This window comes from Orbicella faveolata, unplaced genomic scaffold, assembly GCF_042242905.1.
Source record: "Orbicella faveolata isolate gen_17 unplaced genomic scaffold, um_ofav_v1 contig_27, whole genome shotgun sequence".
Classification (NCBI taxonomy): domain Eukaryota; kingdom Metazoa; phylum Cnidaria; class Anthozoa; order Scleractinia; family Merulinidae; genus Orbicella; species Orbicella faveolata.
The window spans coordinates 6,091,210-6,230,000 of NW_028301555.1; the positions used below are offsets into that span (position 1 = coordinate 6,091,210).

The following is a 138,791-nucleotide window of genomic DNA, read 5'->3' on the forward strand; positions in this document are numbered from 1 at the left end:
CATTGTCCTACCACAATTTTCTTTAGTCTCTGTGTTCATTAACTTGAGGGTTCCCGGTTGTGTTCCTCCCCCAACCCCGCTTTCCGTTTCCCTTGTTTTGGCGCCACTCCCAGAGCTTTAAATTTCATTTCAATACGCTACTCCTAGTAAATTTGATCATCAGTTTAATTTGATTATCTCTTGCCTCTTTTCACGTCTCCCCTTGCCCATTGGCTCGCGCGTTCCCCAGTGTGTGTCAGCCCCCTCCCCCCGCTTCCACCGCATTACGCACTCGCCATATTCGTGCTTTTTCCAGAGGATCCATTGTATCGAACTTTCTTTTCGTGCACGTTTCCATGCAACTCTGGTCATTAATTCAAAGTGCTTCGCTCTTTTGCATCCTGTGTTGATTATCAGTGCCTGTTTTAATGCATATTCTTATCCAGTAATTGAGATTTTCCCATTGCGCGTTCCTCACTTACATTACGCGACCTCTGTTTTGCGCTTTTTCCAGCCCTCCAATGTATCTTAGTGCCCTCTTGCGATTTGCGGTTTTTCCAGAGATTATTTTGTATCTAACTTTCTGTTGTTCCCACGCATGTTCCTCGCAACTTTTGTTATGAAATCAAGTTTTGCCGTCTTGACTATGTGGATTTTCTGTAGCATTTTGAATGCTCCCCTTTAGCTTGTTAATTGTTAATTTCCCAATATTTCTAGCGAATTACAATGTATATGCACCTCCCTTTTAGCGCACTACAGCTGTTTGGGAAAACCTCTTTAACTCGGTTAAATTAAAACACGATATTAAAACATTAGAAACTGGTCATTGGGTCAATGAGCTTCAGAGAGCCCAATCTCGTCATTTTGGAACTGGACCCGTTTTGTCTCGATACTCACAAATTCAAACGGCGATATATTTGCTAATCATAATTAGCTGTAGCTTTGACGCTTTCACACAGTAGACATGCAGATAAACCCCTTCCAGTTGAGAAAAGCTGTGATTCATATGTTGGGTTTATTTTGAAAATTTTTAAAGGTGTTTAATTAAATATTGAAATGTTTAAGGCGTCAAACTTTTTTAACTTTGGTACGATCGGAAACTTCTTTTATTTGTACATGTTCTCGAAGATGAGACGCTTATGCAGTTATCACGATAATCTATTCATAATTTATTTTGGATGATAAATTTGTACAATATATTACATTTTTCTGTTTTACAATTCTCTCTGTGCAATGTACACGGGGCATGGTCACAAAATATATTGTATTCTTTAGCAAGTGACAAGCGACAAGTGACATGAGTTTATTTGTTTTTTGTTTTTGTTTTTGTTTTTGTTTTTTTGCGTTGCCGCAATTTTCGAGATGGTCGGAAGAAAAATGATTAGTAAAGGTTGTACGTGAGGGATTGTTCTATCTATACTTTTCAATCTGTTCGTCATGAGGTAGTCTCCTTCTGAAGGCATTGTCACGCAACGATTCCCCCAGTTAAGAAGCGTAGTGTGACGACCTAAATATGGGTTGTCATGCAACTTGTTGTAGCCAGTGTTTACATGAATGCTATCTTTACAGGAATAGATCTACAGATTTTTAATCATGATATTGGGAAGTTCGTGACGTCGTCTCTTCCATCCTCCAAGTTCTTTTGCTTCAAGCCTGTGATCCTTCGGCCATCTTCGATACTCGCGACTGGTAGATGCTCTGAAAACGTACGTCTCTTTGCCTATTGACATGATCTCAAAGGCATCCTTCCGCTCTGCAGCAAAATAAAACAGTATGCAGCCAATGAGAGGCCATACTTCATGTGATATCTCAAACAAGAGAGACCGCGTTTTATCACATTTCGAAATATTGAGGGGAGAGTTGAAAATACGACTCACAGTAGAGTATTTTTGACGAACTTCGAAAAGTTTGGAAATGTGGTGAGCCACTGTCTCTAATGTTTGATATATCTTTTCAGAGGAAGCCACAACCAACGTCACGGTTATGATCTCCCCTATTTAAGCCAAATGAATTATTGATAAGTTTGAGATTAAACCCTTACAAATTGCTCAATTAAAACAGTTTTTTCTAATAAGACTATCCTTTTATATATATACGCATTGCGGACCTATTTCTTCAACTTACCACAGTCTCTGTAAATTACACTCCTGTCCAAATACAGTGGCTCCTGGGAGACAGAACAAAGCGAAACTTAGAAAAGATCAGAAAACTTGATGTTTTATTTGTTCCAGAGTGGTTGGCAATGTGATTGGGAGATAATAAGAACCCGCAGAAAATATAACCATTATCGATCGAAAAGGTTTCCTGCAGACCAGATATGTTTTGGTTTTGAGCATTCTCGACCGCAACAAACATTACTTGTAAAAAATTTTGGACGATTTTAATTTCGGACGAATAAAGTGCCCGAAAATAAAACTGTCCAATTTTTTAAGCTTCAACTAGCGCCAGAGCTCTTAATTTCCTTTACTGATGCCCGACTTTATGGAGCGAATTCTACTTGAGACAAGGCTTGAAATACCTAATGGCTTGATGGTGTATCTGTAAAATCTCGAGGGTGCAGTAAAACTATCATTTTCGTAGATATTTTTTTCAGTCTAATTTGTGTTTTGTTGGCTTTAACTTACTTCAGCTTTGTTTCAGCAGACTGTCCGAAATGTTTGTCAGAAATTTGTCTAAAAATGAAACAAAAAGTGTCCGAAATAAAACGTTCGAAATTTTACCGTCCACAATTTTTTGCAAGTAAAGTACCTATAACGGAATACCGCTGCGCCAAGACATCGTGACGTACCTTAAACAAAGCTAAAAGTGTATCGTTCCCGCTCATCTTCTTTCTGATCATGAGAAGAACGACAGTCACCCTCCCCGGGAAATAACGGTTCCTCACACTCCCCCTCAGCGTCAGAGTCGATGCGAACGTACTACAAGGGAGGAGAGAGGCAAAGAAATGTTAAGTCACTTTCGAGAACAGGAATGTTTTGCAGGAGAGCGAAGCTTTTGTAAATTTGTATGTCCGAATAGGAAGCCTTTTAAAAGAGAGAAGTCCGTGGAATACTGTATGTTCTTTTAAGACCAATTCTCCAGGAAAGTGAGGCAAAGTTGGAAATGAAAAATTTTAACCCCCCCTTCCATTTTTGTGGAGGTAGGTTACCTTGGGGGATAAACAAAAAAAAAACATATTTGGATCGACAGATGTAACGTTGCCATGGTAACCGCACTAGATGACGTCGGCCTCAGGACCATGTTTTGAGCAAAAGTTCCACTCTCAAAAAGTAAAAGTAAACGAGTCTGGTTCTCGGGTGCATGTGAACCAATTCAAATGAAATTCATACAGATGATAGAGCCACTCTCCCAGTTCATAAAATTTGCCGTTAAAGTATTTTGGGTTTTATAAACAAGAAGAAAATGCTCGTCTTACTGTGTTCCCTGTCAGCCATTTTGACAAGCAGGAAAAAAAAGCACAACCATATTCGTAATTTCTCCGAAAGTACTCCTTCCACATAAACCAATGCAAATTAGCAGCAGAGATTACACAGATATTGACGTTTCTAAACATCATAAAATCAATTTGGGGAAAACTATATTCTGGCCATGGGTGCTGAAGACACACGGGACAAATTGCAAAAAATTGCAAAAATTGGTAATTTTGAGAGCTCTAGTATTTGGCTCAAACAGGCTTTAGAGAGAGAAAATCAGCTTCAAAAGTATCTTTTATCATCTTGTTTGTTACCTACATTTAGTTAATAAGGTTTTGGCCAACGAATTTGATGAAGTATAAATCGATACAAAACCTACCTTGAAGGTTTTGGGAATTTCTTCAGGACGCTTTCGTCGCATGGTTCTCTCTAGTGTCACTCCTTCGCTCGCTCCTTCCAGGTGCTGTTCAATTTTGTTTTCATTGAATTCGTTTACTGTTTCAAGAGGGTTTCTATCTCTGTAAAGCTGTTGGTTGTTTGCATTTTAAAATGCGAAGTGCACTGTTTGAACCCTCACTTTTTAGACCAAAGCAGAAGAATCATGGCCGTGATCGTGATTCTCTGATGGAAAGATATTTTTGTATGGGAATCAATTATGTGGAAATCCTTGCCTTTCTCGTTATGTATATACCATGGAATCTGCCTTAGTATCAGTCAGTTAAAGCGGATTCTACGAGAACCAGGTCTTTCACAGAGAAAACAGCAAAGTTCCGTCGTCAAACAGAAAGGAATAATCATTATTATCCACTAAGCCAAAGCCTCTCAGTACAACTTCAGTATCACTTTCATCTGGGTAATCTTGCACATGAACATGATGCTGACCGTGACTCTCTTGTTGATCAGTCATGACCTCGTTTTCATCTTTGCCATTAACATCTTCTAAACATACTGACTGATCATTCTGTTTTGGAGTGGAAGCTGAGTTATAAAAGTTCAGGTCATCCTTTACATCATATGTCTTGAGCTCTGTCGGGTCTATTTTGAGTTTTGACAATAAATACAGTCCGGGCTTTGATACTTTGTTGTTGCAGATGTACTTTCCCAGGGTAAAGTCATCTTCACAAATAACTTCACACCTAAAGTTTGCCAGGTAAAACTCTATTTTACATGATGGACTTCTGGAACTCTTTCCATCTGGAAAAAAAGAGGTCGATCAGGAGGTAGAGAATTTCAGTATAGTCACCTGTAACTGCTATGGACATCTCTTTCTGCCCTCCTCCTGTGCTCTCTCGAACCATAGCATATCGCTCTGTTTCCTGGTTAAAATGTTGCTAAGCAAGCTTTACCTTTCTTGTCTTCACTTTAGGCAATGGTGCTCCCAGGGCTTTTCCCTTTCTTTCTTTGCTGCTACTAGCTGAGCCTCTGCCACCAACCTTTTTTCTTCCAAGAACTAGTTTCTGAATTAACATTTTTTCCTTTGTTCTCTTGATTCGTCTTGGCCTTCTTCACTACAACAGTCTACACGAGGTCTCTTGTTTAACTGGGTGGTAGCAAATGCCCTTACTGCAAGTATATCACCTTGTGCAACTATTCCAAGTTGCCGAAGGTTCTCATCCGAGGCTAAGGATATGGCCCGTTCAGCCATCTAATGAAAGGTAAATACAATGTGAGTATTATGGCAGTTGGCCAGGCCATAATACACGCAAAAATTTTAAATTTTGAACTTTGCCAGGTACGGACTGGAACAATTCAATTATTGCTATTATTATTATTTAAATCAGCGATCCGAGTAGATTCGGTCCGACTTTTGTCCCTGCTCATCAACAACACAGAATAGTCCGTGCTCTGCTCGTTGTGGAAAGTTCTTTCATCCTTTGAAACTACACATTGTACAGCTTCTATGTACATTTCACAAATGGCAACAAAAATATGATATTCAACAAAGATTCTACGCCTTTAAAAGCTAATTTCAACGCTAAATAAAATCTTACGTACCTCGGTCGTGTCGTTCGTGTCAGTTATAAGTGTCGATCGACAGTTATTAAGTGCTGAAACAAAAAATAAACACATACTTTCGATGACCCTTCTAAGTCACCGTAGTTTTCAGCTTCCTTAAGCTTCTTGTTATCCTTTGTGTGGCTGTATGTGTATGTATGTTGTATGTGGTTGTATTAGCGTAAATGTTGTATAAGTATTCATAGCAGACAGTTTTGAAGCAGAAAATCAAAAAAAAAAAAAATCTGTAAAACTTGTAAGAGTACATGCAGATGTGAGGTGAAAAAAGAGAAAATCATACTACAAAAGTGAAGTTTAGAGTGCTACGTTTATTGGCGTTCTTTTGACGAAGTCCTAAAAGTAACACAAGAGGAAATAAATACTAGAGGGTGCACTTACGCTTGTACGGTTGGTTAAATAACTTAAGTTAACTAGTGAGCCGTAACAAATGCGCTATAGAGAATTTAAGTAGCAACGACGCTGAGGACAAAGCGGATGAAAAAAATAAATGTTTCTACTCAAGAATTTAGTTCTACTGTCAAAACTACTTCGAAACTTAACATGCAACTCATCGTTAAAGGAGCTCAGTCAGGCTATTTAGTCAGTCTGTTTAGTCAGTCACGCTAGTTATTTTGGCCACGTACAAAATTATCTTTAAATTGAAGCAAATTTGAAAATAATGGTTCACCAAGATAGAAAAACACCAGGGATAATAAGAAACCATATAAAAACAAGGAGGGTTAAGGATGGAGAAGATTGACACAGATTGTAAACGATAAACTTGAAAAATTCAGGCTAAGTTTTTCAAAATCCGCAAACCGTGACGTAGCTCCGTTTAGCTCGAAAGAGAAATTTTAAAAATACATATATTAGCCGTCGTTGTTTGACGTTGTTTTGAAGAGCATGGCAGATAATATATAACTTTTTAATTACAAAACAACTTTATTATAAGACAACTTGATAATCGATCTAACTATTGCATAAAATTAATTAACGTAGAATATCATTGTCTGTAATTAATTTTTGGTCTTTGGAATGTTTCCATGCAATAATATTTACAATGCAATATATTATTACAACTTTTCTGTATCTTAATGAAACGCTCAAACGACAGTGAAAAAGTCGAGTTTATTCTCGAGACTCGGACCTAATTAATATCCAATTAGCTTGATACAAATAGTAAACCTAACGAAATTAAGCGTTTAAGCGTCATACAAACTGCTGTTAAATCGAATTCAATGCTTATCATAAGGTCTTCGTTTATAAACTACAACTTATCGAAACTAATCTGGCAATTGTAAAATAGCTACCAACGAAAACGTTACCAAGTTGCGTTAATCTACTCTTGTTGAAAACTGCTCTAAAAGACATCCCCTCTTTTACCCCAGTTTTCCTCCCCTTTCCCCTCCACCCCCCCCCCCCCTTCCCCGTTCCTTTCCGCTGGGAGGATTTGATCAAATCAGAAGAACAACTCCCTTCATAAAAAAGCTTCCTACCCTACAATTCTTCATATTCTGCCCTCGCTGGAACGACTAGTGCAATTCGGCCGTGCAATCTTTCAAATTAGCCATTACATTGACAAGAAAGTTCAAAACCGAAATATAACCGAACTCTCTAGAGTAAATATGGTGTTCTCTTAGGGGGACTTCAATAGAAGTGTGAGAGGGGGGTATTAAGGAGGGGGGAATTGAAATTGAGAGGGAGGTCTAATGTTTCTTTCCACCACAAGGTTTACAAATAAGTGTGGTGTCGTTAGTAACGATTTACGTACGCGAATTTGACTCGCATGACTCGTGTGAGGCATCCGAACTCGGGGAAACGGGATTAAACTACTTGAACAATGGGGATACGAGATCAGCATCCCAAGGGATTCCAGATCCAAACCCGATCCGGGATGAGATGGCACCAACTCTTGCCACTTGCCCGTTCGGCAGCATGTGCGCGTGTGCTGTTTTCCTCTGCTCGTTTCTAGTGGCACTTTTTGCAAAACGCGACCTGTTGAGTTTGGAAATCCCTGCACGGACACAGTCGCCTGAGCTGCGGTCCCTTGGCGACGCAGCTGAAGAGGACAGGCTGTTTCTGTAACGTGCACAGATACGTCGACGTGTTATAGCTAGGTGCCAAGAGGGATTCCTCGGTTTGTACAGACTCGCACTTGACTCCCGCCCTGGGTGAAAGGAAACATGCATGTTAGGTAAGGCGAGGTAGGGTACGGTACGGTAGGGTGGGGTAGGGTGGGGTCGGGTGGGTAAGGTACGGTAGGGTACGGCAAGGTACGGTAGGGTAGGGTGGGGTAGAATAGGGTGAAGCAGAGTAGGTTGGGGTGGAGTAGGGTTAGGTAAGACGAGGAAATACATTTGCAAGGTAAAGTAAGGAACATTTTTGTACGGTGAGGTACCCGTAAGGCAAAACAAAACGAGACGAAATGGGGCAAGGTACTTGGGCCACATCCCTACCCCGTTTTCACAGCTTGAAGCAGCTAGGAGTGTTGCCATACCTCAGTCCACCTGTTGGGATACTAATCCATTGCCAGGTTACCCCAGGCAGTCTGCCAGCTGGGGATTTCCTGGCCTAGAAAAGAAGTTTTCCTCTTTCCCCACATCTCATCAGGTTTACCTCGATTTCTTATGTTTCCACAACAATTTTTTCAAAGAACTTACTTTTCCAAATCCTTCGCACTGTTGACATCAACAAAGTAGGTTGGTTCACACAGGAGACCTTAAACGCGATAAGAAAATAAAAACATCAATTATGGAAGCTATTGTGTAAACGTGAAGGACAACTTCATTAGCACTCAAAAAAGTCCTCTATGTAGCGAGCGAACAAAAGCATGTGCTCCCCATGACACCACCTATAATTGAATTCTAATCAACAATTATTCCACGAGCGCGCGTTGGATATGAGATGGTAGATAACCAACGAGGCGCATAGCGCCGAGTTGGCCATAACCATCTCATATCCAACAAGCACGAGTGTTTTATTAAAAAATTATAGCAAACAAAACCAAAAAATATAAACGCCCCAAAACATCACGTGTTCAGTTACCATGTTCTTAGAGCACGGTATAATGGCTCATAACCCATCGCCCATGATGGCTAAGCCAATGAAAACTCACCAACTTCATTATCCAATGATTCAGTTTTTAATAATAGGATATATTACTCCACGAAACAGAAAAATTACATATAATTTAAAAACGCATAAATAAAACTTACCAGACAGTTTACAAACTTCCACGCATGACTTGCCAGCCTCACCCATAAACAGCTGCATTTCGGACAATGGAGGCCACCTCTCGCTGTGTTCGCAAAAGTCCTGCAAAGAAGTGATAGATTTTTCCAATAGAAAGTTTCAAGGATATTACTTGATGACAAGAAAATACGAACTTGAACTTCATCTCATCGCACACATTTTGACAAGGCTACTAGCCCTAATACATCAGAAAGGAACACACAAACAAACAAAACCAAAACAGTTGTATATTCTCTAACAGGCGAAATAAGCGCACGTTTATATGAAGAGAAGTTGTCTCTGTCGGTGGGTCACTCTCCATACCGTTTCACCCCGCGTGAGTGGACATTCCATACAAGAAAACTCAAGAAGCTAACTCGAGAATCAGGGTGATCCTGTGTGGAGGATCACTCGCTTTCAAGGTATGAAGGCCCTGGAGGGCGAACCAATTTTTTTCCCTCGTAAACACTTTGGAGACAAAGTAGATGGCTTGCTTACTAAGGACAAGTCGGGGTATATAGGACATGCGCGAGACCAGAAGAGCAAATTTTTGGCTCGGTCAACAGGGACAACTTTTCCTATTTATGTATAGCGGGATTTACGCTCGATCAGATGACAGATGGCTCAGGGAGGGAGAATTTTTCTCCAAATAAACAAGCCTTCATACTTAGGAGACTAACAGCACTTACATAGTACTCGCTGAAAGCATTCACACGCTCCAGCATTCCTTTAGGCGTCCATTCATGAGGAAGATAAGGCTTCACCTTCAAGACAATCATGAATAAATAAGACAATGAGACAGACAGCACTACAGGCATTTCACTCTCGTTCTATAGCTTGAAAGGACCACGAGAATTTCTGCCCCTCCCTCCTTCCCCTCCCCTCCACCCTTTAGATGTGCTTGTTTCTCCTGATAGTTACCCTCGGTTTCTTCGAGTTTTCCCGATAAAATTTAACATGGTCAGCGCAAAATGCCACAACACGTAATTTGGACTGCATCCTAGTCTAAGGTGGAAATAACGGTTTCAAAATTAATCTCTGACGGGCAAAGTTCTCGGTATTTTTTTATTTTTTTTTTCATCCCATTATTTTCAAATTGGACACCATACATGTGGTCACATTACATAAACTAGTGTTAGGTGGAGTAAAAATTGTGTTTCCCGGCTCTGTAGTAGACATAATATGAAACGAGATACCGAAACACAGTCGAGTGATTTCAGCGAGTTCTCTGGAACTTGAATTACAATCCATGGTCAGGTCACTTAAAGGAGCTCAGTCACGTTATTTTGAGTTATTTTATGTACAAAATTACATTTAAATAGAAAGAAACCTGAACATAATATTTTAATAAGACAGAAAAACAGCAGAGAGATAATGATAAACCATAGAGGAACAAGGATGGTTAAGGATGGAGAAGATTGACTCGGATTACAAACGACATGCTTGAAAAATTTAGGCTATTTAGACGCGAAAACCATGACTTAACTCCTTTAAAGAGGGCGACGTACACTGAAATTAGACTTCACTCTCGACTGAGCACACTTACCTCAGTGTTTAAAATCTCTTTAATGGCCTCCTCCACAAGAGTAAGGTTATCAATATCAACAGTGAACACGTGAGGTTTTCCAATAAACACCTCTGCATAAGGATGCTGTGATGTTAACTGTTGACAACGAGAACAAAAAAAAAAATACAATTACGAAATTCAGAGACGATTGTTGTCCAGATTCCACCGACTATCTCGTTTCCAGAAACCACACCTTTTTGGTTGGGACCAAAAACTCGAGACCGTAGAGCCAGCATTAGTTACAGCGGTTACTATCTCCAGGATTTTCTGTTTCCGGTTTTTGGTTGCGCCCACATCGTCGCGCGTTCGGCCACTTCTGACACGCACGGGCTTAGGGGGCGAGAGCACTTCAGAATAGCCTCCTGCGCATGTGCTTTTTGGGCTCATCACGTAATCTTCTTCCATAACGAACACTCGTGACGGAACGCGTCACCAGGGCTAAGGCCTTAACCAGCCGGTTAAGATCCAATCGATTTTGCGCCAAATAAGTTAAGTCTGGACTTTGAAAACTACTAACCACCAAACAGCTATCACTTACCTTCCTCAGTGTGGGCTTTATCTTGAAGAATTCTGTGTTAAGGCGATTATGAGGAGGGTCAAACTGCAAGAAGCGAAAAAACAGATTTTCTGTGCGAGAATCACTTATGAATTAAGGGACGGAAACGATGGGTGAAGAAAGCCCGTTGTAACGTTTATCATCGTGTCACTGGGGGAAGGAGCTGGAGAGGATGGGGGAGTCGAGTTTCTACGCCAACAAAGAAGAACTCTTAATCGGGGCCTCCAGCTCGTTCAATAACAACAATTTCAAGGGTATTTTGGCCCTGCCAGGCCAAAATAAATTACAATATTTAGATAGGAAGCCTTAACTGGTTTTCATGCGGGGACTCTATCCTGGTCGAATTGGAATTTGGAGATGTTGGTTTATGTGAAGGGAGGAAAACCGGAGAACCGAAGGAAAATCCTCGGAGCAAGGCGAGAACCAACAACAAATTCAACCCACATATAACACCGGGCTGGAATCGAACCCGGGCCGCATCGACGAGAGGTGAGCGCTCTCACCACTGCGCCATCCCTGATCCCCTCAAATGTCTGTCATGCCTATGCACAACAGTGGATCATCGCACTGTAATTTGGATTTCGCAGGATTTTCCCCTTACTGCTAGCTCACATGTTACCTTGGCATTTAGGAAAATACATCCTTGTGCGATGGCCTCAAGGGGTGCCGGTCCTTCATACGGGAACCCAAGACCTATGAAAACCTGAATTCAACGACAGAATATTGCAAACGTTACTTCTAACAGTAAAATAAATTATATAGTCAGTCAAATTATAATCTCATTTTGATTGGTTCTTACTTATGATCTACTGGAGGACAGACGCATAGATGACGTCATTAATATCCTTTCTTGATTCTTTACTATGTAAAACAAGTAGATTCCATGTTGCCGTGCGTCTGTTCAAAAATAGATCACAGAAGACGTCAAAATGTGGGAAGAACATCAGTGACACACTCGGCTATCGCCTCGTGAGCCAGTTTTTTGTTCTTACTACATTTTGACGTCACCTCAGAGATCTGTGATCTATCACTAAACAGACGCACGACAACTATTAGTTAGCTAGATGTCCACATTAATTACACCTTGGTTTCTTGTAAAAGTTTTTCCAAGTCAGGTTTACTGAGTATGCCATGTGCTATGACGTAGTCGGGGACATTCTTTTTTATACTCTCCTCCTAAAAAGTTAATAGAAAACAATATCTTTACATGTATTTGTATGTCTGCTCCTACACGTATTATCGCTATAGGATAGTGAGTAACACGTACCAGTAGCCATATGAAAGGGTCACTTAAATCTCACTAAAATATCTTAGCTTTTGCTTCCGACAGCAACACATTGACTTGACTTTCGAGTCATAAATTTCGACTTCAGACTGACAAGAAGTCGCTGCATTTATTCGTTCAGCCAAAAAACAAATATCAAAATAGACAAACAAACAAACAAACAAACAAATACAGACAAGGCAAGGAGAAAATCATATTAAAACAACAGGGAGACTGTCTAGACCTGAAGGTACTAACGGCGACTCAGGCCCCCAACACGTACCGATTCCAAACCATTGGAGAAGAGATTGGGTCCGACTTCGAGAACTAAAAAATATGTACTTGTAATTCACCTCACAGACACTTTACATGAAGAAATTGTCCATCGTCGATGAGCCAATAGGGCTGTCACATTTGTTTGTTTTACTTCCACTCAGTTCTTTGTTTGTTGGTTAGGTTTTAGTTTCAAATAATAAATCGAGCTCAACAAACGTCCAAGTACCTTTACTCCAAAAAATGTGCCATGTATCTCCAAATATTTATGCAACGTGTCAAGATATTTACTTTTTCCCTGCAACAAATACAAGACAGAAGTAAGCATACCATACCATAATACTTCAGTAATGATAGATATCCCGCCAAATTGAGAATGACAAGTAGTGTATGATAAGCCAAAAGAATGGCTGCTGACAGATGGCTTAAGAAAATTTTCCTGTGCACTCAACTCTGACAATTACTCTAGAGGCTACTTTTCATATCATTGCTACGCCTTGCATACGGTGGCTGCGCCCGCAGTGCGAGAAACAGTCACAGAACTAAAGACAATGCTAAAGTTGCTTAATGGCCTCATTCAATACTTAACTCGACAATTCTGCGTTTAATTTGACGAGAAACAACATATTTTGTTTAAAATTACACAACTTTTATCCTGCCTGGCGACTCTCAATGAGCGACAAGCGAATTGCTGGACGCGGGCGAATAATTTTAGCGCCAGATTAAAAGCTTGGAAACACAAAATGTTTCGTGTTTTTCACATTTTACAATCTCATCTGGTTTTTAGAAATAAAAGTCCCTTTTCGTGAATACTCAATACTGTCTCCAGTGAGAAAGTTGCCGGACTTCAATGCCTTTCCTGTTAACATACATTGACGTCCGGACAGTACAGTTTTCTCGCCTGCTAAACCCTGATTGGTCAATTAAAATTTCAGGCGCAAAGGTCGTGCACAGGACGATCGCTACGATCCTCAAGATAACAACTAGCCTTAAAGGAGCTCAGTCACGGTTTGCTTATTTTGAAAAGTTTAGCCTAAATTTTTCAAATTCGTCGTTTGTGATCCGTGTTAATCTTCACCATCCTTGACCATCCTTGTTCCTCTATGGTTTATTATTATCTCTCTGATGATTTTCTATCTTAGTAAACTAATATTTTCAGGTTTCCTTCCACTTAAAGGAGATTTTGTACGTGGCCAAAAAAAAAAAAAAAAAAAAAAAAAGAAACACTGTGACTGAGCTCCTTTAAGACAATACAATGTTATTTGAAATCTTTACCGCCCAAAACTCGACGTCTTTTCCATAAACCAGTCCAATCGGTTTCTTCTTTGGAGGTTTAACATCTTCTGGAACGGGTCCGCTGACCACAAAACCCAGGAACGAGTTATCTGGACTGTGGGCTGTGTGATGAATGCAAACAAGAAGGTCAGAGTGTTGTAACTAAGTAAGTAAGTATAGCTGATAAGAGGAAGAATGTGATGACTGAAAAGATCGAACAAAAGAACGAACGAAGAAAACGTCCGACCGACCAAGCGAACGAACGAACGAACGAACGAACGAGCGAATGAACGAGCGAACCAAACATACGAACAAACGAGCGAACCAAACATACGAACAAACGAACGAACGAATGAACGAACAAACGAACGAACAAAAGAGCGAGCGTGCGAACGAACGAACAAAACGAACGAAGAAATAAACGAAGGAACGAAACACACGAACGAGTGAACGAACGAAAAGCGAATGGATGGACTAACAGTCAGGAGGACGGAGGAAGAACCCTAACACCCTACACCTATATGCCTCATGTAATAAAGAAATGAACTCTGAAGGTGGTACTCCATTATTTAGCCTTCACGGGGAAGCACAGTCTGGTACCCAGATTTCACGCTGTTTAGCGCTGTTTGGCCGGCAGAAGCAGCATCGGCTGCAGAGGACAGGATAGCAGAGAGCCTACTGCCCTACAGCTCAGCTCTCCATTAGAAGAACGGACAAATGATGACCGTCAAACCTTTTTCGTACAGACAACTAATAACCTGAGTTTTCGTAGAATGGAGGTAATTGTTCAGCACTGGTTTCTCTGGGATTAAGTGAAGTGTAAGCGTAAGGTGTATTAATTATGAAGGAATTTGTAAGGAGGGGTTCATATCTAAATAGCCACCTGTATGTACTTACGAAACATTGTGAATATCTGTCTCAGGTGTAGGTCAGCTTTTGCCCATGCTGACTTGCCGCCGGGTACCAAACCCCTATATGCACCATAGTTAAACTCCGGATCAGTTCCAAAAGAATCCAGAATCCGGATACGGCACCTAAACACAAGTGCGATGGAGATAAAAAAAAAAGACGTACACAAGAAATTCACTCAGCAAAACTTTCCAAGCGTCGTTACGAATACTTGAGGCTCCGTCCACACAAAGCCTGAAGAATTTGAAAGCGGAGGTATCTCTTTGAAAACGCATCAAATGTTTTCCGTCCACACTATGTCCGAGGAATTTAAAAACCCAACAATCACCGATCACTTCAAATGAATTTATGTTTAAGGAAACCTCGGTCAGGGAAATTACATGATTCTCGTGACCCCATTGTTTTTGAAAAGCTCCGTTTTCAACATGTTTTCGTCCACACGAAAACGAAGACCGGGCGTTTTCAAATTCCTCCGGTTTGAAGAGCGTTTTCGAAAAGCTCAGTTTTCTTGATGAATTAGTGTGGACGGTACACCTAGCCGTAGAAATAAAGCTTCGTTTTCAAATTTCTCACGCCTAGCGTGGACGGGGCCTTAGCTTTAAGTGAAACAATTTCAGTTTTCAAGGAAATTTTATCATCCACCTTGTAAGCTAATTTCACACGCATATCTAATACACCGACCTTAGCTCGTGAGTCGAGTCCACTCTTCGTCGAGTCGACTCGCCTTATCAGAAGTCAGATAGTCAAAAATAGAGGGACTGTTGACTATTTCGACGGATCGTGACGATCGGACTCGGATCGTGACAACCCGACACAGCTAATCCGAAGTCTCGGTAGTCGGGCCGAGATGGCGTATTCAGCTGGCAGGAAGCGTGATCTATTGACCAGATTCAGCCAAACTTCATGTACAGTGTACTTCTTTAATGCAAGACAAGAATCGAGCACGCGTTCACACTAGCAAGTACCTGTATGGGGACATATTGGGTGGCATGTTTATGTTCATGTAAGTTAATCCATTGTAGTCTGTGTAAATAGCATCAAACTCTGGTGTGAACACATCCGCACAAGACTTGACCTTTGGAACTGACAGGTGGCTGCAGGAAAAAAAAATTAAGACCCACACAATTACTTCTTAGCTTCAGCATTTGACGTTCTTATCAATCGCCATTGCCGTCGTCAGCAGTTAACTTAACATCCGAAAGGTTTCAATGGTACGACTTTCATTACAAAGTTCCACGAGAAAAAGTTTTCCCCTCACAAGAAGCGTTGTTCCTGAAGTGACGTTACGACCATACAACACTGTATTAGAACCTCGGTTCTTTCTGCTAACTTGAAGAGATTCAGTCAACTTGGAAAGGTAAGGCTCCAAAAAACGGCCGGAACTTTAGAGCTATCATACAGGAAGACAGAAAATACATAGGGATGAGCTTAACTACAAGTATGTAATATTGTTCAAAACAGCCCTTACTTTTTATATGTGGTAGCATTGACGGAGAGCGTCAAATCATGGCCTAGGATGTACAAAGCAGCTAGCACGTCACTCCATTGGACCATCTCTCCAAGAGGAGCGCCGTGATACGCCAGATTAAGCCAGTTGGGTTGAAAAGCATAGGTACCAAAGAAAATAAATATCTGGTAAAAGAGATTGAAATCAATGATTAATCAACATCTACTGTACAGTTTAACCCTACTATCTCGGACAGGGAAACAAAAACAGTTCACGAAAGCAGGGGTTTGCAATACAGCCCATAGCAGATCCCTAAAAAAGCACATCTAAGGGTCCGGCGTCCACAATAACCCGGCTTCCACACTACCCCGGAGAGAATTGAAAACGCAACAATCAAAGGTTATTTCAGTTTCGTGTTTGAGGAAAACTCTGGCAGGGAAATGTCAAAACGTCATCGTTTTCGAGAAGCTCTATTTTAAAAATGTTTTCCGTCCACACTGAAACGAAAAGCCGCCGTTTTCAAATTCCTCCGGATTGAAGAGCGCTTTCGAAAAGCTCCGTTTTCGTGACGGATTAGTGTGGACGGTAGGCCTAACCGTAGAAATAAAGCTGCGTTTTCAAATTTCTCACGCGTAGCGTGGACGGAGCCATAAGTGAAAATGATTGTACAAATAAATGCAAAAATGAATCCATGAACTGAATGTGCAAAAAATTGTCCAGTGTTTACGGTTTGCCAGTGTCCTCACTGTAAGAAAACTGTTAGCCCTCGAGCAGACCCTCATCGTTGGTGGCACGAGTAAAGCCGTTGGCGAACGAAGCGACAGTAGGCGAGCGAAGCAAGCAGGTGAGAATCAGTTCTCGTGCCAGGCCCCTCACCGGCTTGCTTCGCTCGCTGACTCATCGCTCGCGATTTTGCTCATCGACTTTGCTCCTGCCGCAACGCATTAAAGCCTACTCGCAGGCTAAAAAACTGTAGGAACTGATAAGCAAAACATGACATTTTATAACAAGACACCGCAGTGTACCTTTTTGGCTTGATGCTGTCTACGGATATTTCCTTCTGCTGCAAATTGTTTGGCGGCTGTTACCCACTGAGGCCACATTCTTGTAATACGGTCTCGCATCCAGCGTAGATTGAGCTTGTTTAAAGTGTTGATGAAGGCGCTATCTAATTCAAATCTCATTGTTGCTAGCTGAGAAGATAAAATTCGTAATAAAAATGGTAATCTTAACATCATTTTTATGAAAAAGAGTAATTTTTCACTGCCTCAGTGAAACGAAATAAGTGAAAAATGTTTTTCTCACACGCCGCTCTGGGCTGGGTATAGCTGACTCATGTGACCAATGGGGCGGACAGTTGTTTTTGTTCTGTCCACCATTGCCGACTTTCGTGCCTACCCGCCCAAAGATTTTAAGTTTTTATACAATATCAGTATAATGTACAAGCTTTGAACTTTTTTCGTTATTTCCACTCTTTCACGTAATGCTAGTTATATTAGTTTTAATTTTGCAATAAAGGTCAGGTGGAGGCAGTCAGCTTGACATGGCAGTGGTGTGTGAGAAATCTATTTTACGCAATAACAATAATATTACTAATTCTGGAGAACAATGAACTCATCAGTAATTAATATGTCCCTTAACTTCCACATCATGAGCGGCTTAATAGCGAAGTTGATAAGATCTGACCTTAGGATAACTGTATCTAATTCAGCCTTGTAACAATGTGAACAAAGAATTGAAAGTCATTGTTCAAATTAAAAGTGTCATGAGTACACACAATTTAACCTTCAAACCTTATGCTGTCTAACTTTTGTAGTGTTGTTCCGTCGCCATGGTAGGACTGGACAAAAGTTCTCCACCTATGGGGCAAAATAGGAATTTTATTCACACGTACATGAAATAATATCAATATTTTGTTTTGTATTACAAATCAACTGAAAGACACGTCAACATTAACACTTAACGGCCCTGTCCAAAACATGCCGGAGTAATTTGAAAACGATGTTTTGACTATGAAATTGCATCAAATGTTTTTGTCCACAGTCTAAACCAGAGAAACTTGAAAATGCAACAAACACTGGCCATTCTGGATTTGTGCTTGGGGGAGACTTAGGCAGGGAAATCACGTAATCATTGATGATTGTAATGTCATTCTTAAAAAGGCTACGCTGGAACAATTTTCCTATTTTTTTTTCCACCCACACTAATATGCAAACTGGCCAGCGTTTCAGATTGCTCCGACTGGGAGAGTATTTTCGAAAAGCTCCATTCTCATGCTCTCAGTTTCTCCACTGCCTTGCCTAGAGGTTTCACCTGAGAAACAAGTTTCATTACAACACTGGGTCATGGCATGTAAACTGTTAGACAGTAGCTCGACTGATATTCTTGTGCTGTTTTAGAATGTTTGAAACTGTGCTTGTGAACCACAGCATCCCTTAGTCAGAGGGGTTGTCGATGAGTAGTTTTGAGGACACTGTATGAGAACTCCTAGTGTTTACACGTGTCACTAGACAAGTTGTCATCTGTAATTTAACATGCAAGACAATTTGCGCACGTACCTCACTAAGGTAAATGAGGATGGAGCATATACTCTCAGGCTGAAGTTTGTGTCTTCCGACATAACAATCTTTATTTGTTTCCCATAATTGCTGCATCCACTGAAAATAACAAGGAGAGCGAAACAATGTCAACTGTATCCTAGATTATTCTGTCCTACAAATGGTCTACATTAACCATCAGGGATTTTACAAAGGTGCAATCAACAGGAAATGATTCCACTAGAATTTGAAGTATATTTTGTCAATATTAGTTAAAGTGTGGGTCCAGAAAACAACCTTTCCCACACCAAGGTTGATCATGACATGGAGGTACATTGTGTACAAACCAAATAACCATCCTTGGTCGAGGTGCACAGACACGACTGTATGGTTATTTTCTGGAACCACACAATATAAACCTACATATAACTGTTACAGTGCACACTGAAAATAGGGTAACATAAATATATACCAATCTAAATCAGTTCAAGGGGCTGAAAAAATCTAAATCCGGGACTTCTTCGATTTCAGTTCTTTTCAACCCCTAAACACATACATGTGCATTACTTGAATTCTGTTGATTTTAACATTATGATGTAATTATAATAAGCTCCTCAATTATCCCACAAAATGTCTCAAAATTGACAAAAATATGTGTGAAAATAATTGTACTCTAAACACTATCCTTTGTACACGTATCTGTGAGATTCACTGACTAGCACATGAGGCCAGGTGATTCAGTCTGACTATTTGGGTGATTTGGGAAAGTTGGCATTAACAGTAGATGAGTACCATGCGGTGTTAGGAACAGTGAAGCTGCCATTACAATAAAAATTATTGATCGGCTGGTACTCATAAAATTTTATAAACATCCCTTGGTGATGAAAGGTACCTTAGGACAGTCTGTGGTACTCAACTAACCAACAAATAAACCTGATTCAGAATATTATGAACCGTTAACTGTATACAAAATTTACAAGTTTTTACTTACTGTTACTTTTGCTTCACAAAATGGAAACAACCAGTCATTTGGAATTTTACATTTCTCTGCTTCTAATTACACAACAAAAAAGAACAAATTTTTAGGCATTAAACTTTGACCTTATTAGGGCTAACAACATTTTAAAAGAAAGACATTCACCATTTGTCTGTCTACCTGCCTGCCTGCCTGTCTGTCTGTCTATCTTCCTGCACACCTGTCTGTCTGTCTGTCTGTCCGTCTGCCTGTCTATATGTATCTTCCTGCTCACCTGTCTGTCTGTCTGTCTGTCAGTCAGTAGGTCTGTCTGCCTGTCTGTCAGTACAGTTGGTCTTCAAGAAAATCAGTATACTAATAGTAATCAGAGATTATGAGAGTGCGTTCGACGCTCTCACTTAAATATATATATACCATAAATAAATGATTTCACTAGCTGACTTTCAACCTTTGTCTATTGCTAAAATCAACATTTTTCAGCAGCAACCGAGCTTTTACAGTCAGATACATTGTATGCATAGTGTCAAAGTCCATGCTAGTGAGGAGGTCACAATTTGTTGATACGTTGTGTGACGCCGCCAGTTTCTGTAGACTCTCAAGTTTCATAGAATATTTAAATTATGAACATTATTCTAAGCTAGCATTTGCAATTGTGTGCTCATTTCATGTGGTCGTTTACCGTAAACAAACTCCGTGCGACTAATTTGAGTATTTCCCTTGATGAATAAAGTAGTCTTATGGATCTTGTCTTCAGAGTACTTTTCCACCAATTCCAAACAATGAAATTTCGACCGGATAAAGACTGAGCTATCTGCCGCGACTGGAACTAATCAACAAATGCAATCAAAATGTAGCAGTTCCCATGGTTATCATCCCAAAGCCAAGTTGTGTTAATAAACAAGGACAATTCCCTCAGATTTCGATAAATGCTTCACCAAAATCTAACGCTGAGAGCACATAATAGCAAAGTGTACGGTGACTGAATGGAAAGAAGTCAAAGACAGATCCATCGGAAAGACAAGCTCACGTGGCCTGCTCACATACTCACATGTCCACCACATGTCTTATCACATGTCTTAGCATTAAACAGTACCAGTTTACTGGCCGTGACATGCCCCTGCAAAAATCAAGCGGAGTGGCCATTTTGGTGTCCTTACAGGAATGTGGTTTTTTCGGCCTATAACCGTGCACAGGGGAACCAACTCTGGAAAGCCACAGGTCAAAATTAGGTTTGTGTTCCACTTGGTCGAACACAACTATGCATGTGCAGAAAGATAGTACCTAATTTACATTTCATTAAAGACTTCCTACCAACTGACTGACCCACTGACTGACTGGCTGGCTGACTGACTGACTGACTGACCCACTGACTGACTGACTGACCCACTGACTGACCGACTGACCCACTGACTGACTGATTGACTGACCCACTGACTGACTGATTGACTGACTGACCCACTGACTAACTGACCCACTGACTAACTGACCCACTGACTGACTGACCCACTGACTGACTGACTGACTGACTGACTGACCGAACCACTAACGGACTGACCCAATGACTGACTGACTGACTGACTGACTGACTGACTGACTGACTGACTGAATGGCTGACTGGTTGACTGGCTCACGGCCTGATGGGCTGACTGACTAACTCAGACCCATCGGCTGACAGAACCAAATACTGTACTGACTGACTGGTCCACCAGCTGACTGACCCACTGGCTGGGTCATTGACTGACCCACTAGCTGACTGACTCACTGACTGACTCACTGACTGGCCAATTGCAACTCAAGGATATAAACAGTTATACAGTCAAGTATTAATACTGTGTAAATACTCCTACAGGTGTCATCAGTCATTGTTTGTTTTTTTTTAGTTCTGTACCTGTCTTCTTGACATGCTGTTCCAATTTTGCTAATCTTTGAGGGACATTTATATTCTGTTTGCTTGAGTTATATCCTGCACACAAACAAGATTTAATGTAAATGTACATGCCATGGCTTGAAATCAATTTACTTTTAGTTACAAGTTCTAAAACCTGTTTACACCAGTTTGATTTTTATTGTAACATTTATCCTTTTTTTCTGATTACATATAATAAAATGAAAACACACTGGATTATGCAGAAATTTCAACAGTTAACAAAATTAATAATAAAGCCTACATATTCCAATGTACCGAACAACAGGGAAACGAAAAGCACTTTGATTGTTTACAAACTTGAAGTTCGTAGGCAGTTTTCAAGGCTTTTTCAAAGGCAAATGATCTTGAAACGAATGTGCAGATGCAGCATTTTTCCAGATAAAGCATTAACTAATGGTTTATTTTGTTTAAGTGGTCTGGTTTTTTTTCCATGAATTATGCAATTTTTCATGAATTGTGCTATCAGATGCAATTTGAGGTCAATGGTACAAAATTGCACCATCGTGTTTTATATCAGAAGGCCTGATTTTCAAATGGGAGTTTCCTCACAGATTTTTCCAAATATATACTGCACATAATTTACAGATCAATCATGCACATGTTTGTGTGTACGTAGGTAACTACACGTACATGCACAGGCACATAAATGTACCGAAATATATTTTAAAAAAAAAACACTCAGTTACCTTTCCCAAAAATGTGTTTCTCCAATCTAAGCAATCGCTGTTCTATATCTCTGTTTTTCCAATCATCTGGAATGATTGAGGAATTAATATAGAAGAGTTAATCAAATGCACACAACAGAAACAAGAATTTCTGAGTGTATACCTCTATACATGTACTATGATTAACTCACAATAAACAAAGAAAAAACAAAACAAAGACAAATAGAAGTGGTTTTACACAATCATAGGAGTGCTCAGTACAAATTAATACATGTACATGGAGAGTGAAATTCATGTATTAAGAAAGAAACTAGTTGACAGTTACTTGTGTGAAACTCATTCAGTAACTGTCCACTAAATTCTATCTTAATTAATTCACAAATTGTAATATTAAACAGAAATTCAGCAGTGCCAGAACACTCAAAACAACTACAGGTATTAGAAGCTATTAAACTTAAGTGGAGTGCCCGCTTAATTAAAATTTTAATTTGTTCTATTTTGCAGGTCAGACTACACATACATGTAACTAAACAGTATTAATAAATCTACCACAACAACTTTATTATTGTTATTATGACTCGCATTCTATGAAACTGTCTAATGTTGTTCTACTGTAGCTCTTGACAATTATTATTGCCTAATAATTGCTACACACTATCTATACTGTTTTAGTATCACCCAACTAGTGGACTAATGCAAATCCTACATTTTAATTGGCTACCCTATTACAGTAGTAATAGTCCTCGAGTAGTGAAATTGGCACAATCCAGCATGACGCTTCTTTCGTTTTATTCTCAAATAAATATTTCTTCAACTTGCATTTGCTAACTTTATTATTGCCTTTTCTGTCGACTAGCTGGGTGATGCTAAAACAATTAGACCCTTCGCCCTCAAGGGCCACGGGTCAATAGCCCATTTGGGTTTGCCTCATGAGCTACAGGTTTAACTGTTAAGTAGAGACTGAGTAGCCTGATAGTGTGTAGTTGTTAACAAACTGGCAGTCGCTTCATGGCATTTTCCAATTTGATTGAGTTAAATAAGAACTCATAGTTAATAAAAAATAAACAGAATTTCCAAACATCCTGTGGCCTAATACAGTAGTCTATTAAATGGTGTAACAAAGCAACAACAATAACAATTACTTTATTAAAGCCTTGAAAGTATCCAGCCCAGGGTAAAGACCCTCTACTAATTGAAGCCACAAGATTACTTAAATTATGTATGTACTTCACAAAATGACAGAATGTATGGAGTCAGCCCAATTCCCACAGAATTGAATCCTAACAATCAAGCAATGTTAAAAAAGATCCCTTGTGTTGACTGTTCAGTGAAACTACATTGGAGATGTTGGTACATGCATTCAAACTCAAAAAAGAGAAAATACATCCAAGACAATGAAGGGTCAGAGCAGTTCTGACAAGGTTGCACATGTGACTCGATACCCTTTCAGCTTCCAGAGAACAATAGAACAAAATTAACTTACAGAAACATTACGCCCTTTAAGCCCCAAAACAATAACCACCGCTACACTGTGACAACAAATGGAATATATTATATGCTGATGAGCTGTTACAGTTTTGGAAATGTAAAATGGTCTATTAAACATTGGTGAGTAATCAACTGTGTGCATTTTAAATCAGCAAACTTGAACTGATATCTTGTACTACCACAAAAACCAGCAAAGAAGATAAAGGAAACTGTAAACTGCTACCTATAGTTCATGCAGTGTTGACATTGTTTAAAACAATGGTCTCCTTAGCTGATATTTTTTCCTCTAACATTTTTATTATTTAAATGTAATTCTCTCTTTTTTGAATAGCCACTTCATCTAATGTGCTACTTGCAATTTTTGCACCATACACAGACAGCTGGGGGCTAAATATCATATTTTAAACCTTTGTAACCAGGAAATGCATTAAATTTCTTAACTAGTATTAATATCTTGGGTTGCTCATCCACTTTTGTTCAAACAAAAAAAAAATTGCACAAAAATTTTATCGCTTCTTAACCATCAGTAGAAAGCATATTTTTTATAACCTTAATTTTGTGATGTAAATTGTGTTTTCAATAGCACGTGGAGACAAGTGCAACCACATTTTTTCTGATGTCTTTCAATCACCGTGCAAGCAAGTAAATCAAAATGTATGATATTACTTGCAATTATTTACCATGAAACGTGGAATTTTGCCTAGAAACAGTACGTGTTCAATGCCGCAGTTTGAACCGTAAAGTTGTAAAATACGGGCTCGATCGAAAGTAATAGAAAATCATTCTAATGAAGATTCAATGATAAACACACCTTGGGTGTTTTCGACGAAGATAATTGAGATTTTGTAAAGTACTCTCTTAAAGATTTGTATTCACATAGTCTAAAAGTTAACTAATTTGCTAGCAATTCCACGATCTAACAGACTGCTTATAACAACACGAGTAGAATCCGAGATCTCAAAGTTCAAAGAAAAGTGTTGTTATTAATTTTACATGCGGTAAGTTTAAGTAAATAACAAATCTTGAAAAGGCGAAAGGTCTGCGTTTAAACGCTTCGTTGTCGGCAAAAGAAGTATGTCTTTTATTAACCCCAATTTACACAGGGCTTGCGTTCAGCGATAAAGTAAGAATTATGAGTACATTTAAGTCCGCCTTCCAGTAGCTGTTAAAGGCAGCCTGAGTTGAGCATAGGCTTACAAGACAAACAGCGTGTGATCAACGAAACACGAATCGATTTCACGCTTTTATACAAACCTTGTACATTCGTTCTGCTCCAGTGCTTTGAATCTGTAGGCAGTTCTTTCAGGACATTGTAGTTCACAATCGTTATAAGGATGCAAACGATCGTTGAAAAGACGAGAAACAAATTTCCAAACCTCCTCCGCGGAAGCCATGACATTGTTGATATCCCTGGGGGACCTGGAGACCAGATGCTTAGTCACGAGCATCGTCACGCGTGTGTTTTTCGTGTTCGCAGGAACCAGGGAGGGGTAGGACAGTATGTTGTTACATTCCTCTTACCCAGTGTCTTTCTGGCCAAGGCTAGGTCCGCAAGAGATACTAAACTAACGTTTCATTGGAAGATTTATGTCGATATCTGTGGTAATTGACTTTTCTAGCGACACAAAATCTGAATTCTATAGTGCTATATTTTGGGGCAGGTGTTTGGCTTGTTTGTTCGTTCTTCCGTTCGTGTGTTTGTTTGTTTGTTGTCAACGAACTTTAATTTTAGTCGCTGCTATTGTTGTCTCCTTGAGGTCTCATTAGCATTAGACATGGTCAATACTAATTTTGATGACAAAATTCAACTAACCTAAGTGGCCACCTTTCTAACGGTATCTAATGCACGGTTTTATGATGTCCGATTGTAGATAACATAAAAGGCGTTACCTGTTAGATTATATACAACTGTTTGGACAAAGGTTTTCCCACAAAAGAGTAAACACTTACACGCGACAGCGTCCATTCATATCGTGGGTAGTAATAGTTAATCGGTGCCTGTTTGAGGTTCACGGTGTTTCAGCAAGAAGAAAGGGGAGGCATGAATACACGTGTTTTTGCTGTTTCCCTCTATCACGCTGAAACAACTTCAGTCTCAAACAAGCAAGCATAAGCAACAATAACCCATAGAACCTTTGGCATTGTCGCGTGCGCTTATACACATTTTTTTTTTTTAATTAAATATGCTCTTGCTTCTGATAACCTAAACTGACTAGAACAGCCATGAACTCGAGAACTAACCCAATAGCAATTCATAGTTGCTAACCTGTCGACTGGAATATATACTTACGTAAACTATTTTGTGAACAATTTTCTTTCTCCTGATCACCGTACTTTGCATTTACTTATGGTTGTGGTTGCATTCTAAACTTTATTTTTTCTAAGAACTTTACGAACGACAAGAATTTTGCGTTACGTCTAATGACCTACTTGACGCTCAAGACCACATTTGATCAAAAATTGAATGTTACCAGGTTCTCTTCTGAAGAAGATAATGATATGGGTTAAGAATTCTCGATAGTTATTTTTACTAGGGCTGTGTTGACCAGCGCACACGAAACGGTTACACTGACAGACATAAAGTGAATGCAGACAGATGAAAATTCATGCAGTTTATTCATTGCGTAATGCCTTAAACGGTGAATAACATCTTCAACGGAATGGAAACCCCGCTGTGTTTGCACTGGGCAATTAATTTTTGCTCTGGTTCCAGAGTTTTCGCGTAAAGGTAAAAAAAAAAAAAAAAAAAAAAAAATTCAGCAAAGAACAAAAACGTTTGAAGTACTAAAAATATTAATTCTTGTGGAAGTTTAGTAAAAAAATCTCTTGTAATAGATAATGTATAAGTGATTGAATTAGTAAATTAAGTCACCAGCGCTGTTATCCTTCGGCGATGTTTATTTTGAGTTAGCTCACCGATACATATTTGAAAGCTCGCTCACCCCTTGAATGTAACACACTGACTACGACAAGTATTCTGCTTAAGAGCTTCTACTTGAGAGACCGGGGCAGACTTGGAAATGAAGGTTGGCCGATTTCGCTTAAAATTGGTACACAAAGTCGTTATGTGGACTTATGTAATATGCCAAAGTTTCAGCTTCAACGACGTTCTTTTAGTCGAGTTCTGGATATTAGCCCTCCAGGGGTCCCCAGAGGCTGATTTTCAGTGCAATTCTGGGCACTTTTCAATCTCTCTTTTAGCAACGTACAATTAATTTCAGACAAAAACTAAACCATGTTTGCAATGCCCTATTCTTAGGCTTCTATGGGTGAAAACATTAGTTCGCGGGAATTTTTTGTTAGCCTGTGGCTGTTATCACAACTTAGCCCTATTTGAAGCATGTGGGAAGCAACCGGAAATGGCCTGTTTTTAAGACCGCATATTTTCCATGCCCATGTTTTATATCCTGAAGTCTTCGTATCCCTGCAAAGTTCAGCCCTTAGTTTAGTAATATCAAGAAAAAAATACAAAGGTTGAGGCCTTTTTACTTAGAAAAAACTTACGAGAAGATGACTAACCAGGCCACTTCCGGTTAAAGTTTCAACAAAGCGTGTCTGTAAAAATCAGCCATTTAATTTCGATTAATACCTTTTTTCTTCTAAGTCATGAATTAGAGACTCTGAAGTTAATTGTAACCAAAAAGAGTTACCGTTAGTCAGAAATTTTCATGTGATTTTTTTTTCGGACCGATCAGATTTTGGTCCAGCAACGGTTAAAAATTATGTGGAAGAAGTCTTGAAAATTACGGATAATGTCCGAGTCGCTGTGGAAAAAAAAATATATATATATACATATACCTAACAATCCATCTCTTGCCGGTTAATCACAATGTACCATTGCATCTTTTTTGGTCCAAACTGCAACATTAAGGTTACCTTTAACATTCAACTCGTTCATCGAAACAAGTCTGTGGCCCCGAGTCATGAAGCGCTAATTAGATCAGGTGTAAGCCGCCAAGCTTTGTGGTCTCATTTCGTACCATAACCAGCATAACCCACCTGTCTGGGACTTCTTTTCTGAAGAAAAACAACTTATCAGTCACTCTAAATGCAATCACAACGGGAAATTTCAAATATAATTAGAGCTAACTGTCTAATAAAAAATGCAGTCTCACTATTCCAAGTCTACATGCAAAGTGTCTGGATAAATTCCCTTACTATACACACTTACCTGGCGTCAGGTTTACAGGCATACCCCTTTCTTAATCCCTTAAAAGTGAAGCAACATTAAAAACCTTAGCCCCAGCGATAAATTGGTCGCGAGTACACTGTTGCGAGTAATGAAAATGCAGGTTCATACCGTACGTGGCGAGGTCACGACACGCCAACTTATCTCTAGTTTGCTAGATATGATTGACTTGGAATTCATTTTTTTATCGTCTAGATTCGTCTCCTTGATACTGCAGAGAATGATTAGGTATATCACTTGCATGAGAACCTGAAGAACGAATGAATATGTTACAGAATATTTATTCATACCCAGTCCCCCAGTGCAAACGGCCTTGGTGTTATAAATTGAGGACGTCCAAGACGGTCTGTTTTCCCCGCCAAGTTGCTGAATGTCTGACCAAATTGCCAGAAAATTACTCTTCGGCACACTTTCCCTTTCTCTGTCGGGATTTTCCATTTGCTGCGTTTTCAGTCAGCACAGATCCAGACTAAATCGGTGTACTGCATATATCCAAAGATAGGACAGGGGAGGAGTGGATTTTCCTTCAAAGACTACTGCTTATGGCACCCTTAGCTGTAGAATTGCCGGCCCTTAACTCCGATTTCCATAATAAGAAGTGATAATCCCCAGGACGACCAATATGCTTGCTGTGGGTGATATGGTAAGTCGTCACAACTCCCAGTGCCTTATACCTGCTGGAGCTTAAATTGGTTATTGCTCTTCTTCCCTGGACAGGATGACAATCACCGGCTCCCATTTATACATCTGGGTGGAGAGAGGCTCTGTGAAAAAAATTGCCTTTTCCAAGATGACATGGCAACGCCCTAGTAACCAGTAACCCTCGATCCGGAGTCCAGCCCGCTAACCATTAGGCCGTGACCGTGCTATGCGCTAGGCAGTTGCTTTTGTATAGAATCCGAAAGCGTTACTACGTTACATGCTTACTTACTCTGTCGTAAATTGTTAAAATGTTACCGGGAAATGAATATATGGCCAGCACGTGGATATCTTGCTGGCTGGTTTGTTTATTTACAGGAAAAGAAACTATCTGCGATCAATTAATTAAACTTATTAAATCTATTCAGTCTGTAAGTGAATTTGTTTCATTTGAGTGCGCTTGAAACGCAGAGGAGTAAAAGTGTGGCTATTACAATTTAGTCCCCTGCAAAACTGAAAACATGAGGATACGGTGTCCCTTTTGGAGGATGACATTTGCGGGGCATGAGATAACAAGACGTCAGAGCCTGCTGCGACTCTCCCAATAGCGACGTTAGATCGAGATGTTTCCCACCTGCTGGTCAAATTAAAGTGGACACTGGTGGTAATAAACTGGCCGCGTCTCACAGAGTTGACAACTTCCCTGAATGGAAGTTAGAGTATGTCACCGTGGAAAATTCACCTGTTTGCGTGACCAAAGTGTGCCATGTCAACACCCCTTTTTCCATCAAGGAGAAAGCAGAAATTGAAGAAACCGGAAAAGGTTGCCGCTAACGTTTCAGATAGCATATCTGAGGAGTTCGGCATAGTAATGCCTATTGCATCCCGTAAGTATCCAAGGGTAGAGTGACTGCATGCATGTTCATCAGACATAAGTTTATTTTGCACATTCAAAAAGTTTTTTCACACGCTTTAATGTCTTTAATTCGTTCCACTGGTTCAAGGATCGTTGTTCCATCATCCTCTGCATACACATTTGAACAAAATATCTCTAACTTAAATTGTCTACCCGCCAACAATTCAATTGCTAACATTTTCGACGCCAAATTGGATGTTGTTTCACTTGAAGAGTCGAAAGGGCTTGGAGATGAATTAAGTAGTTTCACATGCCCAATATTAAATAACAGAGGAGACGCTTCGCGTGTCATGCGAAAAAAATGTAATCTCCGGTCCCTCTATTGTATTACGAGGCTTACTTACTTACGGTCTCTATCGTAACGATGGTATTCGTATTTAGAATCGATACCAAAGAGGAGCAAAGATCAAAGCTTGAGGGAAAGCACCTCTGGGTGTGTCGCAATTAAGTCGGAAATTTCAGTACCACTAGTCACACAAGGTATTTGTGATCTTCTGGCAGGGGGAAGGAGAAAAAAACTCACGGCTTAAAATTCTAATAATAGTGAACAGTCAGCTATGAAGGCACGTGACGTCAGAATGTCATAAATTCCAAAACACCCGTCGTATTGAATCCACTGGTCCGGATTCATGACTATTCCATGAAGTCAAAATATCGTTTTTGCCAATTATGACAAACTTAAAAGAGAAGAGAAAGGGTACTAAATGAATGAAAAGGTGCAAAAAAACTATGTTTGTCCCAAGAAACTTGAAAACGTCAATAAAAAAACAGAGAATTAGATTAAAAAGCTCAAACTTAGGGTAATTATGCCTGACAAAGCAAGGTTGCCATGGAAACAAGGCAGAGTCCCATAACGCTTTTGGTGTGTGTTTTTTGCTCAGCTTTTCCCAGCTAACTTATACACTCAGTAAACAGCTTGTTTCATTGCATTTTGATTACTTTTCTTGTTATCAACGTATAAAGTTTCCCCCTCACCTTCCAGTCACCTGGGTACAGGGTACAAATTTAGCTTCAAATCCGTCAGTAGGGAAATTAATTTCTAGCTTATGGTTTGGAAATATATATTCCCTTTAAATAATTTACTTAGGGATGATTGAATGGTTGTTAATTGTGCGGCTGGTGTCTAAAAATCTCTCCTAATAAGGAATTTAGACCTTGACATGAAGTGCGTAGTAAGTAATTTCTCTTAAAGTGTTTGCTAGTGAAAAAGCCTCGACCTTAGTATTTTTTTCTTCATATTACTAAACTAAGAGCTGAACTTTGCATGGATACTAAGACTTTACGGTGTAAAACATGGGCATAAAAATTATGCGATCTGAAAAACAGGCCATTTCCGGTTGCTTCCCATATGCTTCAAATAGAACCAAGTTGTGATAATAGCCACAGGCTATCAAAAAATTTACGCGAGCTAATGTTTTCACCCATAAGCGCCTAAGAATAGGGCATTACAAATATGGTTTTGGGTTTGTCTGAAATTAATTGTACATTGCTAAAAGAGAGATTGAAAAAGTGGCCAAAATTACAATGAAAATCAGCTTCTGGGGACCCCTGAGGGGCTGATATCCAGAACTCGGCTAAAAAAAATGGTCGTTGAAGCTGAAACTTGGGCATATTACATAAGTCCACATAACGACTTTATGTACCAATTTTAAGCGAAATCGGTGAGCCTTCATTTCCAAGTCTGCCCCGGTCTCTCAGGCAGAAGCTCTTAAATAACATTAGGTAAATGGTAGCGTTTGACAGAAGAATTGAGTTTTTTTCCATATTTCTTTTTCTAGCCAGTAAAATAAATAGTTTGATTACCATGACACACAACTCCTCCAGTATTTCAGTGGTTGTATAGATTTTGTTTAATTAAGGTACTAACGTATTTCAATTAAACAGTCAGCCTGGCTTAGCTTCCTATTTAGTTCCGCCAGGCCTGAAATTTGTTGTTTGCTTATGATTGTCAAAATAACATCTACGAACATCTACGAAGTTTAGTTCGTTGGTTGTCAAGCTATACCAGGCAAAACGATTTTACACAATTTGGTTGCGAGTTATTTCTTGTTCACTCACTAATAAAATTACCTGAAGCAAATATATTTTTATCTCACTTTTGATCGACGAGGTCATGTCATTGACACCTCTAATCGGATTGCTTTTGTCCCTAATTAAAAACGTCCAATTTCGAAGATATCTATTGTAATCAGCAACGCCGAAAGTGACTGATAAAAATTTTGGCGCGATTAACAACTTTAAACATTTATGGAGGAAGTGGCCTGGGTCTCCCTGCTTTGAACTGAATCAGTTATACTAGTGCCGCAAAGTTCAAAAATAAGTGAACCTTCGCTTTTTGTTTATTTTCAATGCAAAGGCCTTCTCCATTCCGGCTGCTCTCCAGAGTGGGGTGTCATTCTTTGAGGTAATTACAATTTTTACGCAACTTAAACGAGTAATTATGCAGCTCCAATAAATTAATGATGACCATTGAAAACTTATATACTTTTCTATGTAAAAGAATATCATCAGTATTAAAATTCAGCAGTTTTTTTTCTTTTGAATAAGAATTCGATAAAAGGAAAACAATGTCATTTGCAGGCTTAAATCGGCATAACTGTGGTATAAGAAGCAACTTTATGTTTCGCTCCATCAATTGATACGAGACAGTAAAGAATTGTAATTTTATTATCCTCAAAGCAATTAGTCGATAAGACAGATTAGTTAAGCTTGCCGAAAAGAATTTACATAACAACGGAATATTCCATCGCTTTAGGAACATGGGTCATAAAATAAATATGTGATATGATTTGTATCTATTATTTCTCTTTTCTAAGTTCGCCGAACTCAGACTGAAACAGGGACGAGACTAAGGCAATTACTTGTGAACCAATATTTCTTTCAATTTCGAGGTGTGAAGAGTATTTCCAATGAAAATTCCTTCTGGCTGCTCATAAATAATGCTTCGTGGTTTGTTCAAAATTGGATTTTGTTTTTCATTTACATCAATAGGTGGTAAATGTAAATGTATCAATATCGCTTTTAGTTCTGAAAAAAGGAATCATTTTCCCTAAATTCAAGCTGCGAAATCACTAAATTCGCACGTGCTGAATATATATAATCACATTAACAGCGAAACAGAGAATATATGCTCACTGGGAAGTCATTAACCTTCCAAAGGAAACGGGAATTTATGAATCAAATTACCCCTTAAATATAACTGACTGAAAAATTGCCGTCACTCGTTCAGTTTCAACGTAGTGAAACGCAGTTGTATCGGGTCTGAATATTTGACGTAAAAGTAAGATATCAGAACTCTTGGAAAGTGCTGCACTATAGTAACTTAAGCAATGGAAATGACTCAGCAATGGGTGAAAACCCTTCGCCTGAAGTTTTTGTCATCGTGAACTGTGCCATAAATGTGCCATTGATCTTCGTAGCCATTATCGGTAACTCACTCGTGTTAGCCGCCATTTTGAAAACTCCCTCGCTTCAACGTTCTCCTTCCATAGTTTTCTTGAGTAGTCTCGCTGTTTCAGATCTTCTTGTTGGTTCTGTCGTTCAGCCACTTTTCATCTCCAGCGGACTTGCTCAGAACTTTTTCCTTGGAAGCCTGTGGCTCAAAGTTGGCTTTGTTTGCTGTGGCTTTTCTCTTAGTACAATGACCGCCATAAGTCTGGACCGCTTTTTAGCTGTTCATTACCACATAAACTACGCTGGGTTTATGACTATCTCAAGAGTCATCGCTATCTTAGCAACAATATGGGCCATCAATATTCTTCTGCCATTTATCTACACTTGGAGCCCGAAAACGTATTACCAAATTGTCGCACTAGCCATGTTCCTTTATCTCTCGATTTCGACGTTTTCCTACTTCAGAATTTACCGCATTGTTCGCAAGCATCAGGCGCGCATTTACGCTCAACAACAGGCGGTGCAATTACCTAATCAAGAAGCTGGAGATAGCCTGATCTTCATGCATTTAAAGAGGAGTGCAATGAACACGTTTGTTTTCTACATCGTCATGATTTTGTGTTTCTCACCTGTTTTCGTTGATATGTCTATTTCTCTGTCTAAAGGTCAAGAAAACGCGCGAGGCTTCACTACAACAGCAGTGTTCATGAATTCGTCCATTAATTCAATTTTGTACTCGTGGCGTCTTGCTGAGCTTAGAGCTGCCGTGGTCAAGATACTGAGAAAATTGTGTTGTAGGAAGCCCTGAGGAACGCCACACACTTTGAATTCGGTACGCTTCCTTAATATGCTTATTTGTCCCGTTCATTCGGCAGGAAAAGCCTATAGTGCTTAAAATTAAAACAACAAAATCGAAAAGAGTGACTAGAGAGTTCCGTAAAGTCACCAATTAGGTATTCAAAAGGTTCACAGTTTAATGATTAGGTACGAATTGTGTTTGCTGCAAATTCTGTTATGGATTGAAAAACGCTGAAAACATTTATTTTTTTTACTGTGGCTGTAATACATTACCAAGTAGTTTTCTAAATGCACGTCATTTTCAGACTGACAACTGAAAGAACACTACAAAGGTAAACATGAGGTTTAATCAGCAAAGAAATACGTCAGGATTTACGCATCAAAATTATTAGTAGATATCTATCATTGAACCCAAAATTTGACGATCGATCTGAAAGAAGGAAATTTGCATCATATCATTGAATTTAACTTTTTTGTTTGCTTGTTTATTTTCTTTTGTCTTACTGTCTCTTTCTAACGACTCTATGCTAATCGTCTCTGATATCTGGTATCTGATTCAGTTACTAAATTGAATGCAAAAGTATTTTTTTTATCACTTTGTAACGTTGAAGTAGCATATGCAGGATATAAGCTGCCCCTTTAAATCTCATCTTGGTGGTAGTCTTCTCCAATATCGTTCGCAGTCACTTGTGTGTCCAATAAGGTTGAACAAAATTGTTATGCATGACCTGGAGCGACTATTTAGATTAATGCCGTTTAATGAAAGTACTGTCATGCAAGGTTTAGTTCATCTAGTGCCCACGCCTCACGCTGTTTGGCCTTGAACGTTGGAGATCTGGGTTCCATATTTAAACATGAGTTAAACCGGTGACCGCCTTGATGATATCGCCTGAGGGCTTTTACATAAACCGACCGTTTTCTCTCTAATGCTGTTAGATGCTGTTTTAGGCTATCTGGAGTACTTTTAAAGCTCTGTAGGTTAATTTTAGGTTGCACTAAAAAAATTTTATCTGTTCGGATATTCTAGGGGAACTTGAGTATTCTCGAATTTATTAGGGCTTTTTTGTCCATTTCCCGAAAACCTTAGGTCTTATCGCCTTTCCGAAAATGATAGCTGACCTTTTTTCGGTACTCAAAACGACATTTTCAACAGTCCGAAAACAACAGACATTAAATTTCTCATATCACGAAAGTTCGAGGTGCCAATTCTCTCAAGAAAATCAGAGGGGATTAAAGGCCTTCCGAACAGATAATTTACCGAAACGATCCGTTGGGTGCCCCTGATAAACTGCGTGATTGAATTGTGATTTTGAATGGATTCTAGAGATTCTTGCTCGCTCAAACGAAATCTGATGAATTATCTGTCAGCGCGTAAGGAATATTTATCAAGAAAGATCTAAGCTAATGTTAACTTGTCGTTTGCAATACAATGGAAAGAATAAACAAAGTTAAAATTTGTAAATACAGTAAATCATGGTATAGTCTGATCAGCTTACAAGTAAATTAACAACTTTAGGTGAATCGATGACGAAGTAGTCTCCACGGGCACTAGCGAAATGCTTTCATTTGTCAGATTTTTACCCATTCTACAAGATCGAGGCTAAAACAACTCGAACTAGCTAATCGACAATACATGGATGATACCATCAACTGCTTTCTGTTGCACAAAAAGCACGTTTTCAAGAATAATAGGCCGACTGATATGTGCGCCTAATTACATGTAAGCTTGAAAAGGTTTGTTTTGAAGTCGATGCTGTGCTCCACCGGTGGCTTGGCAACTTAACGAAATGTGCCTAAAGCTCTTAGTTCGAAGAATTCAGATGTGTATAAAAGTTAGACCATCCGAATATTCGTTTGCTGGCGATTCTTGTAAACTGAGATATTGACAATTCACAGCTGCACGAAACCTATACTAACTGCCCTAGTTATTAATCACAATATGCAAAACAATTCACGCTTCACGAACCTTTGATGTTTGTTCTGCTCCAGTAGTTTGAGTCTGTTGGCAACTCTTTCAGGACATTGTAGTTTATAACCGTGATGAAGACGAAAGAAATCGAAGAAACTACAAGCATCAAACGGCCGCATTGTTTCCGCCGCAGCCATGGCATTATTTCTTCTGAGCAAGGACTGGTACTGGACGAACGGCTTTCGCTCAGTAATGGAATATGTATTAGCTATAATTCAGAAGCAAGTTCGAGTTAGCGCTCGATGTAATGCTTTCCATGCTCAAATAACGTTGTAAGTTATTTAGTTTACTTTTACTTACCTCTGTAATGATGTATGACCTCGCTACACGCGCTATCGTCTTGTTGCGTAAGCGGTCGACACACGACAAGGCATTAGCCTTCCAGGCATGTGACCGATGTAAATTCACCCAAATGTCCTCTGAGAAAGAGTTTGAAGATTTGGTTAACTCGCCTGCGTGGCTGGCGGTTTAGTCGATTGGGCTTGCGCACACTAAAAAAGTACTAAGCATCCAGTGACGCTTTTGCGACACAGACGCTAACCGGAAGTTGAAAGTTCTCGTTCCAGGTGTTCACTACAGCTTTTTGGTCAGCACAGTTTGGTTTAAAATACAGACACAACGACTTTCCAGTTGATCCCATGACGTCAAAAGGGCGCCAGAATTAGCTCCATTCCTCTTCCGGTTGCCGTCCGCGTCTCGAAATCGTCGCTGCTTAAGTTCGCTTGAGTAATCACGTACGTAGGTTTGTTTCATAAAATCTAAACTGGCAATAATTCATTGAGGAAAACGCATAAACTGCACGGCTGAAAGGCAAATACAGAACTGTTACAAAGCTTTGTAGAAAAATTAAAGCGAATTATTTTTTTTTCCTCATAATTTCGAAAGAAAAAAATGTTGTGAGCCCCCTCAAAGATCGGTTACTTGAATTCTGATTGGTTCTCTTAGTAGCGTTACGAATTTTGCAGTATTCACCACTTAGATGGACCTCTCGCTAATTAAAAATTCGGCTAATTGTTTTTTCAATTAATTTAATAAAATGAAACAGTTATTTGTTAAGTAGAAATGCTTTTAACTTCATGTTTGGAAGACAATTTTAGTTCAATTTTCACAAAAGCGACGTGAGAAACGCAAATAAATGCTTACCTTTCGAGCGCGTTTACCGAGAATGGATCGCGGAGAGGCATCAATTTATCAGCAGATTAAAAAGAGCCATTGTAATAAATATTTTATTGAACTAGCTTGTCAGTCAGTAGGAGAAAAGTGGTCGATTTCTTTAAATGCAGGTTTATGGACCTCGCCTGCGGTTCGGTCCATTAACCTGTAAAATAAGGAACTACGTCGAACAATTTATTTTCAGTACTGACCTCACGCTTGTTCAGTAACATAAAATTCTTCCTTTTTATTGGCCGAGAGCCAAACACGTGACCTGCAAATAACTACCTACAAATAATGGTCTGCTCATGTGTAATACCATCTAGACGTGTTTTGCTGCAAATAATATTCTGCTCATGCGTTATTGTAACCATGATCACTGGTGAAAATGGCAGATTGCTCCCATAAGCTGTCAGAATGTGATTTAAATAAGAAAACAAATTTGGTGATCGACTGATAATACAATTATTGAACTCGGTTACTGCAAGATATTGTTATTTTTCAGTGTCTCGCAGATCAATTATTTGCCTCAGCCTTCGGCTTCGGCAAATAATTGATCTGCTCGCCACTGACAAATCACGATATTTTGCTCAACCTCGTACAATAATTGTTAATTATATTTCATACTGCATGACTCGGATACTTTGTAGCACATAAATTATACTTCTGTGAGACTACAAGCGGTTTGGCCAGTTTGATAACTGATTCAAACTTTCTTCAACTCAATAGACCTTTTCTGCATTCCACTCCAGTACGTTCGAACAATAGCACCAGAGCGAGGTTGGGGTGGACATTTTCATATATTTGCTGTATTTTTGTCCACCCCGTCCTCGACTCGACGCCATTGTTTGTTGGAATGCGGAAAAGGTCTATTCACAAGAGTATTGAGTTTAATTTATGGACAAGCCTTAAGCCTGTAGTACTTCTTAAGAAGTACTACAGGAAAATGACAGCCAAAGGTTATTTGATTCAGAGTACTTGACGTAGTATATCCAATGATTGATGTCTATGACAACTTTATGGTGGCATTGGTTTTAATTATTGTAGTGCGTTAGGAAGCAGCTGACAAGCTCGGGTGACAAGCAAAGTTCATTTAGAGCACCCCTGTCTTTTTTTTATTTTGGAGTTTCCCCCCCCCCCCCCCCCGTACTCTCTGATTCACTCGTGTTTCTGTCATATCGGCGTCATATCACGTCGCAGATAGCCAACTGACAAGTTCTCAATGTACTCTATCATTGTTCACGTAAGTTGCGAAAGAAGGAACACAACTTCAAAACCGATAAATAATTTAGGCAAGCATTTTCAGCAAATAATTTTTTAGAAAAGCATTGAAAACCCAAAAGATGTTTACACCTTTGATTACAATATGACATATGAACAATTTGCGCTTTCAGTCCATATTGACCTTAAGTTTATTTTCTTCTAAAAATAGTAGTCAAATATTTTGCTCCTGATTAGTATAAGATTACACTTCAGATTGAATTGACCATTTTGAATTGACATTTTTATTCAAATAAGAACAGTGATAAGATTTTTTCGGTGTTGGGTTGATTTTATAAACTACAGGACAACTGCGAGCGAGGTTCGCAACGCGTTTTGAACATGTGGAACCATTTCAACGAAACTGGTACCACCAACTCCACTGTAAAGAACGGTTCACGAACTGCCAAAATTTGTCTTATGCCTGAGGTTGTCATAATCGTTAACTGTGCTTTAAATGTTCCGCTGATGCTCATATCCATTGTGGGAAACTGTTTGGTGCTAGCGGCCATAACGAGGAGCCCTTCACTTCGAACACCTTCCATGTTGTTCCTGTGCAGTCTGGCTGTTTCGGACCTTCTCGTTGGCTTCGTCGTTCAACCACTTTATATCGCCAGTGGATTTACAAGAATCAATGTTCTAGACAATTTGTGGTTCCTCGTTTCATTTGCTACGTGTGGGATTTCTCTTTGTTCAATAACTGTGATTAGTGTAGACCGATTTTTGGCTCTCCATTATCATATGCGCTATCCCACCTTGGTGACCAAGTCCCGCGCAATTCTGACATTGGCACTAATGTGGATTTTTATTTGCATTCTATCCGGAATCTACTGTTTAAATCGGATCGTCTATTTTCTTGTTATAGCTCTTGGAGTTGGCTTATGTCTCTTGATCTCAATCGTGGCTTACATTGGGATTTTTCGTGTCGTTCGGCATCAGCAGTTGCAGATTCACACTCAGCAACAGGCAGTACAAGTTAGGACTGTGGACGTCTCTAACATGAGGAAATTAAAGAGAAGTGCATTGAACTCTTTTGTATTTTTCATAGTAATGGTGCTGTTTTATGTGCCAATGTCTGTTGCAATGGCCGTTTATCTCATAACCGAGGAGTGGGAACATGCTTGGGGCTTTACAACAACGGCAGTCTTTATGAACTCATCCATAAATCCATTTTTGTATTGTTGGAGACTTGGTAAGCTACGAAAAGCAGTTGTAAAGACAGTGAAGAAGATATTGTCTAAACAGTCATAAGTAGCAGAAAATACACTACGTATTCATGACTGTCTGTCATGTATTTAGACGAATTCCTGCATTAAGCGGGTTAATCATAGCACAAGGAAATGAAAACAAATTTTCATGATGCTTGTAGTACATAACTAACAGTAATCAGAAAAAGAAACTACCTTTTTGTCTTAAACGTTTACATGTTAATCTAAAAAACCAAGATATTGTACGTGACAATTTTTCCAACTGTAAATTCAAATAAAAAAATTAAGTATAGAGATTAAAATTTTGGCCGAAGAATGAGTTGGCAATATAGCATTCATCAGTATTTTCCGCCCAAAGTGCTTCTTCCGGCCTCTTTGTCAAATCTATGATGTAGTTTCGTCTGATGTCATAGAAGTTTAAGCGTCACTTTATCTCCGGAAGAAAACAATTTGCTAATATCAGAGAGTTTTGCCAGTTTAATGAAAACTTTTGTGTCTATAAGCTGCTGTTTTTCAAAGATGTGTGAGAAATACTTTTAAAGCTAGAACAATGTTTTCACTCTATCGATTAACTGAAATTTGTCGGTTGGGGGGTTTCACAGTGACTGTATTGGCACTACAGGAAATGTCTCCATTAAAATAGAAGTTGTTTGGCCAAGGCAAAGAAATTTCGTTGTAAATATCAAATAAGATCTCGATCCGTCGTGACGCCAGATGATTTGGCTTGGCGCGCTGAGAAACAGAAGAAGGCTTCCTAATATTAGCGATTACATTTTTCAAGCTAAATATACATACTATGATTTATGTAATGTTTATTTTTCTTCTTCAACGTTTAATATAGCATTTTTTCATGTCAAGACAACTGATAATGTGAGAATAGCTTGTTAAGAAAATATTCTCTTTTTCTATCCTTTAGACGCCAACTGGCGCATAGGGCATCAATGCAACAAGACTTCTCTGTCACTGACGGTCCTTGGCAAGCCCTGCGGCTTGTTCCCAGTTGAGGTTTAGAGCCTGAAGTTCTACCTCTGCAGTCGTTGTTCAGGTAGATTTGGGACAAGAAAATATTTTAGGATGTATGATTTACCAATCTCGTTACTTAGCTAAATTCCTACAATTTTTGTTTCCTTCTTTTTTTTTTTTCCTATTCTAGGCACGCTATAAGCCAGCTCCAAAAGGCAAACTGCGCTGTCAACAAAACTTTAGTGTGTTGTATACTGTGTACCGTTAAAACTCTAGTGTGCGACCATTCACACGAAAGCTATTGAGCAGTACTTCCATGGGGCGCGGTAAAATGCTTCAAAGTTATGCAATGTTGAAAATATGATATACCGGCGACAATTAAGAGGCTTTACTTTTGCCTAAATATTGACAATACTCTATTTTTAAATCATGAATCTCTGTGTAACAAAATTAGTTGAAAATAAAAATTTCCTTATTTGGTTTTATTTCCATCAAGGCTAATTTAAAGTTTGCATGTCGCTATCACCACAAATGTGTTCTCCTGCAAGACTTATATATTTCTATATTGTAATTAAATTCAAAATATATGATGTTTTTCTTTCTCGTGACGTGACTTAACTTGCCTTTTCTGAATTTTTTTTTTTTTTCATTCCGAGTCTTATAAAACAGATAAAACGCCTAACCCTAACCTTAGCTCCTTCATAAATAGAACATAAATCATAAGAGAGATAAAATACATGAAGCAACCGCCAAGCTTGGGGGATTCATTAAGCTATGCCAAAGAAATAAACTCAGATTAACAAGACTGTAAATTAGAAAACTTCTTCATCTTGATACTTAACAAAATGGCTGTCATAGAAACATCTTCTGGTTTGTGTAATGTAAGGTATCTGCGTAATAGTCAACGCACAATGTATGGTTCTTCTATCCCCACCGAGATATTGAACAGAAATTTTCAAACTCATTAATTAATCGCGGCATCAAAATGAAGCAAAGGAAACTGTAACCGTGACAGTGTTTGGATATCTGATCTTAATTAGATTTTGCCGTTCTCCCCTTAGCTTGAGTTTTGATTGAAAAGATATATTAAACACAAAAGTATGCTTGTCAAACAGGATCAAAATGTCGAAGAGTGATATTTATGTACCGAGTTGCCATATTTATGTCCAAATTACATTATATATATCCAAAGCGCAATATATATGTCCAAAACTGCGATATGTATATCCAAATCCGGCGACCTGTTTTCGTTTTATATATAACAGTCAAATGATTTTACATATTTCAATACAGTTTCGATATAAATATTTCACGGACTTTTCTCGATATATATTTCATGCGGTCAGTATTTCATGTAAGTCTACATGACCTGTCCCGCATCTCGCGAGCATGACGTCGAGGCCGACATGTGAGTGGACGACTTTGCAAAACAGCAATATGGCGGCGGAAGAGGGGCATTTCAAATTCTGCTCTTCTCCTCCGTAAAGTAATAGGAGAAACTCCCAATAAACGTGCCACATCCGCCCATCGAAATCCTTCCTCTCTAAGTATTCTAATTTGAGTGTCAGTCATCATATACCTTGGTCTTCCGGTTCTTCCTGTATGCTCTACAGCGGAAAGATTTTGAACAGTGGCTTGTCCCTCAATTTCAAATTGTCTACTAAAACTTCGAGCATCAAGCGCTTCTCGAAGATTTCCCATTGTATCCATTAACAAAGCCAAATCTCGCACAAAATTAACTTGATCGGGCCGCGATTCCTCTACTCTAGCTAACAACAACCTCACAGCTCGTTCATAATCTTCAAGTCTGCGACATCAGAATTCTGCACTGTCCACTTGGTTAGTAGTCAAGTGATTTCTTGCTCCTGGTATGACTCCCACCAGAGAATCGAAGAACGAATCGATGTTCGGTATCCACCGAACCGCCATATTGTCATGCTGGGGGATGCGGGACAGGTCCTGTGGACTTAAATGAAGTCCGCCGCCATATTGCTGTTTTGCAAAGTCGTCCACTCACATGTCGGCCTCGACGTCATGCTCGCGAGATGCGGGACAGGTCATGTAGACTTACATGAAATACTGACCGCATGAAATATATATCGAGAAAAGTCCGTGAAATATTTATATCGAAACTGTATTGAAATATGTAAAATCATTTGACTGTTATATATAAAACGAAAACAGGTCGCCGGATTTGGATATACATATCGCAGTTTTGGACATATATATTGCACTTTGGATATATATAATGTAATTTGGACATAAATATGGCAACTCGGTACATAAATATCACTCTTCGACATTTTGATCCTGTTTGACAAGCATAGAAAAAGTATTTTCTGGATTATGAGAGAGGGTTAAGAGTCGAAAACCTTCCCAACATTATATTTCTGTTTCTTGCTCATATCGTTTTAACACAGTTATATTTGGTTGGCAATTTGAGCTTCTCGAGTTATCTGTTGCTACATATATTAAAAGGCAAGATATAGTTTGGAGGCAATACCTAAATGCGTGCTATTCCTAGAAGCAACTTTCACGAAACGATAATCGTCTGAAGTCTGTCTCTCTAAGAAAATAATGGTTGAAAAATCTGTAAATTGAACATATTGTGCAAATAACACATTTTCACTTATTTTAGAACTTAACAGGCGTGTTGCGTGTTTGTTTATAACGTAATAAAATTAAAAAAAAAAATTCTAGACACAGCAAAATGTGCAGTAAAAACGTATTTGCACTATAGTTGGGTTGGTGTCCTCGCTCATTTTAAGAGGAACACCTGGTATATGCTCCAGTTTAATCCAATATTTGTCTAAGGAAAAACCTAGATCAAGTCACCAACGCCCTCAAACTATATTTCTTATATAACTAAAACCGCAACATAATATACTTTGCATCTTTTGCTATATTTTAGTTATTTCTAACATAACCAAGCTAAATAGTTCTCATTAAAACCTTACCCGGATATTAAGCAACTCGTAATGAACCCTGAAAATTCTCACGCCCTTTTTCACCCGCGTGGGAGTGTGTTAAGCTTAAGCCTCGCATATAAATGGCGTCTTTGCGGTTTAACTAGTTATCTAAAGTAGTATCATATCTGTTAGCTCGAGAAACCTCAGGCTTCCTCTCCTACCCGCGTGGGCGCCTGGTGTGTGCAACTATAGTTGATAGTTTCTGACGCAAAGCCTATGTAATTCTAAGTTGGTGGTTGTAGGCTAACTGTACTTAAGTTGTAGCGTGAGAGATGTCTCGGCTAGTGCTCGGCCCTTATCAGTTGAAATAATAACTCCCATGAATTTATATCGCACGTTGTAGAGGCCCAAAATTGTCGTATCCTGGCTGCCGCAATTTTGCCGAGGAAAACCAATTTGGCAAAACGCGACGAGCCAGAAATATCACATTCTTTAAAGATGAAAATCGCGTTGGCCGGAGAACGCATAGGCGAGTAGCTATCAGTAATCTGTATATAAAGGAGCACTATCATCAGAATTTCACTGCATTTTTGGTTAAAAATGACACCAATGTATTGACCAACTACCTGTGCTCATCAGTACATAGATTAAAATAAAGGGAAAGCAAATTGTAGTTAGTTTTAGCAATTGGGCTAGACTCAAGAGCAGAGTTTAATGGCCTTGAGTCTAGCAAAATCTTATAGTAATGCTGTAACCATTCCATTTACATATACTGCAAACAATTTTTATGGAAATTGCATCTAATTAGATACTACTCGGGCTCATTTCGGCTTTGGCCATGTCAGGTGATGCTAGTCGCACACCGGGGTTACTGCCTGGGCATAAAGGCTTTAAGAAAAACCAGCTATGTCTGTTTTTAAAACTAGATTTTTTTGAAAAAAAAAGGAAAACACTATGAAAACAAATTCAATAAGAATGGATGGATGGAGAGTATGAGGATATTGTCAGGAAATTGTCCGCCAGAGAAAACGGCGGATTCTATAGCAAAATTTACCACTGTCAAATCTTTCTGTAGAATATTTACCTCATCAGCATAAATGATTCAGTTTTTGATGGTGCTACAAAAATATCAATGGCATGGCACGATTAACTGCCCCAAGCAATTTGAACCCGTAGTATTAAGGAATATTTTGTTATGTGATATCGTTTAAAACCCCAAGTTTAAAATAAATGGAACGTATATGGTTTATTAGCGCTTTTGTACCTAAGAAATTTGTCCGTTATTTTAAATGAAATATCTCCTTCAGTATTTTGCCTAAAGGCTGCTAATAATATCAGCAATTTCTAAGTATCACACACTTTTTGAGTGTCTAGAGACAAAATTAATTTTACCTAGCATGATGTCATTTTTGTACAAAATCGTATAATATTCGGATAAAATCTAAACACTGATGTCAGGAAATCTCAGGAAAATCAATGTCCGAAGCGAAAAGCGAGCGATGTGGTTAAAAGTTCAACCCATTGAAATTTTCGCCGTTTCAAGACGGGAGTGACAGCAACCTACACAGTATTGACACTCTTGCATGCTGAAAACTTTCAACCATTCGGGCGCTAGTATTAAATTGAATAATTCATTTAATTAATAGCAAGTAATTTTCCTTCTGTCAATAGCTCCCTGTTTCAGTTAATGGCCATTACTGTAAGTGAAATTGCCCTCTCCGTACAGAAATTTTAATTAACTTTTTCATTTCGCACACACGTTTTTATAACACATCTTACACTTAAACACGGGGTAGCTTTAATCATGCAGAGTTGAAATTTTTGTTCTAAAATGTTCGACTTTTTCGAAAGGTAAAGTTATTTAAATGTTTCCATGAAAGGATTTTTTTAACTTGTTAATGAACGACTAGAACTTCACCAGAGACAAAAGCCACTATCAGTGACAGATGGCTATCTTGTTAGAATTTTCTATGCTTTGGAAATGTTTAACAAATTTGAATAAGTACAAGTTGACGTACACGTATGACTGAGGTAAATACCTCAGGCACTCATTATAGCAACGAAAGGTCAACCGTTCAATTCGTATTTCTGTGTAGCAAGGAGCTAGAAAAGGTTTTCATCTGGGTTTGGATTTACAAATTTACAAATGTCAGTTTGAACCAAAGGCAAAAGTTGACACATTTTGGTTACGCAGATCTTTCAGACTGGACAAAAAAATTGTCGGATACGTAAAATGAAAAAGGTTTTTAAAATAGCAGTCGTTGCGATAAGATCAACCGTCAGCTACAAGTTTATCAGTGTGAAAAAAATTAATGCCATCAAGAAATATGGAAATCTAACTTGGACTAACAAGACAGTTTAATCAAGGATAAACACAACAATTCATGCTACCAGAAATACATCTTCACAAAGATGAACCTCTACAATATTAGCACCAACAGAACTGTCAGTGATGAACAAATGGACAGTCGGCTGCATACAAACAAGACTCCTGGAAATATCGTCATCATAAACTGCGTTGTAAATGCCCCTTTGCTGCTTACGTCCATTCTTGGAAACTGTTTGGTATTCATCGCCATCTGGAGAACTGTGTCCCTTCGATCTCCCTCCATGATGTTTATCTGTAGTCTTGCTGTCTCCGACCTCCTTGTGGGTTTGATAGTGCAGCCTCTGTACATTGCAAATTTGCTAATAACAGTTCGTCTTTTGAAAATTCTGTCGTCCATGACGGCCTTCGCTGCTTGCGGTGTTTCCCTCGGTACAATGGCCGCTATAAGCTTTGATCGATATCTAGCCCTTCATTATCACATGCGATACACGGCCATAATAACGTCATCCCGTGCAATATCTGCATTAATTGCTACATGGGTGACCACGTTTCTTTTATCTTGCGTTATATTCTGGAATCCTTTAACTTTCGTGGCTATAATAGCCATCTTAATCAGCGTTTATCTTATCATTTCAGCTTATTTTTACAGCAAAATTTTCCAGATTGTTCGCCGACATCAACTACAGATTCGCCATCAAGAATGCGGCCCAGAGACCCCAAATGCACTTGGGTTGAATCAAAAGCGCTTGCATAAGAGCGCTTTTAACACGTTTGTGTTTTACATCTCTACAATTCTCTGTTATCTTCCAAGGTTTATTTCTGTACCTTTCAGTGCAAGTGATCCCTACATACACCACGAAACAGCTTGGATCTTTGCAGATACTTTGATATTCCTGAGCTCAAGCATAAACCCAGCTTTGTACTGCTGGCGTCTTCGAGACTTGCGAGCTGCTGTGGTAAACACCCTTAGAGCAATGATCTACAGACAAACAGACGAACACTGACTCTTGACCATTAAAAATCTCTCAGTTTTTCCCGTTCTTCAGAACCCCAAGGTTCTCTGAAAAAGCCGTCATCTTAAATAAATGAATAGTTCAGTAGGCCAGGGAAGCTTTTTTAATTCAAACAGGCAGAAAAATTGATCCCTATGGTCGGAACATCTGCGAAGAAACATATTAATTTTTTCCTTTTATTATATTATTTTATTATTTTATTTTACCATATGCTTATCTTTAATTTACATTGCCAAATAGTTTTACGTATTTCCTGTATTGCGAAAATATGCTACTTAAAAACACTTCCCAATGTAAAATTCTCACTGTACCTGAAGAAGGCTGGTTTCGCCAGCCGAAATATACTACAGCTTCAAAAAAATCATCCAACGTTGTGTCGGTTTCTGTTTTTATATTCTTCATTTCAATAGTTGACAGCTCAATATGGCAGTTAGGCGTGGCTTAAACAGACACGCTAACAAAAATGATCATAGGAACCCTTTGTATTTTACTGTCGAGTATGCCATTACAGTAGGGGTAAATTCTACAAACTTTATGAAAGTTGATTACAGAAAAATGGGATACTTCATACCATGCCAACAAGGAGATGAAAACATTTTTTAAGTCTTGACGTCTCCAAAAACTCTCATATACCTCTCAATACGCGAGATGATGGCTGCATCAAAGGACCCTCTAAGTAATTTTTGTCCGTAAAAACCTAAATTGACAGTTCGAATCTTCTTTCTTTTATATAATGACAAGGCATTTATAACTTAAAGCTTCCGTTCATCAAATGTCTTCCGATAGCTAAAGACAGCTGTTCCTTGAGTCCTCACCAAATGCGTCTCCCCAGGAAAGGAGTGTCCGCTTGCAACAGCAGCTGAGTGTTACAAGTTGTCATTTGGCTAAATAGCAATTTGCCTGGTTATATTTGGCAAGCCAACTATTAATTTCGATTGAACCCTTCTACGAGTGTCTGATTGGTGTAGCATAAGCCACTAACCAACAAACAAATCTCATTTTGATTTTTCTAATTTTAGAGACTACTGTCGCTAGAGTTCAAACCATTTTGAAACCAGTGCCATCTGTCAAATTTAGACGCCCCCTGCATGTGTAGCCAATCAGACGTCGAATTTTACCTTCGGTTATACTGAGCTGAAGATTTCTCTGAGATGAATGATGATGAGCCCGAATGACGAATCAACCATCACCATCTAAATGTTGTTTTTGAAGCTTACAGCTAACTGTTTACACGTGTTCAGTAGTTCATTGACAAATTTTGAGGGTTTTCATGATGGTCAATTTCCTATCTTGAGTGCTCTTGGGAATTTAATTATCCTGCGATGTTTCCAAATCTTCCTCGAAACGTCGCCGGAGACACGAGAAAACGTTGCTGATAGCGTACGTCAGCTCTCGAATCTCTTCACGGTGGCCAATTCACATTATCAACCCAGTTGATAAAACCAAATTATCTTGTTATATTTTCTTCCGACGCAGCACCACAGTTTCTTTAGAAACTTAGCCCCTCTGTTCATTACGAGTAGCTCAGCCGATCAGATTTTAGGATTTGGATTAGTATACTAGTAGAATTCTACCAATTACGTTCAGGAGTAATTAACTTTTAGTTTTCCAATCGACTTGCTGTGAGTTGTATTACAAAAAATTAAAGTGAAAAGGGGCAAATTGGGTGAAGAATGAAGTCTCAGGGCTTATTGTTTTACACTTACTTTATTTCCATTCAAGAAAGATTTAAAATACAACAGTTTGAATTAGCATTTCGATTTATCTAGCTTGTCAATGTGAGTTATGTTTTTTTAACCTCTGAAAAAAAAATTATTTTGTGTTTTTCTACAAAGCACTTGCCTAGCTGCCTTTAAAACTGCAGCGCGAAGTTCTCTAAGACGCCAGCAATACAAAAAAGGATTGATTGATGAGTTCATAAACACCACAGTGTCAGCAAAATTCCAAAGGGTCGTCCAATCGTCCCTTGAAATGGTATACAGCGACAAGGAAATCAACATTGGTAGATAGCACAGAATAATAAAAACATAAAATATAAACGAGTTTATAGCACTGCTCTTTAATCGTATGATGTTAAATTTGTTTTCATCTGATCTTTGTATTGCTTGGCGTTGAAAGTGAATCCGTAATTGATGCTGTTGAACGATTCTAAAAATTCGGATGTATGAGAATGAGGATATCAAGAGACAAACGCATATGGCCACGCATGTGCCTGCAAAAAATATGATCTTATTCAAAAAGTAAAATCCCGACAGTGTTAACACGGCAATCCACATTGTTATCAACATGCAGGCAACACGACGGACGGTAACTATAGCAGCATATCTCAGGTGATAGTGAAGGGCGGCAAACCTGTCCAAGCTTATGCTAGTTATTGTGCAAAGAGAAACTCCGCATAACAAAAATTGAATTATTTCGGACATTCTCAATGTGGAGTATATACGTACTTTTGAAATCTCGGTAGCGATATAAAGCGGTTGCACGAGAATCCCAACTAGCACATCTGAAACGGCCAAGCTGCAGAGCAGGATTAGGGACGGTGAACGAAGCGAAGGAGTTCTCAAAATTGCAACCAAAACCAATGTATTGCCAATGATAGATGTGATCATCAATGGGGCATTCAGGACACTGTTTATGATGACAATTGATTTACGATGAGAAACTTCTTCAGAGTTTGAGTAATAACTTGCTGAATCATTCTTGCCTGACGTATTTCTGTCCATTGTGGCGATTAGCAGTTCCAAAACATCCAAACTTCGGCAATCGAAGAGTTTGGTTTTTTCTCTGCTGAACTTCTTAGACAGCGCTTTTTAAGAGCCGCCGGCGATGTTTGATGGATTCCTCAAGTATAATTGCATCTGCAAATAAAAGGCCAGATCGACTTTGACTGAGAAAGTGTTTTGCCCAAAATACTGAAGTCCAGTTGTGTTCAAAGATGAAGTTGTTCGATTACCAATTCCAAACTGAAATACCAAACTTCAGAGATAGAAATGTGTTGCTGTTTTCCAAACTGAATCTTTCTGACAGTTCTTTTTTAGGAACCGTTGGTGGAGTTAGATAAAAGGTTAAAAGGCCAGATGGACAATTTACTGACAACGCGTTTGGCAAAAAATACTGTGGCCCAGTTGTGTTCAAACATAAAACGTTGAGTTACCGGAAATTAACATGTCTTTCTTGTGAAGGACTGATGATATCTATAGAAATACAGCGAGCCCTATACGCCAGTTGCCACTACGGCATATTACACTAAGATAAATGACAATAAGGTATTGTTTCACATCACAGGGTCGGATGTAATTTTTTTTGTTGGAACAAATGATTTTGAAATTGAAGTTCGCGCAATTAAATTTTATGTAAATATTAAATTCAAATTAGACGTCTTTATGTCGCAGTGCAAACGTTAGACTTAAAAGCGTGAGAAAAACAAACTTCCAATCCAAATAAAAAAGGCTTTTGACTACTTAACCTTCTTTTGGATCGGTAAATGCCCAAAAAGTATTTCCTAAGTTCTATCACCTGTACCAAACGGTAATGATAAGTTTTAATGAGGAGCACATTTTTTATCAAAACTTTCTGCTTTCTCCATAATTCTACCCAATTGACCTCCTAAGTATCTAACGAGCAAACTTTGGGTCGATAAACGATCTTATGCAATCTTTGGTTAAAGAAAAGTATACTTTTTTTCCAAAACTTTCTGCTTTCTCCATAATTCTGCCCAATTGACCTACCTAAGTCTCTAACGAGCAAAATTTGGGCCGATAACCGATCTTATGCATTTTTGGTTAAACCATTAAGTGATAGTTATACCTAATTTCATTTTAAGTCAATGGAACCTAGCAAAAGCAAACCCTGTGGGGGCATAACTCCTTAAGGAAGTCTCTCCATCCCTGTCTGTCTTTGGACTCTCTCCACCTGTTGTCAGTGTTGAAGCCTACCTCTTTCATGTCCCCCTGCACTGACCTTTGCCAGCTGTTCCTGGGCCTCCCTCTCTTCCGCTTCCCCTGTGGGCTCCATCTCAAGGCCTGCTTGGTGGTGGTGGTGGTATATGGTTTGCGCACGGTGTGACCCAGCCAACCCCAGCGTCTTGTCTTGCATGATCTGCAATTCCATTTTCTCTTGCCCCGTTGTATGCCATAGGTCTTTCGTTCGGGATGTTATCTGGCCAATAAATTTGTAGAATTCTTTCGTTTACGAAAGTCCGGATCTTCTTTGAGGTGGCCTTTGTTGTTCTCCAGGTTTCAAAGCCATATAAGAGTATTGATCTGACATTTGTGTTAAAGATGTGAGGCTCAGTCTTTCTGCCTATAGGTTTTGACCTCCACACTGGACTTAGATGAAATCTGCTCTTGCCTTTCATATTCCCGCTGCAGTATTACTGTCTGAACTACCATGCTTGCCCTTCCTTGCTCCATCCTTGCTTTACCATACTTCCGAGGTATGTGAACGTTTTTTGCACTCACTTTATTTCCATTCATAAAACATTTCAACACTTAGAATTAGCAAGTCTACTTTATCTCGCGTGTCTACCTGAGTTATGTTTTTTCAGCCTCTGAAAAAGATTAATTTTGTCTTTTTTGACAAAACACTCGCCTAGCTGCCTTTAAAACTGCAGTTCGAAGTTCTCTAAGACGCCAGCAATACAAAAAAGGATTCAGAGTTGAGTTCATAAAGAGCACAGTGTCAGCTAAATTCCAAATGGTCGTCCAATCGTCTCTTGAAATGACGTACAGTGACAAGGAAATCAACATTGGCAGATAACACAGAATAATAAAAACGTAAAATATAAATGTGTTTATGGCACTTCTTTTTAATCGCACCATGTTAAATTTGTTTTCTTCTGATCCTTGTATTACTTGGCGTTGAAAGTAAATCCGTAACTGATGTTGTTGAACGATCCTAAAAATTCGGATGTAAGAAAATGTGGATATCAAGAAACAAACACAAATGGCCACGCCTGTGCCAGCAAAAAATATGTTCTTGTTCCAAAAGTAAAATCCCGACAATGTAAACGCACTAATCCACATTGCTATTAACGTATAGGTAACACGACGCACGGTTACCACAGCAGCATATCTCATGTGATAGTGAAGGGCGGCAAACCTATCCAAGCTTATGCTAGTTATTGTACAAAGGGAAACTCCGCATAACGAGAATTGCATTATTTCGGTTATTCGCAATTTGGGGCATGCACGTACGTTTGCAATCTGGTTGACGATATAAAGTGGTTGTACGACAATTCCAACTAAAAAATCTGACACGGCCAAGCTGCAGAGCAGGGTTAAGGACGGTGAGCGAAGCGAAGGCGTTCTCAAAATGGCGGCCAGCACCAAAGCATTGGCAATGATAGACGTGATCATCAATGGAGCATTCAGAACACTGTTTATGACGAAAAATGACTTGAGACGAGAAATGTCTTCAGAGTTTGAGTAATAACGTGCTGAATCATTCTCGCTTGATGTGTTTCTGTCCATTGTGGCGATTAGCAATACTTCAGATATCGAAGAGTTTGGTGTTTTCTCGGCTGAACCTTTCAGACAGCTCTTTTTAACAACCGCCGGCGATGTCTGATAGATTCCTCAAGTATAATTGCATCTGCAAATAAAAGGCCAGATCGACATTTTACTGACAAGATGTTTGCAAAAAATACTGCAGCCCAGGTAGTTGTGTTCAAAGATGAAGTTGTTTCGATTACCAATTGCAAACTGAAATACCAAACTTTAGAAATCGAACTGTATTGCTGTTTTCCCAATGAAATATCTTTGACAGCTCTTTTTGAAAACCGTTGGTGGAGTTAGATAGATTAGTCAAAGGTAATTTTATCTGCAAATATGTAAGGCCAGATGGACATTTCACTGACAAGACGTTTGGTAAAAAATACTGTGGTCCAGTTTTGTTCAAACATGAAAATTTTAGTTCCCGGAAATTAACATGTAATATGTCTTCTTTCTTAAGGAGCGGATGATATCTATAGAAAGATAAGAAGGCCTATATCCACCAGTTGTCACTACGGCATATTACGCTGAGATAAATAACGATAACTTATTGTTTCATATGAGAAAGTCGGATGTATTTTTTGTATTGGAGCAAATGATTTTCGAATTGAAGCTCGCGCAATTAAATTTTCATCTAAATTACAAATTCAAACCAACCTTTTCTGTGTCGCTGTTCAAAGTTAGAATTAAAAGGGTAGAAAAAACAAACTTCCAAGCCAAATAAAAAAAAGGTTTTCGACTACTGAATTTGTTTTTGGACCAGCAAGTGCCCAAAGTGTGCCTCCGAAGTTCAATCACTTCCACCAAAAAGCGATGATAAGTTTCAAAACATTACATAATAGTTTTCCTACTTTCCATTCTAACTTAATGGAATATAGCCAGAGCAAACATATCCTAAAGCAACAAAAAATGATCTAAAATGACCCCAATATTCGTAGGCCTATCAATAACACAGAACAAAGCCAAATCCCAAGATGGAACTCAACACATAATTACAACTCAAGGAAAGCGTTTTTCTTATGAAAGCAATAATTACAAATCTTCACTAGTGGAAGAGCCAAACTTGGCCAGTTGTCAACTCTTTCCTACAATACACTAAGCTTTCCTTCTACCGTTGTTTTTTTAATGCAGGCTGTTTTTTTTCTTTTGAAAACAAGCTGTTTGCTTAGAAGCGACACGAAGAAGCTGGTATCGGTTCAATAAAATATTTCTCATTGGTGGGTTTGATAATATCATAGAGCGAAACATTTATTCTGACCTGCGATAAAAGCTTTTGTTTTGTGTGCGTAAGCGTGTGTAGCTGAGATAAGCGGTAAAAGACCCGCCAGGAAGAAGGCAATACCTCTTTTATTTGCATCACCCAAGGCCCGATCAGGAGAATGTCATGAAATGATAAGAGTCAAAATATGAAAAAAATATTAAAATAATATTACAATATTACAGCAAATAGACCTTATCGCGGTTTCGACGCCACCTTGACAGCAAATAACTTTCTCCAAAATTGAATTTTACACAATTTGTGAATCGCAACGTTAAAATACTAGGTAGAAGATTGTATTCACCAAGTTTGAAGGACGTAGCTTGACTAGAAGACGCTCAGTTAATTTTCTAATTTCCCCTAAATTTGTTTGTAATTTTTTTTCTTGTGAACCGCGTCTAGCCAGCCAAATTTACAGACAAATATATGGAAAATTAGAAAAATTAACTGAGCGTCTTTTAGCCAAGCTACATCCTTCAAACTTGGTGAATACAGTCTTCCACCTAGTATTTTAACATTGCGACTCACTAATTGTGTAAAATTATTTGCCATCGGATTCGTATACAAACACTGTAATTTCTGATCGCTTTGCCTACCCTTTAAGATGGCGTCGAAAACTATGATAAGGTCTATTATATTGAACTTGGAACAGATTCAAATTATCTTTGGACTTTTTAGAAACTCTTGATTTCCTGAAACTTATGCAATCATTATTTCAGGAGGAACTTTTTCCTGCTTTGCAATAACTAAAAATCCTTCTGCGGAAAAATAAAACACAAGGAGCTTTGCTTGAATCAACTTTTCAGAGAAAGCAAGAGCGGTCGATGTACACTCTGGGTTAGAGAACGGAACCGTCAAGGAGATTTGGTTACAAGACTGTAGAACAAACCAAAGGTAATTTAACAAGGAAATGGGTTTTTGAAATAACTGTACTGTCAGTGTAAAACGAAGACTGTGGATTGCAGGACTGCAGACTGCGAACCGGGGTAAAATGAGGACTGCAGACCAGGGGTAAAATGAAGATTGCAGACTGCAGACGTTTTCTTTTTACTGAATTGTGTTACCATTTCCATCGACTGTAAACAGCCAGAAAACCGGAGAGTTATTTAGGTTACCTTGCTCTCTTTACAACAGCTATTCAAAGCTCAACAGGAGCCAAATATACAACATTAGATTGATAAACAGTTCACAAACAGCACCGTGGTAGAAAAAAAAACTTCCCATTCTGTTTTATATTATATTCGTTTACAAAATATGGATAGGTAAACAACAGAAGATAGGAACAATAGAATTAACGAAAGTGCCCACTGCGTGCATGCGCTTCATTTTCGCTTATCAACCAGATCATTACTGCAAATCATCTAACACGGAGAGAAAGAACAAATCATGTACGTCTTTGGTGAGTTGCTGGACAATTAAAAGCGGTCGAGCTATGTCACCAGCGAGAAAGTCTGTAACTGACAGCAAGGATACAAAACATATTAATGAAGCTGGATAAAAGACGACGTTCTTAACATGGCGGCGAAGATAATATACCAGAGTGTTGCCCAGAATGGATCTTGATGATGATATTTGAGGGTTGTCTAGAAGTTTTGTATATGTAATCGCATGGGCCCGAGGGCAGATAAGAATTAATTTCACGCGTATTTTCAAAGTTTTCACAAAATTGCCCGAGTCGCGAAACAACGAGGGCAATTTGGAAAACTTTGAAAATACAAGTGGGATTAATCCTTAATTGCCCGAGGGCACTTGCTATTACTAATGTTTATAACATAATGGGCAAAATTCTGTACAAGGGAAAACGTTCAAGGTCTTGCCGTCGCGTAAACAGGTTTGCCGGTTGATATTAAAGAACAGGCTAGCAGTAGAACGGGGAAAGCCTACTGTAATAGTAACCAAAACACAAAGCAATTGCTTCACTCAAAGCAATTTCGTTACAAATAAAACTTTAAGCAATCTAATTTTATTCACCTGTTTGCCGAAGCTTGCAACGGCGTGCATGAAACTACTTCATCGACTGACGTAAACAAGTGTCCAAACGAGCTCTAATAACTTCTTGAATCCAAAACTCTCCTTTTTACCACGAAAACTCAACTTACCAACAAAATTTACGCTGTTTCTTTACACCGATAAGGTGACCTGTGATACTAATAAGGCGACCCGAAACAAAACAAAGAAATTAACTTTCAGTTTTGCAGCCGTGAAGTTCTGTAACTCTGTGCTTCGTGCGACACCAGCCTTCCCCACTCAAACTTTTTTCAGGCTGCGAATCAATACATTTTTGAATTGAAAAATCCTTTTGCTTTTCCACCAAAAGACTGCGCTTTGCTGCATTTCGATTTTCTTTCACGTTAAGATGAAATAACCACTTTTAGCAAACTCAGAAGGGATGGGTTTCTAAAATTCCTTTTCAAAATCCGTTTGAAGCGGGAAATCAACTTAATGCAGGCGTGCTCAGCCAATCTGCATCAAGCCCTCGTGATTAAGAAAAAAAATGCCCTCTCTCTCAGCCAATCAGCATTCGGCAATTTTGCCCCGTATGCGATAAGAATGATAATCATATCTAACGACTGATTCGGGTTTCTATTGCGTCGTTTATCATACTGTCTTCAGAATATCTGGTAGAAAGGAAATCTATTTTTAACCTAATACATGGTGACTCCCAACTAACACATCCAACGCGTATTATGAACTTACAAAGATACTTTTATTGCCTATAACTCTGGTTATGCCCGTTTTCTATGGTTCCCATTCAAAATATATGTATATAAAAAATAATTAAAGTCACCTATCACATTATGTATTCCAGTCAAAAGACCCTATGTTATATCGCGGCACTTCAATATATGAGAGATCATATTTTGAAATGCGAGAAAGATTTTAAAGGCGTGGAAATTATGACAGTTGTAAGCACAACTTAAGCAATTGTGAAAATAAAGATCTAGCATGTATTTTCTTTCCAGGTTTTATTTTCACATCTGGTTAAGTTGTGTATATAACAACGATGATTTCCCATGCGTTTTTGAATATATATATATATTTTTGACGATAATTGTAATCGATGCCGAATTCAATGTGAGCGACTCATAAAATTTTATAGTTCTTTTAGCCTTCATAAAATTGATTAAAAACAAGTCTTTTTATGATTTATAATGACAGCCAGCATTACACTAAATTGGAACTTTCGAGTTTGACTGACATTGCGTGAACATTTGCAATCAAACTACCATTTTGCATCTACTTCGAGAAAATTAACAGGAACAAAATGACACGACATAAAAAACAAATTAAAATATGCCCCGTTTTTTTGATGACATCTAACATAGCCGCAATTCAAAAACACATGAAAACCAAAATTAGTAGCTCTGACTATTCTGATTCGCTTTGTATGCAGAAAATCTTTTTCGCTGTCTTCACAGCTGCCCCTCGAAGCTCCCTTAAACGCCAGCAGAACAAGAATGGGTTGATAGAAGAATTCGTAAACACCAAAGTTGTGGCAAAGTTCCACTCAGTTGGCCAGGGTTTCTGTGAGAGTCCATGAAGAGTCAACAGAATGTACATTGGAAGATAGCACATGACTAAAATTATGTAAAATATGAAAGTGTTAAGCGCACTTTGCTTCATTCGCACATAATGTAGGTCGTCTTCAGAAGTGGAGCATTGCATCGCTTCCTGCTGAGTGTGAATCTGTAACCGATGCCGACGAACAATGCGATAAATTCCCATGTAAGAAAAGGTGGAAACTATAAGACAAATTCCCGTAATGACTGCTATTGCAAAGTGATAGATAAAGTGGTTCGAAAAGTAAACAGCCGATGAAAGAAAGTTGATGCACCATACCAGAGCTATCACAAATTTAACACGAGATATAGTCACCAAACTAGAATATCGCAGGTGATAGTGAAGAGCCATGAAACGGTCCACACTTATAGCCGTAATGATCAGCAGTGAGACTCCGCAAAAGGAATAGGCTAACGTATCCCATAGAATGTCCAAAAGACGGTTTTCAGTGAGTTCCTTTATAATATAAAACGGTTGAGTAATGAGTCCCACGAGAAAGTCTGCAACAGCGAGATTGCAGAGCATAATCATGGAGGGTGAGCGAAATGAAGGAGTAGTTAAAATGGCGGTCAATACCAAAGCGTTGCCCAGAATGGCTGTGAGAATCAACGAAACATTGAGAAAACAGTTGATGATGACCATAACCCCATTGTTAGCGAGATCTTCTGTATTTGAATTGTTATCGCTTTCAAATGGTCCGGAGTGGTTCATTTCTCCCCTGTCGAATCCTTAGCTTCGTCGAACCAGAGCAAGAAAGGAGAGCTTCTTTTACTTGACCGCAGGGGGGCACACCGAGACATCTTATAACCAAATTTCACAAAGTGAACAGAATAAAATTTATTTTTTTTAGAGCAGCTGATTTCCAAAGTGTTTGCAATTAGTATCTGTCCAAAACGTGACAATTTTTGCACGCCAGGATAAATTTAGGAGTGACACAAAAGGCTACTTAAAACGAACCTTCAGATAATGGTGAGTGTTTTAGAATATAGAGGCGATTTCTTCTACAAAGGACTTAAAATGTGGAGTTAAATTTATTGGGTTTTTAGTCTTCCATCCGTGCGAATACAGGTGTACTTGTCAGTCAGGTAAAAATTAATTAAACTGGCAATCGATTGTTTTAAAACAGGATCGTGATAATTTACATAACACTTACAATATTGTACTGAAGAGGAAATAAAGGTCTTTTCCTTTTTCTTAATTTTCTCTTGTTTCTGGATTTTTGTTGTTTTTTTTTTCTGACTTTCATGCTGTAATTTCACTCCAGAATTTGAAAATCAACTTGACGATTGTAACAATTGTTTTACTGGAGAAAACGAAGCTTTAGTTCAAACGTGACACAGACAATTAATGTAGGCGTTTTAACACAGAGCAGACATTCAGTCGTTAATAGCTGTTAATGGATTTTCTTGCTAAGATAAATATGGCAATCCACAATGGTCCATTTTAAAGATTTTTTTTTGTTAAATTTCTGAAAACAAGTAAATTATAATTTCGCCAAAGAGCTGTTTACCTACACAATGGAGTGTGACATTGGTGGCGAATAAACGTTTTAAGTGGCTCTTCTACTTAAAAAGTTGAAAGTTAAAATATATAGGCGCACTCCTTCTTTCGACGCCATATCAATTAAATTGATTTTGAATTGAAGGCTAGGGCTTTGTAAAGTTCTGTATTTCTAGCTTGGTAAATTTCAAAACAATGAGAACTTAAATTCTTAAAAGTTCAAAAATTAACACGCTCCTCTAAGAGCTTTCAGAAAATACATATGTAATTGGCAATCATATGTAATTTAACCGGAGCTTCTGATTTAAACATAAACAAAATTAGTTCATGCGCTTAGACATGCACGCCTAGTTCAAAATTCTTCCTTATTTTACTGTTAATTAGGATGTATTTCCTGAAACTGTTAGCAGAAGTTATTCGGATGAGTTTAGAATTATTTTAAGAAAACATCAGATATATTTTTCACTTAATATTTCCAGCCTTTGTGTCATTTGCTGTTGATTGACATTTTCTACAGATATCTAATTCTTTAGTGTGTTTAAGCACCAAGCACGCAAAGCACACAGTATTTTTTTAAGTTTAATGTCTCGTGCTTACGCACATGGTATACTCGGACTTTCTCAGCGTCTTTCTATTTGTTTTTGCTGTCGTTTTTTTCCATACAGCAAGTGGAGAATATTTACTGACATATAAAATAAAGAGTTTCTTTACCTAACTCATTTGCCTCATTACCCTAAAAAGAACTTAAATATATCAAATTTATTTTTCTGACAAAATGACTCTCTATTCCGTAAAAATTCAATGCAAAATTTATTCAGTAATTTGCTCAGAAATTGAGAAAATGTTGGTTGACGTCAAATACATGTATGAAGGTACGTTAGGAAGAGTAAAGAGTGGAAGGAGAGACAAACACAAGCTCTGCTTAATTCTTACCAACATTTATATCTACTGCTAATAAACAAACGTCCAGAATTGAATGAATTTTGCGTATTTGACTCTTGTTTTATCGCTTAAGTTTCGTTTCTTATTGGAAACGGTAATTTTAAAAATGTTTCATAGGGATTCAGTTGTTACGTAACCAAAGTTTCTATGTTTTGAATATTTTTAAACTATTTCTCGTACTAATAGAACAATTACTCAATTACATGATAGGAAGTTGACATGAAAATAATAGGCCACATTCGTATTCTTGGTAGCTAGTGGACTGGAAGTAGCTTGCAATGCAGGCTCAAGTGAGGGAATATCATCTAAAAGAGATAAAAGATGGAATCCACCAGAAGTTCGAGTAACAAGTGGACAAAAACCTAATACCACGATTATTTACATTGTATTGCAAACTTCTGTGCGACTGTTTCAAATATCTTCTCAAAGAAAATCATTTCTAGCAACACCAAACGTCGAAAATGAACGTTGAACTTCATATGAAACCCTTGAAAGTACTGGTGAAATGAAACTGATGACGAAATTTTGCCTGTGTTTGCACAAGTTCTCTGAACTTTGAAATTTATATTCTCTCGTTCCCATGGGAAATTGTTTTCGGTGTTATTTCAGGCAATTATTTACGTATTTAGCTTTAAGAAAACGTAAAAGTGACTGCGAAATACTTAAAATTATATTGATACCAGATTTTTGTCCACTAAAACCTTAAATTGCTCGATTTTCTATCGGATTTCGTCTTAATGTTATTTGCATTTGAAAGGACTCCTCACATTAGCCTCAATAGTAATTAAGCTAGTTCCCATCCAATACCGAGGATATGAATATTGTCCATTGCAGAGCGTTTTTTCTCACGATGCTACTACAGCAGCCATGCAAATTTAATGAAATGGAATAAAGCGTATACATAGGAAAATATTTCAACTGCCAAAAAATTGGTTTGGTACACAAACATGGCCGACGTTTTATATGATTTGGTAAGCCGTGACGTCATGTAAAAACGCTCACTGTTTTATTTATACAACAAAACACCACTTATAAATGCAAAATACTAAAAATTAAAGGACAATTGGATTTCTATCATTACTTACAATATTGTAATTTACGATACTTACAAATGCTAATATGATTATTAATAGTACGCTGCCTTTTATAGCACAAACAAAATAATTTACAAGCACACCGCTTACGTTAATTCTAACAATAACGTACACCAACAACAGCGCTAAAAACTATAACGTTAATTACAGAATTCCCTTACATGGCTAAAGCTTAAAGGATACACTACACAGAAAAAGTACAGTACAAAAATTTGAGAAAAAAGAACCACTGCATCTTAGCTTTCATTATTTGAACATAAAAGAACGTGAAAAAGCTCTATTACAGTAGTGTAAGTATTATTCAAAATTCAAATAAATGGAGCATGAAAAGAGAGAAATGATCGAGCTCGTGCAAGTAAAACACAGAAATATCTTTACTGTCTGGTACTAGTGTCTTTTTGAAATCACTGGCGTGCGTATTTTCTGATGACTGGTAAACTTGAACTTTGATTGGTCAACAGATTGTACGCGCCCAAGACATACAAAGAATTGGATAACTTCTTTTCCAACAGATGTCTGACTTAGCGATGAGAAAACAAACTAAGTCCATCGATTCGAAAAAAATTTCAAGAAAACACAAAATGGACAACAACATAGAATAACAACGATGTGTCATACTAAAGTGTTCATTGCACAGCTGCTCTATGCATCTTAACTTAGGCTTGTGAGGGAAGTGATCTTTTATGCATTTTGGGTGTTGTCGTTCATAGCCTTATAGACGAGAAGGCCTGGGATCCTTTTACGGGCTGGAAAATGGCAAAGGGTGGGAAAAACTTTCATTTAGGTATTTAAAAAGGCCTTTTAAAACACCTAGCACAGGTATGTGTCAGTATAGGTGGTGCAAAAAGCGTAATTTGGGCTTGAAATTAACGATTTGGGTGTTATTTTAGTGTAGAAATATCCTGGGTAGATCGACCCTTTTCGCATAGAAAGATTTCTGTGGGACGTTTTTAGAGTCGATAAAAGCATATTTTAGGTATGTTCAAGGAATATGGAAGGTTAGCTTTTCTGTTAAAAATGATATGTAACACGGAAAGTGTATGGACCTCGGAACAGAGCCTCCCCGTATAAAACTTTGTTGAATACCCCTCGCCCGGGCGAGGAGTAGCAGAGAGGAAGTACAGTTATGTACGAGTTCACTCTCAACAGATCAAATTCGTACTCTCGGTATTGGACTGGAACTAGCTTCTAGTAGAGGCTCGTGAAGGGGAATATCATTAAAAAGGGATAAATGATATTTGCATTTGAAGACTCCTCGCGTCAGCCTCAGCGGTCCAATACCGAGAATGCAAATGTGGTCCATTGCAGCTTACACGGTTCGAGCCCAAACTTATCCATTATCCATTTCTTCACTGATTTCCAGGAAGAGTCGCAATTAGTTAGTTTCCTTGAGTATTTCTACATAACGCCTGCCTTGCCATTTGATCAACCGTCTTTCGAAGTTCTCCAAGACGCCAGCAATACAAAATTGGCTTGATAGATGAGTTCATAAACACCACAGTATCTGCAAAGTTCCAGACGTTTGTCCAGTTCTTGTTTGAAACTGTATACAGGCACAACGAAACAAGCTTTGGAAGATAAAACAAAATTATAAAAATATAAAATATGAAAGTGTTAAAGGCACTTCTCTTCAATCGCCCAATATTTTCAGTATTTGGGATGTGTAATGCCACCTGTTGAAGGTGAATCTGGGACTGATGCTGTCGAACTATCCCAAATATCCGGATATAGGGAAACGAGGATGTGAGAAGACAAATGCCAATTCCAACAAATGAAACGATAAAATAGTTAACCCTATTCCAGAAGTAAAGACCCAGAGCCAGGGAAGAGGTAAGCCATATTATCACCACCGTGTAAAAGACTCGAAGTGTGGTTACCATGGTATTGTATCTCAAGTGGAAATACAGAGCAATATATCGGTCCACGCTGATGGCTGCCATGGTAGAAAGAGAAACTCCACACGAAACAAACCCTGCAACTTCACAGATACGAAACACAGAGAAGCTATCCGTCAGTTCTTTGGCGATATAAAGTGGTTGTACGACGCGCCCAACAAGAAGGTCCGACACAGCCAAACCGCAGATTAGAATAAACGATGGTGAGCGGAGCGAAGGAGTTCTAAAGATGGCAGCTATCACTAAAGCGTTACCGATAGTACAAAGGACCATCAATGGAATGTTAAGAACGGAGTTTATGATAACAATAATTCCACGACTAGTTTGATCGGTGTCGTTCTTTGCCGAGTTCGTAAGATTCATATTTTTCTGCAAAATGGTATTTAAACATAGTCCTTTCAACCTGACCAACCTACTTGCGTGTATTTTAAGACGTGCAAAAAGGGAAAAAGCCAACAAATTAGCTGTTAGTCAACAAACCCAGGGGAACAAAAGTGCACGCAGAAATTATCCAATATAGGCACGATGATAACTGCACTTATAAACCGATAGCAAAGTGGATGTTATGTAAACAAACAGGAGAGAGCTAATTAACTGTTCTTCTAAATGATGACAAAAAATACGTTAACCTAATGGCATGATATTAAAAATACTGTCTCCCTTTTGTTGGTTAGTGACTTGAAATTTTATATTGATTTAAGTTTGACAGATAAGTATGGGGGAAAACTGTCCGAACTGGAAAAAAAACAAACAAACAAACTAATACAATGCAAATGTATTTTTTTCAGTGTCCGGACCCCTAAGATGTCGGACGCAATTCATACTGAATTTTATTAATTTCATTAATTATATTGTTATTTTCACTGTGACTTGATTGACGTATGTCAAGTCTGAAAAGAAGTTGCCGGTCCAACAGCCAATGTATTATTTGCAAGCGATGTGCTCTGCTGTGAACTGTCGATTTCAACTACTTAACTTCCTGCGTTGAATCTATCCTCTCATGGAATGGAATTTAAAAAGCCGACACTACATGAAAGTGATTATAATTTCGGTTCTGTATACAAAAACTACTTGGGTTCATAAACGAAACAACAAGTTACCCAATTTTCTTCAACTTCATAATTGTTCAAGTGAATACATGAAAAATCATATATTTGAATATTTGAATTTCCCAGTTTGCTTTATAGCTCAGTTGGTAGAGCATTGCAACGGTCTGGGTTCGAGTCCAATTCAGCCTGATTTTTTTTTTCAGGCTTTAATTTCACAGCTGCTTACGTTGTGTGTATAACTGTGATGATTAATCATGTCTTCATTATTAATTATTCACCACAAACATTTCCAATCTATGCTCTGTTTGGAAGAATTTAAACTCTTAACGTCTACTTCTAGTATTTTCCCTCAGTCTATGCGGGTTTTAAATATTTTCATATACTGCAAACCTTGAAAATGGTGATCACTGCCTTTATTTACTAAGTTTGAACTGCGTAATACATGAAAATCACTTAGTGATTCGGCGTTTTCTGAGGTGTTCATAACTACTAGTGTTAAGACGCGCGGAAGCATTGTCTTTGTGCAAGAAAGGAAGTTGTCAAGTTGAGCTTTTATATTCTTAAAGTCGGTATCTTTTCAAGCTTAGCTAATTTTGACAGGAGCTTTGGATATACCCGTGTCTTCAATTTAATAACAATAGGATCGTGATCGGTTGCTAAAAGCTACAGGAAATTATCGCACGTTAATGCGTTGTTCGTTGAGCAATATTAGAACCATATGTACTCAACGCCACAGAATTACCAATTCTAATCAGGGTAAGGTTGCTGAGGAAACTATTACTACCTGTTGCCGAAAATATTTTCATCGCCATAAAAGGAAAATGGAAGATATTACCAATGGAAATATCGCCAGCAAATATTTATTCATACAACTGTGAGATATTTACTGAAGGAGGGCCCTACTCAGATCAGTCATAACATCTTTACTACCTCAGTCTGCTCCGAAAACATTCGTAATTTACATTTTTTGGGGGGGCCCAGTGTCGCCATTTTGTATCAAAAGAGGTTGAAGGTAGTCATAATGAATTACAGCAACAAAGAGAAAGAAGAATTCCACATCCAAGATAACAGTTCACGTGAAGCCTTTGTCATCATGAACTTTATTTTGAACGCCCCACTCATGCTCATATCCATTCTGGGCAACGCTTTGGTATTGGCCGCCATACTCAGGACCTCTACCATTCGCTCCACTACCATAATTATGCTTTGCAGTCTCGCTGTCTCAGACCTTCTCGTTGGCCTTGTCGCTCAACCGTGTTATCTCGCAGATTTACTTACGACAGGAAATCTTACAGCGAGTCTGTCGGTAATGGTCGGGTTCTCTGTGTGTGGAGTAACTCTTTGGACCACAACGGCCATCAGTGTGGATCGATTTTTGGCTCTTCACTATCACATGAGATATCCTGTGCTAGTGACGAAATCCCGCGTCAAACACACCGTACTGGCCATATGGTTAATCAACGTTCCCTTGTCAGGGCTTTATCTTTGGAAAGAGCGAGAATATAAACTTACCTTGGGCATTATAACAGTGATATGTCTTACAGTTTCCACATTTTCTTACATTCTAATTTATCGAGTTGTTCGTCGACATAAGCTACAGATGTATACTCAACAGCAAGTAGTGCAAAGTGAGGCCATGACAACCGCTGCAGGAAATAGAAGGGTACACTTCTTACGAATGAAAAAAAGTGCCATGAACACGTTCGTATTTTACATCTTTTTGATTTTATGTTATCTTCCGATGTACATTTTATTAACTCTTCATGGACTCTCCTACATCGACTGGACAATACAGTGGAGTTTTATTCCCATTCTTGTATTTATGAACTCAGCCATTAATCCTTTTTTGTACTGCTGGCGTCTCCGAGAGCTTCGAGCGGCAGTTGGAAGGACCGCAAGGCAGATGACATGTAAACAAGCAGACGAAAGTTAACTAAAAACGGTGTCATTCTCAATAAGAAAACGCGTTAATAATAATAATAACAATCATATTAATATAATATGGTTAGGCGTAGTTCCAAAATAAAAAAAAACATATTAAACCAAATAATCCTTGAATCTGAATTTTGACCACCCAGTCTAATTATTTTCACTATTGAGGCGATGCTACATTAGCTATATTAAAAAACAATTAATAATTGATTGATGCCGTCGCGAGCATCCTCCAGCTAAGATGTTTCAAGTTTGGAAGGCGCGAAATAAGCCGAAGAGTTTCGTCGAGGCGCAGCTGAGAGAAAAACTTTCTTATGATGGTGATCTTCTTTTTTGCTCAGTTTTATTTGGTTCAACAGGAAAATCGATATTTTGCTATAGTGAACAATGTATGTCAATGGCAAATGCATTTTACTCCAGAAACTAGTTTCATCACATACACAGGCAATTACTAAAGACCTCAGGCTAATGTCCATTCTTGGTTAAATAAGAACGTCTTAGTGTTGTAGGTATACATGTGTTAAGTGGCCATGAATTGAATTCTTGAATGATTATTTCACACCTTGCCGCTGAATTTATTAATTATCCAGCCACTTGACACTGTACTGTTGACTCAGGCAACGCTCTCGTCAATTCATATCTGAATATTAAATATAAAACGTTTGGCGGTCATTTTGATGTTCCCAAGCAATATGAGGTTTTTGCATAAGAAAAGAACTCAGGAGAGAAATTATATTACTTGCGACCTGACCAATATGGTCGCAGTGATGTCATTTGATGGTTATATATATTTCTTTTGAATATTTGATGGGCTCTTTATTTACCAAATACGAGATGTTGTGCCATAATGCACGTTCGAGGTCTAGCTTGTACACGCACTAGCGAAGCGTGAGTGCATTCAGCATTTTTCCTCAAAAGTACCTGTGTTTTTTTTTTTTATTTTTTTTAGAAAATATATAAAAAGCCGGTTTTTATTTGGGAGATAATATTATTTACTTAAATTTACATCTGAGAAGGGACGCTGACTGCGCTGGCAAAACAACATCCGGGATATTCTTCCCCTATAATTTCCAATCGAAAAACAAAAATGCACGCTCAACTCCAATAACGGGTACACAGCAATTGTTTACTACAGAATTTTGCTCAGAACAGACGAATAGTCTTTGCCACCGATATTTGCTAATCCTCATAAACGTCGTACGTCGCCGTCAGTGATGAGTCTCGGGGCATTCAAAGTCAGAGCCATCAATTATAAATATTACTCAAAGGACTGGATTCTTAGTAACATGTTCCAGGTTCCTGTGTTATAGGGAAAAATTAAGATACAAGAAACGGCAAAATTATTTAACTTTTCAGGAAATATTAACAGAGAGGTTGCGTGATTAGTCTGTCTCCAGCTTCAAATTTATCACATAGCAGTCCAAAATTCAGCTAAAAGATAACAGCGGGAGGCAGGAACAAAAATAATTAATATGAACAAACACCATACGAGACAAAACAATCACTTAATTGATGCTGGTTCCGAAATAATTTATATACTTATCGAAACTGTTTTTTTCTTATTTTCCGTATTATAGTTTCCGTTCTTAGCTTTTCGTCTGCTTGGTTTAAGTCCAAGATGTCTAATCGTTAAATATGCTCAGTTTTTGACACATGCTCGACAATAAATGCAATTGACATTATAGTGTCCACTCTCAATTATGTTAATCTTTAAAAATTACTAATCGACTAAGGAACCATATCGTTCGGCTGTGATTTCTTATGCCACTGTTCCGCTCCTTTGGGACACTTTGATCTCTCTCTTCAAATAGCACGTCAACAAATTTCGTCCTCCCAATAATTATAAATAAATTCTCAACATCTCGATGGTTTAAATAATAGAACTATTGAACGTATGTTTGTAAATGGATAAGCCAGGCTGGATAATTAGGAGAACACGTAAATATTCCATTTAAGCTTTTAGTACAGATGCCCTATAGGCATCATTTAATATTCCTTTTTGATTAGGAGAGTTTGATATTCATAAAAAATCGAATAAGCAATTTCGCCATGGACCACACAGAAACGAGTAGATTATTTACAGTTTAGTCTTTTCAGTAAAGGAGTTCACAACTTCAGAATGGGCCGGGCAAGGTTATGAGAAATGATTTCAAGATGGCTAACCACACTGTCCAGATGAACAACGAATCAGAGAGTGAAGATTTTTCCCGCCGTTATCGACCCGAAACTGCCATCATCATTAATTGTATCCTTAACGCTCCACTGATGCTCATATCCATTCCGGGCAACGCTTTGGTATTGGCCGCCATAATAAGAACGCCTTCCATTCGCTCAACGCACATGATTATGCTCTGCAGTCTCGCTGTTTCAGATCTTCTCGTTGGATTTATTGCGGATCCACTTTTTATTGCAAGAGAACTTACAAGCCACCGAGTTTTAGTTAACCTTGTTGTGGTGATGGGCTATTCTGTTTGTGTAATCTCTCTCTGCACAATGACGGCTATAAGCTTGGATCGCTTTTTGGCACTCCACTATCACATGACATATGCTTCATTAGTGACTTCACTGAGGGTCAAATATACTCTTGGCATGATTTGGCTGACTAATTTCCTATTGTCGGGTTTCTACTTTATCAATGCGTCTGCATATTTCTTTGTCATTGCTAGCATGACTGTCATCTGTATTATAACATCATCATTTGCCTACATATGTATTTATCGCATTGTTCGTCGACACCAGTTACAGATTCACTCTCAACAGCAAGCAGTGGCAACTTCAAATGCTGAGAATAGTATAAACATGATTCGTCTGAAAAGAAGTGCAATGAACACTTTCGTATTTTACATATTTTTGATCATATGTTATTCTCCAATGTACATCATGTTAACTGTAAACTTATCAAAGAAGGCCATCTGGACAAAGGAATGGAATTTTTCCGTCACCTTGGTATTCATGAACTCGTCCATAAATCCATTTTTATTTTGCTGGCGTCTTCGAGAACTTCGCGTCATAGTTACAAAGACGATAAGAAAGATTATTGGCAGACAAACAGAAAATCACTAACTAGACTCATCCTCTTGGCCTTTTTTGAAGCATTACCTGAAAGAAAAACTGAGAATTTGACAAACAAGCGGCGCATCTCGTTCGTTTCCGTCTGGTGTACATACAACGCATGCGCCTTTAACGGGAAACTATTGGCGCCGATTTTCCTTCTCTTTTGTTCAAAGCTGTGCTAAAATTTTGATCAACTAGCCTCGGATAGCCGAAATCCTTATAGCAGACCGAGAAAAATATATTTAGTGAATTGACGTTAGCAGACCAAGTGGTAATTAGTTTCAAGGGTATCTCCGAGACTTTCAAGAGGCCAGTTCCTAGACCGATCTGGTTGTTTTTTCTTTAAACTAAATTTAAAAAAAGATCGTACTCAGAAAACCTCTTCAAATAAGTATTACCGATCGCAATACTGGTAGCAGTATTTTTTCCTTGGTATAAGTTTGAGATTAGACTATATAAACTGAAAAAGTCTGCGAGACGTTTTCAATTCGCCATGGCAACCTTATTCTTGCGTAACTCGTTATAATACCCTTCTATAGCTTCACTGCGATCATATAGTAATCTTCAACAAATCTAGACCATAGCTTTTAGGATTCTATTGATGAAGATGTCGTTTTTACTTTTTGAATTCATGCTCGTGATTCCCAGTATAAAAAACATTAAGTCCAAGAGCAAAAGGCATTCTCCTGGTTGTGTACACTGATTACGCAATCATTGTAAGAAATGCAAGTGAAGATAAGAGAAAGCATAAAATTGAAATGCGTAGAAAGATTTTCCAGATAGGGTAGGTCGTTACAGTTATAGACGCAACTTAAGCAGTTGTCAAAATGAAGCCTAAAAAAACAATCAGAAATAACAAAGACACCGAAAGGAAGAAGGAAGTCTTAAAAACAGATAAGACTGACTACTGCCCGGTAGACAATGAAGTCGAAGATTTGATATATCTCCGACTGATGGCTGCAAGAGATGGTTGAAGTACTCAGCTTTGCAAAGAAAATAATTTATTTATAAAGCTCATCTTCTTTAACCTTTTTAGCATACTAATATCTACATGCAACAAAACATTGTAACGGCCTCAAAACAGTTAATTAAAACTGTGCCCACTCCTTACACACCGCAGCTTAAATAAATGGAACAATCTTATATTTTCCAGAGCATGACAATTGTTTGAGGAACAGCCTGTACTGCGTGTCTCCTGTCGCCAACACAGTTGAACATATTCACATCACATCAGGAGGTTTTCATTCCAACATAATTACAGCAAGAAATTAAACCTGAGCTGCAAAACCTATGAAAAGGAGCAAAAGATGTTAACGTTCAGGTTTTCAGATTCTGAGATAATCTAACAAGTTGATTTTGTGGTAAATGTAAAATTCTCTGGGTAAGATTTGCGTTATACGCAATCCAGGGGGCGGAAAGGAAAGTTGACCGCTCATCGATTATTTTAGGCTGACGAAACTTTCTATGACACTAAATTAATTTTCTATAGTGTTTATGATAATGTTTTCTGTGATTAATGTGGGCAGTTTGAGCATTGACCTGCATCAAAAAATGTGTGATCTGAAATGAAGAGCCATCATTATGCGAAAATGGCCAAGACAACACATCGTTTACATAAGCTTGCTTCAAAGTAAACGTCAATCGTTCCGTTGTTTTCACTTCATTTGCAAAGGTTCAAAATAACGTTTAAGTTCAATGGTGTTGTCTTGCACCTGACGTTTCTGCAAATAAAATGCACTTCTAAAACAATAAATCATCACCCATCATGCCACGTTCTTTAAAAATGAATAATTAATCAACCTCTCTGTTTGAATCTTGAAGCATATAAGGTCACAATTTTTTTTTTTTATCATCGTAGTAGACACTACGTCAGGGTTTCTGTGTTAGGGACGGTATAGGTAAATACATTAGTGATACCCTGCTGCTTTACTGCCACATAATTATATTGGTTGTGATTTAAAACTCCTTGATTTTTATCAAGTTTCTCAGAAGGACTTCTTTAGAGGAAATTAAGCTTTATTCAAAATAAGCTTTACATTTTTTTTCCTGCTCAGCTTCTAACAAGTCAGTAATTCGTCTGGCAAGTTACGGAACACAGAACGTCCCCTGTACAACTCACCCCTCCCTCTGAGAGGTTTTGTTTCAACGCTCATTTACCTAGTGCTGCAATTTTGGTGCGCTTAGACGACCCATCGAACGATGTTGGATTTTCCTCTCTATTTCAGGTGTTCCTTGTGGGCGTCGATGTGTTTTTTCGCCTAAAGTCTTGATTTTCTATGGTTTGAAAATAAATTCCAATTGCTTTAGGCTAATTACATACCAATCAACTTCATCCAACGAGGGTGGATCAAAACAGTCCTTTGAAAAACACACCTACGAGTTACTATCTTGTCCTTAATGTTATCAGTCTTTTCTTATCTGGGACTGACTGGATGAATGCTATCAGCTTTTCACTAGTTTGAGAAAAATTTGTTCAGGGAACCTAGGGTAGTTTTTCCCGTTTTACGTTAAGGGCTGTTAGATGAAAACATTTCGTTTGGAAAAACGGATCCAGCCATAATATGCAAGGTTTGCCCCATATTTTTCTCAAAACTTCCCATGGTATGATCAAAAGAAAGTTGAAAGAATTTAGAATTGCTTAATTCTGATTTTGGATATGGTAATAAAAGTAACAATTTAGTTAGTAGCTTCCATGCACATGCAAATTAGTCTTTCAAAATTTATCGTCTTTGTTTCCTAATATCACAAAAAGCCAACAGGTTTTCGTTAAGCCTGGTTCACATTCGTGAGACAACCATAACACTAGTGAAATACCATAAGCATAAGCGCGAGAAAATGAAACATGTTCCCTTTTCTTTCCTTAAGCTTATGCTTCTTTCAATATTGTTACGCTTATCTCACAAGTATGAACCAGGCCTAAGTCTTTGTAAAACTGTTATCATCTTCAAACTCAGTCTTAATTACATAGTTATCGCTATCTTCATCATAACCAGACTTCCAGTATTAATTACATAGTTATCACGATCGCTATCTTTATCATAAGCAGACTTTTCGCCAAGTTGTCGGTGAAGCCAAGGTCCGGTCATTCAATTCTTGTCTTGTTATATTAACTGAATACAAAACAATCATACACTACGAAATCATTTGTAGGAGAATTAAACAAACTCTCCAAAGCATATTTAACAGTAAATATTTGAAGAAAAAAAAATGAATAAGCTACCTTTTCAAGGGAAATTATTGATTAGACTCTTCTTATACAACACAGGTGCTTTATTTAAAATGGAGAGTAAACTGCAGTTGCGTTCGCATTCTACTTGGATCGAATTTCATTTTAGCCACCAGTCACTAGATGATTCTAGATCATTTCATTTTCCAAGCGATTTTAGAATTCAAGAGTTAAAGTTTTATTCAACATCAACAGCTCAAATCATTTAGCATATTGCGTCACTTTTAGTATAATTTCTGCTGGTTATTTCAAGAATTGAACATCTTAATTGGTTGAAAAGATTGGCATATGACGCTATACATTCATCGTGCTAGGTGGTGAATAAAACACTTCTAAGCTTGGTTACTAAGCTACACCACCTTTGCCATCTAGGAAAGTAAAAATAGCGAACAGTTGCTGACAACAAATTTTAAAAATGTCTAAATAATTTTTTGGTCAGACTGAGGCTACTCATTTCCAGACAACGAGTACAGCCTTGCATGAAGTTAACCATGCATGCTGAAACAAAAACACAAGACGAATTTCGTTTTCGAACTGTATATTTTGTCTATTTTACTACCTAAATCCATGAGTAATCGACTCACACTTGATGAATTATTACACTGAACAACTACGATCGCTCAAGGCGGCCGCATTTGTTTAGACGATCAAACAATGGCGTCTCTGTTTCTCATTTTCAGTCCGTCATTGTGTAGTTCTCGATATTTTTACCTTTGAAAATTATACTTAAACAATTATTCGCCTCTAGCTGAGTGCGGAACAACATTGGTGAAAATCTACCGAGACAGAATGTATTCTCCTCGACTTCATCCCGGTAAATATTCCCAAATGAATACTTTGCCTTCGTCGAGTAATTTTTGGTTACACGTGAAAAGTATATTTTAGCAATTTCTTCCTGCCGGAATGAGAACAAAGAATTATTAATCCATCCGAAGAAATTGAATATGCATATATATATATATATATATATATATATATATATATATATATATATATATATAACGCATGCGTAGGTGAGTGACATTTATTCTTGTCTTAAAATGCGGAAGGATAACAGTTGACTTTGATAAAGCTGAAGGATTAAGACTGAGTGTGAAGATGGGTAACTATACAGGCTTCATAAAGAACGCATCCTTAAAGGACTTCGTAGTCGATAAGGACGATAAATCACTTCCCGAAACTTTCGTGATGATGATGATGATGATGATGTCTCATCGAGGCTTAATAACTTTACGTCCGCAGATACTGCTCATTTTTATTCGTGTAAAAATCCAGTAAATTCTCTGTTGTCGATGAATGAGAGCGCCCGCCGATGCGTGTTTTGTACAGTAAGTAAACATGACAAATTGTACTTCCGCCGCACTTTCATGTGAAAGCGTACATCGAACTCAAACAATAGCTCTATAGTTTTTAAATATGTTTAAGATTGATAAATGTTCGAGAACATATTAAAAGCTAAGCTGAAAATATGTGAATAAAGCAGAAACAATCAGCAAAGTTACGATGACGCTTTCTTTAATCAACTTGGAATAACGATTTCGATTTTGTTGATCGAGTTATAAAAACTCCTTGTCTATTTTCATTTTCGCAGTGTAAAACTTCACTATGCTTATGTTGAAGAAACACACATGATGTTAGTAGCCTTTTTTGCATTCGTGAAATTTGTTGCAGCATCTCAACACAAAGATAACGAAAGAAGTTTTTGTCAAGATTTGTTGACAATTGAAAACACCGACTCGGACTTGAAAGTGCACGAGCTGCACTATGCAAATGAGCTAATTGTACGCGTCAGACTTTCCTTTCAAAAACCTTTGCAAACTCACCAAACAAGCAGAGACAATAAGAAACCATCAAAACAGGTTTTGGTTATGATTAAAACATTGTCTGAGAAACTTACAAATTAACTCGATACCAGAGTAGAGAGTTTTCTTGCTATATTCTTAAGCATACGCGTGAGCTTACAACTAGCGTGAGCAGATCTTATTATTCATTCCCAGCGCGAGATTGAAGTCTTGTTTTCGACCCTGAAAAACGCACCTTTTCCGTTAGCTCAGAGCATTAAACTACATATAAGCGCCCTGGTTCGTATTCCCTGCCTTATTCCCTGCCATCGCTGTGAAAAATACGCGAGAGAATCTCTAATTCTCACTATTTGATCACGCAACGTGACAACATCCACGCGAGAGCCCCTGACATGTGCGTGAATCCGCGCGGATATATGACGTCAGGATGGCGCAATTTGTTCTAAAAATAGAAAAATTGTCCCATATCATAGGTGCGCGCGAATCCCGAGACTTACGGTCTCCGTCCCCGATTATGGCTCCTGCCTGAGTTGGATCCCTGTTGGCCAACACTACCAGCGGTGTGGCCAAAGGTCATCTGACGTTTGCCGTTCAACTGATGCCCAACAGCAACATACCCTGAGTTGGTTCCCTGTTGACCAACACTACCAGCGGTGTTGCCAAGGGTCATCTGATGTTTGCCGTTCAACTGATGCCCAACAGCAACATACCCTGAGTTGGTTCCCTGTTGGCCAACACTTCCAGCGGTGTTGCCAAAGGTCATCTGACGTTTGCCGTTCAACTGATGCCCAACAGCAACATTCCCTGAGTTAGTTCCCTGTTGACCAACACTACCAGCGGTGTTGCCAAAGGTCATCTGACGACGGGCAGGGTCCTCCAGTTCTGAAAATAACAGTGAAATAAACCCAAAGTTTTTCTCGAGCTTTAGGCGGAGGTGGTGGATGAGGTGGGTTAGGTGGTGGCGAAAGGCTTTTTTTGTTATTCTTATTTTTTATGTATTTTTTATATATATGTACGAAGCATACATGTCAAAAAGGAACTTTGGAACTCTCTCCTAGTCTCCATCACCGGTAAAACAAGCTTTCCCAGAAAAGGAACATTTTAAAAAAAACGTACTGAATTGGCCAAACCGTACATACGCGATTGAAAAGATATTGAAAATCGCATTGGCCTACCCTTTGATGGCTTTTTGAAGATCTTCTTGCCCTGTTTAACTTACTGTACCTAATATATAATTTTTCAAGGCAATAAATGATGATTATGATAATGTTGCGGTTCGTTCAGTTTTGCCTCTGCAAAACAAAGGGCACTCCTGAAGTAAATCTACAGTTTTCCTTGAACATCGCCTGCCTTTTGATTATGCTTGTCACAATAAGCTCAAAACAAAACGTTTTACTGGCTATGTACAAGAAAAGGTATGTTTAGTGTAACACTCCAAAAGCACATGGTTTTTATTATCACCCACTTCATGTGAGTCACACTAAATATATATCATCTAACCACGACTTCATGTAAGTCGCACGGGATATAACATCTCCCCCTTTTTTGCAGTTGTCTACACAGTCCACATACAATAAAATAATAACACAGGATGGCAAAATCCAATTCAATGTTCCAGAGTCTTTGAATCAATCAGAACCAAAGTCTTGAGACTTAATGTGACTAATTAATGTTTAAAACTAGTGGGTTAGTAGGTTAGTATGCTCATAACAAAATATCAAAGTTTATCTAATTAATACTTCAGTTCAACTCGATTGCATATTCTAAATGCTTCTGGTGTCCGATCAAAATTAATATAAACATGTCACGTGACGTAATCAGTCAAATAAGCAGGTCGACGTCGCTCTCGTCTAGGCCTAGATGACTGTACTCTGGGAGTAGGAGAGCTGGAAGTAGAACCTTCTTCTGTCTGAACTGTAGGAAGCTCTTCCAACTGTTGGTTGGCATGCCCTAATGATCCGTTTGCAACAGTCTCTTCAGCAGAATCACTTTGTTCAGGGATGGCTTGGACTGGACTGCGGGACTGGACTGCGCTTGGATTGCCAGAATTCATAAGTAGTGTTTCTCTCCAATCCTCACTATCTTCTCCTTTGGCACCTTCCTCATGCATGATAGCATTAGCCAATTTAAACTGGCTTGAATCTCAGGTTATCTCACGACCATCTGTAACTCGCCTTGCCATGATCGTCGAACCACTAATTCTGATAACTGTGTAGAAGATAGGCTCATAGGCGGTCGACCATTTATTCACCTTCTTTTGTCTAAGTAGGACATAGTCTCCCACACAGAAGTTGTGTTCTTTGATATTCACGCCATCGCGTCTCATCTTCTCTTTATATATACGGTCTTTCTCATCGATCAGCTCATCCTGCTCACTTCTTTCTCTTGGTACTGTGTGATCAAGTTTGGTCCTAATAGGCCTATTCGACATAGCTTGGTATGGAGTAACCCCAGTGGCAGGGTGAGGTGTGTCCCTTTATGCCATCAACATATCACAGACAGCCATATTCCTGTCAAGTCCAGTTTTTCCCTGGAGATGGGCGATTTGTTCCGTCTTGTTTAACACTTGCATAAACCGTTCCACCTGGCCGTTGGCTCGGGGGTGTTCTGGTGTCACACGATGATGATCAAAACCCTCTTCTTTTGCAAAGGTTGCAAACTCTTTCGAATTAAATGGCGGACCATTGTCAGACTGCACTCGTTTGGGTACACCGTGATGAGCAAACATTTTCTTCAACTTCTCTTTAGTCGGCTTCACTGCTGTTGAGGACACCACCTCTACTTCCGGGTATCGGGTTCTTTGATCAGTTGCTACCAAGTTGTAATGACCGTCTGGGTAAGGTCCTCCGAAATCGATTGAAATCTCTTCCCAAGGTTCCTTCGGGATCACCGATGGTTTGATAGGTTCTTGTCTGCGATCTTTGGTAGTAACTTGACAGTCAAAACAATGACCTATCATTTGGTCAATCATCGCATTCATGCCGGGGAACCAATACTTAGCCCTAAGCATCTGTTTCGTCTTGGTGGTTCCCAGATGTCCCAGCTTGTGGGCTGATCTGATGACTTTCTGCTGTAACACCATTGGTAAAACAATTCTTTCCATTCTGAATATCAGACCTTGTGCTTCGTAAATTTCGTCCTTAATCGGGTAGAATGGTGCCAGGTCAGCATCCTTCTTGCTGGTCTCCCAATTACCTTTCCTGATAGTTTGGCTCAGTTTTTGCAAAGCTCTATCACGATGTGTTTCTTCTCTAACTCTGTCTAGCATCACTGCATGCTCCGTTTCAATGCTTGCCTTCAAAATCTTCTCAGTGTCATTGTTTCCAACAACTGGTAATGGGTGCCTTGACAAGAAATCTAGAGGGTCAGCCTCATCTTTACCAGGCTCGTATTTCATTTCAAAGTCCACATCCTGCATGTCCATCACCCATTTCTCGATCGGGGGGGGGAGCTTCGCCGTTGGCTTATTAAACAATGGCAGGAGTGGTTTGTGTGCAGTAATAATCGTAAACCTGGGTGCACCAAGAAGGTAGATAGAAAATCGATCCTTGGCCCATTTAACACATAAAGCATCCTTCTCTGTCTGGCTATACCTCTTTTCCACATCAGTCAGAGTACGACTTATGAAATGCACTGGTTGCCAGCCCCTGGCAGATTGCTGAAAAAGGCCAGCTGATAAACCCTCATTGTAACTAGCTTCGACTCTCACCATGATTGGTAGCTTGGGGTTGAAGAATGCCATTGTATCCTTGCTGGAGATGTTGGCTTTCAATTCTTCAAATGCATCATCTTCCTCTCTTCCCCAGTGAAACTTAGCCTCCTTGTGAGTAAGCTCTCTCAGTGGTTTCGTGAGCGAAGCATACCGAGGTATAAATTTGGATAGATAACCAGTCATACCAAGGAAACTTCTTACCTCTGCCTTCGATTGAGGGGGTTTGCACTCATGGATGGCCCGTACCTTCTCCGGTGTAGGTCTTAAATCACCCTGGCCAAATTGGTGACCATAGAAGGTGATTTGTTTCTGGCCAAATTCACACTTAGGCTCGTTGAAGGTGATTCCATAATCTTCAGCTTTCTGAAATACTGACTCCAGTGTTTCATTATGTCCCTTCCAATTGCTCGCTCCAATCAAGATGTCATCCCTCTGGTTAAGACATTGGGGAATGTCGCCAGAACTTCTGTACATTGCCTCATCAAATAGATCTTGTGATGCCTTTGCACCAAATACAAGCCTTTTAGGTCTAAAATTACCCCAGGGAGTGCTGAAGGTAGCGACTGATCTCGATTCTGGGTGTAGTACTAGCTGGTGGTACCCCTGTCGGAGATCCAATTTTGTCCAGATAGTGCAATCATGGAACTTGTGAATGAAATCTTCCACTATTGGTACTTGTGAGATCCGGCTCCTTTCCATGTACTGGCTCGGAACTCGTAAGTCAACACTCGCTCTGGTCATGTGTGGCTCCAGCTGGTCCAATCGCAAACCTGCAAACCTCGGTTTTGGTTGCACCACCAAAGGGGAGCACCAGGTAACTGGTTCATCGTCAGGTACTTTCTCGAAGATATCTTCTTGAATGCCTAAGTCCAACCACTTTTTCAGCGGCTCTTGAAGATAGTATGGTACCTGCCTAGGTTTCTGTGCTACCGGCACTGCTCCGGGTTTCATATGGAATCGGCTTAGGATCTCGCCACCATTCTTCTTGTCCTCTATCTTGCCAATACCTTGAAATAAGTGGCTATACTTGGTGATTAAATCTTTCATATCCTGTTCACCTTCTGCCTGTTTAACAGTGTTAGCATTATGTCTCTCCACAGATATGGCCAGATCATTGGGCTCAGCGAAGCTGCCATCTGGTTGAATCTTCAACATTCCTAATGTTATTAGTGTTTCCTTGCTAATCAGTGGAGGTGATTGGATCCCTCCTGACACTACAACAAATTTGGTCGGTTTCCAACACGTCTCATTACGAATCACAGTTTGAAATTCTCCTTTGACCTCGAGTTTGTGCTGGAGAGTACGCAACTTGACATTACTGTTTGCAAGGATTGGCTTGTCATGTGTTCTGTGGCTGAATGCCTTAAACTGGTGTTCGTCCATAATATTAACATCCGCCCCACTGTCAGCTTCCATCAAGACATCCACGTCGTTTAATCTCACCATAACAGTTCGATAATCATCACCATTTTTGCCAATCACTCTTATCTTCTTGGCCTGCTTTAAGTGTTGCACTGCCTGGCCGAAAAAATCATCATCCGAGCTCGTGGATTCTGCATCTTCAGTTGTCTTCTTAATTCTCCCACTGGTTTTCCTTTTACTTTGCTTCTGTCTTCTGAACTTGTGGCTACGAGTAATCTCAGATTTGCATACAGAGGAGAAATGGTTCAATTTGTGGCATTTATAGCATTTTTTACCATAGGCAGGGCAATCTTTCCCTTTCTCATGGACTCCAAACAATCCACAATATTGACATTTGTGCTTTTTCCCAGGCCGCTGTGTTTCGTTGGATCCATTGCTTTGTTGTTTGGGGTATTGCAAATCGGAATGCACACGAGAAACATTCTCACTTCCCATATCTTTCATTTGCCTCGCAATATCCTCCGTCTGGCTTGCTTCGGTCAGAAATCGTGTTAGATCCCACGTCTTGCTAATGGCTTTCTCAATCATCTTCTTGTTATCAATGGTTTGAATTATGTGCTCCAAAATTCTCTCGTCGAATGTAGCTCCAAACTCACATTCCTTCGCTTTCTCTCGCAGCCTTGCCGCGTATGCACTTGTGGTTTCACCCATGTGTGGCCTCATTTTCAAAAATAAATACCTCGCATGATGCTTATTCTTCTTTGGAGTGAAGTGATCATTCAGCTTAGTACGCAACTTCAGGTACACATCTTCCACCTCTGGATCCGGTAGGCTCTTTTCTAATCGAGCTATCTCTTTCCCGCCGTAAATTATTATAGCATCCTTCTTATCGACGGCCCTCGTAATTCTGAAGTATCGGAATTCTCGCTCAATTCTCTCCAGCCATTCTTCCCATGCTTTGCCGACGTTGTTCGCTTCGTCGGGGATGATAAATGGCTGTGTTCGAAGGTTTCTAGTCTCTGTGACGACTTGAATCGCTTGTGCTGCTCCACATGTTGCTGCTGTTTGTTCCGTCATAATTCTCTCTTGTTTTTCTCCTCGTCGCCAATGTAACACTCCAAAAGCACATGGTTTTTATTATCACCCACTTCATGTGAGTCACACTAAATATATATCATCTAACCACGACTTCATGTAAGTCGCACGGGATATAACATTTAGGTCAATTAATGCGATGAGAATTAGACAATTGCTCTGTGAAAAAGAGGATATTAAAACTGAATAAAAGCCAGAGTTTCCTTTGAACATGGGGGGTAGGGGGGGGGGGTTGTTCAAAGTTGTTTACTTAAAAAGGAACCAAACAACAGCCATATGCATCGAAATTCGTGATTGGTACCGCATGTACATATCTCGATTCGTATCTACCTTATTACATGTTAGCATAGGAAATGATTAACAAGTGTTACTGTTCATTGTGTAGCTAACAACAAAGTAAATACAGTGTCACTTTCAAAAATCCCGTATGCATGAAAACGCCCGCTAGCTATAGCAATAAACTGATGGACATACCGGCCATCTGCCTTTCCAGATCCTCAGCTTCACGGTCTGAAGGTTGAGGAAATGACATCGCCAGACCCAAAGAGATGAAGAAGTAAACAAAGAACTTCATATTCCTTCAAAGGAACGTAATAGAAAATTAGTTTAATTCTTCAAGGATGCCAGTGAAAATGCTGCTTGCAATATTTAACAACTGGCCGATCTATCAATTTGATCGGTGGGTGGGTTATGCATGGCTACAACAGTGGCTAAGGGCGGTGAATCAGGGGCGGATCCAGGATTTCTCTTAAGAGTGGGTTTCACCATTAAGGAATAGCGTAACTGACTGGTGTAAACAAATTTTAAAAGCGAATACCAAGAGGAAGCCTTCATCTCAAGGGGGGTGCACACCCCCAGCACTTCGCCTCTGTGAATGGTAAATGCACGAGTTTGTGAGAAAGTGAGACTGGTGTTTTTCTTTGCAAGCCCGAGACATTTTGACATTTTAAATTGTGAGACCGAAACTTTAAAGTTCTTTAATTGCGGCCGCGGGACATTCGTGATCAGACTCTCTAATTCACACGTTATTTGAATCACCAAACGAAAAAACAATCCGGACCTCGAGAATTTTTTAGCGTTAGATAAAATCGAGACTCCAAGTCAACTTTATGGAAAATCTAGACTGCGAGACACACATAACCGCTACTGGCTCATGTCTTCTTTTAACAACCGGTAAAATGTCCTGCCGTTGTTTCCGCGTCCCCGCCGATCGTTTCTCAGGTTTTTTCCCCCGTTTTTAACTCGCAGGACAACGAAACAGGCTTAGACTGTGACATTGCGATATTAGTTGCAAAAAGATGATGTAAATCGGTGATTATTCTTCACTCTTCTTTGCTACGATACTATCCCCTTAAGAAATCTTTTCCGAGACAGAAAAATTGCCGTAATATTATCACAGAAGGCAAGAGTAACAGAAGGCCTTTAATAATTTGATTCTGTTTGAGCCCTCTCTTAAAATGTTTCATGCGGACTTATTGTATTCTGTGAAACCAAAGAAAGTGAGCAACAGAAAGAAACTCAGAATTTTCCCAGTTAGCCAATAGCTGGTGGCTTGGAATTGAAGGCACATGTAAAATGTAACGTAAAATCTAGTAACAAGAATACCTACTGGGCTAGAATCTTCTCCTTGAATGTCTTCGTTTAATGCACTCTTCCGAGATAGTCAAAAACTTCTCAACAGCTTAGTTCCCTGTGGAGAACTGAATGTTGTTTGTTCCTTTACCTTGATTTAAGTAGGCCCAATAACGAAATTGTTGAATACGAAAATGACAGCTGTAAATTTGAAAAGTCAAATTATTAAAGCTCAAGTTGCACCTGCAACTTATACGTTTCTTAAAATTTTTATCGTAAACCAAAGTTTCCTTCTGATCTCGCGCGACGAAATTTTCTGATTAAAAAAAAGAAATTTGTAGAGAAATACCGCTGCGTAAGCGGCGCTATTTTCATCTTCAATACGTGCAGGTACGTTTTGGCGACTGTAAACTGAGCTTCAATACCTTTTTTCAATACTGTAATGTTCAATAGCTTTAAAATTAGGACGGTCCTGAAAGCGCACAAAGCATCAGATCAATTTCATGTCTTTTGAGTATTTCAAGCAAAACTTATTAAATTCCTTGACAGACGATTTTCAACCAAATTATTGCTTATTCTTATTTTCGAAGGCAATTTCTTGTAAGTTTCCGATTTCAGTATTTCAAAGAGCCAAGTCGTTTGTTAGTAAGAAAATGGTTATTTGAGATAACTAACAGTGATACATCTATGATGTGAAGTTTATATGAAATAATTCATATATGAACTGCGGTTGTAGATGACAGTGAAGAATGATCATCGCAGTTAATTTTCCAATTTAAGCAATTGGAAAGAAGAAGCCTGAAAAAAAATCAGGGCTTCAACGGAAGGCTTCTTCTTTCCAATTGCTTGAATTGGAAAATTAATTGCGATGATCATTCTTCACTGTCATCTACAACCGCAGTTCATATATAAATTATTTCATATAAACTTCACATCATTTCACTCCTCACGGGAAGATATGAACTCAATTAATTGACCTCGCTCCCAATGTGTGGCTTGATAGCTCAGTTGGTAGAGCATCGCACCGGTATCGCGGAGGTCACGGGTTCGAATCCCGTTGAAGCCCTGATTTTTTTTCAGGCTTCTTCTTTCCAATTGCTTAAATTGGAAAATTAACTGCGATGATCATTTTTCACTGTCAGTGATACATCTATGTAACAAGTAAAAGCTACAAACAATAGTCTTTTGTAGATCTATGTAAATATTCAACTTAGTTTTTCAAATAGTGGTTTTCATTTCAGGCTAATGTTAGTACAAGAAAATTACGATCAACGAGCACATTTGTTAACAAAGGCTTTGATGTGGGATGCACTAGGCACTAGTTTGTCATCTGCTACATCATCATCACAACATGGTGTTATGACACCATTAGTGCGAGAAAGGCTTTGACGGTGGAGCCTTAAGGGGGCATTCCCAGCAAACTGGCCGGCCGGCAGTGGGCTAACAACTCACTCCGGTGCTATACGTTTGTTACCGAAACGAGCATCTGCTACTAAAGGAATCATTGTTTCGCTTGGGAAATCAGCTCGTGATTAAAATTGGGCTCCAAAATGACGAAACGTGACCATTGAAACAAACTGATTAAAATCAATTTGTTTGACGCATGGGGTACTGGAGCCTTGTTATTTTACTCTTCTTTCATGCTGAGAGATTTTAATATCAATTCAGAGCAGAAAGCTATATTTTGCTTCCCTTTGAAAATATTAATCACACTTTGCCAAAGAAAAGGTATTCTCTGACTTGCCGTTAAATTACTCTATGTATGTGTCAACGAGACCACCGCGACTTTAGGCATATGGAACCAGACTTTTTAAAGTAGCTGATAAAGTGAAGAGTGCAAGTCCACCATAACTACTGAATGCAAAAGGCTCAGGAACTTTAACAAGGTTTTTTTTAAAACAGGTTAGCACGATTGAATTCAAAAGGAGCGTTTCCAAGAACCAGAATGAACAACAACATCATCTTTAAGAACGACTCAGCGAGTGGTTGTTCAGCTCCTGCAAACAACTTTATCATCATAAATTGTGTTCTTAATAACAATCCGAGGCAAAAAGTTATATTTTGCTTCCTAAAAATATTAATTCCACTTTGACAAAGAAAAGGCATCTTATTGCCTTAGAGGTAAATTGCAACCATCTTCACTCGTCGCAATTTAACAGCAAAGTAATAAGATGTCTTTTCTTTGTCAACGTGTGAGACCATGCCACCACTTTAGTAATTATTGCTGTCATAGTAAGCAAATGGAACCAGTTTAAATACATAGTAAGCGATAAAGCGAAGAGGAAATAAGGCAACCAGAGCTATAACACGCTAAAGGTTCAGAATCTGCAGCGAGGTTAGCACAATTTTACAAGAGCGTTTGAAGGCCAACTTGACGAACAACAACACCATCTTTAAGAACGAAAAAGCGACTGATTATTCAGCTTGTGCTAAAATCATCACCATCGTAAATTGTGTCCTTAACGATGTTATAATGCCTCATTGCTGGCAACTCGTTAGTGATTGTTGCCATTTTTAGGACTCCGACACTTCGCTCACCGTTCACAACGTTGCTCGGCAGTTTGGCTGTGTTAGACCTTCTTTTTGCCTCGTGGCTTAACCATTTTTCATTGCTATCGAACTAAAAGGTTGTTTTTACTTTCTTGAGAAAATATTTTCTTTCATGACTTATGGCTGTTGTGGAGTTTCCCTTTGCACAATGAAAACTATAAGCTTGGACAAGAGAAAATGATGCATTTTTCTCTTGGCTTGGATAGATTTGCGACCCTTCACTACCACATGAGATATGTTACCATGGTAATTACACCTCGGGTCTTGTTTACGTTAGCAATAACATGGGTTATCATTTTTCTTTCGCCCGGGATTTTGTTCGATCTGTTGGCGTCTTACTGACCTTCGATCAGCAATTGTTAAGACAGCAAGAAAGATGTCCTGTAAACAAACAGATCAATTGTAAAAACAGAACATGTAATTTGTGTTATGGAGTCCAGTCCTTGAAATACTTCATTCTGGTGGTCTTTCCCAAAAGGTTGTAAGCTTATGAATGGTCCTCTTTAGCTGACATATAAAGGAGCACTGCAGAAATTTTGGGGACTCGACAAATAAGAAGAAAACAATCTACACTGAGCTGGTGTGCACCAAAATATGTGAGAGTAGCTGTACAATTCCAAAACATATTTCGATTAAGATTTCGATTTTGTTTCATATTCTATTGCTATTTCTGTCTCTAAACTTCTGTATCCTCAGGCCACACTTAGCAAGCATTAAAAGTTGTAAATAATGCAGAGAGTAGGTGGGTCTACTTCTAGCTTTATAGCAAAAAAAAAAATTGGAATGCAAGGTTAATAATATAAAGTAATATAATTTAATATAATGCGATGTAAGGTAAGGTAAGGTAATGTTATGTCATGTAAAGTAAAGCAATGCAATGAAATGCAATGTTATGCAATGCAATTTAGTGTAGTGTAATGTTAACGTTATGTAAGGTAATGCAATGCGATGTAATGTAAATTTAAGATATTTTAATGTGATGTATTGTAATTGTAATTTCATGTTAAGTAAATTGAAATTAAAAGCAACTCAACAAATGACAAAGGAAGTAAAAATGATTAAAGGGTCAGTGTGAGGGTGACATTGTGGTTAAAAAGGAAAATCGAATTTTGTCAGATGATTCTTGCCTATTTAAAAGTTTCTCGTTTCACTTTCCAGACAATTAAGCTTAATTCCAAATTTTGAATTTTTGTGTGTAGCCATCGATGTGCTAGGCGCGGAGGTCTCGTGGTTAGTGCGCTCGTCTCTGGATCGAGCATTCCGGGATCGAACCCTGGCCGGGGACATTGCGTTGAGTTCTCTGGCAAGACACTTAACTTTTACAGTGCCTCTCTCTACCCAGGTGTATAAATGGGTATCGGCAAAATTATTGCTGGTGGTAGCCCTGCGATGAACGAGCATCCCATCCAGCGGGGGGGGTGGGGGGGGGGGGTTTAGCCTCTGAGCAGGCTCGTATTTGATTCACACGCGCGAGCGACGAGGAGCAAAGCGATCCGGCGGGAAGGAGTCTGGTGAAGAGCCGCTAAAAAAGTGAGCCTGCCTTGATCTCTGTAATTTTTTCATTTTTTCTTCGTCTGAGCGAAGTGAAATACCATCGGTCGAAAAGCGGGAAAGGTGAGAAAACTGTCAATCTATTATGTTTGATGAGGAGCGATTAAATCCCCATGGAGTCGGTAATTTACCGCACAATAAAAAACAAGTCGTCCACATTTGAAGTCAGAGGAAGAGTTGAGTGCGCGTATTACTGATGTTTTAACAAAGTTTCGGTCTATTTCTGGTTAAATTTCAAACTAAAGAGGGAGCAGGAAATAGCAGTTGAAAGTATGAATCAAGATGTACTTGTCGTGTTGCCGACTGCATATGGGAAGAGATATATATTACAAACGTATGTGATTGCAAGCGAGCAACGAAACAACACGAAGGCGTTTGCCCGTTTACCAGCATCGTCAAAGACCAGATTGCCGAGACAAGATCACTTTGACTCAAGTGCGTGTCCTTAGTAGACATAAACTTTGACAGTTTTTCTTCCGCAAAACTTTATCAACAACGGATATCGCGCCTACATGTTGCTGATGTTGTTATGAAAATTTTTCCCGAGAAATCTGAGCTGCCAGAGTTCATACTTCCGGTGAAAATTAATTGACTTATTCTTTTCTGCGGTTTCCGGGGTGGAAATAACAAATGTGCAGAGATCAGAGCAGGCTCACTTTCTCGTCGTACGCCGCGCGCGCTTGTGCTTCAACGTGAGCCTGCTCGCAGGCTAGGGGGAGTGGAAATATTCCTAGTCGCTTGTTGCTACAGAAACCGAGACAAGCTCCGGTCTGATTGGCCACTTGGCACGTATGCAGACTTAACCTTTTATGTAGCCATCGATATATAATTATAGATGTTTAGTTTCTGTTACCACAATAATTACAACTATTTCTATCAAATTATATCCAAGCAATTACGATTGTCAAAAGATGATCTTTTCGTTACATTTAACTCAGATGGAATCCGGTTATTATAAACTACGGCATTTAGCGCAAAATGGTGTTGCTGCTTTCTATGATGTAGTATTTCAATACGTAGGTATTTATTACGTCGCAATAAAGGTGTTTATCGCCTACTTTTGAAAACAATAGACTGAGAAAAAAAAAAGCACTTGTCTATCGGACAATGTAAATTCGACCTTTCCTGCAATGAAGATGTCAGTAATACTTCAATATCCAAAAGTTAGTCGAGGGTGACTTAACATTATAAGTCGGTCTGTATGAGGTCCTTCTGTTGTCCGACAAACGGACCTCGAACAGATCGACTTAACTTGACTAACAATAGACGGACCTCGTACAGAGCGACTTATCATTTGACTAACAATGGACAGATCGAAACTTACTAGAACCGACCAATGACTGCTGACAAACTTTACACGAGTCTTTCAGCCGATACCATTATGGCTAAACTGGCCGATCACTTTCAACGGACCAGAGTTATTACATCATAGACTGCCCAACACTATTCACTTGACTCTGAAAATGACTTCCGCTTAGGTCATGTCGAAACGTCAGTCACCAACAACAGTTCTTTTCAGAACTACCCTCAGCCGGACGATCACACAAGACGAACTATTTTCTTTATTGTCTTCCTTAACTGCTGCTCGAAGTTCACGAAGACGCCAGCGGCACAAGAAGGGATTAATGGACGAATTCGCAAATGACAAAGTTGCCGTAACAACCCACCGTGTGTTAAGATTTGTAAAGAACACATTCCTGTAAGAAAAAAATTGGTAAATGACAATGGAAAATAGCAAAAAATTGTACAGATGTAAGACACGAAAGTGTTTACAGCAGTTTTGCTCAATGAGGCGCACGCCAGCTTATCTCCCGTTTCATCATCTGTAAGTTCGGCTTCCTGTTTTTGAGCAAAAATCAGTTATTGATGGTGATGGAGACTTCGATAGATACCGATGTAAGATATGGTGGAGGCTATGTTATAATCGCAAAATAAAATAGGGCCAACGTAAAAAAAACTTCCGGCACATGCTAAGAGACGTGAACCATAGAAAGCGGTTGAAAGTGAATAAACCAAATTATTACCAAATTAATTGAACACGCTTTGCCGTAACTAACGTGTTACAAGTCAAGTGATGCTGTAGTGCCAAAAATCGATCCAGAATTATCAACGCCAGTGTTGCCAAAATAGGGAAACATTTGCTATGAGTTCTCTGGCGATGTAGATCGGTTGGGTGACCAAACACACATCTAGGCCTCAAACAGAAAGGCCACATAGCAGAATAACGGATAGAGAATAAAGCAACGGGGTGTTCACAACCGCGGTTAACACCATTAAGTTTCCAAAAATCGATATAGGCATACGCGTTAACAAAAGGAAAAGGCATGTTATTGGTTAAGTGCCAAAGAGGCTTCTTGCGAGACAATAAGATGTCTTCTCTTTGTCAACGTGTGACTAAAAGTTTTGAAACGAAGCAAACTGTACCTTTCTTTCAGGTATTGATATTAATTTTGCTCAGCACGAAAGAAGAATTGAAGTATTCTTTTCTCATAACAATGCTGCAGTATCCCGTTGGACGATAGAATTGATTGCATACCACCGTTTAAATATAGAACATTGACCCAGCCTTTAGCAAAGAACTCCACCAATTGTAATTACCTCACTATGTTGTAGATTATTTTGGCAAAAAGGAGGAACTTAGAAAACACGTTCAGTTTTTAAAGGTAATTCCACGATTCGTAGATAATTAAGGGTTTTTTGAGTTTGGATGTTTTGCGTGATTGTTAGTCTGTGTTCTAAATAGTGGGAATTTGGGAATGAAACCAAGGGAGTTTTCATCCCCAGAAAAGGTAGCTTGAGAGATTTGTATTTGTTTAGATTACTAACGCAATCTTTTCAATTCACTCATTTAGCCTTAACACATTAAGACCAAATGAATGAATTCAAAAGATTGCTATTAACCCTCATGACACAATCCAACATATTCAAATCTTAAAAAAAAAATGTAAAAAATCCCTGACGGCCATGCTGAATGACAGGAACAATGAAGCTTATTAGAATTCTTTACTTGTGGTCATCCAACCTGACTGCAAGGACGTCAGCTGCAAACGATGAATGGCTGCAAGTAGAACGCCACCTAATCTACTGTATGCACTTTTTACAGCTTTTAGTTAATTTGTTGGCTATGGCTTCACAATACAGAACTTTAAAAATAGAAATAGCAACAGAAATCGAAATCGAAATATGAGTATAAAAGTTAAAGAAAAAGTGAAATGAATGAATGAAACTTTATTGCACACTCCCAAAAATGGGTTTCTCAGTGAACAATACAAATACAATAAAATACAATGAATGGAAAAGTGTGACACTATTCTTGTTTCAAAAACTGGTCAAGAATCTTTACTATAAGATTTTTCTTGAATTTAACTGAACCTTTGCACAGTTTTAAGTCTTTATCTAATGAATTCCATAAGTTTACTATCCTGTATTGAAATGTCCTCTGACCAGCAGCGAATTTACATAAAGGAATGTTAAGTTGTCCAGGTCATGTCGTACAAATTTACTTTACTAATTCAGTGTACATTGTTTGCTTCAAACATATCTAACAGGTCCGTAACATGCCTTCATTGCTCCTCTATATACATGTATCAGCTAAAGAGGATCATTGATAACGTTACAACTTTATGGGGAAGACCGCCATATTTGGAGTCAAGGGTAGAACGTTAACTCCAAAACACAAATGAAATTTCTTTGGACAAGTTATGTTTTTACAATTGATCGATTTGTTTACAGAACATCTTTCTTGCTGTCTTTGTAATTGCTGATCGAAGGTCACTAAGCCGCCAACAGTACAAAACTGGATTAATAGAAGAGTTCAGATATACAATCGAAGTATAGAGGTTCCATTTTTGTGTCACCTTGGCCTGTGTGTCGATCCCAAAAAAAACCAAGTTAAGAAACATAGGGAAATAACATAAAATCAAAACTATGTGAAAGACGAAAGTGCTCATGCTGCTTTTCTTCAATCGTATTATGTTCATGTTATTATTAGCATTTTGCACTGCGTGATGTTGAGCTTGTATATGTGCCTTATGTCGTCTAACAATTTGAAAAATTCGGATGTAACAAAATGAGGATATTAACACACAGATAGCAATAAAAGCAGCTGCAATGAAAAAATAAATATTTATATTCCAAAAGAAAATGCCGAGCGAAACAAAAATGATAACCCATATTATTACTAGTGTGCACAAAACCCGAGTTGTAGTCACCATGGTAACATATCTCATGTGGTAATGTAGGGCGGCAAATCTATCCAGGCTTATAATCGTCATTGTGCAAAGGGAAACTCCACAACAGCCGTAAGTCATAAAAGAAAACATTTTCTCAAGGAAGTAAAGAAAGCCTTTCAGTTCGATAGCAATAAAAAGTGGTTGAGCCACAAAACCAACAAGAATGTCTGACACAGCCAAACTGCAAAGTAACGTTGTCAACGGTGAGCGAAGTGTCGGAGTCCTGAAAATGGCAGCAATCACTAACGAGTTACCAGTAATGGCTGCGAGCATCAGAACGGCGTTAAGGACACAATTTACGATGGTAATGATGTTAGTAGAAGCTGAGTAATCAGTCCCTGCTGACTCGTTCTTAAAGATGGTGTTGTTGTTCATCGTTCTTTGGTCAAGATGTCTTCCAAACGCTCCTTTCAAATCGTTCTAACCTCAGTACAGATTAGGAGCCTCTGACGTTCAATAGTTCTGGTTGCCTGATACCATCTTCGCTTTATCATTTATTAATTTTACTATTTAAATTAGTTCCAATTGCTTACCATGACAGCAATAATAACTAAGGTGGTGGTCATACGTCGACAATGAAAAGGTATATTTAATTAAAGACCTCTACAGGACAAAGGACTTTCTACTATCGAACGGTGTCATTATGGAATAGTTTAGAAAGAAATCGTAAGCTAAGCGAATCTCTGAATATTTTAAAACGAAGATCACGAGGTAAACTCGTACGTGAATTTTTATTTTCATAGTACAATATTGTCACATAATTCTACCTTATTTCATATCATTCTTATAATTCCTTGGCACGTTGATTTATTTCATTTTAATTTTAATGTAAAGTATTAGTAGTATTAGTACTCAAAAGCCCCCATGGGGAGTGCTAATAAAATTTGTATTGCATTATTGTATTGTATTGTGTTTCTGCTTCTTGACACTTTGCAATTTCGCTGCAAGGCAACAAGATCAGTGTCTTTTCTTTTCAACGCGTTGTTAAACCTTTTAAAAGGAAGCAAAGTATAACTTTCTTACACGGAGGGGTATTAATTTGCTCAACACGAAAGAAGAATTAGCTTGAGTATACATTCTTCAGAACAATGCTTTAGTATCCTGTGCATGGAACAAATTGATCGTTTACATAACTTCCATTTAATTATGGAACATTGAATCACCCTTGAACAAAGCACTGCACCCATTGTAATAACCTTACCATGTTTTAAATTATTTTGGCAAAACGTGGGAACTCCCAAAATAAGTAATTATTGTTTACTAAACCTTTACATGTAATTTGCAGTCCTTGGATAGAGTTCTAAAGTCCGTAATTCGTATAAAACTATATCTTCCAACGTTGGTTGTTTTGTAAGTAGTTTGAAATTATGAAGGTCAATTGGGAAGTTTTCGAATTGTGAATGTAACCTTAAGTGTTTTCAACTTCAGAAAGGGTACCTTGAGGGATTTGTATTTGTTTAGATTATATTATAACCGCAATCTTTTCAATTCAACCATTGGGTATTAACGTGAAAGGGACTAATACCCTTTATAACAGCGCAATTCAATCTTAAAAGAAATTTTTAAAAAAATCTATACAAAAATTGGCTTTTGGCAAGTGCAAAGCAAAACTCAGTACGTGCTTGTTGGTATAGTTACTACCTCATTGATAAACAAGCTGCTAAACAAAAAGGGAATAATGTGTAGCTTATAATCTCTACAGAACTATTAAGATTTTGTGTTGGCTACACTTTTAACTCAGGTTAACCTAAGAACGCAGGAGCAGTGCACAGTGCACATCGAGGGTGTTTTCGAGGAACACAATACAATGGCATGGCCAGGTTGAAGCTCTTTGGCTGAAGATTATTTTCAAGTCAAACACAATAAACAACGATCATCTCGCGACCAAAACACCCAGACTAATAACAACATAGGTGCGGACATTTTTAGTTTTTAGTTTTTATTATGTATTATTTTATTATGTTTTTCAAGGTCGTGAGTACAGAGTGGTCTACACTCGCGATCAAGGTTCAGATTCTTTGATTATCTACCTATTGATCCATTTATTTAGCATTTTGAGAAAATAAACTACAAATCTTAAAAAGTCAAACACATTGCATGTTGGGGGACGTTTATAATTTGAAACTTACAGGTATATAGAAATAGTCATATTCGTCAACAAATCTAGCAAAGAAATAGTGGGTTTTTGAGTTCACCATCAATAATTAGCTATTTGAATCGTAACCCATCAAAAACCATCGCACACTTTACACGTTTTATATCAACTGAAGTTGAAACGTATTAATACAAATGCAAACTGATCCGATGGTAGCTGATAGCTAGGCTGATCATTTATTTATCAGATTACTTAAATAACAAAATAATACATGACAAACAACTAGAGAGATAAAGAAAACGTTTACATTTATTTACTTTGTAATTAGTTCTACCTTAGATAGGTTAAGAAATATACGACATGAAAAGAAATAGGAAGTAGGCATTAACCATTTTATCAAATTGAGTAAAGAACAACATATCACAAGACTTCACATTTGTAATAGATTAAGGCTACACTGATTGAGAGAGTAACATTGTGATCATAATGCTGTTTAAGGATATCCATCACAAAGGAATGAAGTTGAGCTTAAACTGTTTTTAGGAAGCTCTTTTAACGATTCTGGTGTCAAAACCCATTAAGGCCCTCGTTATGACCCCTCTACCCAGCCTCATATCGTTTCCTACAAAAAATCGTTCTTGCTGCCTTTATGATTGTTGTTCGCAATTCTCCAAGACGCCAACAGTATAAAATTGGATTAATAGCAGAATTCATAAATACTACCGCACACCAAAAAAAAAAAAATGCCATTCGGGCTTCCACTCATTGTGGACCGAGTTCCCAGAAAGAGTCAAAAACAGAATTACAACAAGGAAAACTAGTGGGACACTGAAAAACACAATACCGAGAGAAAGAAAAATGATGGGCCACGCTATTACCAATAGTAAGTAAGTAGTAAATATTTAGTATTTTACGAGGGTAACATTTGACAGTAATAAAACTGATAACGTAATGGCCCTGAAAAATAAAATTTGAAAAAGAAAGAAACAGTAACAATCGTAACAATATTAAAAATAATTAAAATAAAATAATTAAGCCTATATACATCGTAAAATATTTATAAAATGTGATTATTTACAAATTTTTTTAAAAAAATTACAGGAATAATAAAGTGTATTATCGTTTGTCTCACGATGTAGTCACTTGAGATGTAAATCGCGACGTTTCGACTGCTTACTGCTAGTCTTCTTCAGGCGATAAGGTCGACTGATTGCACGGTATCTTTTTCTCTCTCTCTTTTTCTCTCCTCTTTTTCTCTCCTCTTTTGTACAGAAGATCACAAAGGCACGAACAACCCCAAGAAGAGAGCCTGTCGCGGAATTTAAATCCACCGCCGTTTTACCTTATGTCCAAGGAGTTTCGGAGTCTCTCCGCCGCTGCCTAGAACAACAAGGCATTCGCACCGTCTTTAAGTCCGACACGACACTTCGGTCACACTTAGTGCGACCAAAGGACACCGTCAACCCGGCTAAACAAGATGGTGTTGTCTACAGGATTCCCTGTGAGTGCGGCAAAGTCTACATCGGGGAAACAGGGAGATCTATGCAGGAGAGGATCAAAGAACACGACAGGGATATACGACTCGCCCGAACCCAGACCTCCGCCGTTTCTGAACACACCCACGAGACCGGCCACTATCCTATCTGGAATGAGGTCAAGTTTATTGATCGAGATCCTCAATGGTACACACGTAGGGTCAAGGAAGCTATTCACATAAGACTTCACCCTAACAACATCAACAGGGATAGTGGAATTGAAATTCCTGAAGCATGGATACCCACGATCAAGAAACACAACAACAGGAGAACGGTACAACAGCGGACCACTGAGGGAACAGCTACTCGCCGGAATAATGGAACAATAGGAGGATCGAAATGCACCAATCACAGCCGACCTTTGTGATATAAATGATACCGTGCAATCAGTCGACCTTATCGCCTGAAGAAGACTAGCAGTAAGCAGTCGAAACGTCGCGATCTACATCTCAAGTGACTACATCGTGAGACAAACGATAATACACTTTATTATTGCATCTACCACGATGAATAACAACAACCTTTTCCTCGACATTACAGGAATAGTTTGCTAAGAATTTGATCGTCTAAAATTATTTTAAAAGGGAGCGCTTAAAATTTTTTACACTGATACTCTGTTTGATGTCCACATTTAAGTTGTTCCATTCTTTTGTGGCTTGCACAGCAAACGCTCGACCCCCTTCAGTACTTCTCTTAAATCGAGGGCACATTAAGTTTATATTACAAAAACGGGTTGATCTATTATGAGTGTCAGAGTTTCTGATAAGTAAATCATTTATATATTCCGGGGTATTGCCATTCAGCCTTTTTGTAATACCAATGCGTAAAGGACCCGAGTTGTAGTCACCATAGTAACATATCTCATGTGGTAGTGAAGGGCCGCAAATCTATCCAAGCTTATAATCGTCATTGTGCAAAGGGAAACTCCACAGGTGCCATAAGTCATAAAAGATCAAATATAACCCAGCAAGGTATTGTATGTTTTTTCTTTAGCAATGTAAAGCGGTTGATCCAAAACTCCTACAAGAAAGTCTGAGACAGGCAAGCTGCAGAGCAAAGTTGTAGACGGTGAGCGAAGTCTTGGAGTCCTGAAAATGGCCGCAATCGGTAACGAGTTGCCAATAATGGCTATGAGCATCAGAGTGGCGTTGAGGATAAAATTTACGATGACAACAATGACGTTAGTAGGAGCTGAGTAATCAGTGACTGAGTCGTTCTTAAAGATGCTACTGTGTTTATTGTGCTTCAAGTTATCTTTATAACGCTTTTTTGGATGCAAACTTGGCTGACCTCGCTGCAGATTCTGTAGATTCAATAGTTTTGGTGTACTTGAACTCGTCGCAGCTATCACATACTTTAAAAAAGGTCTTATTCCATCTGCCTACCACGACAGCAATAATAACCGTTGTGAACACGTATCAACTGAACTGCAAGGCAATTTGGTGTTTTTGATTGTCAAATTGTCTCATATTTTTGAAATCAAACCAAATATCACTTTGACAAGGATTGGTATTAATTTGTGTCCTCGTGAATTGAAATGTTAAATATTCATTCCTCATAACAATTCTTTAGTATCACGTATGTTGAACGAATTGATTTTATAGTTTCCTTGAGTTTTAATCATGCAGCATCGATCCACCCGTTAACGAAGCACTGTACCCATTGTAATTAGCTCACCATGTTGTAAACAATTTGGGGAACAATTAGAGCTTTGAGAAAAGGCAAAACTGGTTAAACGTTCGTAGCTCTTAAACAAAATTTCGGGATTTGTGCAAAATTATAGCTACCAGAGGTGGCTGTTTTTTTTGTTTTGTTTTGTTTTTGTTTTGTTTTGTTTTGTTTTGTTTTGTTTTGTTTTGTTTTTTTTTTGGGGGGGGGGGGCTTTGCTCTGAAAAGTAAGAAATCATGCCTTTCAAATAAGGAGTTGTAATGCTCTAAAAAAAATTAAAGGCGACCTTGAGATATTTATGTTTGTTTGGATAATAGCGTGAACTCCGAAAGACAATACGGAGAAGCCACGCTAGTACCAATGCGTAAAAAGCCCGAGTTGTAGTCAGCATGTTAACATGTTGAATACATAATCAAGGGGGGCAAATCTATCTGAGGTAAAAGTTGTTAAAATGTGCTAAGGGAAACTCCAGAATTGCCATACGTCAGGAAAACCCAAATATATCCTAGCAGGGAATTGTATGTCATTTCTTTAGCAATGTCAACTGGTTCAACTATAAGTCCATCAAAAACGACTAGGACAGCCAAACTCCAGAAGAACGTAGTAGACAGCAAGCGAAGTGTCGGAGTCCTGAAAATGGCTGCAATCACTAACGAGTTGCCGATAACTGCTATGAACATCGGAATGATATTAAGATCACAATTTAAGATGATGATGATGTTGGTAGGAGCCTAGCAATCAGTCGCTGATTCTTTTTTAAAGCTTGTGTTGTTTTTCATTACATACACGCTTCAAGCTGTCTTAAAACGTTCTTTTCAATACAAATTTGGCTGACCTTGCTGCAGATTCTACAGATCGGGCTAGATTCTATAGTTCTCCAAGACGTACACTCGTCGCAATTACCACTTACTTAAAAAAAGTCTGCTTTCACCTGCCAATGATATGTAACGTCGCCGTGGTCTTGTTGATACGTAGCAATTTAACTGCAAGCTAATAGGATTATTTTTCATTGTGAAAGTGCCTCACTATGTTTGAAAGCAAACAAAATATCACTTTAACAAGGATTGGTATTAATTTGTCCCAACATGAATGGAGAAGTTGAATATTCATTCCTCGTAACAAAGCTTCAGTATCCTGTGGGTTGAACAAATTGATTTTATAGTTTTCTTCAGTTTTAATCATGCAATATTGATCCACCCTTTAACAAAGCAACGCACCCATTGTAATTAGCTTACTGTGTTGTAAAACTGAAAATTTAACGAAAACCGGATTTTCGAGAAAAGCCATTACTGTTTAACTGTTCCAATTTCTTGAATCTAATTCCGTGAGTTTGAAATAAAATATTGCTTTTAGAGGCTGCTCTTTTCTTCTGACCTTATTTCTAGGAAGTAAGAAATTATGTCTCAAATTAGGCGCGGTAAAGCTCTGAAAGGCAACCCTGAATAAAACTGTTTTTGCTTAGTATATTACCGCAACCATTTAAATTCACTTTTTAGTAAAAGGGTCTTATATAACTTGTAACACAATTCAATATAATCTTAGATAGATGGATACCTTTATTTAAAAAAAATCTAAAGGTAAAATTTTCAGGGTAGTCCCTTCAGGGAGCTTACAAAGCATCTCTGCTAGAAAGAAATTTCCTCAGTAGAAAAAAAACATTATACAAGAATTCTCCTTTGGCTTACGAATGCATGACGGCTAACCAGCACCAAAAGTACAAATGACAAAGTATCTTTTAACTTCAATCTCTTGCCATAGGCTGCTTTCGTTTCTACTCTTGATCTGTTTGCCTACATAGAATCTTCCTTGTTATTTTGATAATAGCAGCTCGGAGCTCAGTAAGTCTCCAGCAATACAACAGTGGATTAATTGAAGAATTCACAAATACTGCAGTACCAGAAAAGCTCAATTCTGGCGTCCATTGCTCGTGTGTTAAGCTCTTCCTCTTTCCATAAAGAATCATTAGAACAAACACAGGAAAATAGCATAATATTAAAACTATGTAAAATACGAAAGTGTTCATTGCACTTTTCTTCAATCGCATCATATTCAAGTTATTAGCATCATTTGAACTTTGCACTACTTGTTGTTGAGTTTTTATCTGTTTCTGATGTCGCTTGACAATATGAAAAATTCGGATGTAACAAAATGAGGATATCGACAGACAGATAACAATAAAAACAGATGCGATGAGAAAATTGACGCTCTTATCCAAAATGAAAATACCAAACGAAAGAAAAATGATGAGCCATGTTATTACTAATGTGTAGACAACCCTGGTTGTTGTCACCATTGTTACATATCTCAGGTGATAGTGAAGGGCCGCAAATCTATCTAAGGTAATGATGGTTACTGTGCAAAGAGAAACACCACAGGAACAATATGTCGTGAAGTACCAAATAAACTTTAGCAGCAAGTCTCTTACTTTTAGCTCTTTAACAATGTAAAGAGGTTGAACCACAAGCCCAACAAGAAGGTCTGAAACAGCCAAGCCGCAGAGCAAAGTTATGGACGGTGAGCGAATTGAAGGTGTCTTCAATACGGCTAGAATCACTAACGAGTTGCCAAGAATGGTTATGAGCATCAAAATGGCATTGAGGGCACAATTTACGATGACAAAGGTTTCAGGATGGGTCAAATAATCACTGGCTGATTCGTTTTTGAAGATGGTGTCGTTGATCATTGTACTTCTTCTTTTAAGACCTCTTCTAAAGCTACAAACAAGATCATGACTTTGCCAAGTCGTTGCAGATTCGGTGACTCGCGTTTTTAGGAGTTACCTCAGATCTCTCTGATTCTTCGATTAGTAACTTATTGAAAACAAGAAAAACTGGCTTAATGTTCCAGCGATTACCGAAAAATAACTATGTGGTAGGTCATCTTGACAGGCAAGACAATGCGTTGCCCGATTTTTACTTCAAAACAAGCAAGATATAATTTGCTGGCACCAATTGGCTTTGATTACCCCAAATATGACAGAAGGACTAAAAAGTTAATTTCCTCATAACAATGATTAAAATCTTATATCCTACGCTTAAAACAAATAGGTTTTAAGAGGTAAAGGTTATGACATGTTTAATAAGAAGACGAAATCTTTTCAAAAGCTGACCTTTTGAGATTTACTTTTGTTTACTGCCTTATTTCTGTCATCTTATAACAACTCAGTCCTTTGGTCCTAAATTGAAACCGCCTAGGTTTCCTTCATGATACGATACAAAATTAATCTAAAATAAATACTTAAAGGAAATCCAATGAATGTGATTATCTCATTGTTTAAAAAGTACTGCAGCTGAGGCTTGCTTTGTCAGCTGCAGTGCTTTTCTAGAAAAATATATATTAGTCGGCTTTAAAATTTTTTGTTGAATTTGTTTCACACGCCTTTCGGTCACTCAGCTAATAAAAGAAAAACTAAACGGTTTCCATCCGTTATCTGAACGAAAATTGTTTCCTTAACATGAGCAGCGTCAATAAAGCAACTGATTGTACGGTAAACCTGAAGACAAGCGTTTAGTTCAAATTATAACTCTGTAACGCTTTCAACAGCCGAGTAACTACAAAAAATATTTTTAGAAAATGACAGTATTTATTGTTTAGCCGCCTGTTCTTCTTCTTTCCCGTGCCAAAAGGGGTATTTTTAATTATTTACAATTCGGTTTCTGATCTTGCTTACAAAAAGCAGTAATGAATATTGAAAGGGTATAGCACGATCAATTGTCCGAAAAGATTGGAGCCCAACTGAATAATTTTTGTCCAACGTGGGTATAAACACTCAGAATTTGAACAATCATAAAGAAAGTATGTACGGTGGCTTAGAAGGGTCATCGAAAGTATCTCTCTATTTTTCGTTTCGACACTTAATAACTTAACATCGCAGTTATTAACTGGCCATCGACACTTATGACTGTCGAAAAGGATAACTGTCGATCGCTACTTATAATTGTCGATGGCCACTTATAATTGTCGATGGCCACTTATAACTGTCGATCGACACTTATAAACTGTCGAACGCCACTTATAATTGTCGATCGACACTTATAACTGGCGATCGACACTTATAACTGTCGATCTCCACTTATAACTGTCGATCTGCACTTATAACTGTCGATCTGCACTTATAACTGTCGATCTGCACTTATAACTGTCGATCGACACTTATAACTGTCAATCGACACTTATAACTGTCGATCGACACTTGTAACTGTCGATCGAAACTTATATTTGTCATTAGTGTTATTATTGTTATGATATGATTTATCTGTTAATATTAAGTTACAAGTTTGAATTGCAAGCGAAAAGATACTTCCCTTCTTATGACCTCTTGCTTTTAGTCGTTTCTTAAAAATCTCCTAGAGGGCTTGCAGCTTTTGCGGGTTTTGTCCCTCCCTCGCAGGTCCACGCGTGTGTTTCACGGGTGACCATCTCTCGATTTGGACAGACCGTGCGTTCGAGTAACTCGCCCATCATTTTTCCTTCTCCTAGCGCATCCTCGGGCGGTCATTGATGTGACCCATTCGTGTTTTCGGCCTCGGATCTTTGAGACGTATGTGAGCCAATTTTCCCTCTTTTTGGATTTCGCATTCCCAACTACGTTTAGAGCGTATTTTTCGTTCATTTTGAATATAACGCTCCTTTTCTACCCTTTCTTGAATTTTTGTTGTTTTTCTCTGTCCACGAATACTTTGCAGGACTTAAACCTTTCTTGAAACAGGCAGATTTTTAGCCATGTCTTTCGCGTCCACGCGTGTATTTGACGCGTGAAAATATCTCGATATGGAAAGAGCATGGGCTGGAAATCTTCCCCAGTAACCTTTCCTCCTCTCCTCGCACATCCTCGCGCGTTTAGCGATGCGACCCAGTCGCATTTCGTGTCTCGGGATATTTGAGAGGTGCATGAGCTGATTTCCCCTCTTCTCGGAGTGCGCTTCCCAAACAAGTTTAAGCCGTATTTCGTGATCATTTAAGCGGGAAGTTCTTTTTCTGCCCTCTTTATGACCCATTGCTTTTAGTCGTTTCCTAAAAGCTCCATAGAGGGCTTGTAGATTTTTTTAAAGGTGCAGGTTTTGACCCTCCCTCGCAAGTCCACGCGTGTGTTTATTGCGTGACCATCTCTCGATTTAGGCAGACCGTGCGTTGGAATAGCTCGCCCATTACTTTTCCATCTCCCAGCGCATCCTCACGCGGACATTAATTTGACCCATTCGGCCTCTGATCTTTGAGACGTGTATAAGCTATTTTTCCGTCTTTCTGGATTTCGCATTCCAAGCCATGTTTAGACCGTATTTTTCGTTAATTCAGGATAGGACGTTTTCTTTACGTCCTTTCACTGTGATAAAACACTCCGAACATTTGAGAACACTCGAGAAACGTAGAAAAAAACTCGCGTTCGGCTCGTGTTTTCTACGTTTTCCTCGTGTTCTCAAATGTCCGTCATGTTTTATCACAGTTTAATACACCGCTTTGGGCTTGTTAAATAATGCTGAGTACTAATTAAGCTGAGTTTTTAACCCGTATTTTATATATAATAATATACACATAACCTTAAAGTGAGGAGTGCAAGATCCTACAAAATATCTGTCATGATTTGTTTTTGTTTGGTCTTAAAGTTAAGGCGGCTAACATCTCAAAACAGATGATAAAATAAAATTCATTCAAAAATGCTAGAACTACCTGTTTGTTCATACCAGCCAATAGGAAAAAACTACGAAGGGGGAAGTAAATGCCTCATTGCTAAACATATCGGCGATTCCTTTAAAGCTTAGACGAAAAAGCAGGTGAAACTAAAAACCTTAAAGGCAACCAACTTTAATGGAAACTTCATGAATTGCCTTCTTTTTACCTCGAATAATCTAACATAAAGGGTGTACATCTTTGAGTTGTAGATACAATTTAAATAATAGAGACACAGTTTGGTTTACTTTATACGGTCAAAATGCCACATAGCCATTATAACAGGACAGCGTTTATCTTTACAAGATTAGTGTATTTTTTATGCCTGTCCTTCTTCTTTTTCTTCTTCTTCTTCTTCTTCTTCTTCTTCTTCTTCTTCTTCTTCTTGTTCTTCTTCTTCTTCGTCCTCCTCCTCCTCCTCCTCTTCTTCTTCCTCTTCTTCTTCTTCTTCTTATTCTGCTAGTTTTCTTCAGTTTGCTTGCATAACATCTGTCTTAATACATTGAAAGCGGCTTTTCGAAGCTTGGGAAGACGCCAAAAATACAGAAATGGATTGACTGCTGAGTTGACGAATATTACAGTGGTAGCAAAGTTCCATTCTGGTTGCCACGCATATCTCGTTTCCGAGATTCCATTGAGAGTTAACAAACTGTACGCCGGACTATAGCATATAATTAAAGCGATGTAGAATACAAAAGCGCTCATGACACTTCTTCTTAATTCTACCACATGGGCACCGTCTCCTTCATCGTTGTTGTTTTGCACTGAACGTTGTTGAGCCTGAATCTCTGACTGATGACGGCGGACAATTTGAGAAATTCTGATATAACAACATGTGGAAATTATCAGACAAATGAAGATCACTGGGGCTACCAAGAGGTGATAGACGCGTTTATTCCATAGGTCGAAACCCGATAAGACGAAGCTGATCAACCAAATCATTCCCAAAATGTATTTTACACGGGATTTTGTCGCTAAAGTAGGATATCGGAGGTGAAAGTGAACTGCTAAAAGTCGATCAACGCTAATAGCTGTTATTGTGAGGAGGGAAACTGTACATACAGAGAACCCTACCATTATCGCCAGTTTAGAGATAAAACTGTAGTTTGTCAGTAGATCAGCAATATATATCGGTTGACCAATAACACCAACCAGGAGGTCCGAAACAGCGAGACTGCTGAGCAAAATCATGGACGTTGAGCGAATGGATGGCGTTCTTTTGATGGCGGCCAATACCACAGCGTTACCCAGAATGGAAATGAGCATCAGTGGAACATTGAGAAGGCAGATTATCTTGAAAATAGTATTGGAGCTTGCTTGGTCTTCGTTGTCTGAGTGATGGTCTGCTGATCCATTGTTGTCTTTCCCGGTGTCATTCATCCTCGCTGGCTGCGTTCGATATTATCAACTGAAAAATGTCATCTACCTTTTTCCATAAATGATAACAGCAAAGAGACTAATTCTTTGTTTCTGTTTGCTTCAGCGAAAAGCAAGGTAACTGAACGCTAAGACCCAGCAGTGTAGATCCTTCTACAGCCGTTATTTTTTTCCGCTTACTAAATTGCTTTTCACGCAGATGGTTTCAGTTCAGATGTATTCATCGGGAACTACCCGTTGTTTATACAAAATAAAACGACAATTTAAGTTGTTATTTATACAGAAGATCCCCGCTACCTCGAACTCGGTTGACTTGACCTCAGCTGCTGACTTGATTTTCCTAAGATTTGATCCCATTTTATTTTTCAGTAATTAACCATCACTTGATTAAAGTCGCTTAGCCTCGAACTTCACACTGCGACTTAAGAAAAGCATACATTAATTTCCTTCGGCTGAAATTTAACCTTGCTCTTTCGAACAGTGGGAAAATAGAACGGAAATTATCATCAAGGGAGAATTTCCGAAATGTGAACCATTCAATTGGAACAGAACTTACCGGAAATATATTTTGCAAAAATAAGTTGGTTATACCTCGCGAAGTAGTCCTCTTTATCATAATTCAGGCTAATCTTCCACTCAACAGTCCCACCCGCCGCTGGAAATTTCCGGCAAATCAAACCGGAACTTTTGGTTGAACGGAAAGCGAACGTTATTCCTCATTTCACCCTAGTCTTAAATCGCATTTTGCATCCAATTCAACTCGGCAACTCCACATGGCGCTTTATGAAGTACAAGAAAAGTTCTCCAAAAGATTATTTTTTCAGGTGGTACTCCAAGAAATGTATGGAGAGCAGTTATGACAATTTGGATATCGACTCATGAAACGGTTTTAAATCAGGAGTTGGTGACAAAAACTTTAAAGAACTTTCAGGGAAATTTATTCGTCTTAACCTTTGTGTGCATGAACAATCATTAAAACGGCGTCGTGGTGAAAACTATCAAAAGACACTTTTCGACTTCTTAATGGAAAATATTAAACTCCGTCGATCAATAATGATTGGAATATTTGTTTTTAGTTTAGATTATATATATATTTTTTTTTGTCAGGGAGAGCGAGGGTGTCAGTCATATGTAAATGAAATTAAATAACTGTGAAGGAAAAACAACGAAAAATAAAATAATTAAATTACAAGAAAGCCAGGTTTTCATCCTCTTAGCGTGATCAAACAGTGTTTTTGTCTGCCAAAAATTGACCAAGCATTACGGTTTTTTTCTCTGTCGTAAACTTACCCAACATGATGCTGTTCTTTTGAGTCTAATGTAAATTATGAACAATTATTCAACGCAAAACACACCGACATGTCAACTATTCATGTGAGAACAAAAGATAATATGTGGCAGGTGAGACATGTCTAGCATTGATAATGCATTCGCAGCGTTTGAAAAACTTCTAATCGTCTCTATTTACCCTTTGAAGGATGGATTTTATAAACATTGCAAATAGCCTTGAGATCAATAGAGAATTAAAAAAGAAAAGCAACCACCTTTTTGACTAGTCAAGATAAGTCCATGGAAAATATAAGTAAAGATAAGTTAAAAGTAGAGGAAAACTTTATAAAAAAAGTGTCAGGTATCTATCTCCTGAAAGCTTCCTTTTGCAAGTTTTCTTAGGGTTCATTTTACTGCTCGAAGCCTAAGCTTAAGATATTTATTCAGGTGTATTTTTATATTTGCATAAAACTAGAGCTGAACAGAAACAAACCCGGCCGACGTGGGCGGAGGAAGCAAAACTGCATCGATTATCTAACAGTCTTATACACCTTATTCCAAAATGGCAGCCAGTTTATTATTCTTTTGTTTACAGGGTAATTAGCCCTCTTTGCCTCAAAAGAATTTTGACGTGAAAATGAGGCAAAGAGGGCTAATTAACATGCAAACAAAAGAATAATAAATTGGCCGCCATTTTGGAATAAGATGTGTATCAGACGTAAACGAAGACGATGAAAATTGCAATTAATCTACCTTTGAAAACTGTTTGTTTGTTCACATTCAACCTCGTTGCCAGGCCTTTTCCCTTGAAATGTTTTCTTCAAAATTTCAAGGAAAAGGCTCTGGGAACGAGGCTGGTTAAAATTTAGTTTTAAGGTGGCCGGTAACCGTTTCCAGCACTATACTTTGACAGATCCACACTTAAATGACTTTTGATGTTAAAAACATTGAGATCATCCACATTGTCAATCATGGTTAAACACGTTGTGGTCATCTTTATGGGATTTACACTTCTATTACCATAGCAACAAAACAACTTTAATTTTAGTTTTAAGTGCTTGTAATTCAAAAAAGGCTCTTTATTATATCATGGAATTGTGAGAAATGTGATCAGCATGTTATGACACAACGCTTAGCAAAGTTTAAAACACATTCTGTAGGTAAGGTTCAGAGCAGATCAGAGCCACCTTAAATCTTAAATCAAAATGTTAATGATAGTTTTTAAGGAAGATAAACACCAAAGTTGCAATAAACAAACAAAAATAAACAAGGACATGGCCACGACTCAGAAAGATTAATACAGATTACGAACAACAAATGTGGGGGCGCGATTACCTCATGGTTAACGTGCTAGACTCCGGATCGAGCGGTCCTGGTTCGAGCCCTGGCCGAGGACATTGTGCTTTGTTCCTGGACCAGACACTCTACCCTCACAGTACCTCAATCCAATCAGGTGTATTAAATGGGCTGGTATCCAATCCAGGGGAAAGTAATATTTTTTATACTTTGCAAAATTTTACATAGAATCTATGGGCCTATTAGCGCTTTTGCCATCCGGACATTTTGCACTTTTTTTGAAAGCCAATTTCTCCTGGAATATTACACCTAAAGAGCCAAACATTTTGCCATTAGGCTTTATTCGTATTCTTGGTATTGGACTGGAATCAGCTTGCAACTCAGGTTCATGCAGGGCTAAAGGGGTAATGCAGGGCTAAGTTCCCATCACAATTCTTCTCCTTTGAGGGCGCAGATATCGTTTGATATATCTAGGACAACGTGTTACGTAACTGCGAGGGTTGCGCGAAAAAAGGAAATATTAGTTCGAATAACTCAAATAAAATTCTGACCGGTAATTATTACCTTTTTCAGGTTTCTCCAGGTTAATGTGCACGGAAAGCATTTAATTCTTCTTTACGGTTAAAACACCGTTTTCAAAATCCTCCGGTGTAGTGTGGACGGATTTGTTGCCCAGTTAATGTTAGTGAAGGCAGTCTCTGATAATGTCCTCATATGAAAAATCAGTTCGCAAGCTCTACTGCCTCATTCAGTGGCCCATACCTTGTATTTATCTCATCAATCTTAATTTGTAAGTAGGTTTGATTTTCCATGCTCAAACTGAATATATCTGGGTGTTAATTATATATGCCTGTTAGTGAGCACTGCTTGATAGATTTTTCTTGATAAGTTATTTGCAAACTTTCCGTCAGGTCAATCTTCGTGGAAAAATCAGTATACCTTTTTCTTTAGCATCGAACATTTTCTCTAAAACTAAAACAATAACAATAAATAACGTCTGCATTCATTGCACGAAACTCTGCAACGTTCCGTACACATTCGCTAAACTGAGAAAACAAAATCGTTGGTTAATGAATGCTGGCGTTGTTATATATATCCAAATTAATTCCTTGAAAGCTATACCCTTCTATTTGAACAGTAGGCAGTTTCTGAAAGAAAGAGAGATAACAGATGGGATCGACAATCTTCAATCTCACATGAGCCGAATCGAATGCAAATGAGAAAAATCCTTTGTTCTCCCTCATTAGCATTCGATTCGGCTCATGTGAAGTACGGCGTCTGAACCTGGCCTTAGAAACAAAAATTAAATTAAATTAAACTATCGAATTACTTCGAGCCTTTAAGTTATAGTTGCGATGTACTAACTATGAGCTGCCAACATGTAAGTTTTCCGCCCCCTCGACTTATTTCAAAGAAATGGATTCGGTGTAAGTGAGAGAAATAATTTAAGCACTGCGTTCTTCTTGTTGACTTTGTGTGACCATGTCAGCACGAGATTCCGAATAAATTCAGCAATATAGAAGCACGTTCGCCGAAAAACGCAAAAAAAAGTCACGTTACGAAAAGTGAGCAAATCATCGAACCCAAAAGAGGAATCCTTACCCGACCATTCGCGGGGAAAGCAAACGTTTTGGTTATTATATCTCAATGAACGTATCTTTCATTCTAAAGCATTTGAAAGACCAGCTTATTTGTATATACATGTGCTTCGATTTCGTTAAAAAAATTAATAACAAAAAGAAAATTAAATATGTAGGGAGACAATCGTCTTACGTACTTTTTGGTCAGTTGTTTATCAAACGTTTTCTCGAGACGTTAAAAGTACTTTAGAGTCCTTCGGGCAAAATTATCTCTATACGTGACTGATGTTAATATATATCTCATAAACACAACGGGTTTTTTTTAAATATTTTTGTATTGGACACCAGTTTTTAAAAGATGAAACAACCTTTTTTATATATTTTTATATTGGGTATCATTTTTTACAATACTTTTTACAATATTGTTTTGATGATCAAAAAAAAAATAAAACATATAGGTCCTCATGAAGGGGTGGCGAATGGTCCTTCAGAAACCATGGGTCTCGCAAAATTTTCGCCGAATTTCACAGGTCTCTCAAGTCTCGTGTTTTAGCGGATATGTGTATCTCGCAGTCTCGATTTTTCTCACAAAGCTGACTCGCAGGCTCGATTTTTTTCAAGGCTAAGAAATTCGTTAAGTACCGATTTGTTATTTTTTTATATATAAATTTAAATGACATCACAACATCTTAGAACCTGAACGTCTTGAGTTCGCATTTAAAACACTTTAAAGACTCGGTCTCGCAAATGAAGAATTCGAAATGTCTCGTGCCCGCAACGAAAAACGCTAATCTCGTCGTCTCGCAAAGTCTCGCATTTACCATTCGCCACCCTTTCATGAAGAGCGAGGCCTTCGATTAATGTTTCTCGATTTACTCAGTTCAAAGTAGAGCAGGGTGGCAGACTGTCAACAAGAATAACACTTAATTTCATGTAAGTACAGGAAGGTAGGTACAGCAGGTAGTAGGTATATTTACAGTGGAAACCGATTTTTCAGATATTCTATTTTATTGAAACTCCCGATTCTTTTAACCAAGAATCGCTTTCCTCCACTCAGTTTCAACACTAGTCTCGGAGTACTCAATTTTACAATCAATTCTTGTTACCCTTTTGAGGTTCAAAAGGTATACCACTAATATTTCTTTCGTTCGTGTTTAGTCCTGATCTGTTTGAGCGCGAAGCACCATTTTAACTGTCTTCACAACTGCAACTCGAAGTTCCCGAAGACGCCAACAATACAAAACTGGGTTGATGGATGAGTTCATAAATACCACAGTGATTGTGATGGACCATTCCGTTGCCCATTCCATATATCCCAGTCCAAATATCGTCAACAGAACATAGGCTGGCAAATAACACGCAATGATAAAGAGGTAAAATAGAAAAGTGTTCACAGCGTTTCGTTTCAATCGCATCATGCTTGTGTTGTTTGCAGCATATCGACATTGCACTGCCAGCTGTTGAGCTTGGATTTGTGAACGATGGTGGCGGACCGTGAGATAAATCCTGATGTAACAAAATGTGGAAATTATAAGACAAATAGCGATATATATTGCCGCCAGAAGGTGGTGTAAAAATTTATTCCAGATGTGAAATCCCGAACATACGAAAGTAAACAACCATATCATAACAATGATAGAAATTACTCGAGATTGGCGTACCAAAGTAGCATATCTCGTGTGATACTGAACAGCCAAAAAACGATCGATGCTGATCAGTGTTATTGAAGCGAGGGAGACACCACACGCGGAAAATCCAATCATCGACGACACACGATATAGGACAAGATTTTCCTTGATAAGTTCATTCGCGATAAAAAGTGGTTGAGCAATAAAACCAACAAGAAGGTCCGAAACAGCGAGACTACAGAGCATGATCATTGACGGCGAACGAATGGAAGGCGTTCTTATTATGGCAGTCAATACTAAAGCGTTGCCCAAAATGGATATGAGCATCACGGGAACGTTAAGAACACAGTTTATGATGGTAAAAGTTTCGGGTCGCGATTTATAGTTCTTGTTGGCTAAAATGTTCCTTGAGGATTCGTTCTCTATGAAGCCTGTATAGTTTTCCATCTTCTCATTCAGTCTTAATTCTTCAGCTTTGTCAGGCAAGAGTTAATGATTGCGACTTCGGAACAAAAACTGTTATTCTTCAGCGTTTTAAAACAAGACTAATATCACCCACCTACATATGCGTTGAATAAATTTCTTCGCACGGGTTAATAATTCTTTGTTGTAATTATGACAGAAAATTGCTAAAATTTACTTTTCACGAATAATCAACAATTATTTGCCGAAGGCGGAGTGAATATTTTTAAATATTCACCGAGACGCAGTCCAGTTGGTAAATATTCACTAATGTTTTTCTGAGCCAAGTGCGAGTAACTGTGTACTTAGGTAAACGTGTCGTGTAAGAAGTTCCAAAGGCGAGAGTTGTTTAATTTAATTTACATATTTTAAATTCCTTTTTCGTCAATATCATATCCCGGACTTTGAGTGGTGTCTAGCGAGTAAACGAAAAACTTAATTCAGTCAGCAACTGTTCGGCATGTTTACTTGCCTAGATTGACTAGATTGAGAACCAAACTTAGAAATGTCATATTCACCGATGAATATTAACTTCATAAGGCGTACTTTTCTTCCAATCAGAACGTTTAGTTGTCGGACATCATACTTAACATGATATCAGTTCGTTAAGGTTACTGTAGAACTTCAATATATAGTGGATGATACCTCTGATAGTGTAAGCAAAAAGATTTCGTTTAAACTAGCCAGGACAATTAAAAAGACATTCAGCTGAAGAAATGCATATAACGGCTCCCACGCGGCCATGATGGCTAGCAAAGTAGCTGAGAAACGCAGCGAAAAAGACTATATGTTGACCAGGACAAAGAAACAGGCAGTGATGTTAAGGCAAAACAATATTTGCTTGAAGTGTTAAATAAATATTTTAGCTCGATTGTTTATTAATTCATTCCACAAACAATACGTCTGGGCTGCCTGTGGTAACACAAAGGCTAGTAACTCAGTTTAGTAAGTACGGTTGTTCATCGCATCTTTTATTTTTTAATTTTAATTTAATTTTACTTTATTACAGTTAAAATACATGTATATGTTGTTACGTTACATTACTAACCTTGCATTCTTTTTTCTTTGCTATACGGCTGGAAGTAGAACGCCACCTACTCTACACCCTACTTACAGATTCTAATGTTTACTAAGTGTGGCTTTAGGATACAGAAGTTTCGAACAAGAAATTAAAATGGAATAAGAAACAGAAATCGACTAAGTCAAAATCGAAATATGAGTATAAGAGTTTAAATAGGAACTTCAAACCCAGTTAATGTTGGGTAAATTTACTTGGAATTGTAAAGCTATTTTCACATGTTTTGTTACACACCAGCTCAGTGTACATTATTTCCTTCATATCTACCAGTTGCCCAAAATTTCTCCAAGGCTGCTTTATACTTCAGGTAAAGATGACCATTTATTAAATCACCAGATTGCAGCATGTTGAAGTCTGTCGAAGTCTGTCAATTAAAGATGGGACTACACGCCACTGACATTTCAAAGGGCAGGTTTTGTTTTTACAATTGATCTGTTTCTTTGCAGAACATTGTTTTTGTTTTTTTGCTCTCTTAACAATTGCTGAACGTAGGTCACTAAGACGCCAACAGTACAAAATTGAATTTATGGAAGAGCTCAGATCATACAATCGAAGCATACAGGTTCCATTTTAGTGTCATTTTCGTCTTCGTGTTGGTCCCCATAAGAACCATGTTAAGAAACATGGGGAAATAGCATAAAATCAAAACGACGTAAAATACAAAAGTGTCCAAGGAGCTTTTTTTCAATGGCATTATGTTCAACTGAGTTATTACCAGCATTTTGTATTGCTTGTTGTTGAGCTTATATCTGTGCCTTATGTCGTTTAACAATTTGAAAAGTTCGGATGTAACAAAATGAGGATATCGACAAACAGATAACGATAAAAACAGCTGAAATGAAAAAAATATAAGATTACATTCCAAAGGAAAATGCTGAGCGAAAGAAAAATAACGACCCATATTGTTGCGAAGGTGCACAAAATCCGAGTTGTAGTCACCATAGTAACATATATATCTCACGTGTTAGTGAAGAGCCGCAAGTCTATCCAGGCTTATAATTGTCATTGTGCTTCAAACATTTCTTCTTCGTCTTCCTCCTCCTTTATCTGTCAATTACGATTTTATGAAGATCGTTAGACTGAAGTATGAAGAGGCCGTGAGACCGTGAAACTCCGCAACTCAAGCTCACAACAACAATATTAGAAGTACGTGCAATTTTTTGTTATCCTGTGCGTTGAACAAATTGATTTCATTCTTTGCCTTTCGTTTAATCATGGAACATTGAACCACCCCTTGACACAACATTGCGCCCATTGTAATTTTCTCACCATCCGGTAAAACCTTTGGGAAAAACAGATCTTTCAATTTAAATTGCTTTCAATACAATTCAATTTTATTTTATTTTCTGACATATAGTTACAAGAATTGCTTGCCCCGCAAGAGTTTATATTAAAAAGGAAAGAAATGAAAAAGGAATGATGATTTACAAAAAGTGCAAGTAAATAATAGAAACAACTGCAAGCAACCAAAAGCTAGGTAACAATGTTACTTTGCTTACGGCTTTTAAAAACTTTTTAAGCGTTCTTAGTTCCTGAACATAATTCCATTATTTGTCAGAAAATTATAGCTATTAGCGCTGGCTGTGTTTTATTCTGGCCTGTGTTTTAAGATGTAAGAAGTTTTGACTGACTGAAACATAATTATAACTGTCGTGTCCAGTTTATCAAGAGGATCCCTCATGATCAGAGCTACAATGAAGATGGACAACAAACACCAAAAATTTAAAAAAAAATTACAAAACCTTTGCAAGATAACCAGTCGTAATACTGGAAGTAGTATCTTTAGTTCTATGTGAAATATCAATGTGTTTACCAGCGTTGAAGCCCATAAAGGCTGGTTTTCACTAGCGCATAAGCACAAGCATAAGCATAAGCACAAGCAATCGCATAAGCAAGTGAGAACACCCACGACATAAGCATAAGCACAAGAAGAACGAACATGGTTCGTTCTTTTTGTGCTTATGTTATGCTTATGTCGTAGTGCGAACGCGAGTGAAATAAGCATAATTATAAGCGTAAGGCGGCCATCTTGATTGTATAGTCGAGGAAAGCTGGTATCAAGAAATTTTGTTAAAACTGCGCCTGCATATGCTCTTATGCTTATGTTCTGGTGTTCTCACTTGCTTATGCTTATGCTTATGATTGTGCTTATGCGCTAGTGAGAACCAGCCTTGACACCTAAGCAGTTCTTTTCTTCTCAGCTTAATCTCCTTTTGTACACAACATCGTTCTTGCTGTCTTTATAATTGCTGTTCAAAACTCTCCAAGACGTAAACAGTATAAAATTGGATTAATCGAAGAGTTCATAAAGACTACAGTAGCAAAAAAGTGCAATTCTGGCTTCAAAAAAATGTTTAAAGAGTTCCCAGAAAGAATCAAAAACATAAACATGGGCACATAACATAAAATCAGCACTACGTAGAACACAAAAGTATTCATTGAACTTTTTTTCAGTCGAATTATGTTCAAGTTACCACTAACATATGAACTTTGTATCGCTTGTTGCTGAGCTTGGATCTGTGTTTGATGACGTTTGACGATTTGAAAAATTCGGATGTAACAAAATGAGGATATCAACAGGCAGATAATTAAAACAACAGATGCAACGAGAAGATGCAGTTGAACACTCCAAAAGACAATACCGAAAGAAAGAAAGAAAAGCCATAAGCCACGCTATTACCAATGCGTAGACAACCCGAGTTGTAGTCACCATAGTAACATATCTCATGTGGTAGTGAAGGGCCGCAAAGCTATCCAAGCTTACAGTTGTCATTGTGCAAAGGGAAACTCCACAGGTGCCGTAACGCAAGAACGACGAAAAATAACCTAGCAATGAATTGTGTGTTATTTCGTTAGCAAAGTAGACTGGTTGAACCACAAATCCTACAAGAAGGTCTGAGACAGCCAAACTGCAGAGCAACGTTGTGAACGGTGAGCGAATCGTCGGAGTCCTGAAAATGGCCGCAATCACTAAAGAGTTGCCGATAATGGCTATGAGCATCAGAACGGCGTTGAGGACACAATTTACGACGATGAAGATGTTAGTAGGAGCTGAATAATCAGTCGCTGATTCGTTCTTAAAGATGGTGTTGTTGCGCATTCTGGTTCTTGAAAACGCTCGTTTTGAATTCAATCGTGCTAACCTCGTTGCAGATCCTATTCCTCTGGCAGTCAGTAGTTATGGTGGAATTACACTCTGCTTTATCACCTACTTTAAAACATCTGTTTCAATCTGCCTCTCATGACAGCAGTAATAACTAAAGTCGCGGTGGTCTTCTTCACACGTAAATGTAGCAATTTAACGCCGAGACAAAGGATACCTTTTTCTTTGGCAGAGTGTAATTAATATTTTCGAAGGGAAGCAAAATACAACTTTCTGCTCCGAATTGATATCAATTTTGCTCAGTAGGATATAATAGTAAATTATTAATTCCTACAACAATACTTCAGAACCCTATGAATTAAGTAAAAAATGATTACATTCTTCACGTCTGTTTAATTTTGGACTTTGATACAACACCCCTTGACAAAGTTCTGCACCCATTATAATAAGCCGACCGTGTTAAAAGCAAATAAATTAAACTGACAGAATTTTGAAGTATCACCCATGCAGTGTAAATCCTCAATTACACTGGCATTCATACAATTACCGATATTATTTTCAAAACAAAATTGTCTTTTTGGATTATACTTCTTAACGCAACGTATCATCACATTTTATTATTACTATTATTATTATTATGATTATGATTATGATTATGATTATGATTATGATTATGATTATGATTATGATTATGATTATGATTATGATTATGATTATGATTATGATTATGATTATGATTATGATTATGATTATGATTATGATTATGATTATGATTATGATTATGATTATGATTATGATTATGATTATGATTATGATTATGATTATGATTATGATTATGATTATGATTATGATTATGATTATGATTATGATTATGATTATGATTATGATTATGATTATTTGTTTTTTTCTAACCAAAGGGACGTACAGCAATGACGAAAACTGGTTCTCTTAGAACTCAAACATGGTTTAAAAGCTAGCACAGAATCTTGCTAATACAAGCCATAATTTATGGCTGAGAATGTGAAAGAAACAGCATACGACCATTTTACTTTTTTTTTCCCATGACAGGAATTCATCATTCCTGTTGAAGCAATTGAAGTATTTAATATTCCTTCATGATTGAAGCCTTGGAATTCATATTTTTCCAAAAGGTAACAAAGCACACCTTCGAGCACATATTGACAAACCACGAAAATAAAGAAGCTATTTTTGAACGAATTTGCAGTGCTTTTTAATTTTGGAATTTTGTCATTTTGGCTTCTAAATTGACAAATTAAATGGGGCCGTTGAGAGGACGTATGGTTAATATATACATATATGTAAAAAACAACGTTGTCAAGCTTTATATGCGGGTTTAATGACGAGACAATTTTTACCTATAATCGAATTACTTGCAAAGAGTAGTGCAATTTTTACGAAGGGATTGCACATTGGCATCAAAGACTATTCCACTAACTCGAGTTAATTTAAGAAAATTCCAAATTAATAATGCATCATATATGAAATTAATGACAATTTTTCAAATTGAATAACTTACAAAAATTAGTGCAATTTTTACGGAGAACTTAAAAATTGGTGTAAAGTAATATTCTACTGACAAGAGTTAAATTAAGAGAATTTTAATCATGAATGTCTATCTTTTATTTAGACAAGCCCCTCTCGTGTTTGACTCTGTTTATGTAAGCTCGGGCGTATTAATTTGCACTGCAGTGCAATTAACGACAATTCGACCTGCTTTAAGCCAATCACAAGGCAGTAGGAAGTAATTTTCTCAGTCACATAATAAATACGTTTCTGGTTGATGCAATTTTTTTATGTTATCAAGCGAATGATTAAGAAAAAGAAAATGGTGTAATTTTTCACATAGACGCAGGCAAACCGTCTTCGTGGAAAAGTGCTGATTTTATACCAGTGGTCAATAAAATCGAGAAACAACAATACTAATTTTATTGATTCGATTTTAGGTTGAAATATTGACCTCTTGTTAGTAGCCTCAAATAGTAACAGCCTCTCCTTCAAACACTTAAAGCTTGACAACAGATGAATAACCTCATGCTCGCGCCATCACACTGTGAAGATGTTCATTTGAAGACATATGGCGCATATAAACCCAACGGTGTTTCATCAATTCTTACTCTTTAGTGAGGCGCCCACGTTGAACCTCTCACATCAGCTGCTACCACACCAATTCCGCCTTAACTCATTGTGGAAACTTCTAAACAAAACTGCCCATGAGGCAGGTTCCAGAAACAGATGATCATTCAAAGGTTTAAAATATAGCGCATGTTTTAATAAATCAGTTTTTTAATGCAAAACAGGCAATTTCTAGTTATTACTTTTGAAATAGCCTACTTTAATTACTTATGAAGTCACGAGCCCATATTGAGTTTGTGCGTACATTATTAATGCATGGAATAGATTATATTCGCGCAATTTGTTTGATCAATGCAAAGGAAACAGAGACATCCTAGGCCTTAAAGAGTTACGACACGGACGGAGGAAGGTGCATCTTGCCAAGATTGGCCTAAATTGTTCTCAATGTGCTTCTCGCGCTTCTCCAAACGATTCATTTGCGCAATTACTTCAATTTAGACTTTCCTTTGAATACCCAATATTATTACCAGTTGAAATGTCAAAGTCATTTTGAAGACACTCCAAAAGTCTCCCCATTGTTTTCGACTGAATTCAAAATTGCAGGTGGAAATTCTGACATCTAATCAGTGTCACTATATAAGCTATTGCTTTAGCATGCTTGTTATGAAAGCTTGCGGTTTTATATTTCAAAACATCTTTAGCAGAAAACGATAACTGTTCAAAATAGTGGTTAACCTCCTAAAGTGAACACAATCCAATGTACAAACTCGACTAATTTTATGTCACTGACTCTAGCTAGAAACGCGTGGGAAAGTGGCAGCAATCATCGAAACAAGTGTTGTCGACTTAAAGGCGCGCAGAACAGCAAAATAGTTTGGTAAAATCATTCATGAAGCTAAACCAGTCAAACAGTACATTTCTACCTTGGAATAGATCGGTACCTAATCGAAATTTTGACAATGAAGAAACGGCAAATGCTGCTACAACCATCGTCATTATGAACTGTCTCTTGAATCTTCCACTGATGCCAATAGCGATTTTTGGAAACACAATGGTGTTAACCGCGGTTGTGAAAACGCCTTTGCTTCGTTCGCCATCCCTTATTCTGCTGTGTGGCCTTGCTGTTTCAGACCTAGTGGTGGGTTTGGTTGTCCAACCGATGTACATCGCCAGAGAGCTCAAAGCAAATGTTTTCCTGATCAAACTATCGAGAACGGTGGGATTTGCATTCTGTGGGATCTCTTTGGCAACAATGGCGGTGATAAGCGTGGATCGATTTTTGGCACTGCAGTATCACATGACTTATAACACGTTAGTTACTACAACGCGTGTTCAATTATTTTTGATGATAATTTGGTTTATTCATCTTCTACCGCTATCGACTGTTGTAGGCTTTTGGGATGTGCCAGCACTTTTTACTGCAGGTCGTATTTTAATTTGCGTTTATACCATAGCTTCCACTATATCTTACATTGGTATCTATCGAATTGTTCGTCGCCATCAATTGCAGATTCTCGCTCAAAAGCAGGCAGCCGCACTCTCAAATGCTGAAACTGCCAATAACATGGCGTTTGTGTCATTAAGCAAAACCGCTGTGAACACTTTCGTGTTCTACATCTGCACAATTTTTTGCTATCTTCCATGGTTTATTTACCGAATAGTTTATAGCGATGTATTTTTCACAAATCCTAACACAGCGTGGGTTTTTACAGCAACTTTGTTATTTTCGAATTCATCCATTAATCCCTTCTTGTACTGCTGGCGACTTCGTGAACTTCGAGCAGCAGTTAAGAAAACATTAAAGAAAATGTCATGTAGGCAAAGCAGCTGAGATAACTAAAGGCTGAACTATTAGCAAAGAGAATTGTTTATTTTTCACACGGTCGATGACTCATTGAAAACAATAACGCCTGTGTTTCTCTCTTAATGTTTTTAGCCTTTTCTGTCTTGTAAATAGTTTTGAATTAGACCTGTAAGAACAGAGGAAATTTCACCCGCAATAAAAAGTTACGAGCATGTGTTTCAGTCTGAAACTGTGCGATAAAAGCTGATAAACAGTGCATCTGTTACCGGCATTTGTTCGACGTTTCTGTGACATTCATTTGAAAATCATGAAAGATGTCGAATAAAGCGACCTTAATTGAGGTCGAAAAAATAACCGTTCTCTGCTCAATGAAAACGGCCATTTGTTTTGACAGCCTGAACGTAACAGCAACCGAAAAATCCGGACTGGAGAGTTCTCGATTTTAAATATCAAAAGGGCGATAATTTACCGGTCAGGAGTCTTATTGAAACGTGAACACATTTACTCGCATATCTATCATAGTTATTCATGTAAAGCGCGTTGGCTTATGACTTCCATCTCGATGTTTTCACCTTCCTTCAATGAATTACAGTGGTAACATCCGCTTACAAACGAACAAGATTTAAATAAATTTCAATCTTACTGGGGTTTTTTTGCCGACCACTTACGTCCAATGTTTTCAAAATGACTGCTGTTGGACCAAAAATCCTTTCAAGAACTCGTATTCAAGGCATTTAACAATCGTAAACGAAGTGGTAACGTTACGTTGATCGCCAGCTGGTCAGATCGATTAACCGAAATTTATTTTTCCTCAAACTAAAGCTACTCATTTTTAGACGATGATGAAAACTGTGAATGAAGGCAGCAACGATAAAACAAAAGTACCGGGATGAATTTATTTTTCGTAGTGTTTCGCTTGTTTGTTTTACTGCCGAGCTCGATGAGTAAATTGATTCACTATCATTGTACATGTAAGCTTACTATTAAAACTACGGCTGCATACGTGTATGCAAACGAACAATTGCGTCTGTGTTTTTACGTTTTAGTCCTTGATATTCACTTCTCAAAATTAAACTACAAATATTACTCAGTGAACATTGGTGAATATTCACCGAGACGAGACGAAATCACCTGGCCTTCGGCGAATAATTGTTAACATAACTTCAAATCGTAAAGGAATATTGAATATTCCAATTGCTTGAAAGGGAATGATGAATACTTATCAAGAAAAAAAAAATAAAAATGAACCTGAGAGCTGCTTCATTGAGATAATGGTTTTTAGTATATACACACTCAGTGATCTTGGTATTTCAAGCAATCTGATTGGTTTGCTATCTCTGGCTAATGAGCATTATTCACCTCCTACTGAGGGAATACAGTGGAACCTCGATTTATAACGAACTTACCTCTATTTAACGAGGTCCTCGATATAACGAACGATATTCTATGTCCCGGCCAAAGTCACAGTAAAATGTATGGAATAGAACCTCGATATAACGAATTCTTCGATATAACGAACTTAATACCGAAGCCCAAACGTAAAATCTACCTCGATATAACGAATTACAATGTCAACAGGCGACAGAAGATAAACGCTGAACAGATCAACAGTCAACAAATCCTTGTAATCCTTATGGTAAAGAGACAGCAACCTTTCAGTCAACGGCTTATTATATGTCATAGACATTGGCACTATAGTATTTCGACATCAATTAACTTCTGCTCTATCTGCTTTGAAATCCGGAAATGCTGGGTAGTGCAACATAACAACACTAAAGCCAGTTTCCTTGTTTACATAGGCAATTTTCTGTATAACCTCTATTTTGCAATATTTTTAAATCGCTACCCTGAAAGTGTCGTTCTCTTGTGAAAAAACGCTGCGCGTCTCCTCAGAAGTGAAAATAATTGATATTGAATTGAATTGCATCTCAAAACACGGCTCTTCTGGGTGTCGAAAATTGCATTGAATTGCGTGACAGAAGTCACCTGTGTTACAAATCAATCATTAACTATGACCTCGATATAACGAACATTTTGGTCGTTTCCCCTCAAGTACACCCATTCCAGAAAAAACCGGAAGTTGTATGCAAGCGAGGCTTAATAGCCCTCGAGCTACCAATATGGCGGACGAAATATCGGAGGAATTAGGAAAAAATTGGAATGTATGTAAGTTTAGAGCTACCTGTTCGGAGCAATTGTCGAAGAAAAGGGAAAAAATTGGACACAAGTGCTGTGCAGCTGCAAACTGTAATAATCGAAGCGAGAACCGACCTGATTTATCATTCCATGAGTTTCCGTCGGATAAACAAAGAAGGAAAACGTGGGAAATCCGGATGAAACGGGGAGATGCCTACTTTGCCACTGTAGGAAATAAGTTTTGCTGTTCCGAGCACTTCTTGCCAACTGATTTTAAACCGAGTCTGACGGGGCACAGACGTTCATTAAAACAAGGAGCCGTACCCTCGGTTTTCCCATGGACAAAAGTCGATGATCATGAAGAATCTCGGTGTAGAGCGAAAAGGTTGCAGGCGAGATGTGAGGCATCTGAGTCCGCCAAATCAGAAGTGAGCACCCATCAGAATAAAGAGCAGCAAGACGAAATTAGGGATCGTTCAAACGAACAAAATGATTCCGTCGTTTATGGCCCACCGACACTTGAGGAGTGGATAGAGGCAATGAAGAAAGAAAATGAAAGACTGCTTCATAAGCTACAAGAAAGTAAAAGCAAGGAGAGAATTTACAAGTTTGGTCTGGAGAGATTTTCAGGTAGCAGCGAAGATATCAAGTTTTATACTGGATTTCCTGACTATCCAACTGATTGAATTTTGGAAATATGTAGAGCCTAGTGCTAGTAACTTGACATATGACAGTTATATGCGTGACAACAGTGATTCGATCAACGTAGAAAATCAATTTCCCTACCTGGGAGGTAAACAAAAGAAGTTTCCCGGAAGCAATGTTGGTTGTCGAAGGACATTACAGCCAATTGATGAACTTTGGCTATTTTTAACTCGTTTAAGACTAGGTCTATTTGAGCGAGATCTGGCTTTTAGGTTTAATATTTCAGAACAAGTAGTGTCAGATATAGTTATTACATGGGCTAATTTCCTGTATTTGATGTTGGGGAGCCTGTCCATATGGCCCTCCAAAGAACAAATTAAGCAGTATTTGCCTGAAGTTTTCAAGGGTGAATTTGAAAATATACGGTGCATAATAGACTGCGCAGAGATAAAATGTCAGACACCACAAGACCTGGAGAAGCAGAGTGAATTGTACTCTGAATACAAGTCCCACAACACATTGAAAGGCCTTGTAGGAATTTCCATTTCTGGATTACCTTTGTCAGTAGCCTTTATGGAGGAAGTATCTCTGATAAGGAGATTGTAAAGAGTAGTTCCTTAATTGATTTGTTGGAAGAGAATGATTTGATCATGGCAGATCGAGGATTTGATATACAGGATTTACTGGCATGCAAGAAGGTAAGACTCTTCATCCCTCCTAAGCGACAAAGTAAATCAAAACAATTTTCTAAGGAAGAATGTTTTTCAACCATGAGAATTGCAAATGTAAGGATACATGTTGACAGAGCTATTAGGAGAATAAAGGGATGGCATATATTTGATGGTGTAATTCCACTAAGTTTGTGTGGAGTTGTCAATCAACTCTGGGCAGTGAGCTGTTTGCTGGTTAACTGGCAGAGACCTGCTTTAACTTGCTAAGTTATCTTACAATTAACTACTGACACCTAAGATGTAATTTCTCATTTGCTAGTAAATGCAAACAAAGTACAGGATTTTTCATCAGTGATGATTAAATATATGGTGATTCCCACCATATTGAAATTGTGCATTACATGGCTTCAAGTTTCATTCAGTGTGTGACAAAGAAGGGCTTATGGTCCAGTGTTTTGCTAATAACATTAAAGTACAATTGAATTATTGAGGTTTAACTATGATCTTATAGATTCCCAATCCTTTCTAACTGTATTTTGTAATTCATTCAACATTATATTACCTGACAAAAGCTAACAGAAGTTGGCATTCTCGCTTATCAGATGCTGCAAAAATGTATTAGTACTTTAATAATGCATTATTTAGTCTGGCATTAGCTATAATTGCATCTTGTAAGGCCATCTCTGATCCTTGGGTAAGCCAACTCATATATAATATATTTGTCATAAAATTGTTCAATGTTCATCGGCTTCTCCTTCCACCATTCTGGCTGAAAGGCAATTTCCTCACGAAAAAATTCTCCGTTACTTCCAAGTATAGCAAGGACACCCCAAAGTCCGTTCACAACACAGAGTTGTTGTTGTACTTGATAAAAGTACATATGACTCTGGTTTACTTTCAAACCAGTATCAGACATTTTACATGTAGATTTCCATATAAGGGCATCTTTCAGGGTCTCACCATCCTTAACAGTGACATTTTTAGCTTCAATGACTCCATGAGGACTGCTCTTACTTGGGTCTGTTACCAGACCATCTGGGGAGGCCCCCAAAATTCCCTTTTCCTTTTCAACAAAAAATCCACATTTTGCTACTTGCACCCTTGTATATCCCTGTTCATGCATCATTTAAGTGTACTTGTCTATTACCAGTTGCTCATTCTCTAAGCCATCTTTCATGGCTTGTGACTGATAGTCCTTGTTATAGTGTAGTACTTCTTTGATAATTTTTGTTGGTGATGTATCTGCTTTGTGATTGCATCCCACCCTGTAACTCTTTGAAGCTGTCACCCTACCAAACCTGTGCTTATACCATTCTTGGCAAGCAGATTGTTGTCTTGTTTGAGACTCTATCTTACCAATTTCCTCTTCAGTTTTGAAAAGATTTCTCTTTACTCTCTCACACCTATTGTTTATTTCAGAAAGAGATATTGGATGTTCTTTCACTGGTGATATTATCTGAGTAACAGATGCCTCATGATGTCTCAAGTCCTCCCTTCTCTCGACAACATTACTAGGTTCACTTTCACAGCTTGACATAGAACTTGAAGAGGTCTGAGAGGTATCACTGACGGCCCTAGGCTGAATGCTTGTTCCAAACTCTTTAAGTTGTACATGAAGTACGGAACCCTTGGTAACTTCTCCCACTATTGTGTCAATTAGTACAATATCATTTACATCAGGAATCATCTTTGAAAATGGAACAGACGGGTTCACTTTTTGTACATTTTGTTTTAACATTCCGACAGATTCTACGTCTAATTTACGCAATTTTGATGGCCTTGGGTCAAAAAGTGTGGGGTACACGCCCCTACGTTTTCTCCCTGAGGTATCTGATACATGTCGGGGTTTGAAAAGTTTCTGCGACATCACAGGATTATGTTGTACAGTCCTTTTCCCCGGAATTCCCCATTTTCTAGGTTTGGAGGTACAGCTACGGTTGTCAACTTGTTCGACTGTATTTTTCCTAGATATTTCATCCAGTTTCCAGATCACTGCCATTACATGACAGCAGCAGCCACTTTTCCCAGCTGGGCATATTTTGTCGCATTCAGCAGCTAGAATCTTGGGGTTGCCGTTATTCTGAACCACCATTTTTACTTTATATTTGACAGCTTTTCTATAGGAGGCCCAACAAAGTGCTCTGAGATAAATAATGTGTTCTTCTAAATTGTCTGTTGTTACTTGGACATCGTGCACAAATGGGAGCAATCTAAGACCTTTAGAACTTGCAAATTCGACAAAGGTATCTCCTGATTTTCGGCTAGTGTTCTTTCCGCAGTTCTTAAGATGCTCTAATGTGTCAGTTGGAACAAACTTGGGGAGAAGACTGAGGTCGTTAGTGAAAGCCGAATCAGCTGTAGGAAATTTGTCAATGTGGTTGGTTGGAACAGTCTCGATATCGACCGGAACAGTTAAGTCTGTATGTTCTTGCTTCAACCTTGCTACTTTAGCTTTAGTAAAGCTCTTCTCCGGGTCAGGGTCGTAGATTTTTAAGTTTTTCATTTCATTCAGGTTCTTCACTCTAAAAAGACCGTGAGCAAAAATTTCTTTTAATAGGTCATAAAAATAGCGAGGACAGGTTGTTTATAGAGCTTATAGAGAGACAATCGAAGGACGCCAAGGATGACAAAGTACCTTTCCAAAAGTTCCTTTTTGTTGCCACTTTGATTTATTCGGCGACATTTTAGCCAAAATTTCAACTGGCTAACTGTCAATTTCCCTATTTGTTCTGCAGTAACACTGGCGCCAGGAATGTCCTCAGGAGAGAGATCAACTTGCTCTTGCTCCTCTTGCTCGCTCACCATGTTAGGGAGCTTAAGCACGCGCGTTTTTGAGACGCGGACGGCAACCGGAAGAGAAGATTTCGCATGCTTGGACCGTATTGTCCCCCAGATTTTTATACTACTCATCTCTAATGAAGAAAAGATACTTAGCAATGTGAATATGGTTGTGTGAGGACAAGTTTAAAGTGAAAAAAGCTCACTTCCGGTTACCGTCCGCGTCTCAAAAACGTGCGTGCTTAAGTTCCCTGTTGTTTCGAATTTACCGCGAGGGCTATTAAGCCTCGTTTCCGTGCAACTTCCGGTTTTTTTCTGGAATCGGTGTATTCGTTATATCGAGGTTTTCGATACAACGAACCCTCGATTTAACGAACACATTTGGCCGGTCCCCAGCGACTTCGTTAAATCGAGGTTCTACTGTAATGCGTAATATCGGCCAAGCAAAAACAAGATGGCCCGCGTAAACTCGCGTTTCGCCAGTGTTTCTGAGACGTAAATCCTGAGAACACCAGAAAATAAAAAGAAGGCTATTGAATTTGGCCAGCAAGATTCCAAAGGATAAAACAATCTTACCGGCGTTCGATTTTCGAGCAGTCTCACGACGCTTCCTTGGCACTCACAGATTTCATCAATCTAAGCAAACCCGACCGCCAAGTCGCTCTTCACCTAGCATTGGCAGAAATGAATACCGCAGGGTTCATTGGCAGAAGCATCAAGTGCTATCCGACGGAGCACTTCCACAAGTATTCAGGAGAACGTCTTTGTACATAAAAACATCCAGTTTTTACCTGCAATTGAGGAGTTCTACTGCGAGTGATATTTGAAAATTTTCTCAAAATTGTAATTTGAAAGAATTTTCAAACATCTCAAGTAGTGCACCTCTTTATTTGCTCGAGTATTCATACGATAACTCATTAATTTTATAATTCAAAATTGACGATAACTTTGCCAGCTCTCAGCCGATCAGAAGGATGAATTGTGTCAGTCCTGTATAAATTCCGTCATTACTCCCCCTTTTAACGTCAATGGGCGTTCCCTCTTTAAAAATTTAATAATAATAATAATTTTTTTAATAATTAATTAAAGAAACTTTATTGAAATCTCCTCAGAAAACCTATTTACAAATCTTCACACATTCCACTATAATAATAAAAATAATGATAACAATAATAATAACTTTTTTTTTTAAATTTTAGCGTCATTATGCATTTATTTAAACTTTCAACAATAATAATAATAATAATAATAATAATAATAATAATAATAATAATGAGCCCAAACTGGCTAACAACTGGTATCACTGGTATAATAATAATAGAATAATATATAATAATTGCTCTCATTATCATTTTAAAGCTACTATTTTTTCCTGGACCTAAATATAGCAAACGAAACTTTGAAACACGTTCGCTCCAAAAGATGCCTCTAGGGCTCTATGTTAATTTCATTGTTATTTTGTTTTTGGCACCAAATCGCATAAAAAGCCTCTGTGATAATTGGCTTAATTAACACTGCGTTTCTAGTAAAAATTACTAGTAAAACATTTTTCGTTTTCAGTTCTTGTTGCAGGATACACTCACGAGCCTTGCTTTGGAGAACTGCAAAAAGCTGTGGTAATAGTCGAATAATACAGACATGCTATAAACAGCTCTTTCTTATATAGAATTTCTGGTTCACCGCTCGCCTTTTCAGAGAACCATGAATAGAATACAAATAGTAGACAAAGATCGTTCTTTCTATGTATTAATTAACGTTGCGAATATATTTTTCCGCGCTATTCTTCACAATTAAACAAACACAAATTAACCGCGATGCCATTGCACAGAATAACCACAAGCAACCGTATCCACTAAAAGCTATTTCTACTGTGTTTATACTACACGACGTGTGAAATATCATCCTTTAGTTCCTGTAGTTAAGCTCGAGACTAAAATGTCCTGAGGCTCCCAAGGACTTTCGAAAACTCAAAAAAAACAGACAGGACGATTGACCTTTTCCTTTGTGATTGCTTAGTTGTTAACGATCAACTTGTCTATTTTATGTGCACGTCTTCACGAGCAGCTGTTCACGATAATCAATTTGTTTGTTAGTTGCAAAGCTTTTACCTACATGTTCGTGGGCAGCAAAATACAGAGTTCAATATTAGCCACTAGAGAAAGAACGTATTGTACCCTCTTCGGTCATAAGCTGTAAATTCGCTGAAATATACAATGGATATTGATCGAAGGAATATGAAAAATTTCTCGCATTTAATTTCAAACTCGACCAAAAAAGAGGAAAGTAAACGTCGTTATTAGTCCCCTGTGCATTTTAATACAACGAACGAATTATTAAATATTTAATTACAAGACTCTAGTTCGTGTGATAGACACGCAAACGAAGGTCAACAGAGTTAAAATGGATATTTTAAGGACTATCGTACTTTTTCAAGCGCACTAAAAGCCTCATCGACCCATACTTTACATCCGAAAGAGATACAACAGAGACTGATGAGCGATTCTATGTTTTTTTTAAAATGATTTTGCATTAAGAGCAAGGAAATTGTCAATCCTCAAAAAGGCAGGTGTTTGCTAAAACCTTTCCAAATTTATTCAAAGGTGAGAATACAGCGTTATGTAAAATGGATTCACGGTTTGTTATAACGTAATTATGGCGAACTCAACAGCTTTTTTGAGCGTCGCCCCGCAAAACTATACAGCGATCAGACATTCCGTCTGCCAAACTCTGCAACCGTTCTTGGATATGGAAGCCAGGGAAAATTTACCAAAATTCTACGTAATATCGTCAACATGGGCTTGCGTTTTTGGCTCCATCGTGTGCTTAATAACATTGCTTTTTAATACGGTGGTGATCATCGCAATTTGGAGGACACCGGCTCTTCACCAACCGAGAAATGTTTTACTTTGCTCGTTGGCGGTTTCTGACTTTTTCGTTGGGCTGACATCGGAACCTTCGTTCCTGGCAGCAGAAATTTCACTTCTTCTTGGAAATATGGACATTTACTGCTTGGCAGTGTTCATTCATTTCTACACGGCCTGGATGTTTAATGGAATTTCTTTCCTGACGCTTTCAGCCATTAGTTTTGAGCGATATCTCGCTCTTCGTTTGCACCTTCGATATGCCGAGTTGATAACCACCACCCGCGTTTTGATCACGGCGCTTATTTACTGGGCCATATGGGTGACATGGATAACACTACTGTGGTTTTGGGCAAAAGACAAAGTTGTCTCGCTCATACTTATTGCTTTTTGCTGTCTTATATCAACAGCCGTCGCCTGGTGCTATGTTGCCATTTACAAAACTGTTAAAAGGCACAGCAAACAAATTCAGAGCTCGCAGCAACAAACTCATCAATTTCTGAGCCGATATCGACGCACGACTAATACAATGATCATTCTCATTAGCGCATTTGTCCTAAGTTACTTCCCCTTCATCATCACCTCAGCAATAAGTGCTTCGCAAGAGAAGGAAGACATGAGAACATCGGCAGCTCATTCCCTGGCAGTTCTGTTCATTTTTGGAAACTCTGCAGCCAATCCTTTGATTTATTTTTGGCGCGTTACTGATCTTCGTGAAGCAGCCAAACAAGCTGTGAGGAATCTCTTCCATCTGAAGATAGCTGTAGAAGCCGACGTCACGGTAGAGCTGGAAATGAAATAACTGTGACGTTGAAGTTACATCAAAGTTAGTTTTTATGCTCTTCTACCGTTAAGCCGTTAATGTGATGTTTCGGCAACTTTTATGACCAGTTGAAATGGGCTGAAATTGCCTAACACTGGCTGATTAAGCCTCTTTAATGTTGCATGAAGAGACGAATGGAACTTTTAAAAGTTTCTTTTCTTCTTTGGTAGAATATATGATCCAGTTGTTTCTTCTCAAGATCGCAACTGTCACGCTGCGTAATGTGATAGCGGCCAAAGCAAAGTGTAGTATTAAGGCAAAATGTAATAATATTGACGGAACTTGTAATAACGCAACATTGACGCAAAATTTAATAAGCTTGACACAACATGTAATGAAATTGACGCAAAATGTACTAAAATTGACGCAAAATGTAATACATTGTCAAAGCAAAATAATAAATGTGCTGGCCTACGCCCTATGTATGGGTCTTAACAGAGCACTGCAGCTCTGAAGCACAGAGCACGAGTTCGAAACCCGCTGAAACGCTGAATTTTTTTCTGGCTTACATGACCTTACATGTAGTTTGCAATTGCTCAAATTGCGATTACATATGCGATGGCCACATTTTTACGCATTTGCAAAATGTAAATAACGCAAAAGTAATAACTTTTTGATTATAGCTATTATATATGACAAAAAGTGGGTTAAAGAACATGGGTTTCGAGTATTTCTTTTTTAACCGACATTACATTTGAGCAGTATTTTGCGACCAAAGTTTTAAGGATGTGTTTCTTTGGGATTTCCTTAAAATCTAAAAACGGATTTTGCATTTCTCTACTGAATAGATTAATCCAAGATCACTCGGATCAAGGTGCGTCAAAGGAACCGAAGAATCCACTCTGGGCAAGGATTCTTCGGTGTAGGAAAAGTCGATTTCGCCAGCATCATGGAAGGAAAGGAAAAATGCACTTAAAAAAAGTATTCAATAGCCATAAAAGTACCTCACCAACGCCTTATACCCCTTCTACCCATTACACTCCTAATACCCCTAATTCTCCTTATATCTCTTATACCCTAGGCCTTTATACTCCTAATACCCTTATACCCCTTATATCCCTTATACCCATCATACCCCTTATACCCCTAACACTCCTTGTACCCCTTGTACTCCTTATACCCACCATACCCCTTATACCCCTAATACCCCTTAGACCCCTAATACCCCCTATACACCTTGTACCCCTAATACCCCTTATACCCTTTATACCCTTAATACCCCTTATATCCCTAATACCGCTTATACCCCTTATACCCATTGTAAAAAATATAACACACCCAAAAAAAGGATTCTGTTTTCAAATTAGTAAAGGTAATCACATGAATGCGAGTGCAGTTAAGGATTTAAACGATGAATGGTACTTGAAATTCTCTCAAAATTGCAATTTGAAAAAAAAAAAAATATATATATATATATAGATAGATAGATAGATAGATAGATAGATAGATAGATAGATCACAAGTACTGCATATCCTTAATTGCTCGGGCATTTATACGATTACTCATTAATTTTATAATTAAAAATTGACGATAACTTTGCAAGCTCTCAGCCAATCAGAATGATGAATTTTGTCAGTTGTATATACATTCTGGTATTTGCTCCATTTACAACGTCAATGGGAACTTCTTTCTATAAAATTTTAATTGCTCATATTACTCATAAATTTATACTGTTTGTTTCTAGCCCCAACTATAGGAAACAGAACTTTGAAACACGTTCGCTCCAGAAGATGCTTACAGGGCTCAACATTAATGTCATTTTTGTTTTTGTTTTTAGCAACAATTCGCATAGAAAGCGTCCGTGATAAATGGCTCTAATAAAACTGGGTTTCTAGTCAGAAAATGAAGACATTTTCCGTGTTTCTTGTTCCAGCAACACTCATCAGCCTCGCTTTGGAGAACTAGGAAAAGCTGTGGTGATACTCGAATAACGCAGACGTGCTAGAAAGCTCTCGCTGGTGTAGAATTTCTTCTTCCCCACTCGCTTCAAAGTACCACAAAAAAGATCTTTCGTTTTAATTATTACTGAAAGCCCTCAGTTAAAGTTGCGAATATATTTTCCAGCACAATTCTTAAAAAATTCAATGACCATCCGCAAAGTCATTTCACCGAATAACCGCGAGCAACGGTAGCTACTAAACGCTATTTGCACTGGTCATCGTTTATTCCGGCAGTTTAGTTCAAGACTACACTGTCCCGAGACCTCACTGGGCTTTCGAAACCTCAAGCGTAGAAAAGGTCGGGACAATTGACCTTTTCCTGTTTGATTGCTTAGTTGTTAACGATTGTCGATTTTATGTGCATGTCTGCCCGAGCAGCTGTTAAAAGCGATATTTTTATTTATTATTTAGTTATTTTCACTTCCGAAGCTTTTACTTACATGGGCAGCAAAATACATAGTACAATATCTACCAGCAGATCGGGAAGCATGTATTTCACTCTCTCAGTCATAAGCTGCAAATTTGCCGAAAAATATACAATATTGATCGAAGGATTTTGAAAAAAAAAACTTATCGTATTTAATTTCAAACTCGACCAAAAAAATAAATAAAAAGGAAAGTTAACGTCGTTATTAGTCCCCTGTATATTTTAATTTTGAGAGCACAGTATTAAATATGTAATTAAACGACACTAGCTCGCGCGAAACTCAGACATGCAGACGACAGTTAACAGATCTGAAATGAATAGTTTAAGGACTATCGTACCTTTTCAAGCACACTAAAAACCTCATCAACGCATATTTACGTGCCAAACAAATACAAGAGACACTCACGATGATGTTTTAAACGTACTTTGCATGAAGAGCAAGGAAATTGTCAATCCCCAGCAGGCAGGGGTTTGTTAAAACCTATCCAAATTTATTCAAAGGCGAGAATACAAATCAACGTTGTGTAAAATGGATTCACGGTTTGTTATAACGTAATTATGGCGAACTCAACAGCTTTTTGGAGCGTCGCCTCGCAAAACTACACAGCGACCAGATATTCCATCTGCCAAACTCTGCAACCGTTCTTGGATATGGAAGCCAGGGAAAATTTACCAAAATTCTACGTAATATCGTCAATATGGGCTTGCGTTTTTGGCTCCATCGTGTGCTTAATAACATTGCTTTTCAATACGGTGGTGATCATCGCAATTTGGAGGACACCGGCTCTTCACAAACCGAGAAATGTTTTACTTTGCTCGTTGGCAGTTTCTGACTTTTTCGTTGGGCTGACATCGGAACCTTCGTTCCTGGTAGCAGAAATTTCACTTCTTCTTGGAAATATGGACATTTACTGCTTGGCAGTGTTCATTCATTTCTACACGGCCTGGATGTTTAATGGGATTTCATTCCTGACGCTTTCAGCCATTAGTTTTGAGCGATATCTCGCCCTTCGTTTGCACCTTCGATATGCCGAGTTGATAACCACCACCCGCGTTTTGATCACGGCGCTTATTTACTGGGCCATATGGGTGACATGGATAACACTGCTGTGGTTTTGGGCAAAAGACAAAGTTGTCTCTCTCATACTTATTGCTTTTTGCTGTCTTATATCAACAGCCGTCGCCTGGTGCTATGTTGCCATTTACAAAACTGTTAAAAGGCACAGCAAACAAATTCAGAGCTCGCAGCAACAAACTCATCAATTTCTGAGCCGATATCGACGCACGACTAATACAATGATCATTCTCATTAGCGCATTTGTTCTAAGTTACTTCCCCTTCATCATCACCTCAGCAATAAGCGCTTCGCAAGAGAAGGAAGACATGAGAACATCGGCAGCTCATTCCCTGGCAGTTCTGTTCGTTTTTGGAAACTCTGCAGCCAATCCTTTGATTTACTTTTGGCGCGTGACTGACTTTCGAGAAGCCGCCAAGCAAACCGTCAGGAATCTCTTCCATCTGAAGATAGCTGTAGAGACCGAGGTCACGGTAGAGCTAGAAATAAAATAACCCTGACGGTGATGTCAAAAGAAAGTTGGTGTTTGTGCTCTTCTACACCGTTATTGCGATATTTCGGTAACTTATGATCAGTTGGTAAGGGCTGAAGTTGCCTAACATTGGCTGATTAAGCCTCTTTAATGTAGCATGAAGAGACGAATGGAACTTTTAACAGTTTTATTGACGGTCCACAGTTGTTTCTTTGCAGTTTTCAAAATCGCAGCTGGTATGCTGCAAAATGTAATAGGGGCCAACGCAAAATGTAATATTAACGCAAAACGTAACATTAACGCAAAATGCAATGAAATTGACGCAAAAAGTAATTAAGTGTTTACCAAAAATGTAATAACTTTTCAACGCAAAATGTAATAAATTTTCTAGCCTGTCCTCTACATATTGGTCAGCCCGTCTTCATAACTCAATTGATAGAGCGCTGCAGCTCAACAGCACAGGCTACGAGTTCAAAACCCGCTGAAGCGCTGAATTTTTTTTTTCCATTTTTCTGGCTTACATGTAGTTTGCAATTGCTTAAATTGCAATTACACATGCGATGACCACATTTTCACTCATTTGCAAAGTGTAAACAACGCAAAATGTAATGATTTTTTCATTATAGCTGTATTTACAAATGGCAAAAAGTGGGTTAAAGAACACATGTTTCCAGTATTTTCTTTAACCGACATTGCATTTGAGCAGTACTTTGCGACCACAGTTTTAGGGTGCGTTTTTTGGGAAAATCCACGATTGGATTCTTACATCCAAAATCGATTTTGCATTTCTTTACTAAATATATTATTCCAAGATCATTCAGATCATGGTGCATCAAAGGAACTGAATAATCCACTCTGGGCGAAGATTCCTCGGTTCCTTTGATGCACCATGTATCGAGTGATCTCGAATTAATCTGTTTAGTAAAGAAACGTAAAATCCGTTTTGGGATTAAACGTAGATTTTCCCAAAGAAAAGCACCCTTAGATACTACTTTTGTCTGTAACGACACGCACGTAATTAACCGATTATTATCAAAGCGCTTAAAAAAACGTGCAAGGAAAGTCGATTTCGCCAGCACCATGGAAGGAAAGGAAATTTGCACTTAAAGAAAATAATTCATAGCCATAAAAGTGCATCAACCCAACGCAAAAACCCGCTAGCAAGCAGTGGTATGTTACTGGAGATCTGGATCACTGACAATATGTACTGAACGAAAGATTTTTTTTCTGAATTACCCCAGAAAGCGACATCACCTCAGCACAAACCCCACTTGCAAGTAATTGTATGTCCCTGGAGATGTGGATCAACCCCTCACTTCATCAACCCCACTAGCAAGCAGTAGTACAATATTGAAGATTTGGAGTAATCCCATTTCATAAAATATAAACTTCAGGAACAGTAACGGGCAATTTCAAACAAGGTCTTAAGCACCTCTTTATGGAGGTCTCAAGGAAGTGATATTTTTTCGCAGCTATTCATAAGTCAACTTACCATTCGTAACAAACCAACAAAAGTGACGCAAACATCGTGCGTTCACAGTGATACAATTTTGACATTTTGTCAGGTTGTACAGTAAAGTTAGGAACACCCAAATACTTATAAATATTACATAGCTAAATCCCGATAGAACAGTTTTCCAGATCAATTCCCTTTAAACTGATAACACTAAAAAAACAAATCATTATCAATATTTACACAAAACATGGCAAGTTTCTCAAGTCTGCCATGCTCTCTGTCACAACAGTCTTGCATAACAATGGCGTCACAAAAAAGTACAGATATGTCATGACACCTATATACACAAAAGGAAATCTGACGTCACGTAAGACATCACACCATGCCAGGTTTGGCATACATGGGTAAGTGATTGGAATTGTAACTGAGGAATCCCAGCAATCTTTGCTCGATTGTTTTCTTTGCAGTTGACGCTACATAAGAGTCCGTGAGGACACGGCGCTGGTCTTTGGATAACTAAAATTTAAAAGAAAAATGCGTTAAAAACCGACCCTCTCTAAGACCTGGTTAGAAATCAAACTTCTTTCAAACTCTTGTAAAGAGAAAACTTTTTTACCCATTTAACTACCAAGGTTAATAACTGAATCACTTAATGCATCTGTGGGTGAAACCTTAGTGTGAGACCATTCAAATGAAACCTACTGAGCAGTACTTTCATGTGGTACTGTTTATTATGCTGTGCAAGGTGGTTCTAACTTCTAAGTCTGTGGATGAAACCCTAGTGGGTGACCATTCAAATAAAGCTATTAAGCAGTACTTACTATTTATTATGTGTACAAGGTGGTTCTAACTTTTAAGTCTGTGGATGAAACCTTACCATTCGTGCTTTCAGGTGGGACCGATTATTATGCTGTAGAGATTGTTGTTAACTTTAGTGTGTCAATAAAACCCCACTTTATGTGGTGCTATTAACTGCGCCTAAAGTGGTTCTAAATTTGCACAGTTTGTGGGTGAAACTTTTAGGTGACACCATTCAAATGAAGGCTATTGAAGATAGTGCTGGTGTCGTTTCAGATTTTCTTTAAGGAGAGGAAGAGTTGAAAGGACTAGGGGTTTCTTCTTCTACTTAATAGAAAGACAATTAAAAAGTAATAACACTGAACGCAAGCCAGGAGAAAACTCGTTTATCAACAAGAATGCATCGAAGGTACTCACCACCAAGTCTTCGTCTATCATTTTGCGTACTTTCTCCTCCAGGGACGGGACGTCCGCTGACTGAGGGGTAGAGGAATAGGCTGGGTTAGTGTCTCTCCCCGAGTTAAGTCTTTTCTCGTTAAATGTTTCTCGTGCAACATAAATTTAGAATGTCGTGAAAACCAAGGGCCTGATTACTCTCGCCCTTTGTGTTAATTATATTTTCCCCTGACAGTCAAAAAACAATAACTGCTTGATGTTTACACATAGATTAGGGGTCAGTACCACATCTTATAAACCCATTAGGAATTGAAGTGTCTACTTACAGGTTTTGCGACGAGAAGTTCCCTGATTTCGTCTCTGAAATCTTTAAATCTGTCGTGGAACACGGCAAGACACCAGGACTCACGGAAGAAACTGCAAAGAATTCACGTCTCAGAATTTCAATATATCAATTCTCCCTACTTATAGACTGACATTTGTTTACTGCTTATAGTGAGAATTTCGTGGTGTATCACATCACATGGAGTATGACACTTATAATCCTGTGACTGTGTCTTCTTGAGCTATACTAAAACAGTTAATCAATCACTCAATCAATCAATCAGTCAATCAAACAACAACCCAATCAGGCGACCAAAATATCAACACATCAAAAAATTGAGAAATAAATCACGCAAACGAAATAATATAAATAAGTGTAAAAGTATTTAGCACTGCTGTCTTAATTGGAGACACCACAAATCGAGAAACAAATACTGTAAACAGAACTGAGAACTTGTTAAAAATTCCAACTAGTTGAAGGCTTACGGGTTATAGACTGACCAAGCAAGCAAAAAACGGGGTCCATACCAAAACACAACAACTAACCAACTGCGGAACAATATTTTGTGCAACACCAAGTTTTACTCCTTTCTGTAAACTACTAATTAAGTTACCTGTAGAAATCATTTATAAGCCCTTCGTCGAATCGTTGGAGCAGGTTGTTTAGATATCGCTCATGAAGGCCAAACAGGCACACAAGATTGCTTGTATCAAGCACCTTTGGGTAAAAGATTAAAAAAAAAAAACACTTCAATGACCAAGACAACAAAAGAGAACTTTAGGTGCATGACACACTTAATGCCACAACAAGTTTCTAAAATCAAAACATTTCCTTCCCAACCCATTTGAAAATGAACTTGACCATTTATACAAGAAAACACAAACAAAATCAAGAACATGATTTCCATTGTTTAAAGGGCGAACAAAATGCCTTTAAATGTTCAAGAAGTCACGCTTGTGATCACGTGCTCAAAATGCGTACCTGGCGAGTGTAACACGTGATCGTCTCTATGGAATGGTGCTGATTAACGTGCAGGCGGAAATAGCCCTGCTGCTGTTCTGGTTCAAGGGCGCTCCCTGTTACAAGTTCCCTTCCCTATAGATAAAATCAAGAGAAAGCAGTTTTTCTATGTAGAATAGGAAAACATTGAACCAATGGAATCCAACGAAAACGGTTGATGCTCATAGAAACGTACGTTTCTCAATCAACGTCTCAGGCATCTCTAGATTGTGTACTCCACGCCCCTTACGGTTTGTCTAGTGTGTTCGCCTGGGCGAGGGTAGTTCCGAAAACAACTGTGGTTGGTGGCTAACGTTTCGACAACCTGTGTCACCTTCAGGGTCTAGAGGTTAGAGTCTGAAAATGATTTGCGCCCAGATTGCCGAAACGTCCGTCAACAGCAACAGTTCTCCCCTCACCAAGACGATCACACCAGACGAACTACTAATACTCCTGGGTTCAAACTAATGTCACGCCCCTTGCGTTACCTAAAAAATACATGGTACATCACGCACTGCAGAGTACTTACATATTCAGGTTGTACCATGTGAGCATCTAGCGGAATATTCAGACTCGGTTTACCAACTTGTAAGTAATTGTATCCCCCTGCAAGAAATATCAGAAAATCTTTGATTACATTATCTGCCTCAGTAGCATAGCGATCCAGTTTCCGATAAAGCTACGAAGATACCAGTTCTGGATATTGAAAGGGTATAGTACGATTAACTGTCTCATGAAGCCACTGCTTCAGACATAAGACTTGGCGGGAGAAATGATTAGCAACGTCTACTATTCGAAAACAGGCCTAAACAAATAAATAAACTTTCTATATTGGTTCAAATTCTGGTAACACCTGTAGCAGGTGTTACCAGTTAGACTGGTATTACCGGTTAATACGGTTTCAACATAGCACAGTGACATAATTATCGAGAAGTGATACGGCACGATCACCGTTCCAATAAATCACGGTATTGACTAGAATCAACACAGCATATTGGTTTCCAATTGGTTAATTTGGTTAATTTTCCGTCATACAATGAATTGCCACGAAGCCACATCTGTCCACGAAAATCTGGATAAGTATTCCGGCCAAAACTGAATCAGAGCATTCAAAGTTGGTTAGAAATCATGAATCTACTTTGTTCCCAATGTAGCAGAACACATATACAATTCTAAACATTCTCAAGTTTACATAGTTCTTGTCTCAATCACTTGAAAGAGTTGGGTGCAACGACCCCTCGTACGATTATCTGGGGTTTTCAAACTGCCAAACCGGCGACAGAGTCGCCGAGAGCGCGGACAATATTACAGACTTCTCTAACATTTGATATCTGCTGACAATTATTGAGAGTAAGAACAGCGAAACAATCTGTGGAAATTGCGACAAGACAAGCTTGGATAGTCTCCACTCACTGTTTTCAGTGTTGTGCGTTTTGGCGTACTGCTTGTATTGTCGTAGTGCACAGTTTACTGCTATTCGTTTTTGGGAAGTACCGGCTCACGAACAGACAAACATAGACCTCAGAAAAGGTGCCCTGCCTTGCCAAATGGCTCCTACATTAATCAGCTCAGGGGCTTCATTAACGTTTTCAGTATGAGGGCAACTGGTTTTCGCAGGCGGGTAAAACAGTTTGAACTGAACTTCTTTTTAGAAAACGTTCCTCTGGATGGTCAAACCCAGATTGTCAAATCGTCCTCACAGCTGGTCAGTTTGCCCAACGCCCGGCCCTTAATGAGACCCCTGTAACTAGACATCGCTCTTTTGTTCAATGTTTACCTGGTAGTACAGTGCAGACTGTCTTTGGTTTAGTGTACATGGGTATAAGAAGCTGTTGCTCCTGCGATGTCTCCGTGTCAAGAAGCATCCCGTCGAGGGTGGGGTCAAACAGGGTCAACAGAGACTGGGCCAGTTCCTCGCCAACCTCTTTAGAGTTGAAGTTTCCATGAGTCCTGAAAGTCATAGAAAAGCAAAGAGAGAGTCAAGAATAAATATTAATAAGTTGTTTCACTTTGATAGACTTCTAATAGTAGCAGATAAGCCGGTGCAATGCGACAAATTGGTATTAGGTAAAGTGGGCCTCCAATACAAAGGAGGAAAAAATACTCCTACTAAAAGAAAGGAGTACCTAGACACAAGGGGAGGTTGGCGTGCTAAGTTTGAAAAGTAGCAATTGCACTCGATCGCACTCTAATTTAACGGTTGCTATTGCAATTACGTACTAATGATAATCATAATCATAATCATGATATCTTGTCATAATTTAATGATAATTGTCATGATAATTAAAAACTTGCCAAGATTCTGCATGGTATCTTCTTTGGAACTTGGTTAGCGGTCCAGCAGCTCTGATGCAAGAGTCATTAGTGTGAAAGTCTGCATCAATGACTAGTCTCCCATCAAACACTAGGCAGCTGTCATTGATGGCTAGTGGGAAAAAAAAATTAATCATCATGATCATCAGCTACAGTCCTTGCCGTTGCTTGGGACGCATAAATAAACAATAGCTTCCATTTAGCGCAATATATGCTCGGATATTTGTCCGCGGACATTATCTGTTCCGAGAGGCAACCAGTTTTCCGAGAGCGTAGCTCGAGGAAAACTGTAAGCTTCGAGGAGCAGATGATGTCAAAGGACAAATGTGTGAGCATATTTCCGCGCCAAATGGAGGCTACTGTGTTTATTACCCTTCAAACATTTTTCGCACAACGCGCGGTTTTGAAAATTGGGGAATATCACTCGGATATTCCCCAATTTTAGCTGGGGAATATTCAGTCACGTGATGCGTTTAGACTAATCGCGCTCGAGCGAAAATATTTGATGGATTATAAGGCCTTATAATTACCATCTACGTCTGCTTGTTGTTACTTTTACCAAGCAAAACTTTCTAAACAAGCAAAACAATACGCTTCTGCAGTAAGTAACTGAAAGGTTACGAAAATAAATTCAAGCTGTACCTTTGAACGCGTCGTAGTCAACCTTTTTGGCTTGAAAGCAAAAGAACGCCTGTAAAAAAAAACACAATAACACGTGAAAAATCAAAAGTTAGCACTGCTTCCAGTTACGCTTTCAAAAGCGAGAACAAAAGCACCAACTCGACGGAAGAGATACGAGCCGTGAAAATCAAGTGCAGAAGAAATCAAATCAACAAGGATTTTGTGACATTGACCATACAATTGTAACAAAAGAACGAAGAAAGAAAGAACTTTACCTCACAGTTCACACTCAGTGGTTTGTTTTCTGATGTAAATGTAGCACGTGACAGAGGCTCATTAAACTTCCCGTCATTCCATTGGGCGAGTGTGAAGCCGACATGACACGCGACACCTAAGATGAGAAAGACAAACCAGCCAACAATTAACCCTTCATATTAATTCTCAAGTTTAATCGTTATCTAACTTCCCTTTTCAAATAGCAACAAGTTCTCAAGCAGGTAGTTAAACACACAAAAAAAGGAAAACCATCAACTGAAGAATATTGTTTTATGTAGCATTAAATTACTATAACTAAAGTTAAAGGCAATGGATTCTTAGCCGAAACGTACCGCATTCCTTCAGTGCAGCGGTTACCGCGTCCTCGACAAACGGGTTGTTAAAACAGGTTGGTATCGAAACTGGAGGCTGCACGAGCACAACACGTGATCCAGGGACTCCTACAGCGAGTAGTGTTTGCACCATGGAGAACGCTTCCAGAGTGTTCCCATACACGAGAGCATTACCTGAAATAAAAGAGTTTGACATGTATTTTTAAAAAGGTTTGTTCTGTTGTACACTGAATGTTGACCAACCAGGTTCTTTAGACCTCTACATGTACTTTGAATTTGTCCCGATGAACAGCCCTGAAAGAGGTGGTGAAACTCCGAGCTGGTAATAAACGGTATGTTAAGTTGTTTTCTCTTGGGCCCCGACGTGTCCTAACAGTTTTTTAAGTTTCCCTATTTGGCTTATATTTTCGCTGCTAAGTAGGCTAACTGTAGTCCCTCTTTCGCTTAGTCCGTCGTGCCTGACGCGAAAGAAAACCGCGAAAAAATTATTGGCAGGATCTCAAGCGGACGCACGACGGACTTAGCGAGCGAGAGACTAGTCGTCGTCTACTGCTGAGAATATTGGTGCACATTAATAATAACTAATTGAACAACTGCTCCCCTTTTTCTGTTGTTACACGTAGAATGAAAAGGTACTATAGGTTATTCCACTGAAAAGAGCCGCCTTGTAAACGGCTACTTCTGTAAGCCCAATCCCCCTGCCAATAATCTCCAGACCCTCTCCCGTAACTAAATAAAGAAGTTACAATAATAAAGCTATTCAAGCCTCAACCTACCTGACCCTGTAAGGAAGTCCCCCCGGATATAGTTCAACGCGTTCTCACAGTCCCGTTCAGTAGTGATAGTGAAGATTGCTGAGGGCAGAGGGCCCGTGTACCGTGGCACTTTGGGTATTACCACCTCACTTGTAGTGACCAGAGTGGAGATATCAGCACCAGTTGGAACTGGGATTTGAAACTGTTGCCCAGTGCATAAGATGAGGTAGTCGTAAGGAACAAAGGCTCCCCCGGTCACCTTTATGACTTGGTTGGTCCTGCATAGAGTCAACAAAGATTACAGAGAACGGCTGTTACATGATGTTCATACGGTAGATATAAAATAAATTACCTTAGTTTAGGGTTACCATGTACCTTTAGAGGTGTCTCGAATCCATGCGATGTAGCGCGTCTGGTTTAACCTGTAGATGCCTAAACCACTTTATCAAATTAAAGCTAGCTATCACATTATTCCAAGAATGTTAAAATAAAATGAATTGTCGAATTTGTCACGACCTCTAAATGCGAGCGGCCGAATCATCTTTCGAAAGCTATAAGTCAAAGCGAATTTTGTTTTTCGGGGTTTAGATATCTACAGTTAAACCACACGCACTACATCTCCATGAGACACCTCTAAACGTAACTTTAAATTACAGGAAACTTTAAAGAAATGGGCGCTGAAGAGGTAATAACAAGGCAAAAATATAAAAGTTGGGAACATCATCTGCGAACGGTGAACTTGAAAACGTTTAATTAAGATTAAACCTGCATTGTGTAAGGTTTAGTGGCTTGGATGTTGTCCTAACGAAAACGTTGATGCCAAGAACTTATTTTAGCACATTTAAAATGAACATCACCAGTTGAATTCCACTGATATTTTTTGAATGACTACTTGTTATTGTGACGATACCACAT

At 38.4% G+C, this 138,791-nt stretch overlaps 20 protein-coding genes and 3 pseudogenes across 21 annotated transcripts in view; 9 read left to right on the plus strand and 14 right to left on the minus strand.

Annotated features, from left to right (window-relative positions):
• Positions 1-5,696: 5,696 nt before the first annotated feature.
• On the minus strand, positions 5,697-35,995 carry LOC110067354 (alpha-1,6-mannosylglycoprotein 6-beta-N-acetylglucosaminyltransferase A-like). Of its 2 annotated transcripts, XM_089296791.1 has the most exons (21): positions 35,707-35,995; positions 35,404-35,614; positions 22,036-22,101; positions 21,311-21,385; positions 19,438-19,499; positions 18,468-18,566; positions 17,703-17,768; positions 16,935-17,102; positions 15,931-16,094; positions 15,428-15,556; positions 14,451-14,587; positions 13,554-13,675; positions 12,508-12,576; positions 11,825-11,917; positions 11,361-11,444; positions 10,724-10,786; positions 10,165-10,281; positions 9,308-9,382; positions 8,603-8,702; positions 8,048-8,105; positions 5,697-7,554 (listed from the first exon to the last, which is right to left on the minus strand). In XM_089296791.1, the coding sequence occupies exons 2-21, from the start codon at positions 35,546-35,548 to the stop codon at positions 7,356-7,358; spliced, it is 2,091 nt and encodes a 696-aa protein (XP_089152917.1). In that variant the 5' UTR covers positions 35,549-35,614; positions 35,707-35,995; the 3' UTR covers positions 5,697-7,355. The 2 variants fall into 2 exon arrangements, with proteins under 2 accessions (XP_089152917.1, XP_089152916.1); XM_089296790.1 differs by lacking the exons at positions 35,404-35,614; positions 35,707-35,995 and adding an exon at positions 24,757-24,975.
• LOC110067282 (5-hydroxytryptamine receptor 5B-like) lies at positions 32,587-35,097 on the plus strand. The gene has a single exon (XM_089296792.1). It carries the CDS (start codon positions 32,593-32,595, stop codon positions 33,445-33,447), a length of 855 nt encoding a protein of 284 aa, XP_089152918.1. The 5' UTR covers positions 32,587-32,592; the 3' UTR covers positions 33,448-35,097.
• Positions 35,996-38,064: 2,069 nt separating the features above from the next.
• LOC110067281 (melanocyte-stimulating hormone receptor-like) lies at positions 38,065-40,480 on the plus strand. Its single transcript, XM_020774595.2, has one exon. The coding sequence runs from the start codon at positions 38,161-38,163 to the stop codon at positions 39,067-39,069; it is 909 nt and encodes a 302-aa protein (XP_020630254.2). The 5' UTR covers positions 38,065-38,160; the 3' UTR covers positions 39,070-40,480.
• Positions 40,174-42,292, minus strand: LOC149107338 (uncharacterized; annotated as a pseudogene).
• A 2,351-nt stretch (positions 42,293-44,643) lies between these two features.
• Positions 44,644-46,753, plus strand: LOC110067372 (adenosine receptor A2a-like). Its single transcript, XM_020774695.2, has one exon. It carries the CDS (start codon positions 45,311-45,313, stop codon positions 46,229-46,231), a length of 921 nt encoding a protein of 306 aa, XP_020630354.2. The 5' UTR covers positions 44,644-45,310; the 3' UTR covers positions 46,232-46,753.
• A 1,172-nt stretch (positions 46,754-47,925) lies between these two features.
• Positions 47,926-48,970, minus strand: LOC149107339 (melanocortin receptor 4-like). The gene has a single exon (XM_089297202.1). It carries the CDS (start codon positions 48,961-48,963, stop codon positions 48,034-48,036), a length of 930 nt encoding a protein of 309 aa, XP_089153328.1. The 5' UTR covers positions 48,964-48,970; the 3' UTR covers positions 47,926-48,033.
• Positions 48,971-50,799: 1,829 nt separating this feature from the next.
• Positions 50,800-52,613, minus strand: LOC110067367 (melanocyte-stimulating hormone receptor-like). Its single transcript, XM_020774691.2, has one exon. It carries the CDS (start codon positions 51,709-51,711, stop codon positions 50,800-50,802), a length of 912 nt encoding a protein of 303 aa, XP_020630350.1. The 5' UTR covers positions 51,712-52,613.
• A 3,416-nt stretch (positions 52,614-56,029) lies between these two features.
• Positions 56,030-57,636, minus strand: LOC110067373 (melanocortin receptor 4-like). Its single transcript, XM_089297197.1, has one exon. It carries the CDS (start codon positions 57,260-57,262, stop codon positions 56,360-56,362), a length of 903 nt encoding a protein of 300 aa, XP_089153323.1. The 5' UTR covers positions 57,263-57,636; the 3' UTR covers positions 56,030-56,359.
• A 3,632-nt stretch (positions 57,637-61,268) lies between these two features.
• LOC110067333 (melanocyte-stimulating hormone receptor-like) lies at positions 61,269-62,345 on the minus strand. The gene has a single exon (XM_020774646.2). It carries the CDS (start codon positions 62,343-62,345, stop codon positions 61,467-61,469), a length of 879 nt encoding a protein of 292 aa, XP_020630305.2. The 3' UTR covers positions 61,269-61,466.
• A 1,488-nt stretch (positions 62,346-63,833) lies between these two features.
• Positions 63,834-66,051, plus strand: LOC110067376 (melanocyte-stimulating hormone receptor-like). The gene has a single exon (XM_020774699.2). It carries the CDS (start codon positions 64,053-64,055, stop codon positions 64,962-64,964), a length of 912 nt encoding a protein of 303 aa, XP_020630358.2. The 5' UTR covers positions 63,834-64,052; the 3' UTR covers positions 64,965-66,051.
• Positions 66,052-66,993: 942 nt separating this feature from the next.
• On the plus strand, positions 66,994-69,217 carry LOC110067385 (melanocyte-stimulating hormone receptor-like). The gene has a single exon (XM_020774711.2). It carries the CDS (start codon positions 67,100-67,102, stop codon positions 68,024-68,026), a length of 927 nt encoding a protein of 308 aa, XP_020630370.1. The 5' UTR covers positions 66,994-67,099; the 3' UTR covers positions 68,027-69,217.
• A 4,321-nt stretch (positions 69,218-73,538) lies between these two features.
• LOC110067332 (uncharacterized) lies at positions 73,539-73,904 on the minus strand. The gene has a single exon (XM_020774645.2). The coding sequence runs from the start codon at positions 73,899-73,901 to the stop codon at positions 73,539-73,541; it is 363 nt and encodes a 120-aa protein (XP_020630304.2). The 5' UTR covers positions 73,902-73,904.
• A 944-nt stretch (positions 73,905-74,848) lies between these two features.
• Positions 74,849-75,514, minus strand: LOC149107340 (uncharacterized; annotated as a pseudogene).
• A 10,724-nt stretch (positions 75,515-86,238) lies between these two features.
• Positions 86,239-87,188, minus strand: LOC149107341 (uncharacterized; annotated as a pseudogene).
• An 8,999-nt stretch (positions 87,189-96,187) lies between these two features.
• LOC149107342 (trace amine-associated receptor 4-like) lies at positions 96,188-97,101 on the minus strand. The gene has a single exon (XM_089297131.1). It carries the CDS (start codon positions 97,099-97,101, stop codon positions 96,190-96,192), a length of 912 nt encoding a protein of 303 aa, XP_089153257.1. The 3' UTR covers positions 96,188-96,189.
• A 1,956-nt stretch (positions 97,102-99,057) lies between these two features.
• On the minus strand, positions 99,058-102,936 carry LOC110067330 (histamine H2 receptor-like). Its single transcript, XM_089297162.1, has one exon. The coding sequence runs from the start codon at positions 101,463-101,465 to the stop codon at positions 100,545-100,547; it is 921 nt and encodes a 306-aa protein (XP_089153288.1). The 5' UTR covers positions 101,466-102,936; the 3' UTR covers positions 99,058-100,544.
• Positions 102,937-105,955: 3,019 nt separating this feature from the next.
• Positions 105,956-107,835, minus strand: LOC110067384 (melanocortin receptor 4-like). Its single transcript, XM_020774710.2, has one exon. The coding sequence runs from the start codon at positions 107,680-107,682 to the stop codon at positions 106,762-106,764; it is 921 nt and encodes a 306-aa protein (XP_020630369.2). The 5' UTR covers positions 107,683-107,835; the 3' UTR covers positions 105,956-106,761.
• Positions 107,836-114,245: 6,410 nt separating this feature from the next.
• On the plus strand, positions 114,246-117,019 carry LOC110067371 (adenosine receptor A2b-like). The gene has a single exon (XM_020774694.2). It carries the CDS (start codon positions 114,862-114,864, stop codon positions 115,801-115,803), a length of 942 nt encoding a protein of 313 aa, XP_020630353.1. The 5' UTR covers positions 114,246-114,861; the 3' UTR covers positions 115,804-117,019.
• Positions 117,020-117,655: 636 nt separating this feature from the next.
• On the plus strand, positions 117,656-119,116 carry LOC149107343 (uncharacterized). The gene has a single exon (XM_089296967.1). The coding sequence runs from the start codon at positions 117,861-117,863 to the stop codon at positions 118,596-118,598; it is 738 nt and encodes a 245-aa protein (XP_089153093.1). The 5' UTR covers positions 117,656-117,860; the 3' UTR covers positions 118,599-119,116.
• Positions 119,117-120,286: 1,170 nt separating this feature from the next.
• On the minus strand, positions 120,287-121,695 carry LOC149107344 (uncharacterized). Its single transcript, XM_089297043.1, has one exon. It carries the CDS (start codon positions 121,318-121,320, stop codon positions 120,355-120,357), a length of 966 nt encoding a protein of 321 aa, XP_089153169.1. The 5' UTR covers positions 121,321-121,695; the 3' UTR covers positions 120,287-120,354.
• A 2,544-nt stretch (positions 121,696-124,239) lies between these two features.
• LOC110067317 (melanocyte-stimulating hormone receptor-like) lies at positions 124,240-126,102 on the plus strand. The gene has a single exon (XM_020774631.2). It carries the CDS (start codon positions 124,659-124,661, stop codon positions 125,667-125,669), a length of 1,011 nt encoding a protein of 336 aa, XP_020630290.2. The 5' UTR covers positions 124,240-124,658; the 3' UTR covers positions 125,670-126,102.
• A 2,096-nt stretch (positions 126,103-128,198) lies between these two features.
• On the plus strand, positions 128,199-130,009 carry LOC149107345 (melanocyte-stimulating hormone receptor-like). Its single transcript, XM_089296797.1, has one exon. The coding sequence runs from the start codon at positions 128,617-128,619 to the stop codon at positions 129,625-129,627; it is 1,011 nt and encodes a 336-aa protein (XP_089152923.1). The 5' UTR covers positions 128,199-128,616; the 3' UTR covers positions 129,628-130,009.
• LOC110067329 (cilia- and flagella-associated protein 61-like) overlaps positions 129,778-138,791 on the minus strand; it is a 23,667-nt gene continuing 14,653 nt past the window's right edge. Inside the window, exons 27-38 of the mRNA XM_089296796.1 lie at positions 137,898-138,154; positions 137,122-137,295; positions 136,789-136,904; positions 136,535-136,583; positions 135,875-136,004; positions 135,357-135,529; positions 134,109-134,185; positions 133,562-133,675; positions 133,194-133,297; positions 132,582-132,672; positions 132,277-132,336; positions 129,778-131,577 (exon numbers count right to left, since the gene is read on the minus strand). Coding sequence (XP_089152922.1) covers positions 131,437-131,577; positions 132,277-132,336; positions 132,582-132,672; positions 133,194-133,297; positions 133,562-133,675; positions 134,109-134,185; positions 135,357-135,529; positions 135,875-136,004; positions 136,535-136,583; positions 136,789-136,904; positions 137,122-137,295; positions 137,898-138,154 — 1,486 coding nt within the window. The 3' untranslated portion in view covers positions 129,778-131,436. The remainder of the gene's footprint in view (positions 131,578-132,276; positions 132,337-132,581; positions 132,673-133,193; positions 133,298-133,561; positions 133,676-134,108; positions 134,186-135,356; positions 135,530-135,874; positions 136,005-136,534; positions 136,584-136,788; positions 136,905-137,121; positions 137,296-137,897; positions 138,155-138,791) is intronic.

Coding starts and splice junctions, on each gene's coding strand:
- LOC110067282 (XM_089296792.1), top strand. CDS start 32,593: ATGGGTGAAAACCCTTCGCCTGAAGTTTTTGTCATCGTGAACTGTGCC.
- LOC110067354 (XM_089296791.1), bottom strand. CDS start 35,548: ATGCCATGGCTGCGGCGGAAACAATGCGGCCGTTTGATGCTTGTAGTT. Junction 22,102..35,403: donor GAGCAGAACAAACATCAAAG/GTTCGTGAAGCG, acceptor CAATCATTCCAG/ATGATTGGAAAAACAGAGAT. Junction 10,282..10,723: donor TAAAGCCCACACTGAGGAAG/GTAAGTGATAGC, acceptor CGTTGTCAACAG/TTAACATCACAGCATCCTTA.
- LOC110067281 (XM_020774595.2), top strand. CDS start 38,161: ATGTGGAACCATTTCAACGAAACTGGTACCACCAACTCCACTGTAAAG.
- LOC110067372 (XM_020774695.2), top strand. CDS start 45,311: ATGAACCTCTACAATATTAGCACCAACAGAACTGTCAGTGATGAACAA.
- LOC149107339 (XM_089297202.1), bottom strand. CDS start 48,963: ATGGACAGAAATACGTCAGGCAAGAATGATTCAGCAAGTTATTACTCA.
- LOC110067367 (XM_020774691.2), bottom strand. CDS start 51,711: ATGGACAGAAACACATCAAGCGAGAATGATTCAGCACGTTATTACTCA.
- LOC110067373 (XM_089297197.1), bottom strand. CDS start 57,262: ATGAACCACTCCGGACCATTTGAAAGCGATAACAATTCAAATACAGAA.
- LOC110067333 (XM_020774646.2), bottom strand. CDS start 62,345: ATGAATCTTACGAACTCGGCAAAGAACGACACCGATCAAACTAGTCGT.
- LOC110067376 (XM_020774699.2), top strand. CDS start 64,053: ATGAATTACAGCAACAAAGAGAAAGAAGAATTCCACATCCAAGATAAC.
- LOC110067385 (XM_020774711.2), top strand. CDS start 67,100: ATGAGAAATGATTTCAAGATGGCTAACCACACTGTCCAGATGAACAAC.
- LOC110067332 (XM_020774645.2), bottom strand. CDS start 73,901: ATGACCTTTGGCAACACCGCTGGTAGTGTTGGTCAACAGGGAACTAAC.
- LOC149107342 (XM_089297131.1), bottom strand. CDS start 97,101: ATGATCAACGACACCATCTTCAAAAACGAATCAGCCAGTGATTATTTG.
- LOC110067330 (XM_089297162.1), bottom strand. CDS start 101,465: ATGAATGACACCGGGAAAGACAACAATGGATCAGCAGACCATCACTCA.
- LOC110067384 (XM_020774710.2), bottom strand. CDS start 107,682: ATGGAAAACTATACAGGCTTCATAGAGAACGAATCCTCAAGGAACATT.
- LOC110067371 (XM_020774694.2), top strand. CDS start 114,862: ATGAAGCTAAACCAGTCAAACAGTACATTTCTACCTTGGAATAGATCG.
- LOC149107343 (XM_089296967.1), top strand. CDS start 117,861: ATGCAAGCGAGGCTTAATAGCCCTCGAGCTACCAATATGGCGGACGAA.
- LOC149107344 (XM_089297043.1), bottom strand. CDS start 121,320: ATGGTGGTTCAGAATAACGGCAACCCCAAGATTCTAGCTGCTGAATGC.
- LOC110067317 (XM_020774631.2), top strand. CDS start 124,659: ATGGCGAACTCAACAGCTTTTTTGAGCGTCGCCCCGCAAAACTATACA.
- LOC149107345 (XM_089296797.1), top strand. CDS start 128,617: ATGGCGAACTCAACAGCTTTTTGGAGCGTCGCCTCGCAAAACTACACA.